The sequence below is a fragment of the Rhinatrema bivittatum genome, chromosome 8 (assembly GCF_901001135.1).
Source record: "Rhinatrema bivittatum chromosome 8, aRhiBiv1.1, whole genome shotgun sequence".
Classification (NCBI taxonomy): domain Eukaryota; kingdom Metazoa; phylum Chordata; class Amphibia; order Gymnophiona; family Rhinatrematidae; genus Rhinatrema; species Rhinatrema bivittatum.
This window is the reverse complement of record NC_042622.1, coordinates 228,355,686-228,482,941: the sequence shown is the minus strand read 5'-3', so window position 1 is coordinate 228,482,941 and position 127,256 is coordinate 228,355,686. Positions and strand designations below refer to the sequence as shown.

Here is a 127,256-nt window from a genome sequence, read left to right as displayed (position 1 = left end):
CCATATGAACATTTGAAGACATTTTAAACAATTTGGTTTCTTACCTGCTAATTTTCTTTCTATGAGTCCTACCAGACCAGTCCAGGACACATGGGTTTTACTCCCCCTACCAGCATGTGAAGACCGAGAACTGTTTTGCTGATGTCACCTTAGATAGGGTACTATGAAGCCTACAGCCATTTGGTATTTCTGTATCCAAACAAGGTAAATGTTAAACAAACTCTCCTGCCAACCCCCAATAAAGCAGGGGAGTTGAAAATGGATCTCCAAGGAAAGCTGGTCCTTAAACAACTGATGAAAGAACAAATGAGACAATATCAAAAAATAAATTACTACAAGTTAGAATAGTTGAAATACAGAATAAAGCAGGATACCTGGACTGATCTGGTAGGACTCAAGTAAAGAAAAATTGCAGGTAAGAAAAACTATGTTTCTTTCCTTATTGTCCCACCAGACCAGTCCAGGATGCATGGGATGTACCCAAGCCACTATTAATCCAGAAGGGAGCCCGACAGGAGGCAGTCTATCTAGCATGTACCGTATGTCCAATTGGTTATGCTTGGAGAAAGCATGCAAGGAAACTCGTTGCCACCCTGCAAATCCCATGGAGAGAAACTGAATGCAGCTCAGATCATGAAATTGCCTGATCCCTCAGGGAATTTGCCCAAATACAATTGGGTACACTTAAACTTTTTAGAAATCTACTTTACACACATACCGCACAACCATCCTTAAAACGAAAAAAGACTTCTACGCCATTAGAATCCACGACTTACAATACAATACTAAAGCTCTCTTCACTTACGTTGCTGAGCTCACCAAAATTCCCACCCCTCTTGCCTGAGGAAGACACCCAATCCAAATGTGATAACCTTGCACTCTACTTCTGCGACAAAATCTCTAAACTCATACAATGCTTTCCCTCCACCTCCCAGCCCTCTACACCCCTCACAACAACTCCCCTCACCACCCTCAACACCTTTAAACTGACCTCCTCCACCGAAATAGAAACAATTCAAAAGAAAATGAAAAAAGTACGGCACCTTTCTGACACCATACCCACTAAATCTCTCTTGTCCATACCCAATATAATAGCTAAACCAATCGCTGACATCATTAACTTCTCCCTTACCCTCGGAAATGTACTGGCGCCCTTAAAGCAAGCCTCTGTCAAACCCCTACTCAAAAAACCTAATCTTGACCCTAAAGATCCTTCTAACTTCCGACCAATCTCAAACCTACCCTTCCTGGCCAAAGTACTTGAAAAAGTAGTCAACACCCAACTTTCAGACCACCTTGAAAAATAAAATATCCTCATCACAATTTGGCTTCCATAGATTTCTCAACAAGGAGACTTTCCTAATCTTCCTTACTGACACCATCCTAAAAGGTTTTGACAAAGGTCAATCATTCTTACTCGCCCTACTTGATATATCCTCTGCCTTTGACACCGTAAACCACAATATCCTTCTTACACGTCTCAAAGAAATTGGAATATCTGGTACCCCACTCCACTGGTTTGAATCGTATCTAACCAATAGACAATACAAGGTTAGAATAGACGACATTAAATCAAAACATATTCTCCTCTTCAGGGGTGTTCCTCAAGGCTCCTCTTTTTCCTCTACCCTCTTCAATATCTACCTGCTTCCCCTCTGCCAACCTCTTTCCGATCTAGGCCTCTCGCACTTTATCTATGTGGATGACGTACAAATATTCATTCCCATCACTGACTCCTTAGACAACACCCTTAAAACCTGGGAAAATACATTTTCATCGATCAATAGCCTTCTATCCAGCGTGAACCTTGCTCTCAACACCTCCAAAACGGAACTGATTATCATCTCTCCACCTCATAACACAATAAGTGACCTACCCCAAACAACTACATTCTCACAGCAAGTATGAGACCTCGGCGTTACCATAGATACTCACCTCAATCTAAAAGGATTTATTGGTTAGACAATGAAAGAATGCTATTTTAAACTCAACACACTTAAAAAACTCAGACCACTCCTCCACCTCAACGACTTCCGCACTGTACTACAAGCCACAATTCTCTCTAAAATGGATTATTGTAATTCATTACTCCTCGGTCTCCCCAAAGCCACTATTAAACCCCTACAAATGCTTCAAAACTCTGCAGCCAGAATACTCACAAACACTTGCAAAAGAGACCACATCACACCCATCCTCAGAGATCTTCACTGGCTCCCCATCTCCTACCGCATCATCTACAAAACACTCACCATCTTACATAAAACCCTTTACAGCAGAACATGTGCTGGTTAAATGGTTCCATACAATTCCACACCGCTAGCAGACCTACCAGATCTGCCTACAAAGGCAAGCTACACATCCCTTCCCCTAAGCTCTCCCACCTTAACGCCACAAAAGAACGTGCTCTCTCCATTGCTGGTCCCTCCTCTTGGAATTCTCTGCCCCCGATCTCCGACATGAACAATGCTCCCAGAAATTTAAGAAAAACCTCAAAACCTGGCTTTTCAAACAAGCCTACCCTTAACCATCTTATCTCATCTTTAACTCTTATTTACACCCCTTCCTCCCCAGTTGATTCCTTTGCAGTTGCCTCTCACCACTGGATAGCCCCCCACACTGTTACGCACATTCCATCATATTGTAACGTCACAATTAATTTCCCCCTTCTTATGTTGTCCTAATGCCATGTAAGTATATTTTTATTTTACTGACATATTACAATGTTATAGTATTATATTGTTACTTTATTGTTATTCTATCTTCCTTTCCTTTTAAGTTGAAATGTATCCTGAAATGCCGCTCTACCCTAGCTTCCCGTTACTACTGCCTTAGTTCTTTGTAACTTGTTTCCTGTTAACACAGTTCTATGTAAACCGGCATGATGTCCTACGAATGTCGGCAAAACCCCCCCTTTTAATAAATAAATAAATATATATATATATATAAATATATATATATATATAACACTTACACTTATATATATATATATATAGGGGCGGATTTTCAGAGCCCTGCTCGCGTAAATCCGCCCAAAACCGGGCGGATTTACGCGAGCAGGGCCCTGCGCGCCGGGAAGCCTATTTTACATAGGCCTCCCGGCGCGCGCAGAGCCCCGGGACTCGCGTAAGTCCCGGGGTTCTCGGAGGGGGGCGTGTCGGGGGCGGGCCCGGTCGTCGCGGCGTTTCGGGGGCGTGTCGGCAGCGTTTTGGGGGCGGGTACGGGGGCGTGGCTACGGCCCGGGGGCGTGGCCGCGCCCTCCGTACCCGCCCCCAGGTCGCGGCCCGGCGCGCAGGAGGCCCGCTGGCGCGCGGGGATTTACGCCTCCCTCCGGGAGGCGTAAATCCCCCGACAAAGGTAAGGGGGGGGTTTTGACAGGGCCGGGCGGGTGGGTTAGGTAGGGGAAGGGAGGGTAAGGTGAGGGGAGGGCAAAGGAAAGTTCCCTCCGAGGCCGCTCCGATTTCGGAGCGGCCTTGGAGGGAACGGGGGGAGGCAGCGCGGCTCGGCGCGCGCAGGCTATACAAAATCGATAGCCTTGCGCGCGCCGATCCAGGATTTTAGTGGATACGCGCGGCTCCGCGCGTATCTACTAAAATCCAGCGTACTTTTGCTTGAGTCTGATGCGCAAGCAAAAGTAGGCTGATCGCGCTTCTTTTAAAATCTACCCCTTAAAGTGTAACGCTCTTCACCACTAGCCTGAAGCACCTCAAGCATCATGCTGCATTCCAGGAACATGGCTGAACCTTTATAGCGTCTTCTGGCTGGACATTCTGTAATTCACACAGGTGACATCACATCCTACCGTGTATAAAAGGAAGCTCAGATCCACCTTCCAGTACCTTCTCAACAGGACTTCGGCTTTTTCTGCAGTGCTGGTTGCTACAGTGTGATCCTGGTTTGTTTCTGTGTTCTTGCCCTTTCCACTGTCCTGTTGTGTCTACCCCCTGGCCTGATTTCTTGTTACCTTGACCTTAGACTGGACCTTGACTTTGCCTTGTTCTCTGCCTGCCCTGACTGCAGCTCAGCTTACTTCTGCCTTCCTAATACCCGGCCTGGAAAGCCCTGCCGGCTGCCAGAACATGCGGGCTCAACCCAAGGGGGAGATGGCTGGTCAGGCAGAAGATCTAGTCTTGTGGTGTATCAGTTGCCGCCTGTTAAGGCCTATTGTGTGCTTGCACAAGAGAGGCTGTATAAATATAACAGCAGCCCAAGGGCTCACCATCCCTACTTCATGACAATAAGCTGAACTGGCAGTCTCCTTAAGTTGGCTATAGCGGTCTTTGAAACTACATCACACTTTCTCTTACCACAAAAGAAAATAAATAGATGATCCAATCTCTGAAAGGAATTAATCACCTTAAAGTACCGGAGTAGAATTCTTCTAACATCTAAAAGATGAAGATTCTCTGACTTCCCTTTAGTTTCCCTCCTTCTAAAAGGAAATTTCACTGACTGATTCAAATGAAAAGGCGATACTACCTTTGGTAAAAAAGAAAAAAAAAAAAAAGAAGGCAGTGTTCACACCAAAACCCCAGCCTCTGAAAACTTCATAAAAGATTCTCTACGAGAAAGGGCCTGCAACTCCAAAATACACTGAGCCAATGGAATGACCACAAGAAAAACAACCTTAGGGGCAGATTTTCAAAGCCCTACGCGCGCTGGGCCTATTTTCAAAAGGCCCGGCGGCGCACATAAAGCCCCGGGATGCATGTAAGTCCCAGGGCTTGAAAAAAGGGGCGGGGTGGTCCGGGGGCGGGGCCGGAGCCTCCAGACATAGCGGCCATTTGGTGCTGTGCCCGGGATCGCAGGCTGGCCGTCGGCCGGCACACGCAACCTACTCCTGCCCAGAGGCAGGCGCAACTTATAAAATAAAGGTTGGGGGGGTTTAGGTAGGGCTGGGGGGCAGGTTAGGGAGGGGAGGGGAAGGGGGGGGGGCAGAGGGAACAGGGAAAGCCATTGGGGCTCCCCTAGGGCTCGGCGCGCGCAAGGTGCACTAGTGTGCAGGGCACCCCCTTGCGTGCCAACCCTGGATTTTATAACATGCGCATGGCTGCGCACGCATGTTATAAAACCAGGCATACATTTGTGCGCGCCGGGTTGCGCGTATGTCTTAAAATCTGGCATTAATTGACATACTCCTAACTAGTTCAAATGGAGCCCTACACAAGCCCTCAGGGCCATACTGGGTCCGGCCAAAGGTCCATCAAGCCCGTTATCCCAACAGTGGCCAATCCAGGTCACAAGTACCTGGCAGGATCCCAAGGGGTGGTTAGACTCCAAGCTGCTTATCCCAGAGATAAGAAGTGGATTTCCACAACTCCACCTTCATAATGATGTATAGATTTTTTCTCCAGGAACTTGTCCAAACCTTTTTTAAATGCATCTACAGTAATAATTTTCACAACATCTTCTGGCAATGAGCTTAATTAGGCATTGAGCAAAAAAATTAAATTTTCTTATTAGTTTTTTAATGCACACCTTAGTAACTTCATTGTGTGTCCCCTAGTTTTTGTACTTTTTGAAAGAGAATACACCCGATTCATAGTTTACTCGTCCTACTCCACCTATTATTTTATAGGCCTCTATCGTATCTCCTATTGGCCATTTCTTCTCCAAGGTGAAGAGTACTAACCTGTTTAGCCTTTCCTTATAGGGGAATCATTTCATCTTCTTTATCATCTTGGTCGCTCTTTTCTTGAGCCTTTTCTACTTCTGTTATCTCTTTTTTGAGATGTGGTGACCAGAACTGCACACAAAACTCAAGATGAGGTCGCACCATGGAGAGATACAGAGGCATTATGATATTCTCTCTTTTATTCTCCATTCCTTTCCTAATAAGCCCTAGCATTCTATTTGCTTTCTTGGCTGCTGCTGCTGCACACTGAGCAGAATATTTCAACATATTATCAACGATGTTGCCTAGATCATTTTACTGAATGGCAACTCCCAATGTGGAACCTTGCATTGTGTAGTTATAATTTGGGTTACGCTTCCCTAAGTGTCCGCATTAAATTTAATTTGCTGTTTGCATGCCCAATCTCCCAGTTTTGCAAGGTCCTCTTGCAATTTCTCACAAACATTTTGTACTTTAACAACTCTGAATAATTTTATATTGTCAGCAAATTTGATTACCTAGCTCTTTTCCATTTCCAGGTCATTTATAAAAATGTTAAAAAACAGTGGACCCAAATGCCCAAACCGGCTCAAATATCAATGGATTCCTTGTGGGGCGCTATAGAGGAGCTGGGGCAATTTCTTTCTGGACAAATTAACCAGTATGATTTGAAATCACAGCAACAAGAAAATCGAATTCAATTGATTGAAAATTCAGTGCAATGTTTGTTTAACCAATTTGTGGAGAATAAGAATATCTCCTCGCTGCCGGGGGGATGGTGAGCTGGTGTGCGCAAGTTATGCCTGCCAGAAGCAGGCGTAACTCAGCAAGATAAGGTGGGGGGGATTTAGGTAGGGCTGGGGGGTGGGTTAGATAGGGGAAGGGAGGGAAAGGTGGGGGGAAGCAAAAAAAAAAAGTTCTCTCCAAGGCCGCTCCGATTTCGGGGCGGCCTTGGAGGGAACGGGGAAAGCCATCGGGGCTCCCCTTGGGCTCAGCACGCGCAAGCTGCACAAGTGTGCACCCCCTTGCGTGCGCCGACCCCGGATTTTATAACATGCGCGCGGCAGCACACGCATGTTATAAAATCGGGTGTACATTTGTGCGCGTCGGGTAGCGCGCACAAATGTACCCCGCGTGCTTAAAATTTAAAATCGGCCCCAATATGTATTTGAATGGGAAGGTAGAAAATCTAGAGAATATTGTTAAAGGGAAAAACATGAGATTCATAAACTTTCCCCAGCTACCTTTTGTATCTCCCAAAGATATGTAAAAACGCTATCTCAAAGAAGTTTTGAAAATTCCAGAAGAAAATATACCTCCGGTTACTAGGGTGTTTTATATACCATTTAAACAGAGGTTTTGAAAAGTAGTAGCCCTGAGGAGGGGAAAGCAAGGGAGGAAGGGGAAAAAGGGAGAATTGGATCTGAATTAGATATTTCTGCATTATTAGAAATTTCAGATACTATTCAGGCTAAACTGGCCACTATGATCGTAATGTTTGCGCTAGAACCCGATAGGGCAGCACTTCTCAACCGGTGTGTCACGTGCTCCTGGTCTCTCCTGCTGCTGTTGCCACCGGGCTATCAGTATGTTCAAGCCCAGTGGGAACGGCAGCAGTGGTAGAAGAACCTGCGGCTGGCCTTTTCTTCTTCCCGGGCCCCCCCCCTCCCCGTGACCCCCCCCCCCCCGTGACCCGGAACAGGAAGTGATACGCGGTGCGCGGGAAGGAGAAGGAGCCGTGCCGCGTAGAAAAATAGCGGCGCAGCAGCATTGGCCCCCGAGCAATCGAAGCAGCCGGTAATCGGGAAAGGAGACAGAAGCATGAGCCTCCCGCAGCCGATGGGATTCTTCTTTCTTGGCCTGCAGGGGCTGGAGGAGGAGGCTGCTGCAGCTACCATTTGTGCTCGGGGGGGGGGGGAGGGGGGAAAGAGGAAGTGAGTGAGAGAAAGAGAGAGAAGTAGCCAGCCAGCCTGTGTGTAAGTGAGAGAATGTGTGTGTGATTGAGAGAAACTGGTCAGAGAACTGATGTGTGTGTGTATATGTGAGAGACAATGAAAGTGACTGCTCAGGGAGATGACTGATGTGTATGTGAGAGTGTGAGACATTAGTCAGGGAGGTGACTGATGTGTGTGTGTGAGAGAGAGAAAAAGCATGGAAGTGAGAAATCTGGGTATGTGAGAAAGCATGGGCGTAAGAAGCCTGGAGTTGTGTGTGTGTGTGTGTGTGTGTGAGAGTGTGTGAAAGACAGCAGGGGAGTGAGAAGCCTGATTATGTGAGAGAGAGCATGGGAGTGGGAAACCTGTGTGTGTGCATGCATGAGAGAGAGAGACTGGTTGGTAAGGTGACGGTGAGTGTGAGAGAAAGAGACTGGTGTGTGTGAATGTGAGAGAAAGAATGTGATTCACGGAATGAGAAGCCTGTGCACGTGGCAAGCGAGCATGGAAATGAGAGAGACTGGTGTGTGTGTAACAGAGAGAAAGTGATTATGGGAATGAGAAGCCTGTGCATGTGAAGAGAGTGAGCATGGGAGTGAGAAACCTGGGTGTGTGTGAAACACAGCATTGGAGGGAGAAGCATGTATATCTGAAAGAGAACATGGGAGTGGGAAGCCTGTGTGTGTGTGTGTGTGTGTGTGTGTGTGTGTGTTTGTGTGTATGCATGAGAGAGGTCAGGTGACTGGTGTGTGTGTGTGTGTGTGTGTGAGAGAGAAAGAAAGTGATTATAGGAATGAGAAGCCTGTGCCTGTGGAGAGAACAAGCATGGGAGTAAGAGACTGGTGAGTGAGTGTTTGTGTGTGTGTGAGAGACAGAGAAAGTGATTATGAGAGTGAAAAGCCCATATATGTAAGCAGAACATGGGAGTGGGAAGCCGATGTGTGTGTATGGCATGAGAGAAACTGTTCAGGAAGGTGACTGGTGTGTGTGTGTGTGAAAGACTGGGAGATGATTGGTGTGTGAGAGACAGAAACTGGTCATGGGGGCATGACTGGTATGGTGTGTGTGTGAGAGACATGGGTACTAAGGATGAGGACCAAGAGTATAGAGCTTAGCTTCTACTGCTGCTTCTGGTGTGTGCCACGGCCTGCATGGAAGGGGAGTAGGAGAGCTGCTAGAGGGAGTAAGTAAAGGTGGCTTTTTAGTTTATTTTTCTTGATTGACTGCCATTTTAATTGTGTGATGTCTGCTTTTTTGAAATATTTTATTGGTGTTTGGAGAATGTTTAATAGTTTTTATGAGTTTTTAATTGTTGGATGTTATTCTGTTCATAGCTGTTTTGAAACATTTATTCTGCTTATTAGTATAGTTTTACAATTATTTCTGAGTGGGGATCTATAGCTGCTTGCTAGTTCTGTTTTCCTAATAAGAGGTGTATTGGTTTTTAGGGCCTGATTTAATATTTGTAGTGTTGCCTTTTCATAGATAGGGTTGTTACTGTTTGAGTGCAGTCCATAATACAGGTGTAACTGTGTGTGGATTAAATGGGCAATTTTCTCAGTGGAAGGGAGTGGACAGTGGAGTGCCTCAGGGATCTGTATTGGGACCCTTACTGTTCAATATATTTATAAATGATCTGGAAAGAAATACGACGAGTGAGATAATCAAATTTGCAGATGACACAAAATTGTTCAGAGTAGTTAAATCACAAGCAGATTGTGATAAATTGCAGGAAGACCTTGTGAGACTGGAAAATTGGGCATCCAAATGGCAGATGAAATTTAATGTGGATAAGTGCAAGGTGATGCATATAGGGAAAAATAACCCATGCTATAATTACACGATGTTGGGTTCCATATTAGGTGCTACAACCCAAGAAAGAGATCTAGGTGTCATAGTGAATAACACATTGAAATCGTCGGTTCAGTGTGCTGCGGCAGTCAAAAAAGCAAACAGAATGTTGGGAATTATTAGAAAAGGAATGATGAATAAAACGGAAAATGTCATAATGCCTCTGTATCGCTCCATGGTGAGACCGCACCTTGAATACTGTGTACAATTCTGGTCGCCGCATCTCAAAAAAGATATAATTGCGATGGAGAAGGTACAGAGAAGGGCTACCAAAATGATAAGGGGAATGGAACAACTCCCCTATGAGGAAAGACTAAAGAGGTTAGGACTTTTCAGCTTGGAGAAGAGACGACTGAGGGGGGATATGATAGAGGTGTTTAAAATCATGAGAGGTCTAGAACAGGTAGATGTGAATCGGTTATTTACTCTTTCGGATAGTAGAAAGACTAGGGGACCCTCCATGAAGTTAGCATGGGGCACATTTAAAACTAATCGGAGAAAGTTCTTTTTTACTCAACGCACAATTAAACTCTGGAATTTGTTGCCAGAGAATGTGGTTCGTGCAGTTAGTATAGCTGTGTTTAAAAAAGGATTGGATAAGTTCTTGGAGGAGAAGTCCATTACCTGCTATTAAGTTCACTTAGAGAATAGCCACTGCCATTAGCAATGGTTGCATGGAATAGACTTAGTTTTTGGGTACTTGCCAGGTTCTTATGGCCTGGATTGGCCACTGTTGGAAACAGGATGCTGGGCTTGATGGACCCTTGGTCTGACCCAGTATGGCATTTTCTTATGTTCTTAATTACTGCAGATCCTGGGAGTACGTTAGGTCGGTTCTGTGTCTGTTACCAAGATGAGATATGTTACTAGCAAGTAAGCGTTTGTATCAGTCTTATTTGTTGTGTTTTCTCAAGAGGACATGCATTGGTGGTAAACTGCTGTCTTTTCATAAGTAGGGTTATTGAGCCTGGAAGTAGAAGGAGTTTGAGTTGCTGTTACTGAGATGACACTAGAACCAGAATATCTTTTTTGTAGGGTGAGTTGTATGGGGAATGTCATAATTCTGCTTTACATCCATTATTGTGGGTCAGGGGGGTTCCCGTGGATGCAAACTGTACTTTTACATTTAGCCCCGTGATGATCATGGGTCAGTGTGTCATGCATGTGAGAACCATCTATCAGGTGTGTCCCGACAGAAAAAAGGTTGAGAACCACTGTGACAGCGAATGGGTGCTTAAGCTTTATTTCAAGTATAGAACTCAGAAGTTTCTTAATATGCAGATAAGAATTTTCCCAGATGTTGCCAAGGCAACACAAAAGAAAAGAAGGCAATTTCTCCTTCTTAGACCTCTGGCCCTACAATTAGGAGCTTCTTTTCTGTTAAAATGTCCTTGTCGTTGTGTAATTAATTATAGAGGTACTAAATATCTGATTTTTATTCCATCACAATTGATGAATTTTCTTAGTAAAAAGAAGGAAGAGCAGGAAAGGGAAAAAGGAGAGAAAAAGTCCGATACATAAATTCTCCAGAGACAGGTTGTGTATCCCTTACATAAATATGTGCCCAACTGCTAGCAGATGCACACGATTTTCCTAACAATCATATTGTAATTATACATTGTAAAATTATTTTCAGATTGGATCCTCAGTAGAGAGGACTTATATTTGAGGTTGTATTTAGATTTATTTCATACACATTGTCAAAGAATTGTAATGTTTGACAAGTTTAATCAACCTCATTTATTTTCTATCAAGTTTAATATTCTTGATGTATAATTGAATAATGCATAAATAAAAAAATAAAAAACCAAAACAAAACAGTGGACCCAGGGCATATCCCTGGGGCCCTCCACTATTCATCTTTCTCCATTGAGAACATTTACCATTTAGCCCTACTCTCTTGTTTTCTATCTTTTAACCAGTTCTTTAATTTCTTAAGAAGTCATTCATGAGGAACTTTGTCAAATGCTTTCTGGAAATCCAGATCCACTATATCAGGTGGCTCACCTTTATCCACATATTTATTTATGCCCTCAAAAAAATGTAGCAGATTGGCAAGAAAGATTTACCTTGGCTAAATAGATGTTGGCTTTGTCCCATTAAACTGTGCTATCTATATGAACATAAGATCATAAGAAATAGCCATGCTGGGTCAGACCAAGGGTCCATCAAGCTCAGCATCCTGTTTCCAACAGAGGCCAAACCAGGCCACAAGAACCTGGCAATTACCCAAACACCAAGAACATCCCATGCTACTGATGCAATTAATAGCAGATGCCATTCCCTAAGTCAACTTGATTAATAGCAAACTTATCCAAACCTTTTTTGAACCCAGCTACACTAACTGCACCAACCACATCCTCTGGCAACAAATTCCAGAGCTTTATTGTGCGTTGAGTGAAAAAGAATTTTCTCCGATTAGTCTTAAATGTGCTACTTGCTAACTTCATGGAATGCCCCCTAGTCCTTTTATTATTCGAAAGTGTAAATAACTGATTCACGACCTCTCATGATCTTAAAGACCTCTATCATATCCCCCCTCAGCCGCCTCTTCTCCAAGCTGAGCTGAACAGCCCTAACCTCTTCAGCCTTTCCTCATAGGGGAGCTGTTCCATCCCTTTATCATTTTGATTGCCCTTCTCTGTACCTTCTCCATTGCAACTATATCTTTTTTAAGATGTGGCGACCAGAATTGTACAGAGTATTCACAATGGAGCAATACAGAGGCATTATGACATTTTCCGTTTTATTAACCATTCCCTTCCTAATAATTCCTAACATTCTGTTTGCTTTTTTGACTGCTGCAGCACACTGAGCTGACAATTTTAAAGTATTATCCACTATGATGCCTAGATCTTTTTCCTGGGTGGTAGCTCCTACTATGGAACCTAACATCATGTAACTACAGCAAGGGTTATTTTTCCCTATATGCAACACCTTGCACTTGTCCACATTAAATTTCATCTGCCATTTGGATGCCCAATCTTCCAGTCTTGCAAGGTCCTCCTGTAATATATCACAGTCTGCTTGTGATTTAACTACTCTGAATAATTTTGTATCATCCGCAAATTTGATAACCTCACTCATCGTATTCCTTTCCAGATCATTTATATATATATTGAAAAGCACCGGTCCAAGTACAGCTCCCTGAGGCACTCCACTGTTTACCCTTTTCCACTGAGAAAATTGACCAATTAATTCTACTCTCTGTCTTTTAACCAGTTTGTAATCCACGAAAGGACATTGCCTCCTATCCCATGACTTTTTAGTTTTCTTAGAAGCCTCTCATGAGGGACTTTGTCAAACGCCTTCTGAAAATCCAAATACACTACATCTACCGGTTCACCTTTATCCACGTTTATTAACCCCTCCAAAAAAAATGAAGCAGATTTGTCTAACTTGTGATAACAAAAAATTAAATTAGCCGCGGCTCCTTCTGCCCCTAATAAGGAAGCATATCTGTCTTCCCACATTGCAATGAACACTTTATTACACCAAAGAACAAAAAAAGAATATACTTTATTTTAAGCTCCAATTATATCAACATAGTAATAAAGCAGGGGAAGCTCATGTCTACCCTGATTAAATCTGCTCCCAAGCTTAGGTTTATCTTGCATTTAAAAGACCTTGGGGGAAGGATAGTTAACAACAAGGACATATTGAATTTGTTTGGGGAATATTATGCTAACTTATATACATCCAAAGTTTTGATGTTACTAGGTGTAAGGAATTCCTATGGAATCTTCTGTTATGTTCATTTACTGATTCCCAGTTGCATAAATTAAATAGCCCTATTAGTCCTGAGGAAGTGTCCATGGGTATCCAATCTGCCAAAAGGTTGAAAGAACCAGGACCTGATGGATTCTCTAGTGAATTTTACAAGATCTTGGTAGAATATTTATCTCCTGTGCTTAGTTCTACCTTTGTGGTGTTGATTGCCCAAGGTCACTATCCTCCTGATATGAATAAAACTGTTATCACTGTAATTCCTAAGCCAGGTAGAGATCCCACACTCAACTCTTCCTATCGCCCGATTTCACCGATTGATTTTGATCAAAAACTTTTTGCCAGATTGCTTGGCACGGCTTTTGCCAGATCTGATTGGGTCAGAACAAGTGGGATTTGTGAGAGGACGATATGCTACTGTGAATGTACGTAAATTAACAGCTATTCTTATGGGCACTAGAGCTATGGTAGTTAGCTTTGATATGGAAAAAGCATTTGATAGGGTAGATAGGTACTGCCAATCTGAATTGCTCACCACAGGGAGCTTTATAATTTTGCAAGTGTATTACACATTGTACGTGATTGGTTTATGATGGTTCTGCCTTTACTTATTGAGCGTGGCAAAGCTTTGATTCCTACTGTAGATCTACATTATGTACTGCAGTAATGTGTTGGCTGTCCCCCTGCACTGGGCATGGCGAAGTGTGACGGTTCTTTTGAAGATGAATGGTCAGTATTCCCCCTATTTACCCATACAGGACAATCCTGACTTCTTCCCAGGGTCTCATTCCCGGACATTTTTCAAATGGAGTGGGCAGGGCATCTCTAATCTTCAACATATTTTGGAGGAAGATGGGAGTGTACTGTCTTTCCCCCAGTTGAAAGAACAATATGCCCTGCAAGATTCTGATTTGTTCTCTTTTCTACACTTAAGACTTTATGCTTCTTTGCTTCCTAAGGAAGTGCTAGATATGGCTAAGGTAACTTTACTTGATGACTTTTCTCAGGTACAGCGTAGCAAGCTTTTGCTTGCTCGGATACATAAAGGGCTCCAAAAGCTGAGGCAGGTAACTTGGACGCAATCCCCATGGGAGGCTTGGAGAATGGAGAGTAACTTTCCTCTTTCCCAGGGAGGTGTGCTCTCTTGTTTCAGCTGCTGAAATCTGTCTCTTCCACTGTATATCTACAGAAACTATAATTTGTTTCTGCATAGAGCATATGTTACACCTGTCCTGGCTCATAAAGCATGGCTTATAAGAACTTGCCATGCTGGGTCAGACCAAGGGTCCATCAAGCCCAGCATCCTGTTTCCAACAGAGGCCAAACCAGGCCACAAGAAACTGGCAAGTACCAAAAAGCTTGACAAGTATCAGCCTTCCTCATGAGCTCCACACATACAAATGCAAGGGCTGGTCTGGGAGTTGAACCCAGGACCTCTCGCAGCCCAGACCAACGAGCAAGAGGGTGGGAGCTTACACTCTCAGATGCTTGCGAGAAACAGGAACCTTTACCCATATGTTTTGGACTTGTCCCATTATTAAACAGTTTTAGGAAAAGATTCTCAAGGATCTGGAGGACAGCTTGGCCCTCAGAATCCCTATGGACTTAGAGAGAGTGGTATTTGGTCTAGGCCTTTCCTTTAGTATACGGAAAGGAGATAAACTGCTGTTAGGAAAAGCACTGGTTCAGGGTAAGCGCTCTATTTTACTGCACTGGAGGTTGCTGTCCCCTTCATTGTTTTGGCAATGGCAGAATACATTACACAACATGGTGTTTATGGAGTCTATGGCTGCCCAAGGCTCCCCAAATTCTTAAAAAAAAAAGTTCTTGCTTATTTGGGATAAATATATTCAGAGTCTTTCTGGTAGGGCTAGGAGTTTGCTATTAAAAACTTATAGCTAGTCTTTTGGCTCTTCAAAGTGGCTGGTTACGCTTAACCTTAACCTGTATGTTTTGGTTTGTTTCTTGGGATCTCTCTCAAAGGGATTGAGGGGGTGCTAAGAGGCTCCTATTGGTTTGCTCTGAGGGTATAGAAGCCTGGCTGGACTAGAGGCAGCCAGTCAGGAAGAGTTTCTTAGAATTTCCTTCTTTCCGTTCATCCCAGTATGGAGGAGCTAGTTTTATAAGCAGGGGGAGAGGGGAGTTACATGTGAAAACTAGCAATGCCACACTTTTCTCTGTATTATGACAAACTCACTTTTATTAAACCGTTTAATATCTTGAGACCTATTTTATTGTGGTCTCAAGATATTAAACCATAAAAATTGTAAAACATAATAAAAATTTGAGCACATAAAAAGAGCACCCAAAAACAGAGTGAACACGTGCACAGAGCCGATGCACTGCGCACACCAACGGCCTGTATAAGGCAGCAAAGCGCACTCAGGAGTGTGCGAAAAACACTGCCGCAGCCTGCCACGTGGCGTGCAAGAAAAAAGCCGAAGTGCAGGGCCTAGGCCACCGGGGGCTGCTCAACATGCCAGGCTGCCCAGTTTTCCAACCTCAACGGTAGCAGGAACAAACATCAGTACTACACACCAAGCTTGGAGACCAGAGGAAGTCCTGAAATGCTTCTGGCTCTGATTCAAAAGGTAACTTTTTTTTTTTCCATTTTTGTTTATTAAGAAACAATCATAGAATTACAGATGTACAATGTATTAATAGCCATACATTGACCAAATAAAGGCTACACAGTACACAGAACTCTCAACCAAATCTGGAAGTTGAGTCATTATTTCATCTCATTACCTTATATCACTCCCCTTCCCCCGAATCATATAGTTACCTATGCAAGAGATACCACAATACAAGAAACCCTACAGAAGCTGGCTTCCTTACCCATAGTAAATGGTACCTGCAAAAGTACATCAGGAGCAAATAAGTTAAACCCCCTCCTCTTCAAATGAGAGCCATGCCCTAGAAATCACTTAACTGATGAAATGATAAAAGTAAGGTGAAATGGGTCCTCCAAGCTAGAACTAACAAAACGGCCCTCTCAAACCATCCCTTCCATTTTTGTGATATGACACTTAATTGCTGACCACCATCTATTTCATTTCATTTAAAAAATTTATTAATCGCTTAACACAAAAGGCCTAAGCGATATACAAAATGAACATACATAATAAAAACAAGAAAATTAACAAAAACCAAAACAAACAAACATTATAAATTATATAAAATAATAAAAATGCAATAATAACACATCTGAATAAAAATAAACATTTTTACTTCGATACAATAATCATAAACACAGAAGCAAAATGAGAATCAAACAATGCATTACAACCTGAACGCACGGGCAAGGAGAAATTCTTTATAGGATGATTTAAATTTCTTAACATCATCCATAGATCTCAATTCTATAGGGATTGAATTCCATTGAGAGGGTGCCGCAATTGAAAAAGAGGTCTCTCGGGTACTAAACAGACGAGCTTGACGAATAGAGGGGACTTCAAGATTATTCAATTATGAAGATCTCAGGCATCTCACTGGCTTATATATTCTCAATAAAGCATTAAACCAATGTGACGAGTTGGAGTTACATAGTTTAAAGACAATTAAAGGAAAATTAGGACTTACCTGATAATTTTCATTCCTGTAGTACCAAGGATCAGTCCAGACTGCTGGGTTATGCCTCCCGTCCAGCAGATGGAGTCAGAGAGAAACTGAAAAGGCACCACTGATATACCCTGGTGCGCCCCCTGCGATCCTCCAGTTTAATCCATAACAAAGCATTATGAAATTAGAAAACAATAGCAAATTCTGTGACTAGCTCAATATAAAGATGAAACGTATATGAACATGTGGAAAAAACGAGGAAACCATGAAAACAAGCAAGTGCCCGTAAAAAACGGAACCCGAAAAAACAACAGTTGCGGGACTCTACACTCTTCACTGAAATGGGCGGGCGTCTGGACTGATCCTTGGTACTACAGGAATGAAAATTATCAGGTAAGTCCTAATTTTGCTTTCCCTGTACGTACCAGGATCAGTCCAGACTGCTGGGAAGTACCCAAGCTGCCCTAAACGGGGTGGGACCCTGACAGTCCCGCATGAAGCACACCACTGCCGAATGAGTCCACCGTCGGAGCGCGCACGTCCAAACGGTAATGTCTCGCAAAGGTGTGCAATGTCTTCCAAGTAGCCGCTCGGCAAATTTCCTGCGAGGAAATAAACCCACTCTCTGCCCACGACGCCGCCTGGGAGCGCAGAGAATGAGCCTTAAGACCCTCCGGAACGGCGCGACCTTGGGAAATGTAAGTAGACACAATCGCCTCTTTCAACCAGCGTGTGATCGTAGTTTTTGAAGCTTTATTTCCCTTCTTTGGACCACCCCACAAGACAAACAGATGATCAGACAACCGAAAGGGGTTGGTAACGTCCAGGTACCGCAAGAGCGTCCTTCGAACATCCAACTTGCGAAGTTCCGGTTGCCGCGACGCCTCATCCCCGTCCACCGCAAATGCCGGTAGGTCCACCGTCTGGTTGACGTGAAAGGCGGAAACTACCTTAGGCAAAAACGAAGGAACGGTACGTAGAGAAACCCCCGAATTAGAAATACGGAGAAAAGGTTCCCTACAAGACAACGCCTGAAGTTCCGAGATTCGGCGAGCTGAACAAATAGCGACGAGAAAAACAGTTTTGAGTGTGAGATCCTTGAGAGTAGCCCTTCGTAGAGGCTCAAACGGAGAAGTACAAAGACCCCGGAGAACCAAATTTAAACTCCAAGAAGGACAGATAGGTCGCACCGGGGGTCGCAAATGTTTAACCCCCTTTAAAAATCGTGCAACGTCCGGATGCATGGCAATGGAAACTCCGTCAAGTTTACCGCGGTAACAGCCTAAGGCCGCTACCTGCACACGCAGAGAATTATAGGATAAACCCTTCTTTAGACCCTCTTGCAAAAAAGTCAGAATATGAGACACCGTAGCCTTCCGCGACGGCACTTCCAGACCCTGACACCAGGAGTCAAAAACCTTCCATACCCTGACATAAGCAACCGAGGTAGAGGGCTTACGAGCCTGCAGAAGAGTAGTAATGACCGACTCGGAATATCCTTTCCTTCTCAATTGCCGCCTCTCATAAGCCAAGCCGCTAGACAAAAGCGATCGGCCTGGTCGAAAAATACTGGACCCTGCCGAAGGAGTCGAGGCAGATGACCGAGCCGCAAGGGGCCGTCCACCGCTAGATTGATGAGGTCGGCGAACCACGGCCTTCTCGGCCACTCCGGAGCTACGAGAATGACGGGTCCCGTGTGGGATTCTATGCGACGCAATATTTTCCCCACCAACGGCCACGGTGGAAACACATACAGAAGAACGTGCGCGGGCCAGGGAAGAGCTAGCGCGTCTACGCCCTCCGACCCGTGTTCCCTTCTGCGACTGAAGAAGCGAGCTGCCTTGGCATTCAAACGAGTTGCCATGAGGTCCAACCGGGGAGTTCCCCACCGGCGACAGATGAGTCTGAGTGCCTCGGGAGATAGTTCCCACTCTCCCGGGTCTAGTCATTGCCGGCTGAGATAGTCTGCTTGAACGTTGTCGACTCCTGCGATGTGGGATGCCGCAATCCGAGACAGGTGCTGCTCTGCCCACACCATCAACTGGCTGGCTTCGGTTGCTACCGGTAGACTCCGTGTACCGCCTTGCCGATTTATATACGCTACAGTGGTTGCGTTGTCGGACAGAACCCGAACTGCTCTGTCCCGAATCAAAGGCAGAAAGTGCTGTAATGCTAGGCGAACCGCCCTTGTTTCCAAACGATTGATCGACCACTTGGTCTGAGGAGGCGTCCAACGTCCCTGAGCGGACTGAGACTGACAGACTGCTCCCCAGCCCGTCAGACTGGCATCGGTCGTGACAATGATCCATTGAGGCGGATCCAAATCGGTGCCTTGGAGCAAGTGGACCGGATCCAACCACCATTGTAGACTGGTCCTTGCTGGGGGTAAGAGTGGCAAAGGTATCTGAAACTCTTCCGATTTGGGGTCCCAACGAGACAGAAGCGCCCTCTGTAGCGGCCGCATATGCGCAAATGACCACGGAACCAAATCCAGTGTGGATGCCATATATCCAAGAACCTGTAAGTAATCCCATACCACAGGCGGGGGAAGGGCGAGGAGACGGCGAACGTGCGCCATCAGACGCTCCATCCTTGCCTGTGGGAGAGAAACCTTTCCCACTTTCGTATCGAACGAGGCGCCCAGAAATTCCAAATTCTGGGAGGGGATCAGATGGCTCTTGGTGTAATTGACCACCCACCCCAAGGAGTGGAGCCGGTGAAGGACTGCCTGAATCGCATCTTCGCAGAGACGTCGCGATTTTGCTCGGATGAGCCAGTCGTCCAAATACGGGTGTACCAACACTCCGTCTCTCCGAAGACTCGCCGCCACCACCACCATTACCTTGGTGAACACCCTCGGAGCTGTCGCCAGACCGAACGGAAGAGCACAAAACTGGAAGTGAGATCCCAGGACCATAAAGCGCAGAAATCTTTGATGGAACTCTTGTATCCCTATGTGCAAGTAAGCCTCCGTGAGATCTAAATGTTCAATGTAAACCACTAAATGTTCAATGTAAACCGCTAAATGAAGCGATAGTTACGATTCCTTAGCGATAGTTATGGTTCCTTGTAAACCGGGGTGATATGTATACTATACAGGAACCCCGGTATATAAATTCTTTAAATAAATAAATAAGGAAGCCAAATACTCGCCTTTGTGTACCGCCGCTATGACCGAGCGCAGGGTCTCCATCCGAAACCGCGGTATGCGCAACGCCCTGTTGACTCGCTTGAGATCCAGAATCGGCCGAAATGTGCCCTCCTTCTTGGGAACGATGAAATAGATGGAATAACGGCCCGTGCGTTGCTCGGCGGGCGGCACAGGCACTATTGCACCCAGCGCCTGCAATCGCTCCAGGGTCTGAGCAATTCGCTGTTGCTTTACCTGAGAACCACTGGGAGAGATAAGGAACAAATCGCGCAGGGGCCTTGCAAAATCTAGGGCGTAGCCGTGAGATATAATGTCGAGGACCCATTGGTCTGAGGTAATTGTGGCCCATTCCTCCCGAAAGTAAGAGAGTCGTCCTCCTACCTCCGGGACGGAGGAATGGACCGGCGTCCCTTCATTGAGCCGCCTTAGAGGTGGCGAAGGTATGAGACGCCCCTGCGCATGCCGGCCTTCTACCACGAAAGGAAGGAGTCCATGACTGGGAACGCGGAGACGGCTGTCGGGTAGCAAAGGAGGACCCCCTTCCCGAGCGAAAATGGCGTTGCCCGCGAAACTGTCCGCGGAAGGTACCCAAAGGGCGAAAAAATCTAGGCTTGTCCTCTGGCAATTTAAACACTTTATTCTCCCCCAAAGATCGGATAAGGTCTTCTAACTCGGTGCCAAATAACAACTTGCCCCGAAAGGGAAAGGAACCGAGTTGGGCCTTGGAGGAAGAGTCCGCCGCCCAATGACGCAGCCAGAGCAACCTCCGTTCCGACACAGCCGAAGACATAGACCGGGCCGAAGTGCGGAGGAGGTCATAAAAGGCATCCGCGGCGTAAGCCACCGCGGATTCTATACGGTTTGCTTGCTCTGCTTCATCCGGAGGCAGATCTTGAGATGTCAACATCTGTTGTACCCAACGAAGGGTAGCCCTTTGTACCATGCAGCTGCAAACGGCCGCCCTTACTCCCAAGGCCGAAACCTCAAAGATGCGCTTAAGCAACGTCTCCAGCTTCCGATCTTGAAGATCCTTAAGGGCCGTACCCCCTGTTACGGGAATGGTGGTATGTTTAGCCATGGCAGTGACCACCGAATCCACCCTTGGCACCCTAAGGAGCTCCAAGGAATCCGCAGGGAGAGGGTAAAGCTTATCCATAGCGCGGCTGACCCTAAGAGTTGCCTCCGGATTATCCCATTCCCGGGATACAAGCTGAAACAGTTTATTATGAAAAGGAAAGGCATGCGCAGGCGTGCGGAGCCCGTCTAATTCAAAATCCCCTGGCTGGGAATTGGAGTCAACCTGGGGTACTGGAATCTTTAGTTCCCGAAGAACATGGGCAATCAAGGGATCCAGTTCTTCCTTATGAAATAAGCGGAGTATCTGAGGATCATCCCCCTCAACCGGGTCCGTACCCCCTACATCCATATCAGGATCCGGCGTGGACGGATCCTGTGAAAGGGGGGCCGGAGCTACATGCTGAGGAGGTTTTGGAGGGGGAGCCGAAGGAGCTGGAGCAGCCTGCTGCGGAGGTTGAGGAGGAGCCGGGGCTGCATCCCCCAAGCCAAAGAGACCAGTAGAAAGTCTCCCCCGTTTATCTGGGGCAGGAGTACCCTGCTCCCATTCCGCTTTGGCCTCCATATAAGCCTTGTGGAGCAAAAGTACAAATTGTGAGGAAAAGGGATGAGGCCTCTTCAAAGAACCTCCGTTTGCTCCCACAGGTGGCAAATTAACAGGCCCTGGTAACCCGCGGGGGCTAAGATCCGGTGGGGACAGGGGGGGGGGGGGGAGTCATCCCCTTCTTCCGACGAAACCGCATCGCGATCCGAGTCATTTAAAATGGCCGCCAAATTTTCTAAAATGGCCGCCGCCCCCGGTATCAGCAGCGCGGACTGCCGAGATTTGGCCGACGCTGGCCGTGCCCCACGCCGAGGGGAAGGGGAGCTCCCGGCCGCGGCTGACCCCCGCGAGGAACCCTCACCCCCGGGAAGGCACCGGGAGCAAAGGCCCTCGCGGGAGAGCCGACGGCCCGGCTCCCCACATGCCGTACAAACAGTGCCTCGGGGCATGGTTTTTTTTTTTGTTTTTTTTTAACACCAAAAAACGGCGCGAAAAACGGCACGAGTAAGGGCTGGGTGACAAGCCACCCCTTCCGGAGACCACAGTGAGGAACGCAGGCAGTGGACACAATTACCTCGTTTTTAATTTTTTTTTTTTTTTTTTTTTTAATAGTGCTGCCACCGGCAGCTAAAGTACCTCACAGACAAGTGGCTGGTGGAGCCTGCAGGGGGTGTAGCACACCCAACTGAACTTTCTTCTCCGAGGAATGAAACTTCTCAGGAGGCGGATAGGGAGAGTGACCGGCCCGATTAATCCTCCCCTCCTCTCACTGGGTAAGACTGAAAAAACCCCGGGAAAAGGCTGTAGGGCAGTGCCCTGCCTGGCCTGCTATGGCTCCACTTATTATTACCAAATTAGGTACAAATCACTAATTGATCTAGTCACAGGATTTCTCCTCTATATTAAGTCAAACCTGATAGGGAAATCCCTTCACAATTCAATTTACAGGAGATCAGGACCGCAAGGTTATGCTCTCTCATCTGCTGGAGTCAGAGATATACTGGAGGATCGCAGGGGGCGCACCAGGGTATATCAGTGGTGCCTTTTCAGTTTCTCTCTGACTCCATCTGCTGGACGGGAGGCATAACCCAGCAGTCTGGACTGATCCTGGTACGTACAGGGAAACCAATTTTAAAGGAAATCCGATCGCAAACAGGTAACCAATTAAGGTGACAGAGCACTGGTGAAATTCTCTCAAAACGTTTTAGATTGGAAACCAACCGAGCAGCTGAATTTAATAACAACTGAATAGAATGAATTTGACATTTTGGTAACCCAATGTAAAGTCCATTACAATAATCGATATGCGGAAATATGAGCGCACGAACAACGGTCAAAAAATCCCTCTCATAAAGCAAATGTCGTAATCCAACAAGTAAACGCAATTTGAAAAAAACAGTTTTGATAAGCATTCTAATTTGAGATTTAAAGGATAGGTTGGAGTCCAACAAGAAACCCAAACTCTTAATCGGAGACAAAAGAGAATATGAAATATTATTGATAGACAAAGAATTCTGAATAGGAATGGATAATGATCGATGAATTAACAACATAGTCGTCTTATTAATATTGAGAAGTAATTTATTATGTTTCAGCCAGCGATTAATTGTGTCTAAACATAAGGTGAGAGAATCTACTGTTTCCTGCCAGGACTTCTTTACTTTGACATAAAATTGTATGTCATCTGCATATAACTTGAAGCCATCAGTGATGATGGCTAAAAGTTTAGTTATTGGGGCCAGATAAATGTTAAACAACATAGCAGAAAGAGCAGAGCCTTGTGGGCCCCCAACCTTCAAAGCCTGAGCGTCAGAGGCATAGTTGTTAAATTTAATCGTCTGAGACCGATCTGAAAGATAATTCTGAAACCAGCTAAGCACTGTTCCTGTAATGCCACACTCTCTCAAACGAAACAACAGAATTTCATGATCTATAGAATCAAAAGCGGAAGTAATATCTAATGAAACTAATATAAATTGTTCACCACGATCGAGACCTCTTTTAAAGGAGTCGACCAAAGAGATCAACAGAAGCTCTGTATTAAGGCCTCGCCAAAAACCAAATTGATGGGGGCTTAAGATGTCATATTTCTCAAGGAAATTAGTAAGTTGTTGAAGCACAATCCCTTCAATAACTTTAGCTGGTAAAGGAAGCGAAGAAATTGGTCTATAATTTTCAACCTTTGATGCATCTAATGCAGGCTTTTTTAACAAAGGTTTAACTACAGTAGATTTCAGCATTAAAGGCATTATACCTGTGCTAAGAGAGGAATTAACAAGAGAAGTAAATGAAGATTTCAGTACCTCAAAAATCTCTTTAAAAGAGATTGTTGAAATTTTTAAAAGTGGACACATAGTATTGTTGAGATTCGCTATTGTGCTTACTAATTGAGTAGAGGCCACCTGTTCAAATTCAGACCATAGAGAAGGGCCACAGTCTGATATCTCAAGGTACCAAGATGGAATACTTGGGTAGGGAGTCCCGCCTAAAGGCCGTGAGTTTCTCCATATATCCACTCTGCCGTAGTTTTGCAGAGCTGAGACATGCCTGGGGGTCAGAAGATTTCCACATAGCTGCAATCAATAAGCGAGAGGCCTTTTTTATTTATTTATTTTAAACCTTACCTGAGCTCAGCACTTACTGAGTAGAGACAGTCCCCAGTTGCAGGGATAGAGGGCATCTGCCGTCATCGCTGTGCTTGGTCTCGTGCACCCACTGCCTTTCAGCTGAACTAGCAACTAAGTCCACGCCGGGAAACCCAGTCACCGGACCAAGGCAATCACCTCAGGAATTCTCAACTGGGGGAGGGACCTTTAGGTATCACCGCAGGAAAGCGGGGCTCTCTTTTCCTCAATTTAGAATTTCAAATTTCTCCTTCCAGAAAGCTTTAAGAAGTCCCCATAGGGAGATGCACGTCCACCATTTGTTGGAGACTGAGAATAGCGGCAGGCTGAGGTTACTGCAGGGCTATATATATTGTAATATCAGCTTGCTCCATCTCCAACTGCTGGCAGGGGAGCATAAACCTACTGGTCCTGAGTCTGTCTACACGCTAGGAAAACAGTTTTGTCTTCTCTACCCCCCATCTTCATCAGGGTCTTCCTTAGTGAACACAGACAGAAGTATTTAATATTTCTGCCATGTCTTTGTCGTTCTCCACACATTGATCTTTGTCATCTTTGTTGCACTATACCACTTCGATCCGCTCGCTTTTCTGATATATCTTAAAATGTTTTGACACCTTCCTTTACCTCTTTGGCAATCATTTCTTCCACCGGACCTTTTGCTTTCTTTCTGTGTCTCCCTCAGTTCCACCAGATATTCTTCCCTGTGTTCCTCTTTTTGGGATCCTTTATACTTCTTGAACACTGTTCTTTTTGCCTTTATTTTTTCAGCCACCTCCTTTGAGAACCATTTCAGTTTCTTTTCTTCTTACTTTTGTTTATTTTTCTAACATACAGATTTGTTACCTTTGCAATTGCTCCTTTTAGTTTGTCCCACTGTTGTTCCACCTCAATCACTTCTACTTCCAGGAACGTCCCCATTTCAACAAAGTCCATATTTTTGAAATTCAAAACTCAGGTCTTTGTTTGACCTCTCTGTATCCTATTTGCGATATCAAACCATACTGTTTGATGATCACTGGTGCTGAGGTGGGCACCCACCCAGACATTAGCAACATTATCCCCATTAGTGAGCACTAGATTGAGAATAACTCCCTCCCTCCCTCCTGGGGTCCATTACCATTTGTTTGAACAAAGCCCCTTGCAGGGCATCTATCGCTCTACTTCTGGTAGATTCGCAGGAGGAATTCTCCAGCCTACATCTGGCAGATTAAAATCTCCAACAAGCAGCACTTCTTTCCCACCTTTTGGATGTCTTCAACCAAAACTCTGTCTAGTTCTTCTGTTTGAGTCAGAAGCCTGTAGATAGACCACACCAGTAAAAATGGAAATACCATCTTCTTTTTTTTAGGACTGTCCATAATGCTTCTTCTCTATGCCACATCCCTTGCAATTCTAGTTTATTGCTTTTAAGCCCTGTCAAACTCAGTTACTGGGATCCTACAATTAATTTTGTTCTGTGTTCAGAAACAACAAACTTTAATTTTGTGTTAGCAGATGAATTCTCAGGGTCCCAGGAACTGAGCTTCCAAGGTTTCAAGCCCCCATCTGTTCCTTGCCTCTCCAGTCTTGAAGGACTAACCTCCCACCATCCTGGTTCTATTTCCCCTTCCTTCTTGGTTTCCATGTCTCACCCCCTACTCTCCCTCTTCCAGTCAGCCACTGTTTCCTGGGCTGTTCTTAGACACACTGCAACTCAGGGCGGCAAAAGGATTGTGCTCAAAGTTCGGATGCACAGTGAAGTGCATTCTGTTGTAAGAGCCTGCGCCAGACAACCTTCACTTAGATTGAACTTGCTGTGCCTTCCCTTGATAAAATGGCCTGCAATGTTTTTTCCCCAAAGTCAGGATGCCCAGGGTCAAAGTGCATCCTCTTCTGCTGTAGGTGCCTTCCCCAGAGAGCTTACATTTTGATTTAACTTCAGGGAATGGACAGGCACCTACAGCAGAATAGAAACATGATGGCAGTAAAAGATTATACAGACTATCTAGCCTGCCCATCAAAATGATTATGTACTTTAGGGCTGTGCAAGTTAAATCTAAGCGTAAATTCTCTGGGGAAGTCATGTAGAGTAGAATGGTATGCACTCTGGGCACAATCTAGCATGCAAGGCCATTTTGGAGACGCATGGCAAGTTAAAAAAAAAAAAAAAAAGCTCTCTTATGGCAAGCATCTACATCAGAATAGTTCACACTTTGGCACTGCGCACACTCTTTTCCCAACCATAAAGGACAATATGTAGCAATTTCCAGCATGGCTTTTTTACTTTACTCATTTTTAATATTGTTTTCGGTGTAATAGGTTTTTTCTTCTTTTTCTCACAGCCCATTTACATGACATTTAGCTTACTGCATTCAACATTAACTTTTTTTTTTTTTTTTTTTTTAATGTGTAAATAATTGAAAATCCATGGATGATTTTATTACATTAGCCCCTAGATTTGTACCAGAGGCAGTCAAGGGTGAAGTGAGAAGGAGCATTACCAGAATCTGAACTGTAGTTTCCCTGGTTTTCAGCCTAGTGCTTTAACCACTATGCTCCAGATAGAACATAGATCCCTCACCAAATATGGAAGAAATGACCACAAATTAGAAATGAAACTATGTAAATAAAAATCGAATGCTTCTTTGCTCTGCTGTCTTCTCCAGGCTCATCCCTCCCCTCTGGTTCCCTGCAGCTGCCTGGGAGTGAAGGCAGGGGGGCAGAAAGCAGCTCTGCTCTGTTACCTAACATTCAGGACACTGACCAATAGCGTTAGGAGGCAGAGCCCTCTCTACTCATGCAATGGGCACTCTGCTGTGCAGGACTGGGGCAGCTGCCCCTTTTGCCCATAAAGAAAATAGAAAATCACCAGCACTGCAACCTAAAGAGCGCTCTCTGTATTTTTTATTTATTTATTTTTTTTTTTTACAGAGTATCTTTTTGGCTTGATGCTTACTTTCACATATTAGAAACCAAATTAACTGGCTTAGAGTTATCCGTTGAAACACTTAGTAAAGAGATTTCTGAGCCAATCTTGCTGGGGCACACAGCAACAGGCAAAAAATATTGTTCAGTAATATATACCACACTAGCACAGGTCAAAAAACACTAATAAAAAGTTGAAAATAATTTCCAAACATTTATTGATTTGGTACAAAACACGGCCCCATGTCTTCCATGCATGTCCTGACTCTCCTCTTTATTTACAGAATTCATCTGGTCCCCAACTGATGTACAGATAGAGTCTAGACCGCTGAAGACAGCATTTATCATATGACAAGAGAGTCTTTCCTGTCCATCCAAGAAGTATCTCAGAAATCTGTACGGCCCCTGTGCACCTACTGGTCTTCAGGCGCTGGGGGCATACTGCAGAACCAGTCGATCAAATTCATTCTCCTGCAAATTAAACACAAACCAATGATCTCCTGAGCTTAACCACTACCAGGACAGCACACATTATAATAAACAACCTGGGGAGGGGAGAAGAACCCTTTCCAGGAATGTGGAAGGAGCAGCCGCCATCCCAGTTTGATCACTGCCTCCCTGGTGGGGTTACCAGTTAGAAAGCTACCCCTTGTGATGACAAGTTTTCCCTGGGAACTGGGCCACAATTACTGGCTCATTTCACATAGCAAAAAGTAAGTTTATTTGTACATCTCTCTCTTGATAAAGAGAGCGCCCAACTCTGGCCGAATTTTGCAACAAACTATGGTGGAATTGTTCGCTGGTCTGCATGGTGCAAGTGTTCGCATCAATAAAGCGATGCGTACAGCACACCACTGAAACCCAATCCTGCCGTGACCCTATTCAGCACTTTCCATCTTAGACCACTATTTACAACTTGAAAGACTGAATCAATTTTTCTACTGAAAAAGCCCCTGAAGCAGCCTTGCGCGAAACTCTGCCAGAGTTGGACTCTTTTTATCAAGAGAAATGTGCAAATAAATTACCTTAATCTAAGGCAACTGGTCTATCTCATTTTACCATCTGGCTTTGACAGACCATCTTCCGGTCTATTTTGTGAGACCCTCATTCATATAGGCCATGGCATACAGGTCAAGACATGTTTTGTTTATTTAAATGTTACGTAATATTAAATAAACAAAACATGTCTGACCAGTGTTCCCTCACCTATGCAAAATGGTTCAGTTCCCAGTGAAAACTACCATCACAATATTTGGTCATCAATGACCTGAGTCCAATTTCAGTCAGCAGTTGGAAGAGGTAGTGTAGTGTGGTGCTCAGTACAGTGAACTAAGTGAGCAGCACTCGCGAGATGCACTAGGTCAAACCCCAGCTCTGCCACCAACTCAGTGTGTCAAGTGACTGAACCTCCCTTTGTCTCCATGTATTCTGTTTTAATGTGGGTACTTCTCTCCTTTGCAAGCAATCACCCACAGAAGGCATACTTACTCCCCACAGGTGACTGCACGTTTCTGAAGAATTAAATTGTCAGATGCACTGGTGCATCTGAGAACAAGAAGGTGAGATGTAAGGCCTGGAATTTACTACCAAGTTTTACAGAAAGAACTGTTACTCTCCCAGCCCAAGGATGCTCATGGCAAGTTAAGACAGCTCAGAAAGGGTAGATACATTTCTGGTTACCTTTGACTGATACTCCTGAATAAACCGGTGGTTTTTATGGGCATCTTTAAGCTGCGACAGGTAGCGGTTTGTAACCTAGGAAGAAAAATGACAAAGTTGATCATAGTATCAGCATAGTTGCTATCATAGTTTTTGCATTTACCCTATCTTGAAATTTCTTAGCTCCTTTGTTATCAATGTTCCAGTTTCATGTAACTCTCTCTCCTGTTATTAATGTTCCATGTAAACCGGCATGATGTACCTACGAATGTCAGTAAATAAAAAACCCTAAATAAATATATATCCTGTAAATAGGGAAAAACAACAGTGAGACCAATTGTAAGTTATCTGCTAAGTTCTAAACTCTCTAGTTATTTGTTCCTAGCAAAACACACACAAAAAATACCAATATACCCACCACACTCCTTCCCATGCTGCCTCTTTGGCTCCTCACCAGCATGCACTACAGAGTAACACTTTGCTCAGCCCTCCCCGGGATTAAGTGCTTTCCTGGTTCTGGTGAAGACACCTAAGTTGGGATTCACGCTCCAGGTCTCCTGCTGGCCAGGACCTCGCCATAACCACTAAGAATATGCTACAACATTCCCATGCAGACGTGAGGCTGTGAGATCTCTTCTGAATTCTCGCTTTCTGGGCCAGTGACAGCACAGCAGTCACTCCAGACCCAGCTGAACATTCTGGTTTAAAAACTTTTGAGCCAAGCCATGCTCCTAAGACAAAATAGGATGAACACTACATCCGACCAGAAGACAAAGAAATGGCACCCTTCCCCCCCCCCCCTCCAATGTTCTTACCTCTGGAGCTTTGCCTAAGTGCTGAGACAAAACGACAAAGTTGATCAGGGTTTCAGGATAGCTGCTATCCTGAAAATAGAGAAGAAAGACCATCCGTAAGATATCCAGTATGCTCCTAGCTCAAACATGAGGAAATAAAGAACATGGAATTCTTTTAGGAGACGTTCACTATGAGTTCCACGAGATGCCAGTCCTCTCGCTGCTGGTAGGCATTGCCCTTCCAGCAGGCACGCACTCTCCTCCTCGCTAGCACACATTACCTCCCTGACTGCAAGGGATGAGAGGTCTTCCTGACCCATCAGTTACTTTTTAAAGATGAAATGCTTGTCTCATGATAACTCTGAAGGACCAGATGTACTACAGGGCTTTTCCTAGTTTGTAATTTGTAGCTTTAATTCTGGAATCACTCATCGGAGGCTGTGATGAAGGTAAACTCATAAAAGGCAGGCAATAGGTAAGCAGGGTAAACCTTGTCTAGAGCCTCTTGCAGGACTCCCTCAGCATCCTCCCACTTGTTCTGACCCATGTAGCAGGCAGCTTGTCCATTCAGCAGAAGCAGGGTCGCCGAGTACTTATCCGCCATCTCCTGGAAGATGTAGTAAGCATCCTGGAGCTTTTCTCCACCCTAAGAAGAAAAAGTGAGTGCTAGCAGACAAGCAAAGAAAAGGTAACTGGGACCGCATTCCTGACAGTGGTGAGTTAACCCCCCCTGTCACGACTACAACAGCCATAATCCGAATTAGGGATGGGCCCACAAAACAAGACTGTAACCGGTCTAGGAGAGCCACGGGAACGGAAAACCAAGAACTAGACCGATGCCTTGGAAAGGATTTTATTCAATTTATTATGAAACATGCCCGACTTTGGCCAAAGTTTATGGCTGCATCAGGGGCTCTTTAAACTGAGTAACATCCAAAATATAAACTGTAGTATAAAGTATTATCCAGAAATGTGCACTGGTGAGAGATGCCAGAATGGCTTTGAAAACATGTATTAAACAGTTATCCTTAAGCAGTTTTTGTATTGTGCTCTCTGCTGTGGTGTCTCACAGAAGCTTTGTTGCTGCCAAGCATGATCGCATGAAGCGCGATAGATGATTTTAATCTCACAGTGAGGAGCGATGTATCGCGCTTCATGCGATCATGCTTGGCAGCAACAAAGCTTCTGTGAGACACCACAGCAGAGAGCACAATACAAAAACTGCTTAAGGATAACTGTTTAATACACGTTTTCAAAGCCATTCTGACCTCTCTCACCAATGGACATTTCTGGATAATACTTTATACTACAGTTTATATTTTGGATGTTACTCAGTTTAAAGAGCCCCTGATGCAGCCATAAAGCGAAACTTTGGCCAGAGTCGGGCAGGTTTCATAATAAAATGAATAAAATCCTTTCCAAGGCATCGATCTAGTTCTTGGTTTTTCATTCCCACGACTACAACAGCAACAACCTTAAGAGAGAGACACCAACAGGCAGAGTGACAAACAGGCCACACACAGATCACCTTTCTTTCAGTCTGCGGTTACATATCCAAAATGTAGCATAGTCCTAGAGGGTATTTAAATCTCCTTCTTTGGCAATGTTTGTTACATTATTATGTCCCCAGTGGGGTTGGGTAGCAGGGAATTAAACCCAACCCCCATATTATACAGGTTCTCAATCTCAGCCAAAAAGCAAAGAAGGGAGCACCCTCAGCTCAGAGCTCAGACCCTACACTTGGATCCCAGTAAACAGGAAGCTGAATGCAATGCCACCTGGTTTATAAGGCACATAACAGGATTACATGGTACTGAGGAGCCTGTCAAAGGCTACCATTTCTCTTCCTCTATGGGTGAAAACTTATCAAACGTATCACAGTGATAAAGAAAATCTTTACACTACAAAAGGGCCCTCAGTTTAAGAAGCTGGAGATGCAGAAAGGGGAAACTCACATTTGCTATTTTCAAATGCACCCAAAACTTTTGGTTCAAATAAACCATGAGCCCAATAACCAGTGACACAGTGTGTGCGATGCTGCTAGAAAAAAAAATCTTCCAGCTGTGACAAATAAGGGCCCAAAAGAAATACGTATGAAGATTTTATCCCCAAAATAATACGTATCCAGATATTTATCTATCGATACAGTATATAGAAAGCCATAAAGATACAAAAACATAAAGGCAGCTCATCAGTCTGTCCATCCACACCAATTGCTCTGCTCTATGATCCCTATCCCTCCCTCAGACATCCCCCCCCCCCCCCCGGTGCTTTCCATTTTTCATGAATTTGGATCCTTTCCTTATCTCCACCAGGAGGCTGTTCCATGCATTCACCGCCTCTTCTGTAAAGAAATATTTCCTTAGATTACTCCCTTTCACCTTCTTCCCATGAACCCTGGTTACAGAGCCTCCTTTTGGTTGCATGGATACCTTGAGGGTTTTGAAATATCTGTATCATCTCTCTCCTGTCCTGCCTTTCCTTTAGTTCCTTAAGTCTGTCCCATGCATTTTACAACGAAGGCCACTGACCATTTTAATAGACAAACACACCCACACATGCTTTTCTCAGAGGAAAGCTGAAAAAAAAAATACCCTCTAAATTTTAAAGAATCATCATCACAGTATTCCCAAGTGTAGAACTGTAACAACTGCCGGTCTGTAATTAATATCTGAGGGCAATTAGCTATGGCTGCAGATTGATTTTCATCTTAAGTGCTTTGGGTACTCTGAAATTTCTAAAACTCTTACAGTAATGTGTTTCTATAATGATTACACCTTGTACAAGTTTCCTGTCCAAATCTCTAGACTCTTGCTGTTACCACTTCCTACAGTCAAACATCTTTCATTCCAGCAAAATGGTGGGGGAAATCTGCACTCCTGGGGGCAGTGAGTGAATGATGTTACAAAACCAGGAACATTTCAAGCCAAACATCAATGATCTATAGTGCAAAGTGGGCAGCGTCAGAAAAGGGGCGAGTAATGCACTTACCACAGCTAGGTTCACCCAAGCCGTAGCCAGCTGTGTGAGCGTAGCATCTTCATCCTGTTCTTGCATCTTTTTCAGTTCTTTGCTGGAAGCAAAGATACAAACAGAATGTAGAAAAACACAACATGGAGACCAGCAAACAATAGGAAAATTGGTTCTTACCTGCTGCTACCACCTGTTCTTACCACAGCTCAGTCCAGACTCTTGGTTTTTGTACCCCTGCTAGCAGATGGAGACAGATAAAGTTTTACTGACACTGCTATATAACTAAGTGTGCCACCTGCAGTCTCTCAGTATTGACCTGTATCCAAGCCAAGAGAAAAAACAACTATACCAAACTTAACAGACCACCCCCTTCCCAATGAACAGGAGGATGGCGACGCTGTAACCTACTGGAAACATAACTCTGTTCCAAAACATATATAAGTAGAACAAAACAACTTAGCAAATTGCTAACTCTTCATGACATGCGGATCACCAGAACAAGCTGATGACTCGCTCACTTCTTTCCAGAGGTGGATCTCTGGTCTGATCTGTGGTCCCATGGCAACAAAAATTAGCAGGTAAGAACCAAATTTTCCTTTCCAGTATGTACTCAGATCAGTCCAGACTCCTGGGATGTACCTAAGCCCACTAAACTGGGTGGGACCGGGAGAGTCCGGCTTGCAGAACACTCACCAAAACACGCTTCAGTCATAGCCCCAACATCTAAACAATAGTGTCTGGCAAACGTGTGCAGCGACTTCAAAGTTACTGCTCTGCAAATCTCCTGTGGAGATACCTGCTGCTCCTCGGTCCAAGAAGCTGCCTGCGAGTGCCTCGAATGAGCTCTCAAACCATTCAGAACCGAATGACCCTTAGAGATATACACCGAACCGATCGCCTGTTTGAGCCATCGTGCAATGGTGGCTTTGGAAGCTTGACATCTCTTCCTCGGACCATTCCACAAGATGTAAAGGTGATCCAACGTACAAAAATCATTAGTGACTTTCATATATCTTAACACCTGCCAGACATCCAAAAACGTCAGCTTGTTAGCATGAGAAGCAGAGGCGTCCAAGTTCAGAAAAGCCAGAAGCTCCACTGTCTGATTAACATGGAACCCTATGACCACGTTTGGGTGGAAGAAGGGCACTGTGTACAAAGAAACTCCTGACTCTGAAATCTGCAGGAAGGGATCCTGGCAGGACAAAGCCTGAAGCTCAGAAATTCTCCTCGCCGAACAAACAGCCACCAGAAAAGCCACCTTAAGCATCAAATCCTTAACAGTTGCTCTCCTTAGAGGCTCAAACGGAGCCATGCACAAGCTGTAAGCACCAGATTAAGAATCCAAAAGGGACATGCCTTCCGCACTGGCAGCCGCAAATCGTTTCATCTGTGAAGAAAACATATGACATCCGGATGTGCAGACAGGAAACAACCCTGCACCTTGCCACAAAGACAGACCAGGGCCACCACCTGGACCCTCAGAGAATTATAGGCCAGACCTTTGACCAACCCTTCCTGAAGAAAAGGCAAAATATGCGACACTGTAGCTACAAGCAGACACCAGGGCTCGAAAACCTTCCAAACACACATAAGAGAAAGACATGGAAGTCCGCCTGGCCTGCAACAAGATGGTGATAACAGACTTGGGATAACCTCTCCATCTCAGATTTATACTCTTTACAGACAGGCCACAAAACAGAAGTGAACCGCCTGATCCAAAAATATTGGGCCCTGGTGGAGAAAATTCTCCAGACGGCTGAAACTCAGGTGCCTGTCTAAGGCCCTGTTGACAAGATCTGTGAACCAAGGACAGCGTGGCCACTCTGGAGCCATCAGAATAATGTCTCCCAGATACCTCTCTATTCGCCGTATTACCTTTCCCACCAGAAGCCAAGGGGGAAAGACATACAACACATTGCAAGGCCACAGAAGAAACAGAGTGTCGATGCCCTCTGCCCCGTGCTCCTTTCTTTGGCTTTGCATTCTTTCTGGTCACCATCAGATCCATGAGACGAGCCCCACTTCTTGCAAATGAGAGACATCGCCACCTCTGACAGTTCCCACTCTCCCTGGTCCAACTCCTTTCGACTCAGGAAGTCTGCTTGCACATTGTCCACCCCAGCAGTGTGTGACACTGCTATCCTCTCCAAATGATGACCCGCCCAAAGGATCAATTCCTGCACCTCCTGGGCCACCACCCAACTCCTGGTGCCACCCTGTCGGTTGATATAAGCTACCGTAGTGGCATTGTCCGATAGAACCTGCACCGGATGATGGCACAACTGTGGTAGAAAGGCAAGTAAAGCAAAGCACACGTCTCTAATTGACCGATAGACCAAGAAACCTCTTTCTTCAACCACTGGCCCTGACACTCAGCACCCCAGCCTGAAAGACTAGCATCGGCCATGACCACCACCCAATCTGGGATCTCTAACTCCATACCTCGGCTCCAGACTGGACTGAATCAGCCACCAGGAAAGACTGTCTCCGCCTTCCCCCTCGAGGGGCAGAGAGAGATGAAACTCCCAACAATGGGTTCCACCAAGAGAGAAGAGCCCTAGTTAGAGGTCGCATATGCACAAATGCCCAAGGAACTAATTCCAGGGTTGAAGTCATAGAACCCAGGACCTGTAAATAGTCCCATACCCTGGGCACCAGAAGCGCTAACAGGTGACGAACCTGCTCTTCAGCTTCACAATCCTATCCTCCATGAGAAATGCTCTCCCCTTCCTCATGTCAAACCACACCCCCAGATACTCCAGGGACTGAGAGGAAACAAGATGACTTTAGGCGCAATTGACCACCCAGCCTAACAACTGTAGGCGCTTCAGCACCGACTGCTGACACAGGACTTCCAACTTTGCCTGAATGAGCCAATCGTCTAGGTATGGATGCACCAGCAGCTCCTCTTCTTAAGGTCAGTGCTACCACCACCACCATCACCTTGGTGAAAGTACACAGCACCACTGCTAGACCGAAAGGCAGGGTCCGAAATGGAGGATGTTCCCAAGTATCATGAACCTTAGGAATCTTTGGTACCCTTGCTTGATAGCTATGTGAAGATAGGCCTCTGTTAGATCTAGAGATGTCAAACATTCTTCCTTGCACACCATTGCAATGAGCGACCTTAGTATTTCCATACAAAAACGTGGAACTCTGAGGGCTGCAATTACCTTTTTTAAATCTTTGGCAACGGCTGGATCAGGGCAAGATGGCGTCCTAAGCAGAGCCGTGAACAAGAGCTGCTCTAAATTTCCTGTTCATTGCTTCGTTTAAACTTTATGCCGCCCAAACGCAAAGGGAGGGTTTTTCCCTTTATTTCAACTCAACTCACCGAGCAGGCTCTTATTACCAACTTCATGACTCCCGGAGCTGCAAACTGTCACTACCCCTCAAACCTTTTAGGTCTAAGATTGAATCTTCAGAATAACTATAATTAAGTTCCTCAGTTTCCTCCTCGTGCCTTCTCAGCCTCTATCAGTCCATGAACCCAGGAGAAGAAACTGAAGCAGCACTTTGTCCCATTCAGAATGCCTGGTACAGACAACTTTAAAATTCCAATGAGATAAAATGCCCAGACTGACTAGGAGGAGCAACAACTCTGCAAGGATGATGTTGCACCCTTAAAAAGGCAGACTCCAACATGGCTCCAGAAGAAAACATCATGAATTCCAGCCCATGGGCTCCAAAGATAAGAGGACCCAGTTCGGCACTCATCCCACCAGTGGGAACAGACTGCACTGTGAACCAATGTGGTCCCCCCAGTGCAGAAAAATCATCCTGAGCGCCATCCTCCTTTCTATGTGCGCAAATGCGAGAAAGAGAACTTCCTCCCCGCTCCCCCATCTGCCTTTGGGTCCTCAACTGTAAACAGAGCAAGGTCTTTATTACTGTGCTCCAACAGAGCAAACATAGCTCTGACTTGCCACAAGCTAAACTAAAATGTCAGAGAGAGGATCAAACAGCATTCATCACGAAAAACTGCAGAGGTCCTTGCTGATTCACTCGATGTCAACAAAAATTCACAGCAGGTTTTGGGGGGTTTTTTTTAAGAAAAAAAAACAACTTTAATAAGCTAAGGTAGAGGGAGCAACAAGAACTTAAGGTTCTTTTCCTATTTTTTTGTAGAGGAAGTTCAGCCAAGACACAGAAGAGAAGAAGGGGGGAGTCACAGATTAAAATCTGAAGCCCACAATCAAAACTTCTGGAAGCTCTCCGATCTAGGATTTTAACCCAAATCCACTTAACCAGGCTTCAGTCATAGTACAGGAAGTCTGCCTAACATCTGCTGGAGACAGAATACTGGCAGGCTGAGGCTGGCACAGGAGCCTATACAGTGTGATATCAGCAAGCCTGCTGTTCTCTGTCTCCATCTGCTGGTCAGGGGGCATAACCCATGCATCTGAACTGGTCTGGCTGAAGAGGAAGTCATCATCATTGTTTATTTATGACATGCGTTTCCACCAAGAGTTCAAAACGAGGAATAGTGCATCAGAATAAGTGAAACATAACAATATTATTAGGCTTATATGATATTTGAATGCAACCTACCCTTTACTCTCAAGAAGTTACAAGACAGTATTAATATAAAAGCAGAAAGTGACAGGGATCTCTTTAAATAACAGAACATTAAAATAATCCTCGACTCTTAAGCAAACTGAGCTTTGGACTCTCTTCCTTCCCCCAAAGTAACTTTTATACACAGTGTTTCCACAAGACAAATCTCTCATTAGAATTACAACATTCTGCGACTCTTAATGCCTTCGGTATAAAGAGGGAATGAGGTATTAGGTCACACAGGGTTTCACATCCACTGAATTAATGCCATGGCATCCCATAATATAGCTCCACTACTGTGCTATGGCACACAATTTACTGCACCAGGGTTTACTAGCCCAGCTTCTTCACTATACCACCAGACTTTTTATGCTTTGCCCTGGTATACTGGGAGACTGAACATGACACCAGGTAACTGTGACTGCTGTTCTGGAAAGTTGATCACCCATTTTATACTCCCTAACTTAAGAGCCCTCCTTCCCCCTCCAAAAATAAATGTGCTTCCTCCTAGGAGGGGAAATACACATATGGCTATATAGCCTTCTCACTTCAAAAAAAGATTGTCTATTGTCGGAACCAGGAAAACTTCTACAACTCCCACTGTTTATCAATAAGCTCCATGATGTACACAAAGGATTATTTATCTCCACAAGTACAGCTAAGGAAATGTTGTCTAGCTATGGCAACTTACTGCTATAGAAAGAGTTACAATGGCTCAACCTCAGTATACCAAGGGAGTCTCACATTATCCCAATTCACACAGGACATGCCCCAATCTAGTTTTTGTGCTGGACACAGCCCATTTCCCATGGCACAAATGTTGATGGCACACTAAAAGATACACAGCTTTCCAGGTTCTGTGGCTGGCAGCTTCATGTATCCTTAGCAGATTAGAAAGAATAACTGGGCAGACTGTATAGGCCATTTAGCCTTTTTTCTGCAGACAACCTGTGTCACACTCCTAAACAAACATGAAGAACAGTCATTTACCGGGCAAGATCCAGCCTGTCAAGCTTCAGCAAGGTCTGTATTATCATAGCCGAGCTGAAAGGAAACAAGAGCAGATTTAAAAAAAACCCCAAACAGTCTACTATTTCTGCAGACTTAGACATATTGTTCAGATTACTTACCTGGTAATCTTGTTTTCCTTAGTGTAGACAGATGGACTCAGGACAAATGGGATAGTATCCGCGTGCTAGCAGTTGGAGACGGATCTGACGTCAGCACAGGGGCGTGTATATATCCCCACAGGAAGCGCAGCTGTTCAGTAATCTTCCTTGCAAAAGCTGTTATGGATGTGTGTACTGACGCTCAATGAAAAGTAAAGAAAAAAAAGTGAAAACAGGCCTCCCCTGACCGATTGACAGTGGCCGGAGACCGCCAGCCTTCCCAACCGGAAGGCGTGGATATAGGCAGAGTGTACGCTCTTAGGAACACAAAGGTCAAAGGCGTACCCGGAATCAGTGAAACCCATGGACACAGGCAGCTGGGCGGGATGCTGAGTCCATCTGTCTACACTAAGGAAAACAAGATTACCAGGTAAGTAATCTGAACATTTCCTGGCGTGTAGCCAGATGGACTCAGGACAAATGGGATGTACCAAAGCTTTACACCCCGCCTGGGCGGGAGGCTGCCTGAGGACCATGCAGTACCGCCCTCGCAAAGGCCGAGTCCTCCCTGGCCTGGACATCCAGACGGTAGAACCGAGAAAAGGTATGGAGGGAGGACCATGTCGCCGCTTTACAGATGTCCGCCGGTGACAGCATCCGGGATTCAGCCCAAGACGCCGCTTGGGCTCTGGTAGAATGAGCCTTAACCTGTAGAGGCGGAGCCTTCCCAGCCGCCACGTAGGCGGCTCTGACCACGTCTTTAATCCAGCGGGCAATGGTGGGCCGAGAGGCCGCTTCACCTTGCTTCTTCCCGCTGTGTAGGACGAACAGATGGTCTGTCTTCCGCAGGTCTTGAGTCATTGTCAGATACCTGGGCAGCAATCTGCCGAGGTCGAGATGGCGTAATAAACGGCCTTCTTCAGATTTCTGCAAACCTACCGTGGTAGGCAAGGATATGGTTTGGTTAAGATGAAACTGTGAAACCACTTTAGGGAGAAAGGAGGGAACCGTCCGAAGATGGATAGACTCCGAAGTGATACGTAGAAAGGGGTCACGGCAGGACAGCGCCTGTAGTTCAGAGACGCGGCGTGCGGAGCATACGGCCAGCAGGAATACCAACTTCAGGGTTAGAGACCGTAGAGACAAGCCCCGAAGGGGTCGGAAGGTGGATCCCGCAAGGAAATCCAGAACCAGATTAAGGGTCCAGAAGGGTATAGGCCACTTTAGTGGCGGACGAATATGCTTGACGCCTTGCAGGAAACGAGAAACATCAGGGTGCTTGGCGATAGTCTTGCCACCTCTCCTGGGTCCATAGCACGATAGTGCCGCTACCTGAACCTTGATGGAGCTGAGGGAGAGACCCTTCTGAAGCCCATCCTGCAAGAAATCCAACACAATAGGAATAGTGGCGGCATGTGGACTGGTGCCATGAGAGTCGCACCATGCTTCAAAGATTCTCCAGATCCGTACGTAGGTGAGGGAAGTGGAAAACTTGCGAGCCCGGAGGAGTGTAGTAATCACAGGCCCCGAGTAACCCTTTTTCTTCAGTCGAGCCCTCTCAATGGCCAGACCGTAAGAGAGAACTGAGCCGGATCCTCGTGCAGAATGGGACCTTGACGTAGAAGGTCCTGGAGAGGAGGCAGGGGGAGAGGCTCCCCAGCCAGCAGGCGTCTGAGGTCCGCGTACCAGGGTCTTCTCGGCCAGTCCGGGGCCACCAGAAGAACTAGGCCCTGGTGTGACCGAATCCTGTGGATGAGGGCACCCAGTAGAGGCCACGGGGGAAAGGCATATAGAAGAGTCCCCGGAGGCCACGGCTGGACCAGAGCATCGATGCCGTGCGAGCACGGGTCGCGCCTGCGGCTGAAGTATCTGGGTACCTGAGCATTGGACTTGTCTGCCAGTAAATCCATGGCCGGGATCCCCCAGTGATCGACAATCATCTGGAAAGCTGTGGGGGACAGCTGCCACTCGCCTGGATTCAGGCGTCCCCTGCTGAGGAAGTCTGCTGTGGTATTGTCCTTCCCGGCAATGTGGACGGCGGAGATGTCCCGCAGATTCGCCTCTGCCCAAACCATGAGTGGGGCGATTTCCAGAGATACCTGTCGGCTTCTGGTTCCGCCCTGACGGTTGATGTAGGCCACCGTGGTGGCGTTGTCGGACATCACCCTGACAGCTCTGTGCCGCAGCTGCGGAGCGAAACGAAGGCAGGCCAGTCTGACTGCCCGGGCTTCCAGGCGATTGATGTTCCATGTGGACTCCTCCCTGTTCCAACGCCCTTGCGCAGTGAGTTCTTCGCAATGTGCTCCCCAGCCGCTGAGGCTGGCATCCGTGGTGAGCAAGATCCACGTGGGCGAGGACATCCGCGACCCCCTGCTCAGGTGGTCGGACCGCAACCACCACCGCAGCTGGGTCCGAACATGGACCGGCAGAGGGAGGCGCGTGGAATAGGCTCGGTGATGGGGGCTCCAGCGAGAGAGCAGGGAATGCTGTAGTGGTCTCATATGGGCTCGTGCCCAAGGCACCACGTCCAGAGTGGAGGCCATGAGACCCAGAACTTGCAGATAATCCCAAGCTAACGGCCGACTGGTTCCCAACAGATACTGGATACGCTGCCGAAGTTTCAACTGTCTCTTGGACGTAAGACTGCCCGTGTCCGCCCGAGTGTCGAACCGTACCCCCAGATATTCTATGGACTGGGAAGGCTGTAGGCAGCTCTTGCTGAGGTTGATGACCCAGCCCAAGCTTTCCAGAAGGGCGATCACCCTGTCGGTTGTCCGCAGGCTCTCCGCTCGGGACTTCGCCCTGATCAACCAGTCGTCTAGGTAGGGATGGACCAAGATCCCGTCCCGCCTGAGTGCCGCCGCCACAACCACGATCACCTTGGTGAATGTCCTCGGGGAGGTGGCCAACCCGAAGGGGAGAGCTCGAAACTGGAAGTGGCGGTCCAGAACCTTGAAGCGGAGGAAGCGCTGATGATCCGGATGTATCGGAATATGAAGATAGGCTTCGGACAGGTCTAATGCCGTGAGGAACTCTCCGGGCTGGACTGCGGCTTTGACGGAGCGCAGAGTTTCCATGCGAAACCTCGGCACCCGTAAGTACCGATTGAGGGATTTGAGGTCCAGCACAGGCCGAAAAGTGCCCCCTTTCTTGGGTACTATGAAATAAATGGAATAGTGTCCAGAATTCACTTCCCAGGCAGGCACCGGGAGGATGGCGTTCAAGGTCAGGAGCCTCGTCAGGGTGGCCGCCAATGCTGCCTTCTTGAGCGGGGAACATGAAGACTCCACAAACTTGTCCGGAGGAAGATGATGAAAGTCCAGATAATACCCCTCTCGGATAACTGCGAGGACCCACTGGTCCGACGTGATCTCGACCCATCTGGGGTAGAAGAGGGTCAACCTGCCCCCTATGGCTTCGTCCCCCAGAGGAATCGGCAAATTCTCATTGTGGGATGCGACCGGGACCCCCGCCCGGCCCGTTCCCCCGTCTGCGCAGCCTGGACCGAAAGGACTGATTCCTGGCCGGAGGACGCGGCGTCTGGTAGCGCCCTCTATATGGAACAAATCGCTGTGAACCCCTGCCCCTGGAGGGCCGGGGACCGGAGCGCTGTCCCCTCCTGGACCGGTCTTCTGGTAGGCGAGGCACAGGAGAGGCACCCCAGGAAGCGACAAGCTTATCAAGGTCACTGCCAAACAGAAACGAGCCCTGAAAAGGCAATTTGGTGAGGCGAGACTTGGAAGGGGCATCAGCGGACCATGGCTGGATCCATAGGTGTCTCCTGGCGGCCACGGAAGACGAGATCCCCTTAGCCGTGGTTCGAACCAAATCCGATGCGGCATCGGTGAGGAAGGAAAGAGCGGGCTCCATGTCAGCCGCCGGAGCGTTGTTCCGGACCTGAGACAAGCAGGCACGAGTGACCACCGTGCAACAGGCCGCAATCCTCAAAGAAAGAGCCGCCACCTCAAAATTTTGCTTCAGAATGGCGTCCATCCGCCTGTCCTGGGGCTCCCTGAGGGCCAAACCCCCTTCCACAGGAATGGTAGTGCGCTTGACCACAGCGCTAATTAAGGCGTCCACCTGAGGGCATGCCAGGAGGTCCTGGAGAGCCGGTGCCAATGGGTACATGCCTTTCAGGGCCCGGCCCCCTTGAAAGGAGGCCGCCGGTGCTGCCCATTCCAAATCAATGAGTTGCTGAGCTGCCTGCAAGAAAGGAAAATGGCGGGCTGTAGGACGAAGACCTTCCAGCAGGGGGTTCTGCGCAGAAGGAATCGAAGCACTGGGTCCAGTGATCTCCAACTCCGCCAGACACTGAGACACGAGGTCCGAGAGGTCCTCCTTAGGGAAAAAGCGCCGCATAGTCCGGTATGGCGCAATCCCCGGGGGGAGGTCCCCTTCGTCCGGGAGTTCGGACTCGTCCGGTGAAACCTCCAGGTCCGAGTGATCGGGACTGTCCAATAGCGGGAGGTCCCGCTCCCGAGAAGGCTGCGAGGGTCCCGGAACCGGATCCCTAGAGGCTGCCATCATGGCGGCAGCCGCAGTATGCGCCGGAGACGCCGCCCCCGCAGGAACCGCAGCAACCGCCGGAAGAACAGGCGCAGCAAGGACCGTAGGGGCAGGACGCGAAGCCGTCTGCATCTGGACAAAGGCATGAATTCCCTGAAAAAGATCCACCCAGGAAATGGAAGCCGCCACAAAACGCCGGGGTACCAGATCCCCCGGGATTCCCGAGCGGTCGAGACCGCCTCCCAAATCCGGGGTAGCCGCAGGTGAACTATCAAAAAACTGCGGCTGAGATTGGTCCTGGCCGGAGGGTCCCCCGGCCGCCGCACATTGGGTACACAGGGAGTCGGGGTCAGTACCGCGCGTGGCACGAAGGTGGCACGCGGAGCAGAGGCCCAGAGCTGAAACGTCTAGGGCAAGTGGCGGCGCAGCTGCGGCCGCGGCTGCGAGCTGATCCATGAGCAGAATATAGCAAGCGTGCGCTTCCTATGCGGCAGCAATAGGCGCAGGCTAGAACAGGCGCACAATAGCAATAGGATGCGGCAGCAATAGGCGCTGAATAGAGCAAGCGCACAATAGCAAAGGCAAGCGGCAGCAATAGGCGCTGAGCAAAACAAGCGCACAATAGCAATAAGAAGCGGCAGCAATAGGCGCTGAGCAAAACAAGCGCACAATAGCAATAGGAAGCGGCAGCAATAGGCGCTGAGCAAAACAAGCGCACAATAGCAATAGGAAGCGGCAGCAATAGGCGCTGAGCAAAACAAGCGCCCAATAGCAAGAGTATGCAACAGCAATAGGCGCTGAAAAAACAGCCGCACAATACGAAGCAGGTAGCAATATACACCTAAGGGCAGTCAATAGGCATACAGCAGCAATATGCGGCACATACTCACAGTGGTAGCCAAGAAGCAAGAACAAGGAGGAGAGGAAAAAATAAAAATAAAAGCCGCGCCCATTACAGGCGCGGAATACCTGAGTAAGGCCACAAATGGCGTCCTCCACAGCTTGCCACGCCGCCGGTCCTCTAGATAGCGGAGACCTGGGTGAAGAGACGTACGCCGTACCAAATCGGCAGCGCTGCCGGGCAGGATCACAGGCGGTCTCCGGCTGCGAGGGGAAAGGGCCGATACCTTTCACCGCCGCGGTTGAGGCACTGCACCCGCTACCTCGTCCACGCCGGGAGCGAGGGCCTCGGCTGAACCGAGGACTTACACCTCCGGGGGACCACGGGAGTCACCCCGGGAAGCTCAACTGGGGGGCACGGCCAGAACGGCCCCTGAGGAGCGCGGGGCTCAAAAAGGTGTTGAAGAAAGGTAAAGTAGAATCTAGAAGAGAAGAAAACAAAAATGAAAGTAGTCTTGGAAAGCACGCTGAACCAGCGTGCAGGCACTCCAAACTGCTTTGGAGACGGAAATTACTGAACAGCTGCGCTTCCTGTGGGGATATATACACGCCCCTGTGCTGACGTCAGATCCGTCTCCAACTGCTAGCACGCGGATACTATCCCATTTGTCCTGAGTCCATCTGGCTACACGCCAGGAAATGGCATTTTACTGCTGTAGTGAACTCCCAAGATCACAGCTCCTTCACAGGCAGTAGAGGTGTTTCTCTGATTTACCCCAAAACATATGCTCCACCTGTAGTTGGGGGAAGTCCCTGAAGAGTTAACATGGCAGCCCACAGCAAACCCGGAAGGGAAGAGTAGTGCTGCAGGCAGCTGTTCCATGCAGGCAGGAACAAAGAGAGGTAGCGACAGTGGCTCAAGGCAGCTAGCAGAGCATCTGGGTTTGCAAAAAGTTCCCAAGCCACACTGATGCCTGCCCTATAAAGACACAATACATGGTAGGAAGGACACCGCTGATGCCCCCCTGTGGTGCTGCACCCGGGCAGCCACCCCATTTGCACCTCGCTCCCCCCCGCCCTGGCACTGAGGACACCCTATTACTCATTGAAGCACTTACCACTCCAAACTTTCCCCCTGGTGAAGGGTGCGCAAAGCTGCATCTATATTCATGTCATGGAAATAGATTGAGGCAGCCATCAGCAGAAAAGTAGTGTTTGTGACATCCACGCTCTTTGCCATCTTCTTATCCAATTCAGCAACAATGGTATCTCTGGGAAAACAACAGCACAGAAAGTATAACCCAACTCCTTCCTGCTATGTTCAACATTTAATGCAAGATACTGTAGAGTCTCAGTCAGCTTGTGGATGGTACAATGAGCATGCTACTGGACTGTCGCCTAACCCAAGTGCTGGGAACGCTGTGAATAGTTTGATGACCAGAAAGAATCACCTTCCTTACCTCCGGCTCTCGTCAGAAAGATACTCTGCAAACATTCGGACAGCTTGGAGTTCAGCACTGGAGTTTGTTCTGATTTCATCCAACACCACACCATATTTCCTCTTAAATATTAACAAAATTTCTTCTTAGGCTCCCTCCAATTTGATACACAATTTCATTTAAAAAAAAATATATATTTTTACCCAATTACTCTTTGTGATAATTTAACTTTTATATCAGTTAGAGAGGAATTTTATCTAACATACTAAAACAGGAGATCAAGTATACTTCACAGAAAATGCCCTAGCTAGAATAACCCTTGGTCATGACAAATTTCCTCAGTTGCATATAAACTCTCTCAGACTAACAGATTAGTGAAAATAATTAGAAATTATAGGGAACAGGCCTCAAAATGCTTGGGAATGAAGTGCTAGCTAGTACTGTCACAATGCCTGGGAAACTGGAATGGGCTATCAAAATGGTGCAGAACCTGCCTGACAAACCCTTCAAGGTGGTCAAGGAACTCAAAATAAACTCTCTAAAAATACTAACGAAAATAGGGATAAGATAGAAACTAAGCAGGCTTCAAAACAGTACCAGATAAAAATATTTTCCATAAGAAAAGGACCACGAAATTATGGTGGAAGGACTTAGAGGAAAGTAAGGTGGTCAACTACTAAAAACTCAATCTGTTCTGGAGAAGACTGCAATCTTTGGAGGTTATGAAAACTTTAAGAGGATCAACAAGTAAATTGTCCTAGTAAGTGAGATCTCATATACTCATGTTCTACGCTATGTTCTTGATCCTCTACAACAGGGGTCGGGAACCTTTCTGGCTGAGAGAGCCATGAACGCCACATATTTTAAAATGTAATTCCGTGAGAGCCATACTAACTACAACCCCCCACCCTCCTGACTCCCCCAAGACCTACCAAATTAATGTACTACAACCCCCTACTCTCCTGACGCCCCCAAGACCTGCCAAATTAATTTATTACAACCCCCCATCCTCCTAACCCCCCCCCCCCCCCAAGACCTGCCAAAAGTCCATGGTGATCCAGCGGGGGTCCAGGGCTCGCAGACAAATCTTTAATAAAGTAAAAATCTAACAAAAACCCCCACCTTCCTAACGCCCCCCAAGACCTCCAAAATTAATTTACTACAACCCTCACCCTCCTGACCCCCCCCCCCCCCCAGACCTGCCAAAAGTCCCTGGTGGTCCAGCGGGGGTCCGGGAGCAATCTCCTGGACTTGGGCTGTCGGCTGCCAGTAGTCAAAATGGCGCCGTTGGCCCTTTGCCCTCACTATGTCACTGGGGTCGACCAATGGCGGCGGTAGCCCCTGTGACATAGTAAGGGCAAAGGGCCGTCGGCGCCATTTTGACTACTGGCAGCCGACAGCCCAAGTCCAGGAGATCGCTCCCGGACCCCCGCTGGACCACCAGGGACTTTTGGCAGGTCTTGGGGGGGGGGGGGTCAGGAGGGTGGGGGATTTTGTTAGATTTTTACTTTTTTATTAAAGATTTGTCTGCAAGCCAGATGCAACCATCAAGAGAGCCATATCTGGCTCCCGAGCCATAGGTTCCTGACCCCTGCTCTACAAAGTATCAAAACCTATAGCAGGGTTTCCCAAATGGGATTACAAAACTTTCGACTGTGGTCACAAGTGCCTCACATAGCAGCACTCTTCAGGTAACAACAGCAGCAGCATGGCAGTCAGTGTGGGGCCTGTGAACCAGCACACACTCACAGACCCTGCAGTGGCACCACCCTTGCATTAGTTTCTATGTTAACAGGAAGCATCGCACGAGGAGGGATCAAGACCACTGCAGATTCTGTGAACTTGCTCTAGCCCACAGGCTCCATGCTGACTTTCATTAGTAATGCTACTGGCAGATCATCTTTGGGCTTGGGACCAAAGATGATCTGCCAGTACATGCGCTGGTTGGTGGAGATGGTCACTGCTCCTCTCTCCTTGCTGACCACTAAACCTGCCCAAGAGAAAAAATGTTGCCTCTTGTCATCAGGCTGCCCTCTCTTCCCACCAGTTGTTTATCCACCTTTGGCCCAGGTCCCAAAGGGAAATGTTGCCACTGAACCTGGCCCAGGGGTTGCTTGGAGGAGGGTCTAATTTGAAGGGAAAGATGAGAGGCAGAAGGGGGTTTGATAGTTGGATAAGGTGGAGGGTGTGAGAAGGGGAAATTTCAGAACATCAACTGGGAGTTTGTAAGTATCTAGAGGGGTATGTTAGCAAAGGGTTGGAGGTGAGAGATGATGGGGTGAAAGGGAAAGGATGAGAGACTCAATTGGGGGTTATAAGGGCTTGGGGAGAGAGGATCAGCTAGGGAATGCAAAATAGGCTGCAGGGAGTGAAAGAGGGATGGGCTGAGGAAGTGAGAGGATCAGAGGTTGAAAGAGGGTGTCCACTACACAAAAAGTTATGAGAAGAAAACCTCTGATGGGGAAGAGGTTAAAAGAGGGGATTAGCTGGAGTATGTATGTGTGTGTGTGTGTGGGGGGGGGAGGAGTGGCGGGCTTGTTGGAGGGGACTACAGCCCTACTAATTGGTTTTGGTTGTCCTCTGGGGTCATGCGAAGTTTCAAGTGCAAAAATGGAATCACATTAGTTAAAAGAGTGGGAAGCCCTGAACTACAGAGATTCCAGGAAATACTTAGGACAGATGCAGAGGGATGACTGTAGTAGGGTCTGTGGTGACACAATAGCCGCGAGGTCCTTTAGTTGCTAAAATTCCCTACATTAAATAATTGAAAGTTATACATAAACGTAGACAGCGAGTGTAAACAGCACACACAACATATTCCATCGAGAACGGAACACGCACCTGAGCGATGTATGCTCTATATAAGAAAACATCTCGTTCCACTTCCTTCTCTGCGCTGGAAACCTAGGATAAGCATCAAGGTGTAACAAAATCAATTCTTGCAAATCAGAGACTGACATTTCCCCATGTACCGTACCTTACCCGGAAGATAAATACATGAACTTAACCATACTGAGACATGACATCAGAAGCGGCTAATCCTATGGCCTGGAAGCTCGCGGAGTGAGGCAGGGAAGAGATTTTGGGGGGCACCCCGCTTTCGCTTCCCCTCCCCCATCTCTGGGGCTGGGGAAAGCCGGGGTGAAGACAGCCAGTGTGTCCCGACAGAGGAAGTGGCCTTAGAACAACCGAGAGAGGGGGGAGTAGTGAAGGCCCTCGGTTCTCACCTTCACTTTCTGCGCCTCGTTGATGCACTGCTGGTAGCTGCCAATGTAAAAGGAATTTTTCACATCGAAAAGCTCATCCACCTCTCCTTGCTGTGCCGCCATCTTTCACTTTCCAGCCACCGTGCCGGTACACGTAGTAACTTGTACGTCATATCCGGCTGGGTGTAGGCGGAGGTAAAAAGCGCGCACGGTACCCTGGGAAATGCAGTTTATCGGACGATGCCCGCTCAATTACCTTTGAGGCCTGAGACGCGACAGAGTTCGCAGTGATGTAAGCGAGGTGCGCCGGAGGCGAGGATGCCACGTGCGTATGTGGGTGCTTGAGGCTTGTCGCCCTGTTTCCGGAAATGGCGGGCTTCGAGAGATTCGGCATCTCGTCTTGGTTGCGGGAGCAGTGTGCGCAACTGGGCATCAGCCAGCCGACTCCGGTGCAGACGAGCTGTATCCCAGCGATCATGAACGGTGAGTTTGAGGCTATGGCAACCGTTTAATTTTTTTACGATTATCTCCAGGGATCCTACTATCGCGATGAGCAACTGGCCTGGCGCCTCTGTGTTGCTGTAGCGTTGGTGTTGTACAAGCTAAACCAAAATAAATCAGTGATCTAAATTAGTAATACAGGGATAGAGAGCTAAAGAGATCCCTGCACCTGGGAGCTCAGAATCTAAAAAGTCTTCAGTCGGCTGAAAACTCTTGGGAACTGACAGAGAGCTGATGCTGTTAAGCTTTAAAGGGACATTTGCGATATAGTGAGAGTGTGGAAAGGAGACTCCAGTGTCGTAGGCAGCCGCTTTTAAACCCCACCTGGATCTCTTTACTCTCCTTATCGTTGCATTACATGTCAGTTTGCTGAAAGTTTCTATGTGTGCTTTAAGATTATTCTCCTATCTCATCGGCTTTCTGTTTTAGCATGGTTTCACTAATGCATATCAACCTGGGAAAGGGCATGTTAACAGGTAGGGTTGTCTGAATTTGAAAAGGATTAGACGCATAACCCTTTCCGCACCCAGCATGTATATGATATGTAAATGAACGAATTAGCTGTATAATGAAGGAATTAGCTATTCCCCTCCGATACTGTGACGCACGCTCAGATTATCTCCTTTGTAACCCGCTATTTTGCCGCGTCCTTAACCTGTTAGTTTACCGCCTACCCTCTACTTGGTGTTAGTGTGGTGTTCGAAAATTAAAACGGGAATAAAGTGTAAAAATGGGGGTAAAACCAAAGGGAGTAAAGTGTAAAAAACCATGGACGACCTCCATATTAACATTGCAGCGTAAGTTTTTTAATATAAATATGTATAAATACCTGTCACTTTCCGAATCCCCCAGGCGTGCGGTCATCGAGGCGGGAGCGGGCGGGTGGGCGCCCGTTCATCCAGGCAGCGGTGGGAGCCGGCAGGCGGGTGGGCGCGCGTTGGATCGAGGCGGCGGCGGGAGCCGGTGGGCGGGAGCCGGCGGGCGGGTGGGCGCGCGTTGGATCCAGGTGGCGGCGGGAGCCGGCGGGCGGGTGGGCGCCCGTTCATCCAGGCGGCGGCGGCAGGAGCCGGCGGGCGGGTGGGCGCACGTTCGATCCAGGCGGCGGTGGGAGCCGGCGGGCGGGTGGGCGCACGTTTGATCCAGGCGGCGGCGGGAGGGTGGGCGCGCGTTTATCCGGGAGCCGGCGGGCGGGTGGGCGTGCATTCATCCAGGCGGAGGGAGCCGGCGGCGAAAGCGGCCTACGGCAGCCCCCGCCGGCAGTGAATGAATGCGCGCCTGTGCAACCCGTGCGATTTCGGCGCTCAAGGCGACGTCAAGCGTCATGACGTCACACCTTGAGTGCCGAAATCACGCACATTTTTTTTGTGTGCAGAGGTTGAGCTAATTGTGCCTAAAGAGAGATGCAGGAGAGCCTGCATTTTCCTCTTGGGGGAAAATTTGGCAACTTCTGGGTTGCAATTTTCTTTTTACTTTGAACTACTAATCCTTTTCAAATTCAGACAACCCTACCTGTTAACATGCCCTTTCCCAGGTTGATATGCATTAGTGAAACCATGCTAAAACAGAAAGCCGATGAGATAGGAGAATAATCTTAAAGCACAGGCGCGCATTCATTCACTGCCGGCGGGGGCTGCCGGAGGCCGCTTTCGCCGCCAGCTCCCTCCGCCTGGATGAATGCACGCCCACCGGCTCCTGGATAAACGTGCGCCCACCCTCCCGCCGCCACCTGGATCGAACGCGCTCCCGCCGCCGCCTGATCGAACGCACGCCCGCCAGCTCCCGCCAGTAAGTTTACTTTTTTTTTACACTTTATTCCCTTTTGTTTTAATTTTCGCCCTGCGCCTTGCTTCGGGAGGGGGGGAACCATCCACTTCCTGGTACCTGTCATTTCAAATGACATTTGAAATGACAGGTACCAGCGCACCCCGGGATACTGTATAGGCGCTGAATATACCGCCTATACAGTAAAAGGGGTTTCGCTTCATGGACGCGCGTTGAGCACGGGTTGGACGCGGCTTGCATTTGCAAGCAATTTGAATAGAGTATCGAGCGGTATGTGAAGAGAACTGTGCGTGCGGGGAACAAGGGTGCGCCCGGCACTGCCGCACTCTTTCTACCGCGGCCTTAGAGTATCGACCTGTTTGTGAGGAAAAAAAAACAACTAGCCAATTGAGTGTGAAATAGCCTAATCTAGAAACTATGGGAGGGCCAGACAAGTTCTGCTGAAGTACCTTCACTAAAAGTTGGGAGCAAGATGCTGCTTCCCATAACCAGTCAAATAAGAGCAATGATTTCATGTCCACCTTGATTGCTGTTTTTGGCCTTTTGGAGGGTATAATAAAAATAAGTCATCAATCAATTGTAGGATAGAGATTGTTATTTTATCTGGTATGTATGTGACAAGCTTTCTAGAGCTATTCACCCTTCATTATTCTTACCTCCTATTTTACTGATTTGACTGATCTCAACGCTAGTCACATATCTTTTAAATTAGTTTACCAAAAAATTCTCGCATGCAGCTTATTTTTACATGTCCAGGTGGGAGTGCAATTGAGTTGTTTTTAAGTCTAAAATGCAAGACTTAATTTAAGCATGCATGGTTTCTCCTAGGTCAGGACTGCATGGGCTGTGCCAAGACTGGCAGTGGGAAGACAGCTGCCTTTGTGCTTCCTATTCTTCAGAAGCTCTCAGAGGACCCTTTTGGTATCTTCTGTTTGGTGCTGACACCTACAAGGTAAGTACTGTGTCAGTTTTTCTGGATGTTAAGCAGTTTTCCCATTTTCTGCCCCTTGGGTATAATTTCCTTTACTGTAGATTTGAAGAACAGGATAGTAGCACTCACAACCTTGTATCTGATAGAGTCCAAAGCTTTGACTGCAGCAAAATACCATTAACCAGATTTGAAAGTGAGCTGAAAAAATATGATTTTATGTTGAAAGTATGAATTGCTTTAAATGTAAAGCAAATAGACCACAAAGGATAACTATGGGAAACGCCAAGTCCAAATGGTACACCACTAACTCAGGTGTACCACAAGACTCTTCACTTACAGCGTTATTATTTAATATATACCTCCTTCCTCTGTGTCGTCTCCTCGATGGTCTGAATTTAAATTTCAAAATATATGCTTACGACATACAATTCATCATACCTTTCACCCACTCCTGGACTAACACGTTCTCATTACTTCAAATCTACTTAACAACAATAAGAACCTGGCTATCTCACAACAGATTGAAACTAAATACAGCAAAAACTGAACTAATTTACTTATCAACAGTACCAGATTCCAATCATCAACCTCCTAAAACGTTTACATTTGATGGACAATGTATATCTAAAAAGCACCATGCAAGAAACTTAGGTATAACTATTGATTCAAAATAACACTATCCAAACACATTTCAGAAACTGTCAAAAAATCCTTCTTTAAAATACATATGCTCAAAAAACTTAAACCGTTATTACTATCATCTGATTTTTGAACAGTTACACAAGCTTTAGTACTATCAAGCCTGGATTATTGTAATGCATTATATATAGGTCTACCTCTATCCACACTACACCCACTACAACTAATCCAAAATGCAACCACAAGAATGATCTTTAACTTACCACGAAAAGATCATATCACCCCCATACTGCAACATTTTCACTGGCTTCCTATAACTCACCGAATCAGATACAAAATCTTGACTACCATCCATAATTTACTCTACAATCCCAGCTCCCTATGGCTTTGTTCCATGTTACATATATATAAACCCCCAAGACAACTCCAATCTATGGACAAATGCTTATTGGAAATCCCATCAGTCAGAATAGCCAGTCTAGCTGTAACAAGGAAAAGGGCCTTCTCGATAGCAGGCCCGACACTGTGGAACTCTATCCCTGAATTTATCCGAATGATCCCTAACCGCAAAGAATTTAAAAAAATGCTAAAAACTTATCTGTTTAATGATGCCTACCATGTACAATAATCAATACGTTATTCTGGCTGGACCATTACGATAAACCTTTTTATAAAAACTTTGTTCTATTCTGTCTTGCTAAGTTTTGTTTTAAATTGTGTTTGTTTGATTGTAAACAGCCTAGACGGACATGTAAATGCCTAATTGTGCGGGATATAAAACTTTTTAAATAAATACATAAATAAATAAGTTATTTGATAATTTCTTAGCCTTTAGACAGGTGATTCAGAACAAGTGGGTTATGCACCTCTACCAGCAGATGGAGATGGAGTAGAGCTGACATCACAGTATATACACCCCTGCAGTGACATCAGCCCACCAGTGTGGTCCTGTCTACAGATGCTTAGATTGTTGGTGGCGACCCTGGAAGGGGTGCCTTGGGTGAGGCCGCATATATGTCGTCTTCAACGCACTCTCCTGTCTTGTTGGAGCCCACAATCTCAGGATTATTTGATTCGGTTTCATCTGCCGATGGAGGTCCACACACACCTGCAGTGATGGTTAAAAGCAGATCATCTGAGAAAAGCGAGTTTCCCTAACTTCACTGGACTGGCTGGTTCTCACAACAAATGTGAGAATCCAGGGTTGGGGATCTCTCTCTCTCTCTTCTCCTCTCTTCTTTCTTCTCTCATCGGCTGGAAGCCCCTGCGGTCTGGTTGGCGTGCTTGCAGTTCAGCAGTCGATTACAGGGTCAAGTGATCCGAATAATGTTGGACAATGTGATGACAGTAGCTTACATCAATTGGCAGGGAGGAACCAAGAGCCGGTAAGTATTGCAGGAAATAGCCCAGTTTATAGAATGGGTGGAAGTGCATCTTCAGGAGATCTCAGTCTCACACAGTGCAGGAAAGGACAATGTAAGAGCAGGCTTTCTCAGTAGATATAGTCTGGATCCAGGAGAATGGGAATTGTTAACCGAGGCATTTCAGCTGGTAGTGGACTGCTGGGACCTTTCATTTCTGGACTTACTAGCGACTTCTCGCACTGCAAAGGTTCCTTGTTTCTTCAGTTGCAGGAGAGATCCGATGTCATTGATGCCTTCCTGTGGGAGTGGCCAGAGTCAAGCAGCTGTAGGCCTTCCCCCATGGCCCATGTTGGGCAGGGTGATTCAGAAGATCGAGAGTCATGGGGGGGGGGGGGGGGGATGGTGCTTCCGGTGGCACCAGTTTTGCCCAGGAGACCTCGGTAGACATCTGTGAAGGCTCCTAGTGGACTGTTACTTCCGGCGCACAGGGATCTGCTGCAGCAGAGGCCTGTTCTTCACGAAGATCCAATTCAATTCTTTCTCTTACGGTATGGCCCTCGAGAGGGCTCGCTTGCGGAACTGTGGATATTCTACTGAAGTGATTTGCCATCTTGCTGTGTGGAAGAAAGTTTTCCCACTTCCTTAGCATACTTGTGGGTTTGGAGAGTGTTTGAGGCTTGGTATGAAGATCGAGGGGTTGTTCTTCATTCGGTCAAGATCCCGCTCATTGTGGAATTTTGCAGGATGGATTGAGTAAAGGGTTGGCCCTTAATTTCTTAAAGGTACAGGTATGAGTTCTTGCCTGTTTCAGGGGTCAGGTGAATGGTGGGCCTTGTTGGCTTATCCAGATGCGGCCTGTTTCTTGAAAGGAGTGAAAAATCTTCATCCTCCCTTGTGGTTACCGGTGCCCTTTTGGAGTCTTAATGTGGTTTGGGATTTTCTAGTGGATCTGATGCATAAACTCTCCTTGTGGTCACTGATCTTGAAAATGTTTTTTTCTTGTGCCAATTTGTTCAGCGCATAGAGTATCCAAACTGCAGGCTTTGTCTTGCCGGGAGCCATTCCTTTGCGTGACTCAGGGGACAATAGAGCTGCGTATTGTTCCTTCCTTTTTTGCCAAAAGTGGTTTCAGATTTTTTTTTCACTTGACGCAGTCCATTTCTGCACAGGGAAAGTAAACAGGGCGAGCCAGCTTCGCGGGCTACCATAGCTCGCTGGATTAAGGAGATAATCGCAGCTGCGTATGTGGATGTTGAGCAGCCATTGCCTGGTCAGGTTAAGGCTCATTCTACTACGGCTCAGGCAGTGTCAAGGGCGGAAGTTTAAATTGTTGTCTCCCGTTGACATTTGCTGAGTTGTGACGTGGTCCTCCTTACACACCTTTTCCAGGTATTATCGTCTGGATGTGCAGGTCCGAGAGAATGCAGCCTTTTCCACGTGTGGTTTTGACTGGTCTGCGGGCAGCCTCTCGTCCTGTTCTGAAGTAGCTTTGGTACATCCCACTTGTTCTGGATTCACCTATCTAAAAGCTAAGAAATGAGAAATTACTACTTGCCTGATAATTTCCTTTTCTTTAATATAGACAGATGGATCCACCTTCCCGCCCTTGGCTGCCAGCGGGTGTGGCTGTGTTTTTTCAGGGGTTTCTGGTAAGTGTTAACCCAGTCTCTAGACTAGTGTTAATACTTTCTTTGACTGAGCTCGGTGTTTTCCTGTTGGCTGAGTGCTGGAACGGTTATCTGTTAATAATCACATTTTGTTAGTCTGTCCACAGTTGGCTTTTGCAGAGAATACTGGCGGGCTGATGTCACTGCAGGCGTATATATAGCCTTGATGTCAATTTGCTCTGTCTCCATCTGCTGGTAGAGGTGCATAACCCCACTGGTCATGGATTAACCTGTCTTCATTAAAGAAAAGGAAATTATCAGGTAGGTAGTAATTTCTCAGTATACTTTGAAATAATTTATTTACTTAAGGTCTTGGTGGAGCTGAGCAAGCAGTGCAATGACAAGTGTGTGTGGAATTTTGAGTCTGGTTTTCTTTTCTCCTTGTACAGTGCTGTAGCCATTGATGGCTTTCAATGATTAACAGCTCCCTTATGATTTGCCTGCTTTTACAGGGAGTTGGCCTACCAGATAGCAGAACAGTTCCGAGTGTTGGGAAAGCCCCTGGGACTGAAGGACTGTATTATCGTTGGGGGTATGGGTATGTATGGTTATTATATATTAAGGTCACTACGGGGCCGACTGGGACAATGGCCGTTAGGCTCTGCCCTGGGGAAGCATGCGCCTGCAGCCGGCTGGTGCGCTGAAGTACTTCTGCTCCAAAGGAGCAGTAAGGTAAAAAACAAAAAAAATTTGAGTAGCTAGGTAGAGGTTAGGGGTCGGGGAGGAAGGGTAGCTAGGGGTATAGGAAAGTTCCCTCCCAGTCCGCTTCTTAATTGGAGCGGACTGGGAAGGAACTGGGCAAAGGCCCAAACACGTCGCTGCACGTACATTGGAAAATCCCTCCCCCCACCCCCACCCGCACATAAGAGGCCATGTGAGTGCGGGAATCATATTTTATAACATGCGTGTGCCTATTATACAATAGTCACGTCCATGTGCTCACGCCAGGAACTATGCACACATGGTCGCCTGCGTGGGCCTTTGAAAATCGACCCCAAAATGTGCAGATGCTTTTAACACATTTTCTCATTTTCAAAGAGAAACAACATGGGTCGCTTCTCTTTGAACATTTCCCTGATTCACCCACATATGTTTGCAGCTAACATATGGGCTATTGGGAAAGTTTCCCTGCTGTATTTTTTCATAAAGAGAGAGAGTGACCACTGCTCTAGGGCCTGCTTTCCTTCCTTCGCTGGAGCGTTCTGTGGAGCACTAGATACCTGCCCTTTGTGTCCTGTTCTTCCAGATATGATTGCCCAAGCTTTGGAACTCTCCCGGAAGCCTCACGTTGTCGTGGCGACTCCGGGGCGTCTGGCAGATCACATCAGAAGCTCTGACACTTTCAGCATCAAAAAAATCAAATTTCTGGTAAGAAAAAGTGTGCGTGTGTGGCACAATGACACACACATATATATTTATCAATTGGCCTAGTCAGTCATTCCTCATTCACACCGCATCTAAACTCTCTTCAGTGTTATGCATTTTTAACATGTATAGATATCACATAAAACATTGTCAAAATTATTCAAAGTGCTTGTAATGAAACAATGAGACACTTGCAATAGAGCTGGACTTCAAGAAGGATACTTTGTGAATTGCAAATGAGTCACATGGAAGATACCTTCATTAAAGGATACAGTTGAATTACAGTTCTTAAGAAAAGATACTTTGTAATTGTTTCACAATGAAACAATAACAAAGTGTGTATATTGTGCCAATTTATTTTTTGAATTATTTTTTGAATAGTTTTGATATTCTTTGCCATTGTTTAATAAAGCTTGCAACATTAATCATCTTTCAAATCATTTAACACATTAGTGGTGTGTTTTAATTTTATATATATATATATATATATATATCAATTTCCAAAGGGAATCAGCGCTATAGAAATACTTGTGAGGAAAAACATAGAGAATAAATTTTAATCTTTATTACAAAAATATATGTATAAAAAATGCACACTTAAAACTGAATACATGTACTCAAATATATACATGTTTTACTCAAATACAAAAAAAAAAACAAAAAACAAACAAATGAATACATGTTTTACTGTTTTTTTTAAACTGTTACATGTAAAGCCTGTTGCTAATTTATTGTTTCACTGTAAACCGAGGTGATGTATGTCTATAAGTACCGCGGTATAAAAGAATCTATAAATAAATAAATTAAAATAAATAAATAGTCAGACTTTTTTTGGATTTTACAAAATATTTCAACTATAAATATGCATACATCTTACCATAGACTATACACGCACACCACACTCATAATATAGCACCGTAATAACAAATACGTGTAAACTGTTTAATGGCGCAACTGACACTTTTGAGGTTGAGTCAAACTTCTTCACAAAAGATCATCCATATTGAAATCACAGAAGCAATGTAAAAATTCAAACTTGAAGGACCCTAACAAGGATCCTCGTTTCACGTATTGGCTTCTTCAGGGGGAATTTGGTCAACGTTCAACGTAAGACAAATCTATGAATACAACCCAAAAATTATCAAATTGCAAGACATGTATACATATAGCAAAAAATGGGACACTACGGATTCCATGATTAGTGCAAATTACCTGTAAAATTGAGGCCATTACTGTATAACTAGAAAAAACTCACTTTGTATGGAGCAACTGATGAAGTGAATGGTAAAAGTATATATGTATCTATATTTTCCTAGCATGTAGCCAGATGGACTCAGGACCAATGGGTTATGTGCTCCCCTACTAACAGATGGAGATGGAGTCAGGTTTCAAAGCTGACGTTACCTTACATACACCCCTGCAGTGACCTCAGCCCTCCAGTATCTCTCCGTCTCCTAGCAGATGTGGACGTGCTTTCCCTACACCAGCATTGGTGTTTAGCGGGATTGCAGTACTCGTTAGAAGCAGGAAAATTTACCTTTAAGTTGGAGAAAGATTTGAGCCCCGCTCTCCTGCGATGATACCTAAAAGTCCCTCCCCCAACTGAGAATTTCTGAGGTGATTTCCGAGGTTCCTCAGAGCTTTGCCTTGGTCTGGTAGCTGGTTTCCGGTGTGGACTTTGCTGTTGAAGCACCTGAAAGGCAGCGGGTGCAGGAAGCCAAACGCGGCAGTGAAGGCCAAAGCCCTCTTCCCCCACAGCTGGAGACTGTCTCTGTACTCAGCTGGTAAGCGCTGAGCCCAGGTAAATTAAAAAAAAAAAAAAATAATAGGACTCCTCCAATTCAGAGATGTGGAAGGGCTCCGGTAAGTGCTTCCTCCAGTCTCTTGCTTGGCATGCCGTACCAACGACGTTCCTGATCCCATTGGGGCAAGGGAAGGGGGTTTCTGAGCGGGTTGAGTGGCCCCCTGATGGGCTAGGCCCTGCTTCAGGCTCGGTGGGCACTCCACGTGGCAGGCCACGGTGGTGCCATCTTGTGTGCGTTTTGTGCTGCGCCATTTCCCCCCATAGACCGTCAGTATGCACAGTGCCGTGTGCCTAACATGCGCATACCTGTGTGCCTACCTGAGCACATAACCGCACACATAGTTGCACACATACGCTTGCGCAGAATCAGACGCATACATTCGTGCTTAAGGGCGTTTATACTTGCGCACAGCAGGGTGAATCTGTGCAAGCTCGAATCAAGTGCTAGCCGGCTCAACGCACAAGTTACAGTTGACTATGGCTCCGGCAGGAAAGAAGCACAAGAGACATTCTTTGTGCTGCCTGCTACACTGGAATCCTTCCTGTGTCAGCACTGTGAGGATATATATCTATATCTATATAGATATATATAGAGATAGATAGATAGATATGGAAATGGAGAAATTACTTACCTGATAATTTCGTTTTCCGTAGTGTAGACAGATGGACTCAGTATCCCGCCCTCAGCTGCCCGAGAATGGTGCCAAGGAATCGCCCATGAGGTAAATATCGATTCCAAAAGGTTACGGGTAAGCTGTCACCCAATCTCTAGATCAGGGCATCTATAATCTTGCTGGGATTCAGCGCTTATGTTTGGTTGAGTACAGTTACGGTTGTCCGTTTTGTAATCAAGTTTTAATCAAATTTGTAATCAAGTTTTTCAATACTATGTCCACAATGGCTTTTGAAGAGAATACTGGAGAGCTGAGGTCACTGCAGGAGTGTATCTAGGGTGACGTCAGCTTTGAAACCTGACTCTGTCTCCATCTGCTGGCAGGGGAGCATAACCCCATTGGTCCTGAGTCCATCTGTCTACCCTAAGGAAAACAAAATTATCAGGCAAGTAATTTCTTCAATGTGTGTGTGTGTGTACATACAACATTTTTGTTGTTGCTGTATTCTAATGTTTTAGTGGCTGCAGAAAGTTGCTCTCACATATCGCATTGCAACTCTGCCACCTGCTCACCAGGAACATTTGCTCATAGATTGCATGCCAAAACTGGTAGCCAAGCGTTCTATCCCGGAGGTGGCTGCATGTATGTTTCAGAGGCTTAGTTCACTGTTCAAATGACTGTCAGTGTATAAACCCAAGTTGTGGTAGGTGTTGGCATTGTGCCCAGGGGACAAAGCAGTCTGATCAGAATTTGGCCAGTGAGCAGCTCCAGGTCCTGGGGATGTCTTCCTTCTGTGTTTGCAAAGCATTCGGTCATATCAAAGGGAGACCACAAGGCAGAGCTTACAAACATCCAGAATATTTAAAACAAAATAATTACCTGTGTGTTAGAAAACCATTAAAGACCTTTTTTTTTTTTTTTTTCCCTGCATTTAATTTGCCCGTAGTGGGTGGAAATTTTGATTTTCCTGTGTCTTGAGGGGCTTGGCAATGCAGCTAGGACCAGGAGTTCTGAAAACTCTTAACAGGCTTTGCTTCTGGTGATATTCCTTGTTTTACCGTTTTTTGTTTATTGTTTTGATTTTTGTTTATTTAATAGTTTTATGCTTTTATGATGATGTAATGTGATTGTTCTGTTACCTGTTGACTTTTGTAGATCAGCGGGCTGCAAATATTTTAAATAAATAAATCCCACAAAGGTGCAGCAAATACATTTTGACTGAAAATTCCTGTTTTAGTGATTCGAAAATAATAAATTGCTGCAGTGAGAGAAAAAGCCGGTAGTCAGCTATTGATGCTATCGAACATGGATGAACACATGCAGTAGTGTCATTGGCCATGTGATGGTGCCTCCCCGTGTCATTTCATCTTGGCGCTGCACTGAAATCCGCTTTTCCCCTGCCCATTTCTCTCTGTGCTTTGTGCAATCTCACGGATCAGGTCTTGGATGAGGCAGACCGACTGCTTGAACAGGGCTGCACGGATTTCACGAAGGACCTGGAGGTGATCCTGGGTGCCGTCCCCAAGCAGCGGCAGACACTGCTCTTCAGTGCCACGCTGACAGACACCCTGCAGCAGCTGAAGGGCATCGCCATGAACAAACCCTTCTTCTGGGAAGCCAGCTCAGAGTGAGTCGGCAGTGCTTCCATGGCGCAATGCGGAGTGAAACGTTCCTTTCAGCCCTGATTACCCCTGGGGTTTCTTTTCCAGGGTGCGGACAGTGGATGAACTGGATCAGCGATATATCCTCGTGCCAGAGAAAGTCAAGGATGCATACCTGGTCCACTTAATCCAGAAATTTCAGGATGAGCATGAGGACTGGTCCATTATTATCTTCACCAGCACCTGCAAGTGAGTTTGGGAACAGGTTCTAGCCGAAGTGCAGAAATCCAGTAGGTACATGGGTCTTGGAGAAAATGTAAGTAAGTTGTGATTGCATAAACACAGCTTCTGAGACCACGTGGATCCCCAATTTACAGTGGGTCTCAAAAGCTTATGAACTGCAATGTCTCTGTCTGTTGGTCCAATAAAAGGGTCAAAACCTCCAAATATTTCTGTGTGTCCATGTGAACCTGTCTGCTTATTCTGTTTCTCTCCATTTTATCAGATCTTGGGTAAAGGTTTGGAGAATCAGCCCCAAAAATACCGGGGCAGCCCCAGTCATGCTACCCAGAGATCGTTCTAAAAAAACTGTATTTGTTTCCTTGGAGAATGTCAGCTGAAGCAAGGAGCTGGTGATGTTTCATCTTGCTTTTCCTCCTGTCGCTTTTGGATTTTTCAGGACCTGCCAGATTTTGAACATGATGCTGCGAGAATTTAACTTCCCCTCGGTTGCGTTGCATTCCATGATGAAACAGGTGAGGGGGGGGGAGAGGGGCATTGCACTCCATGATGGAACAAGGGAGGAGGGGGCGAGACTCAGGCCTGCGCATAAGAAGCAAATGTTTACAACCAGATAACCTTTTGCAACTTTCTGGTTTTTGTTAAATTGAAACATAACATTGTAATGATCTTTAACAGAACCATGGGGAATACTAAAAAAAATTCAGCTTAAAGTAGAGCTGTTGCTGTTAGGAACACTTCTTCTTTTCTCAAACAGCTCTTTAAGTTTTATTTTCTTGATAACCGCCATCCTGTCCTTCATGGACTGTTTTATGTTCAGAACTGACAGCATAACCTCAAATTAAAGGTGGCCATGAATCATTTCTCATACCTGCTCATAATGCAACCTTGACCGATTCACTTGACATCACCATGTGACCTTCCAATCTCCCTGCACGCTAATGTGGGCAGTAATCACTCTGAGGTGGGGTAACCACACACACACACCCCCTCCGCCATGGTAATTATCGAGAGCAGAGCTCTGAGGAAGAGATGCTTACACACAGGCTGCGTTTGGATTCTTCCTGTTTCCTCCCCCACAGTGCTCTGAGCGCTGTCTCTCCAGCACTCAGGAGGTAAGCACAAAACAAACCCACCAGTGAAAGTCAATAAATATAAAAATAAAGCTGAAAACAAAATCAGGTTTTTTTAATCTTGTGCTTCTTTAGTGGATAGAGATGCCTTCTACCTAGAGTCTTACATAATATGATAAAGGGGATGGAACAGCTCCCATATGAAGAAAGGGCTGAAGAGGTTAGAGCTGTTCAGCTTGGAGAAGAGACGGCTGAGGGGGGGATATGATAGAGGTGTTTAAGATCATGAGAGGTCTTGAACGGGTAGATGTGACTCGGTTATTTACACTTTCGAATAATAGAAGAACTAGGGGGCACTCCATGAAGTTAGCATGTGGCACATTTAAGACTAATTGGAGAAAATTCTTTTTCACTCAACGCACAATAAAGCTCTGGAATTTGTTGCCAAAGGATGTGGTTAGTGCAGTTAGTGTAGCTGGGTTCAAAAAAGGTTTGGATAAGTTCTTGGAGGAGAAATCCATTACTGTTATTAATCAGGTTGACTTAGGGAATGGCCTCTGCTATTACTGGCATCAGTAGCATGGGATCTTCTTGGTGTTTGGGTACTTGCCAGGTTCTTGTGGCCTGGTTGGCCTCTTGTTGGAAACAGGATACTGGGCTAAACCCCCTTGGTCTGAGCTAGTAAGGCACTTCTTATGTTCTTAAGCTTGCGATTGGGTAGTGGAGTTGTGTGCCTGGGCATGGGGTGGCTCTTTGGGTTTTTGGGAGCTGCCGTATGAGACAGTGGCCTACAGGTGGCGGCGTTTGCACGCAGATGTGGAGGGTGTGGGCCTGGTTTTGGCCTCTGTTGGAAACAGGATGCTGGGCTTGATGGACCCTTGGTATGACCCAGCATGGCAATTTCTTATGTTCTTAATATAGTACCAGTGTAGAAGTTCTGCGGAATGGGAATATTTTGACATCGAAATTTTCAATCCACAATTGGAAAAGGTGAATGGGGGGGGGGGAGGAGAATTTTGACTATTTTTAGCAGTTTCTCCAGACTGATCTTCCTTTTTGAGGAGCTCTGACAAAGGGTCTACATTATCTGTCCAGGCAGACTGAATTCCTTCCAGGTGATCTTGGAGCCGAGTACACTGCAGCGTTTTCTAACCCCAGTTTCTTCTCCTCGTTAACAGAAGCAGAGATTTGCAACCTCGCCAAATTCAAGTCCAGCATTTTCAAGATTCTTATTGCCACCGACTTGGCTGCAAGGTAGGAGGCGCAGGGCCCTTAGCTGGGACAGTCTGGGAAATTAGTGAACAAACACCAGGGGATCAGCATTTTGTCTTGCTGCTGAATTCTGTTAATTGCTCAGAAAAATATTTCAACGATTTACATCCTGTCATGCTACCATATTAGCACTGAATAAATCTGTATTTTCACTTGACGTATAATTCACTTTTATTTTAAGTCCACTGTGGATTTAAAAAGATTTAACTTATTGTGCAGAAAGGGCTTAATATAATTCAGTCCTTTGTGAGCGTGATAGATTTTATACATCATAAATGATTTCCTGTGCTATACCTATCTATTAATTGTTAGATATAATAATAATGATAATCTAATCAGTTGGCAGTTACACCAGCAAAATCCAGTCAGATTTTTAATCTGTTTGAGGCAATTATTAGTAATTTTAGAAACTCATCCTATCTAGCCACACCCAGCTTTTTGCATGTAAATACATTATGGTGCTGCGGCACTGTGCATCACCGGTATCCCTTTGCATGCATAGCGCAGATACTCATCAAGTTTGGATACCGCACAGGAAGTGGAAAAGTGTAATTGGGGAAGGTGCTAGCTTTAAAAACAGAAATGGATGTGGGTCAAACCATATCCAATAATCTGTGAAATTAAAGGGGGTAAGACTGGAGAGGAATCATTAGAGCCCAGAAATGGGCAGCTGCTGTGTTGGGTCCTGGAGATGCTAGAGCTGCAGAGAATCTTTCTCTGTCAAAGCATCAGAATTATTCTGGGTTTACCCCTCCGCAAACTGGCTGGTCCATAGCCGGAGCACTTGCAGGAAAAGAGCTAAATTTCCTTGTACATACCCAGATCAGTCCATACTCCTGGGTTTTTCCTCCTGCTAGCAAATGGAATTAGAGAAGGTTGCAGGTTCGAGCAGACTAACGTATAGAGCAAATACCAATTATTACCTACCACCGCGATAAACTTCATTTTACCCCCTGATGCAACCTAGTTGTTTGGGTGAAACTCAGCCTGAGTCAGGTGGATGTTATATTATCCTGTAAAGTTGCATGGCAAATAAAAGTATCCCTACATCTAAAGAGACTGGTCTTTCCTTTGTGTTGTCTACCCATAACCCAGTAAGAACATAAGAAATTGCCATACTGGGTCAGACGAAGGGTCCATCAAGCCCAGCATCCTGTTTCCAACAGTGTTGCTGTCATGTTGGCTTGGGTACAGGTCAATACTGAGGGACTGCAGGTGGCACACTGGGTTACGGACAGTGTCAGTGAAACTTTCTCTGTCTCCATCTGCTGGCAGGGAGGTAAACCCATGAGTCTGGACTGATCTGGTGGTACTACAGGAATGAAATTAGCAGGCAAGAACCAATTTTCCTTTCCTGTAGCTGGATTTTAAGTCGAGGAAAGATCTTTGACCTGCAGCAGGTACAGCATTTCACACTAATTCCTGAGCAAACAGTGTGCACCAGTCAACAGGTTCAGCTTCTGATGTACTGAGAAGGACTTGGGGCTATATAAACATTTTATTCTTTTTCTCCCCTGTAGAGGATTAGATATTCCAACCGTCCAAGTGTGATAAACCACAACACACCGGGCTGCCAAGCTCTATATCCATCGTGTGGGCCGCACAGCTCGGGCAGGTATGTAAGTGCCACACTGTTTATAGGGTGGGTGCTGGCAGGTCACCTTTAATCTGCTGGAATCTGGTGGAGCTTGGCCTGGCCTACAAAGCTTGCGCCTGGCACTGCTGCTGCTATATTTGCATTAATACAAAGAGTCCTGTCCTCCCTTTTGTCCGCAGGTCGCCATGGAATTGCTATAACCCTGGTGACGCAGTACGACATCCACCTGGTTGCACGCTATCGGGAGCAGATAAGTGAGTGCCTGTGCTTGGTGCTGAGTGCTTTCTTGGGGTTTGGGCAGTCTGCCTTGCACCTCTCTTTGCTGAGAACTGGCATTGCCAGGACTTTTAGCTCTAATATTTTACTACGTTGGCCTTCCTTGCTAAGGAGAGGTTGGGTATAAATTAAAAAGCGCCATTTTCAAGGGCATTTCTGTAGTTCCCTGTCCGTACCTGGATCAGTCCAGACTCCTGGTTTATTCATCCTGCCAGCAGATGGAGACAGAGAAAGTTTTCACTGACACTGCTTCATAATCCCTGGTGCCACCCTGCAGTTCCTCGTATTCTCTGTCTCCAGCAGATGGTGGCTGGTGCATCAGCCTGCAGTTCCTCGGTATTTCTCTGTCTCCAGCATTGGTGGCTGGTGCATACACCTGCAGTTCCTCAGTATTTCTCTGTCTTCTCTACAGCAGATGGTGGCTGGTGCATACACCTGCATTTCCTCAGTATTTCTCTGGTCCCTCCAGCAGATGGTGGCTGGAGACAGCATTTTTTTTTCTGCTCTTTTTTTTTCGTTGAGCCTTCCTCCCAGGGGTCGGGGTTCCTAGTGAGGGATCCAGACTGAGTAGAGGTGTTCCCAGGGCAGGGCTGGGGGAGGGGTTTGCACTTACATGCATACTTTGCATTTCCAAAAGTAGGTGCATAAAATTTCAAGAAAAATTCCTGTGCAAAAATTAGGAGGGGTATGTTTGGTGAGGTTAACTTTTTTTTTTTTTTTGTAATTTTTTTTTTATAAACAAGTTTGTTAAAAAGATAACAGCAACAGTTGGGGCATATACTTTAGTACATATGAACCATGAGTATAATATAAATAAAGAATAATATACAAAGAATATACACAGCTCCAGAGTGACAGCATCATGCATCCAATGCATAAAACATTTGGTAACGCCCCCCCCCCCCCCCCCATATTCGTTCATATTTAAATTCTCTTCCCCTGTTATTTTAAAATGCATCTATTTGCTGACTTTTCTGTGGGCTGTTCCAGAATTGCCCACTAAGCATGTGGGCATGTGCCACCTTACACGTTACGCAAGTCCTTCAACCACAGTCAAGTTCATGTTCTGTGTTCTAAGTTGCTGTAGGTCAGAGTCTGTATGCAGCTTCCTGTGGGTGAGTCTGTTGTCAGTGGTTTTGAAGTCAGTGTGCTAAGACCCATCACTAGAATATGATTTACAGGGAGTGAATGTGTAATGATATGGCCCTGATGCCTCATGGGGAGTTCCAGTAACCAAAACAGAAGCTGCAGTCCCTCCCAGTGGGGAATGTGTTTCTTTTAGCCTCCCCACCCACTCTGACGTATGATTATATGGCCATCTTCTTTCGCAGAAATTAAAGTGAAGGATTTTGCCGTGGACGAGAGTGAGGTGCTGAAAATCCTGACCCAGGTTAACGTCACGCGCAGGGAGTGTGAAATTGTGAGTATGCCTCGTGCAGGGAGGGCAAGAGGATTGGATTGGACCATCACGTGTCCTGTCCTTCACTACCACTTGTCTGTGCCTTGTCAAATATATCCTCACCCTTTTCTTTGGGCTTGTTCTAAAGGAAACTGAAAAAGCTGTGAAGGGAAAAGACTTTGGGTGGGTATAACCATGCTGTGAGACTGTAGGGATGGCAGCCAATTGCCAGATTTGGGGGGTCAGAAATTTTTTTTCACTGGTTTGCACCATGAGTTGTATGTTTTTGTTTTTTTGTTTTTTGTTGTTTTTGATTTGTTTTGTTTTCCCTCATTTCCTGAATGAGTGTGTAGAGAAGGTCAGACTCTATGGACCTCTGGACTCCTTCATCCTGGGCATCTGTATTGCCCATGTTTGGGATCCTCGAATCAGCTAGCACTGGAACCCAAGCCATCTAGGTCATGGTTGCAGTGTGACCAGCATCACCATCTGCCTTGGGGGGGGGGGGGATGTTATATTCTCGGTCCTCTTTACACCCCCACTGAAATCCTTAGCACTCAGGCCAGTGCAAGTGTATGGCAGGCACTTAGTGCTATGTGCTCTCTCTTGCTTCTCCAGAAACTGGAATCCACTGACTTTGACGAAAAGAGGGAAATCAATAAAAGGAAGCAACTGATCCTGGAGGGAAAGGTGAGGAGTTTAACCTCTTGGGATCTGACTCCGTTAATCCCATGCAGATTTGCAGAAAGTTCCTTTGAACACATATTTGTGAAATGTTTTCACTTGCAAAGAGTTAAACAAGCAAACACATTTCTCCTGTACTGCATTGTACCATAAAAGGGGCTAGGCCCAGAGCTATGTCCTCTATAGGGAGGGTCTGAAGTTAGATATAGTTGAACAAAAAGATCTCTCACATGTTTAAAATTGATTTCAGATTAGGAATCTGTAGCTCAGAAACTTAACACCGAGTACGCTGGTAATGTTAGGGAATTACTGGTCAACTTTTAAAAGCCTTATGTGCACCAAAGCTGGGAGATATGTGCATGATTCGCACGCTGCACGGATTAAAAAAAAAACCCAAAAAACCCCACATGCATTCACGCGTATCTCCGGGTATGTGCATAAAAAAATGTTTTACAAAAAAGGGGCGTGGTCTGGGCAGGACATGGACGGGCCAGGACCACACCATGAAGTCAGCGCCTAGGTAGTTAGGCGCACAAGTGCATGGCGCGGTCCCCTACCGTGTAACCTCACTTCTGCTATGGTTGCCGTGTAAGTCATTTAACAAAACAACAAGACTAGTCAGCGGGGTTTTAAGGCTCGGGACTAATAGGGTAAAAGGCAGGCAAGTTAGGTAGAGGATTTAGGAAGTCCTCTCCTTTACTGGAGTGAACTGGGAAAAGGCCTTTTGTGGTGCCATGCGTACCTACTAAAATTCCCCCTACTTACATGCTTGAGACAGCATTCACATGCCTGTGTCGCGTCAATATAAAATTGTAACCGCAGATAGCTAATTTTATAATGCGCACATATACACGCGTTATATTATAAAAATCGATGCGTCCATGTGCGCATGCACAGGGTCTTAAATTTACCTCTTAGCTGATTAATCCTTTCCTTAATTAAGCCATGTCCTTAATATGAAGGACCCACATGAGTCAAGGTCACCTTGTTCTACCTGCTGTACAGAAAGCATTAGCATGGAGGAGGCTGTCTGGTGTTCAGTGGCTTGGTGGAAACTTCCCTTCATTTAATCTTCATCTGTTTTTCCAGGATCCAGATCTGGAAGCCAAGAGAAAAGCCGAGCTGGAAAAAATCAAGCAGAAAAGCGGAAATTCAAAAAGCAAAATCCAGGAGAAACTTCAGAGAAAGCAAGAGGCACAACAGCGGAGGAAGCTGCAGAAGAGGGCAAAGCCGCAGGAAATGACAGCCCTGGTGCTAGGCCTGAAGCCTTTGGCCTTCCGTGCATTCACCTCTACAGTTGTGGAAATCGTACACAGTTCTTGTTCCTGTCACGACCCCAAGAATACCCCCTGGTGGACTGCTGCCTTCAGTTTTTCACCAGCTATGAGAGAATACTGGGACAGAACAGGATGTGACTGAAGCAGGCTGCATCGGTTAAGGACCATTCTTCTCATGTGTACCCGCTCACACCTGGAGATAGCATATGCAGAAAGGGCCTGTAGGATGGGACTGTGGTTGGGGTCCAGACTACCTGCTGGAACTGTGTGTGCCCCCTGGGTGAATGAAGGAATTTTTGAGTTGCAGGCACCTTCTCAGCTATGTCTGCATCCTTACTGGTAAATGTGTTTGCTCCCGATGTGAGCACGAGTTTTGTATTCCTGCAAATGTGCAGGATGCATTGTACTCTTTCCCTCTTCCCTGTATCGGTGTTTGGGCAGCTGAGTAAGGATTTTGTAACACTGAATTCACACCAAATAACTATTTAATACATTTTTTGGAATTTTAGTCCATGTTTCCAAATGATGCTCGTCAGCTTACGGTTTTATTAATATTCAGGTACACTAAGTCTCTACCCCAAAGAGCTTACAGTCTAAGAGGATGCCTGAGGCAACAGGCAATAAAGTGACTTGTCCAAGAACACAAGGAATGTCGGTGGGGGAAATGGAATTTGAACCCTAGTCCTCAGCCCACTGCTCTAATCAGTAAGGGGGGAGTATTCTGTTTCCACTCAGTCATCCTTATTTATAACTAATTAATAAAAAAGACCAGACTGCCACTGTCTGGAAGAGTGAGTGTGTCTTTGTTCTACATTGATTTCTTTTATGTTTAAAAGAAAAGGTGTAAGGGGATTCCATGGATTGAAGTTTGAGATTTTGGTTTGGTTTTCTTTGATTTTTTTTTTTTTTTAACATATAATATTTTAATTCTGCCTAGGAAAAGATTGCACCTCTATTGCATGAGGTTTAAAAAAATTTACAAAGATGGCAGAGCTAAAACAATGTATAGATCTTTCTATTTTAAGTCTTCAAATGAGAGGGGTAGGTGATGTCACCAACCAAGATGGACGCTTAGCTTCGTGAGCTCCCGTCCCTCTTAATAATAATCCACCGCAAATATTAAACATTGAATTTTGTTTTTTCTTTATTGAATTTTCATTTACATTTTTAAACCAAAATATCAAGAAGTAATATAGACGTTCAATATAACATAATAATAATTACCATATCCTTTTACATTTGTATTACATAACCCATAATCAGGGGGAGCATTTACTTATCCACATTAATCAAATACATTTAATTGAGATGGAGAGAGAGAGAATGAACTTCTATTGACTATCAATACTACCTCCTATTAATTTCTTATCCTGCATAAATGTCTCCAATTGCAAAGGATCAGAGAAACTATTTATTTCCTTGATAGGTTACTAAACATAAACACGGATACTTTAGAAAAAACGTGCTCCCAAAGCAAGCAATTTAACCTTTAAGGAAAGGAAATGTTTCCTTTTTGCCTGTGTGGCTCGTGAGACATCAGGAAAAATTAAAATTCTCTGACCACAAAATTCAAATCTTTATGTTTAAGAAAATCCCTAAACAGTTTATCTTTGTCAGCTTCTAAGTGAAATGATACAAATAAAGTGACCCTTTTATGAATAATATCAATAGACTCCTCAAGGAAGGTAGAGACTCCCACACTTGAAAGTCTCTACACTATCCTCATCCTTTTCTTCTCCAATTTTTTTGGGAAATAGAAGATTTTGGAAACCACTGGAAATTCCTCTCTCTTCATATCGCATTACCTCCCTCAAGTATTTTTTAAACATCTCACTAGGTGACAAAAAGCCTTGTTTGCGGAAAATTAATTAAACGCAAATTTTTATATCTCATTATATTCTCAAGATTCTCTAATTCTCTATGAATAGAGAGACTGTCTCTAATATGAGCAGTTTCAGTATTTACTAACAATTTAATCTTTGATGTTATTTTTCCTATATCTTCTTTTAGATTAATTACTTCCTTCTTTTGTTCTTCTATCTGTGCCTTATTTGAATTTACAACAGCTGACAAAGACTCATTCAATTGTATGACATTATTATTAACATTTGACATCAATTTCCATATATCTTGCAAGGTTATATTATCAAGTGGCTTGATTGGCCACTGTTCAGGCCTGTTCAATTCCCCTTTAATATGTCCTTCATCTAATATAGATAGATGGCAGACAGCCGCATCAGGGTGGCTGTTAGCTTTCAGGTGCAAAACTCCCTTTGGTAATGATGCCAAAGGTTGTGGGGGTAGTGATGGTCTTTCACCAGGAAGCTGAAAATTGCTCCCCTAAATTGTCCTCACTCGGTGATTCGATCCGCTTAAACACATGATCATCCATTGGGCCCCTTGTTGTTAGAGGCGATATTGGAAAACTTTTAACTTTTCTTTTCCTCCCCATAAGGCTTGGGGATAAATAGACAGTAAAGTTCACCCAAAATATGCACACAAACCAAGAACCAGCCTAATCTGGACTAAGCCAAACAAAGCCACGCGCCCCTTTGGAGCGCGTAGCTTAGGCACGCCGTCAGCGACGGTGCACCGTCTGTCGTATAATTTTTAAAGGCTGGCCCTTACAGATGACATCACGAAAACCCCACCTCCTCTCGGGTCTCAGCTGTTTCACCGGTGTTCTCAATCAGGAAGCAGTCTTTTCACAGTGCTTGGGCCGATTGGGGGGGAGTCTCTCCCTCCTCTCGCCACTCCCCAATCTCCCGCATCTGCCGGATGATTTTAAAGGCTGGCCCTTACTGATGACGTCACGAAAACCCAACCTCCTCTCGGGTCTCAGCTGTTTCACCGGTGTTCTCAAAAAGGAAGCAGTCTTTTCACAGTGCTTGGGCCGATTGGGGGGGGTCTCTCCCTCCTTCTGTCGCCGTCCCCCATGATTTTTTTCTGAGGTTCTTTCATCCCAGTAAGGGAGAAATATTGTAAAAGGTGTTTGCTAAACATAAAACAGCGGATGTAAAATAATTTTCCTTTAGCATGCATGCAGGGGAATCTGCCGAGGACGCTGGTGATCAGATGCTGAAAGGCCGCATGGAGGAAGCTGTGGAATCCTTACCAGTAGCTTTTTCACATGGTTCCAGTATAAGATATGCTATCCAGAGAGAAGTTTTTAGAGTGGTTTATGGAAGTTCGGTGTGATATGAAACAACATAAACAGGAACTGAAGGATACTATTCATGATTTGGTAAAATTGGAACGAGCTCATAGAGCCATGGGACCTAGAATTGGTAACAAACCGTGCGATGTATTACATGCTTCCATGCGGATGAGATGAAGGAGCAGATATAAAATAAAACAATTTTTATTATATGCAGAGCCAAGCAATCATACAAGAAAAGGAACAATACAACAAGCTCCACACCAATACAAGGAGAGCCTTTAGGAAAAACCCCTCCCCCCACCCCCAGTAATGCCAGCCCTCAGACGTGTCTGTCCATCACTCTGCAGAGTCCAGTGATTGATACATTAAATTCAGTTCCACCGAAGGTCTATCATTAATTAATTATCAAGCTGCGAGACCGATGCGGCAATGACTGTAAATATGGGTCCCAGATGTTTAGGAACTTCTGGAGGAGGGGAGATTGTCGCCCTATTGCCGCCTCCATATGCATTATCTTATGAAAATAGTTGCGCCATGTCCAATAAGAAGGAGGGGTCACTTCTCTCCAATGTAGCAAAATGACCTTTTTGGCGATTAAGCACACCTTACGAATCAGTAAACGAGATCCCAGAGCTCTAACCTTTAAGGGAGAAATACAGCCGAATAGCAACCAAGAGGGAGATAGGGGTATAGTTATCCCCAAAAGATTAACCAGATAGCGCACCACCCTACCCCAATAGTGCTAAATAGGGGGGATTCCCAAAAAAGTGAGACATTGCGCCTCGTGCATGTCTGCATTTCCCACATTCAGCCGTATGCGAAAGCTTGGAGTAAAAAGCGATTTGAGGGGAAATATAAGTGTGACGAAGAAATTTAAATTGCATTTCCCTGTATGTCATATTTGTAGAGATCTGGGACACCCGTTTAAAACAAGCATGGATTATAGCCCCCGTTAGCAGAAACACTCCTTCACTAGTCCAACGCTCTACAAGAATGGAACATGTATCCATAACTGTTAAGGTTTTTAATTTTTTATAACGCGAGAAGGCACTTTCTGTAGGTCAAACAAAAGAAATTGAGTCTAGCGACTTAAAAATCAATGCTTGACGAGATGTTAGAGACAACAATCCCACATAATGCTGAATTTGTAGGTACGGGAAGACAGCCTTAGCTGGCAGGTCATACAACTCCTGAAGTTCAGGCCAGGGCAGAGTTAAACCCTCTGGAGTGAGCACATGACCCAACAAGGAGATACCCCTACCTTCCCAATCGTGGAAAGCCACTGTCTGGGTACCAGGGGTAAATTCCGGATTCCCCCAGATGGGCAAAAAATATGCACATTGACGATCAACCCGCAACAACCTCATCAGATGGGCCCACGCAATCCGGAGAGGTTTGATAAGAACATTTTGTACCAGGAACATATGAATACTAGCAGCCGGAGACTGCAGGACAGATTTCAGCGCTAAGGGGTTGACTAGTGCATCAGCTGAGACATGAATAAAAGTGGACGTGGCCAACAACCAATCCCAAACTAACCTAAGGTTACTCGCCAAGTTGTAGAGCGCCAAATCTGGGATTCCCAAGCCCCCCCCCCCCCCCCCCCGTTCCCCACCTCTCTCAACCAGGTTAGGGGAACACGTGCCTTGCCACCCCTCCAAAAAAAATCTTCGCTGGGCCCTATCTAGATGAAGTAATTCCGCCCGCCGGATATGTAAAGGTAGATTTTGAAAGGGGTAGAGCCATTTTGGTAAGATAACCATCTTAAAAAGATTGACTCTACCCCCAAGGATAATGGGAGGTCCCGCCAAGCTAATAATTTATCTTGCGTAAATTTAAACAACGGCCACACATTAATTTATATAGTTGTCGCAGTGAGCGTGGGATAATAATACCCAAATAGGAAATGGATTCCTCCGCCCACTGGAGAGGAAAGTCCGGGCCCCAGGACAGGGGAAGGTCTTCCAGATAAGCCAACACCATAGACATCCATATTGAGGCGCAACCCTGAAAACACCCCAAAAGCCCAAATTAACTGAAGAAGGGGAAACAGAGAGCGTCGAGGTTCAGTAATAAAAACTAATATATCATCGGCAAATGCCGTATATTTAAAAATAGTCGACTGAAATCTGATACCCCGGGTCTCTTTGGTGACTTGGATGGACTGCAATAAGGGCTCCAGCTGAAGAATGAACAATAAGGGGGAGAGGGGTCATCCTGTCGGGTACCCCTAGTGACGGTAAAAGTGTCAGCTTTAGAGCCATTGGCAACAATAACCGCTTCAGGAGCCTGATATAAAAAGCGCACGGCATCATAAAAGAGCCCATCAAATCCTCTTGTACGTAAAATATAAAAGAGGTACTCCCATTCCACCCTGTCAAATGCTTTTTCAGCATCAAAACGTATTGTGAGAAATGGAGCCCCCATTTGCTGGCACATAGACATCGCCGCTAGCCCCTTCCAAATGTTGGAGAGGCCATAATGTTTTCTCATAAATCCAACCTGGTCCACCCCAACAAGAAAAGGGAGTATCTCTGCTAATTGGTCAGCCATAATTTTGGCAAAAATCTTGTGATCAAAGTTTAAGATTCGGGCAAAGAGGGATCCTTCCCAGACTTAGGTATAAGTGTAATCTGTGCTGTGTTAGTGTGGGCCAGGAACGAACCACTGGCCAAGAGTTCCATGTACACCCGAACTAGGGGGCCACCCACTAAATCCATCATACATTTGTAAAATTCAGCATTATAACCATCAGGTCCAGGGGTCTTAAGGCTTGGAGCCTTCCAAATAACCAAAATTACCTCCTCTAAAGTGATAGGGTTATTTAACACCTGTTTATGTTGACTCGTTAACTGTGGAAGATTTAACTGGGACCAAAAACGCTCACAGGCTTCAGGGGTCCATCCTTCAGAGGTATATAATCTACCATAAAGTTCCTTAAAGCACTGGAGGATAGCTGACATTTCTGTAAAGACCTGTCCAGAGGCAGAGCGCAGCACAGAAATATAACGAGATCCGCGAGCCGAGCGCACCAGGTTAGCCATTAATTTACCAGCTTTATTGCTGTGTTGATAAAGTTTATATTGATAGTATATGAAACCTTTGTGAACTCTTTGGTGAATTAAAGAATTCAACTCCCCTTGTATCGTGAAAAACTGAGCCCGCATAGCAGGAGTGTTTGCGCTAGTTAAAAGGATCCGCGCTCTATGCAATTGAGCGGTTAGGGTCAAAATATGGTGATCCATTGCCTTCTTTCTGTGCGCCATATATGAAATAATGTCGCCCCACAGCACCGCCTTTGCCACATACCAAAATAGTACCGGAGATGACATGTGTTGCACATTCAAATCCGCATAGTTCGCCCAGTGCGTTCGCAAATACTCCTGAAATTTAACAGCAGTAGCCAAATAAAATGGAAATTGCCAATTGAAAGAGGCCGCTTGAGGCAGACCCAGTACAATTTCTAGTCGAACCAGGGCATGGTCCGAGATAATAATGTCGCCAATCGTGGCCGCGCAAACCTTGGACAGATCCTTAGCCCTAATCAAGAAATAGTCTAGCCGAGATAATGAGCCATGAGCTCTCGAGATGTGAGAAAAATCCCGTTCCCCCAGGTGAGGATGCATCACACATCCAGCAAGTGTAGGGACTGCTCCAAATGGGCAGGCCCCTTTCCTCATCCTGAAGCCTTGGAGTGATGGAGGCAATTTATCCAATTGAAGATCACATACGGTGTTAAAATCACTCCCAATTATGATAAACTCTCCTAAATAAGGCACCAAGAGCTTATAAATCTCCTGAAAAAAGGAAGGGCTATGATTATTAGGGGCATAGAGGTTACACAATACCACTATCAAGTCATGTAGCTCTGCCACAAGGATGAGATAGAGTCCCAAGGGGTCCTTAATTTCCTTTTGGACCCGAATAGGTAAATTTTTGTTAACCAAAATGGCAACCCCTGCAGATTTGGTTGTGGTAAAGGCAAAGTACCCCCCCCAATATCCCTTTAATTTCTCATGTTCACCATCATTGAGATGAGTCTCTTGCAAGAAAGCGAGAGCGGCTTTCCGGCGCTTGAGAAGAGTGAGAATTTTGGACCTCTTAATTGGGGAATTGATCCCGCAAACATTCCAAGTAATTAGACCAGTAACTGGATTAGAGACAAGATATAATCTGGTCTAAGGGAAAATGTAAATAAACCAGTACCCCCAGTGAGAGCCCTCCCAGCATAGGCTCCCAACTGTCTACGAAATGAGAACTGAATAAGTGTAAATCAGAGTGAGGACAAATCTTGACAAGAACCCCAGTCTGCACGATACTATATCGCAACGTATCCTTTTGCCCCACAACCCCCACCCCCAACTCACCTCCCCCACCCCTCCTCCATATCCCCTACATCATATCTCACTTTACAGAATGAGAACACTACCATGCTGGCAAGCCCTCCCCCCCCCATCCTGACCCCATCCACACCTTAACAGCCCCTATTGCAAAAATAGGAGACATTACATTTATTTATTTATTTATTTAGTTAGTTAGTTAGTTAGTTAGTTAGTTAGTGCTTTTTTATACCGGCATTCATGATACAGATCATGAAATACAGAAATGAAAAATAGCCGCAGCCAACAGGGCCGCAGGCCCTCAGAACAAGCCCACCCGTAATCAAGCATTATAAACTTTCAAAAGAGTGTGAAAAACAGGGATACTACTATAGGTAACCGAGTTAAGAAAAATTCAGACAATATGAACAGTCATATAGCCCTGAAAACATTGTGTCAAGCGAAAAGTCCATGAGACACAGGGCTCAGTTAAACAGCTGTCACAAAAGTACCCAAGTCACGGCCAATGTTAAAAGTCCAGGAGATAGAAAAAAAAAGTGCAGGTATTTATACAACGCTGGGTAATGGAACTTGGGATCGTGAGAGGCTCCTACACTGATGTAAGGCACGGAGGTGACACTGTGCTGAGAGCTGCAATTTGAAGCGCCACTCGAACTGGACGGTAAGTTGAAAAAAGAGCATCCAAAGAGAGGAAGAATGTAGAAAACAATGAATCAGGCATCCGACTTGTAAGACTGCAGGCAACACAAACCAACACAACGCCCAAATAATCCAAAAGCTGGAAATGCCACTACAACCAGTAAGCAATAACTCCCGCCACTTAGCAATTAGTTATTCCAAAAAGATGGTCCTGCTATTGAAAACGCTCGGTCTTTGGTCGAGGAAAAGCCACACGCCTTTCCTCGACCAAAGACCGAGCGTTTTCAATAGCAGGACCATCTATTTGGAATAACATCCCCTCAAGCCTCAGATTGGAACCCTGCCTCTTAACTTTCAGAAAAAAACTCAAGACGTGGCTCTTTCACCAAGCCTTCTCTGATCCTCCAGACAATCACTAGTCGCCATTATTCTCACCTGATCCAATGGTCTTTTATCCTCTCGAACGATGGACTCTGGCACTTCCAGGTTAAAGCACCTTAAGCTTTAACCCATATTCTTTATTGTATTATGTTACAATTACTTCCTGCCTTTACCTTCTTCCAGCTATTTAAGCTTCCAAGTTTTTACTCCTTGTTAAATGTAACTTTGCCTTATTCACCTCTATTGTTAATTACTTTAGTTATTGCTTCAGTTATACCCTTGTTCTATGTAAACCGATCCGATATGGTTATTACTATGAAGGTCGGTATAAAAAAGTGTTAAATAAATAAATAAATAAAATTGCAGGGACATCATTCAGATGGTTTCAAGAGGCCCTTTGCTTCCTCCACCGAGGTATACCAAGCCTTTCTCAGTAGCTATGCAGAAACAAGCGGGGTAAAGCAAAGAGGCCCGGACCCCCTGAGCAATCAGCTATGTGCAGATGGGAGCCATAGCCTTTCTCTGGGCCGCAACCGCCGTCGAGAAGTCCTGGAAAACCAGGATTTTAGCGTTGTCATAGTGCAATCCTTTCCCTGCCCTGACTGCTTAAAGGATTTCTTGCTTGTGGGTGAAATTAAGTAGTTTAGCCACTACTACACGTGGCCGGGTGGCATTGAGTTTTCGGGGCCCGAGCCGGTGAGCGCGCTCAATACAGAGCTTCCCATGCGCCTGGGACATAAGAACATAAGAAATTGCCATGCTGGGTCAGACCAAGGGTCCATCAAGCCCAGCATCCTGTTTCCAACAGAGGCCAAAACCAGGCCACAACAACCTGGCAATTACCCAAACACTAAGAAGATCCCAAGCCAACAGTCGCTCAGCAGCGCATGGTTCGGAGAGAGGTATCTTCAAAGGATACTAATGATGCATTAGAATTAGGGCATCCCGACAGTGAGGTTCCAATAATAAGAAAAGTAGTCCAAGTGCCTGTAACTAAAAACTCACCTGAGCTAAAAAAAAGTCTAACTTATCCCTATCAATTAAAAAGCAGAATGAAAATACAAACAAAAAACACACTTTGAAATGTTTGTATGCTAATGCCAGAAGTCTAAGAAGTAAGATGGGAGAATTAGAATGTATAGCAGTAAATGATGACATAGACTTAATTGGCATCTCAGAGACATGGTGGAAAGAGGATAACCAATGGGACAGTGCTATACCGGGGTACAAATTATATCACAATGACAGAGAGGAGCATCTTGGTGGCAGGGTGGTGCTTTATGTCCGGGATGGCACAGAGTCCAACAGGATAAACATCCTGCATGAGACTAAATGCAAAATTGAATCTTTATGGGTAGAAATCCCTTGGGTGTCGGGGAAGACTATAATGCTAGGAGTATACTACCGTCCACCTGGTCAAGATGGTGAGACTGACAGTGAAATGCTAAGAGAAATTAGAGAAGCTAACCAAATTGGTAGTGCAGTAATAATGGGAGACTTCAATTACCCCAATATTGACTGGGTAAATGTATCATCGGGTCACGCTAGAGAGATAACGTCCTGGATGGAATAAATGATAGCTTTATGGAGCAATTGGTTCAGGAACCGACGAGAGAGGGAGCAATTTTAGATCTAATTCTCAGTGGAGCACATGGTTTGGTGAGAGAGGTAACGGTGGTGGGACCGCTTGGCAATAGTGATCATAATATGATCAAATTCGAATTAATGACTGGAAGAGGAACAGTATGCAAATCCACGGCTCTCATGCTAAACTTTCAAAAGGGAAACTTTGATAAAATGAGAAAAATTGTTAGAAAAAAACTGAAAGGAGCAGCTACAAAAGTAAAAAGTGTGCAAGAGGCGTGATCATTGTTAAAAAAAATACCATTCTAGAAGCACAGTCCAGATGTATTCCACACATTAAGAAAGGTGGAAAGAAGGCAAAACGATTACCGGCATGGTTAAAAGGGGAGGTGAAAAAAGCTATTTTATCCAAAAGATCTTCATTCAAAAATTGGAAGAAGGATCCAACAGAAGAAAATAGGATAATGCATAAAGTTGGCAAGTTAAATGTAAGACATTGATAAGACAGGCTAAAAGAGAATTTGAAAAGAAGTTGGCCATAGAGGCAAAAACTCACAGTAAAAACTTTTTATAACATATCCGAAGCAGAAAGCCTGTGAGGAAGTCAGTTGGACCGTTAGATGATCGAGGGGTTAAAGGGGCACTTAGAGACGATAAGGCCAATGCAGAAAGATTAAATGATTTCTTTGCTTCGGTGTTTACTGAAGAGGATGTTGGGGAGGTACCCGTACTGGAGAAGGTTTTCATGGGTAATGATTCAGATGGACTGAATCAAATCACGGTGAACCTAGAAGATGTGGTAGACCTGATTGACAAACTGAAGAGTAGTAAATCACCTGGACTGGATGGTACACACCCCAGAGTTCTGAAGGAACTAAAAAATGAAATTTCAGACCTATTAGTAAAAATTTGTAACCTCATTAAAATCATCCATTGTAGCTGAAGACTGGAGGATAACTAATGTAACCCCAATATTTAAAAAGGGCTCCAGGGGCGATCCAGGAAACTACAGACCGGTTAGCCTGACTTCAGTGCCAGGAAAAATAGTGGAAAGTGTTCTAAACATCAAAATCACAGAACATATAGAAAGACATGGTTTAATGGAACAAAGTCAGCATGGCTTTACCCAAGGCAAGTTTTGCCTCACAAATCTGCTTCACTTTTTTGAAGGAGTTAATAAACATGTGAACCGGTAGATGTAGTATACTTGGATTTTCAGAAGGCGTTTGACAAAGTTCCTCATGAGAGGCTTCTAGGAAAAGTAAAAAGTCATGGGATAGGTGGCGATTTCCTTTCGTGGATTGCAAACTGGCTAAAAAACAGGAAACAGAGAGTAGGATTAAATGGACAATTTTCTCAGTGGAAGGGAGTGGACAGTAGAGTGCCTCAGGGATCTGTATTGGGACCCTTACTTTTCAATATATTTATAAATGATCTGTAAAGAAATATGACGAGTGAGATAATCAAATTTGCAGATGATACAAAATTGTTCAGAGTAGTTAAATAACAAGCAGATTGTGATAAATTGAAGGAAGACCTTGTGACACTGGAAAATTGGGCATCAAAATGGCAGATTAAATTTAATGTGGATAAGTGCAAGGTGATGCATATAGGGAAAAATAACCCATGCTATAGTTACACAATGTTAGGTTCTATATTAGGAGCTACCACCCAAGAAAGAGATCTAGGCGTCATAGTGGATAACACATTGAAATTGTCGGTTCTGTGTGCTGTGGCAGTCAAAAAAGCAAACAGAATGTTGGGAATTATTAGAAAGGGAATGGTGAATAAAACGGAAAATGTCATAATGCCTCTGTATTGCTCCATGGTGAGACCGCACCTTGAATACTGTGTACAATTCTGGTCGCCGCATCTCAAAAAAGATATAATTGCAATGGAGAAGGTACCAAAATGATAAGGGGAATGGAACAGCTCCCCTAAGAGGAATGACTAAAGAGGTTAGGACTTTTCAGCTTGGAGAAGAGACGGCTGAGGGGGGGATATGATAGAGGTGTTTAAAATCATGAGAGGTCTAGAACGGGTAGATGTGAATCGGTTATTTACTCTTTCGGATAATAGAAAGACTAGGGGGCACTCCATGAAGTTAGCATGTGGCACATTTAAAACTAATCGGAGAAAGTTCTTTTTTACTCAACGCACAATTAAACTCTGGAATTTGTTGCCAGAGGATGTGGTTAGTGCAGTTAGTATAGCTGTGTTTAAAAAAGGATTGGATAAGTTCTTGGAGGAGAAGTCCATTACCTGCTATTAATTAAGTTGACTTAGAAAATAGCCACTGCTATTACTAGCAATGGTAACATGGAATAGACTTAGTTTTTGGGTACTTGCCAAGTTCTTATGGATTGGTTTGGCCACTGTTGGAAACAGGATGCTGGGCTTGATGGACCCTTGGTCTGACCCAGTATGGCATGTTTTTATGTTCTTAGGTTAGGGCTATTCAGCTTGGAGAAGAGACAGCTGAGGGGGGATATGACAGAGGTCTTTAAAATAACGAGAGGTCTTGAACAAGTAGATGTGAATCAGTTATTTACACTTTCAGATAATAGAAGGACTAGGGGCCACTCCATGAAGTTAGCAAGTAGCACATTTAAGACTAATCGGAGAAAATAATTTTTCACTCAGCGCACAATTAAGCTCTGGAATTTGTTGCCAGAGGATGTGGTTAATGCAGTTAGTGTAGCTGAGTTTAAAAAAGGTTTGGATAAGTTTTTGGAGGAGAAACCCAATACTGTTATTAATCAGGTTGACTTAGGGAATGGCCTCTGCTATTACTGGCATCAGTAGCATGGATCTTCTTGGTGTTTGGGTACTTGCCAGGTTCTTGTGGGCTAGTTTGGTCTCTGTTGGAAACAGGATGCTGGGCTAAATGGCCCCTTGGTCTGAGCTAGTAAGGCACTTCTTATGTTCTTAAGCTTCCGATTGGGTAGTGGAGTTGTGGTGCCTGGGCATGGGTGGCTCTTTGTGTTTGGGAGCTGCCGTAAGAGACAGTGGCCTACAGGTGGCGGCGTTTGCACGCAGATGTGGAGGGTGTGGGCTACACCCTGTCCCGCTGCCTTTTAGGCTCATCCGCCTTGCCAAATTGCATCGCAGCACGGGTTCACCGAGACCGGCGTCCTGTCTCTGATCATGGCAGGCAAGGAGCGTGTGCAGCGCGAGCCTTTTGCCCTCACAAACCCTTCCAATTTCCAGCCAGCGGCAGTGAAGTGCAGACACGTTTGAGGCTGCGGCACTCTCATCAGGACGTGCCCTGGCTGTGGCTCATCTCCAAGGGTTAACAGTATGCGAGATTCCGGTTTTGTTTTTTTTAAATCTATTTTCCCTTTCCACTGAAATAATTCTTAACGCCAGAAAATTCCACGTATGATACGGTGCTCTGTAACTCGAACAGGGTGGGATGCTGCAAAACCAAAGCCCGGCCTTGTATTGATTATTTGCTGTAATTTCTCCTTTGCAGCACGTTGTTGGGTAGAGGGGGTTGGGGAGGCGTTAATGTCCTATTTTGCTGTCTCGGCCAATCGTTTTTAATGACATGCTTTCATTATTATTTTATTCCTTGGTCTTCAATAAATATTCTGTCCAAAATTAAAGAATGGGTTTACGTTGCTTTTTGCATTTCATAAGCAGTAAACTGGAACTGGGGTGCTGGGACAGAGCCCAGCACAGTGAGACAGCAGGGCTTGCACCGCCGCCGCCGCCGTGTCCTCAGCTCACCTCGTCCAGGTCTTGGCGTTCCACGGCCAGAACTCGGGATCTCCGTATGAATGGGAAAGGGGTTTGGGCCGAGACGTTATTTAGCTAAACTACCCCTCCCCCCCCCGGGCCATGTGACCTTTTCTAACCGGTGGGGGGGCTGCACTCTCCCAATCAGACCTCGGACGGATGCTGCAGTCTGGCGGGGGGAGGGGGTTGCAGATACCATAAAATAAGCAGACAGGGGCCGTCTCCTCGGCAGGGCCGCCCTGCACGTCAGTGAGCTGAATGCTAAAGCTGCTCCCTCCGTTCTCCGCTCACGTAGCCCTGCCACTTTAGCCGCGCTGTCTGAGGCTGACCGGCAGGGAAGAGAAGCGCTGGGTGCGGATTCCTCCCGTTGCAGCTCTGTCCCAGCTGCAGAAGGGACCGGTGGTGCGGTGTGGGGGATGGGTAGGCTTGCCCCTAACAGAGAAATACGAATGACCCATTTCTAAAGTTGTAGCAAAATTGTTTGATAAATAAAGGAGATCTAGGGAAAATTGGCTGTCTAAAATACACGTATTTTTGTTAAAAAAAAACAAACAAAAAACTTACAACTCTGTACGCATCTACTCAATGCCCTCATCCAGAATTAAATGGTTCATTATTAACTAACAGGCAGGAGGTAGGGCTGAGAACAAAATCTGAAACTGCTCTTGTGAGATTAGTAAATCCGCTGTCAGTCTCCTACAGGGGCCTTTTGGGGGCCAGCTACTTTTTCTGGCTAAGTAGCGGCGAACCCCGCAGATAGCCAGAGAAGTACTGACTTATGGCTATCTGGCAGCATCTTCCCACTGCCAGACAGACAAATACATCAATATTTATCTGGCAAAGTGGCAGCAGCGGTAGCCTGTCAGAGATGCCTTCTCCCTTCCGGAGTTAAAATGTGTGTTTCGCCTGTGCCGAACGCACATTTTAACCATTAGACCCTTTTTTTTTTGGTTAAACTCCCAATGCATTAGCATAGCATTCACTTACTGCATCGGAGTTTAAAAATAATTAAATAAATACGCTAGATGCTAAAAATGTGCGCTGAAAACTAGTGTACATTTTCTTAGCACCCGTTACGTGTGCCGTCCGTGGCAGACCCACGGCACGACCCCCTCACCTCTCTAAGTTGACTCCAGCTCCTGGTTCCTCCTCGTTGGTGGCAGTGGGCCGTCAGCTCCGTCCTCGGGGCTCCCCCCCGATGCATCCGGCCCTGCCGCAGCCCCTGATATTCCTGGCCCAGCCACCACTTCTTGTCGGGCCTCTCCACGTGGCCTGCGAAGAAATGCTGCTACTCATGCCACGCGTGAGTTCCAGCAGCCAGTTCTAGTTTACAGTTTACTGTGCACCATTGATATCTAAGTAGGGACCGCGGCGGGAACCTAGCCGCGGCCCCTAGATGATGTCAACTCAGCTACAGTATTTAAGTGCAGGCTCCGCTCCCTAGCGTTGCCTTTGAAACAGGTCTCCTCGCTGGTTGAGAATTCGTTGCCTCCTAGAGATCAGTCTCGTCTCTACGTTCCTGTTCCTCGTTATTCCTGGTTCTTGTCTCCTTGTTCCTACCTTGCTTCATTCCTCAGACTGATTACTCAGACCTGACTCTGCTTCGCCTGACCACGCCATTGACTCTCTCCAAACTTCGCCTGACTACGCTACTGCCTGTCTCCAGACCCAGACCTCTGCTTCGTCCGACTACGCTACTGCCTATCTCCAGACCCAGACCATTGCTTCACTTGACTATGCTTGACTATCTCCGTGATCAGACCTCAGCCTTGCTTGCCACTGCCTTCGGATTGCCGCCAGCCCTGACTCAAGCCTGCTCTTCGACGCCTCTCCAGCTTACTCCCTGGACTTGGTTTACTCAGGCTTCGGCCTGCTCTTGCTCGAGCGCCCCCTGTCTGCCTCTGTTCCATTTGGCGCCAGACTATCCAGGACACTATCTTGTCCAGAGTAAGACTGTACTATTCTCACCTGCTGTCTCTGGGCTGAACCAACTCATACCTTGACCACATACAGAGGCCCACCTAAGTCCCCACCCAAAGTCTCAACCTGCGGGGAACGAGGGCTGGTATAGGTGAAGCTCCAGCGGCCTCTGCCTATCAGCCCACTCCACCTGCCAACGGTGGGGACCCGTAGGTCCTCACCTACGGGTTGCGTCAACCCCACCTCGGCCCAAGGGTCCACCTCAGACGCAACAGCACCCAGATTACTGCATTGGCCTGTGAATTTCAGCGCACAGTTTTAGTTTAAGTCAGTAATCATTCAAGTAAATGGCGACGGCTGCTGGCACTTACCCGGAGAATTCCTTTTTTAGACTTTTTTTTTTTTTTTACTTTTTTCTATTTTTTTCATCACACTGGAAACTTAACTCCAGCTCTGACCCAGGAGTTAAGTTTCCAGCCCTAAGATGCAGAGCGATGTCATCTGGCCAATGCACCCTTTTTAGGGCTGGAAACCTAACTACTGGGTCAGAGCTGGAGTTAAGTTTCCAGTGTGATGAAAAAAATAGAAAAAAGTTAAAAAAAAAAAAAAAAAGTTTAAAAAAGGAATTCTCCGGGTAAGTGCCAGCAGCCGTCACCATTTATTTGAATGATTACTGACTTAAACTAAAACTGTGCGCTGAAATTCACAGGCCAATGCAGTAATCCATGCAAGGGTGCTAAGCAGTACTCCCATTCAGGTACTTGCCTTTTTGGGTAGATTTTAAATAGGCTGCGAGCATAAAATCCCTTTGAAAATTCACTTGCAGGCCGACAGGTCTAAGTTCATTTGCAAGCATAGTACCAATTCTAAAAATTCCCCCCTCTGTATGGGCTAGTTTTTCTCTTTCTCAGTGCCTGTCTAGATGATAATACATAAAGAATTAACTGCAGACAGCAGTGCTGCAAGACAAGCTATCTGCACATCCAAGGGGGCCAATGCAATTCAGTGGGCTCAGCCAAGCACAGTGTATAACCCGCAGTCGGACGTGGATTGAATAGGCGCTAATGAATCCCCTAATGCAATAAGGGGATTAGCACCTATTCAACGTGCATCCAAGGCGGAGTGAGTCCAATAGTGCATGTGATTGAGGCTATTAGCATTCACTCCAGATGCAAAAAAAAAAAATAAATGCGTCTAGGGTGCACATTTAGCTTTCAGCAATTAACGCCTGCCTGGAGCGCTCCTTAAAAACCAGTACAGAAATCAGAAAAAACTGCTTTTCTGTACTGCCTCCTACTTAATATCATTGCTCACATAATATCGTTGCGATATTAAGTAGGAAGAAAACCAAAATTAAATAAAGTTAAAAAATAGAAAAAAAAAACCCCACTGGCAGTTGGGTGCAGGAAACAGATGCTTGAATGACAAGCGTCCGTTTCCTGAACCCCCTGGCTGTGCGGCGTTTAGGAAAACCGACGCTGATAAACTCGGCATTGGTTTTCCTAACTGGCGGACTGCCGACGCCAATCGGCTTCGCATTAGCAAGGGAGCGCTAGGGCAGGGGTCAGGAACCTATGGCTCGGGAGCCAGATATGGCTCTTTTGATGGCTGCTTCTGGCTCGCAGACAAATCTTTAATAAAAAAGAAAAAAATCTAACAAAATCCCCCACCCTCCTGATGCCCCCCAAGACCTCCAAAATTAATTTACTACAACTCCCACCCTGTTGACCCTCCCCCCCCCAAGACCTGCCAAAAGTCCCTGGTGGTCCAGTGGGGGTCCAGGAGCAGTCTGGGAGTGATCTCCTGGACTTGGGCTGTCAGCTGCCAGTAGTCAAAATGGCGCCAATGGCCCTTTGCCCTTACTATGTCACAGGGGCTACAGCCGCCATTGGTCCACCGCAGTGACATAGTGAGGGCAAAGGGCCGTCGGCGCCATTTTGACTTCTGGCAGCCGACAGCCCAAGTCCAGGAGATCGCTCCCGGACCCCCGCTGGATCACCAGGGACTTTTGGCAGGTCTTGGGGGGGGGGGTTTAGGAAGATGGGGGGTTGTAGTAAATTAATTTGGCAGGTCTTGGGGGCGTCAGGAGAGTAGGGGGTTGTAGTAAATTAATTTGGTAGGTCTTGGGGGAGTCAGGAGAGTAGGGGGTTGTAGTAAATTAATTTGGTAGGTCTTGGGGGAGTCAGGAGGGTGGGGGGTTGTAGTTAGTATGGCTCTCACGGAATTACATTTTAAAATATGTGGCGTTCATGGCTCTCTCAGCCAAAAAGGTTCCCGACCCCTGCGCTAGGGGCTGGCAAGCAACCCTAGCGCCTCCTTACGAACGCGACCCCCTCATTTAAATATTGCATGGCGCATTAAGAAAGCGGGCGCTGACTGTTCAGTGCCCGCTTTCTGCTCATATTTATTGCATTGGCCCCAAGGTGAGAACAGCTTCCCTGTGGAGATGGTGGAGACAGGGACAGATCTGAATTCAGGAAAGCAGGGGACAAGCACAGGGGATTTTCTCTGAAGGGGTGGCAGGGATTCTAGAGATGGGCGGATGGTCCTTTTCTGCCATCTTGGTTTTAGGTTGCTATCTCCCTGGCTTATTGTTTGAGGGCTTCAACCTTTTGCTCATCAAACATCAAGAAAGAAAGTCTTCTCAGTATCGGTGTTCTGTGCACTGCCTTCCTGAAGTGGGATGCTTCCTGGAACTGGAGCAGTTTATGCATTGCTGAAGATACCAAGTTTTCATATGTGCTAATTAAGCAATATCCGAAAATGTGTTAATTTGAAACTCTTTGGTAATGCAGACAGGTGCAGATGTGTTTTATTTAGGTCATTGTTCTGTATTTACTGTTACGCCTGGGCTGAGTTCAGGGGTAGTGAACACCACCCAAAGGGGTGGCTCCAGGTGGAGAGAGACAGGGATGGCTGGAAACCGTGGCTGGGTCAGGGCAGACAGCAAGAAGCAGTGTCTGGGTCTAGGCTGGGTCAGGGCAGGCGGCAGAGCAAGGCAGGTCAGAAGGCCCATAGGCCACACACCGTAAGCGGGGCAAGGCAGGCCAGAAGGCCCGTAGGCCACACACACACAGAAGGCCCGTAGGCCACACACCTGTAAGCGGGGCAAGGCAGGTCAGAAGGCCCGTAGGCCACACACACACACACAGAAGGCCCGTAGGCCACACACCGTAAGCGGGGCAAGGCAGGTCAGTAGGCCCGTAGGCCACACACACACAGAAGGCCACACACACACAGAAGGCCCGTAGGCCACACACCGTAAGCGGGGCAAGGCAGGTCAGTAGGCCCGTAGGCCACACACACACAGAAGGCCACACACACGCAGAAGGCCCGTGGGCCACACACCGTAAGCGGGGCAAGGCAGGTCAGTAGGCCCGTAGGCCACACACACACAGAAGGCCCGTAGGCCACACACACACAGAAGGCCCGTAGGCCAAACACACACAGACAATAGAGCAGAGGGCCCGTAGGACCGCATGCACAGTAAGCAAGGCAGGGTAGGGCAGAAGGTCCGAAGACCATACACAGCACAAGGTAGAAGGCCCGAAGGCCGCGCAGGGCAAGGCAAGACAAGACAAGGTAAAAGGCCCGAAGGCCGCGCAAGGCAAGGCAAGACAGAAGGCCCAAAGGCCACGCAAGGCAAGGCAAGACAGAAGGCCCAAGGGCCGCGCAAGGCAAGGCAAGACAGAAGGCCCAAAGGCCGCGCAAGGCAAGGCAAGACAGAAGGCCCAAAGGCCGCGCAAGGCAAGGCAGAGGGCCCGAAGGCCGAGCAAGGCAAGACAGAAGGCCCGAAGGCCACACAAGGCAAGGCAAGACAGAAGGCCCGGAGGCCGCGCAAGGCAAGGCAAGACAGAAGGCCCGGAGGCCGCGCAAGGCAAGGCAAGACAGAAGGCCCGGAGGCCGCGCAAGGCAAGACAAGACAGAAGGCCCAAAGGCCGCGCAAGGCAAGGCAAGGCAAGACAAGACAGAAGGCCCAAAGGCCGCGCAAGGCAAGGCAAGACAGAAGGCCCAAAGGCCGCGCAAGGCAAGGCAAGACAGAAGGCCCAAAGGCCACACAAGGCAAGGCAAGACAGAAGGCCCGGAGGCCGCGCAAGGCAAGGCAAGGAAAGGCCCGAAGGCCACGCAAGGCAAGGAAAGGCCCGAAGGCAAGGCAAGGAAAGGCCCGAAGGCCACGCAAGGCAAGGAAAGGAAAGGAAAGGCCCGAAGGCAGGGCAGGGCAAGGCAAGACAAGGTAGAAGGCCCGAAGGCCACGCAAGGCAGGCTAGAGCAGGGAGCCCAGGTGAGCTCGATGCCGAAGCACCGAGGCAACTGTCAGGCAGGGTTATAAGGGCACACCCAGAGCATAGAGTGGACAGAGGAGATGGACTGGGCCTGTCAGGAAAGCCAGCTCTAGAGGGACCCCTGGTGGTGAGGCGGTTGCACAGCAGCCACAGCCGTAACATTTACAGCTTTTCCTTTGTATCTAGGCAGATCACAATTGTTTGGGTTTATATATTCAATGTCTTTTCTGTGAAAATAGAAAATGAATGTTTGTTTGTTTTTTTTCTGATGTGGGACCTCCATTGTGTGGCCTAGCTCTCAGTAAGACTCTGGAAGCTCACATATTCTATAGGATTCTTGGATTAGCCCTATCCTGGACACAAAGAGTATCCTTTTCTCCAGGATATACAGGGTCTTCCAAAAGTGTTTGACCATCTAAAAAGTCAGCAGATTTGTGTGAATTACAAAGATTGTTCCAGACAATATGTTTATTGCAAATATGCTCTTAAAGTAAAATTTCATAATTCCTTATTTCTCTGCATTTTTGTAAAATAAAATAAAAAACTGAAAAATGCTGCTTTCATAATGTGGCTCTTCATGGGCTGGCCACTAGAAGTCCCTAGTGGCCCATGAACTAGCTCACAGGAATATCACATTTCAACTCCTCCACTACAGGCTGCTTGAGTGGGTGGAGTTTGCCTATGAGTAGGGACTAGAGCAGTGGTTCCCAACTCTGTCCTGGGGACCCCCCAGCCAGTCGGGTTTTCAGGATATCCACAATGAATATGCATGAGAGAAAATTTGCATGCACTGCCTCCAAAACATGCACGTTTTCTCTCATGCATATTCATGGGAACCACTGGACTAGAGCAACAGGAGGTGTGGCATTTGAGTTAGGATTTTGTGGACAGAGGAGCTCTTACAGTTTGTTCTTTTAGAGTGAGGCCTACTCCTTCACTCAGCTAATTTATGGAGGGAAATACTTTTTGAACAAAACCTGCTTGTTAAGGGACTACCTCATGTAGACTGAGACTTTAAGTACGAAGAATTTTTATGCAGAGAATCTTTGCCTGGAGTGCAGCCTGGTTTCTCTTATTTATTCATTCATTCATTTATTCATTTATTTACAAGTATTTATATACCAGTTTTTAAAAAACAAATTTTGTCAAAACAGTTAACAAAAATATGAAATAAACAAAATTAAAAGAATAAATTAAAAAGGAATAAAAATACATAAATTGGTATATAACTAATAGGTAACTAATCTTAACAAAAATCTTAATTCAAGGGAGCTGTGCCATGGATCGCTTTATGGGCATAGGAAGGGGAAAGGAAGAGGGAAGGGCTAAGAGGTATCTAAAGGATAATATTCTCAAGAAAAGGAGGGAAAGGGGTGAATACATCTGTTTTATTGAAATGGTTCACAGAGGGAAATACTATAAAGGGGAGGGGGGAAGGGAGGGGGGTTGAGTAGCGGAGGTTGAGTGAGTTGGTGAGATATTAAATGCTAATTGAAACAGATATGTTTTCAGAGATTTTTTGAAATGAAGTGGATTTGATAATAAACGGAGTGGATTCGGTAAAGAATTCCAGAGGGAGGGTCCTGCTACAGAGAACGCTCTCCTTCTGGTAATATCTAATCTTGGAGATGGCCATTCCCTGTATCCGGAGGCCAGGACATTGAATACCTGCCAGTTGCTTTCTAGGTCAGAGAAGGGCTGCAGTGACAGTAGCACTATTCAGCAGAGTTTTCAGGACAGTCTATTGCAGTATTTTTTCTATTTTTGTTGAGAGGAGGTATTTTTGCCACCCTTCCTTTCTTCTTCCGCCCGTCTCCAAATGAATAGTACTGAAGACCCACCACAGGATCTTCCCCGTAGGACAGAGGCTCAGGCTGGGTAGAAGAGAACAACCTGGACCTCAGGTAGGACTGCTTCAAGTTTCGAGGGGAGCCCAAGCAGACTGGGCCTCCTACACACTTACTTAAGGAGTGCTAGGAATCACCCCAGGAACCTGAATCCTTACCACATACACAGAGAGAAGACACATCTGGATGCACTTTCAGTTGATCTACAAGTTGGATATTGATTAAGTCTGAAAAAAATCAGTAAATTATAATTTGAACACCCAGTCCTGTGTCTTGATTCATCTGTCCCAGCCAAGCAGCAGTACCATCCCAATTCCGATACACACAGATAAAGGATTCACCTCACCACCTGGGCCACAAGCAATAGCTTCCCCCCATAGAAAGAACTCACCCTTGGGGTACCGGCATCAGGAGGGGATAAGTGGCAAGAGAGACAGCATCTAAAGAAATAAATTCTTTTGTGTGTCCTTGGAGAATATGTCCCTCCAAAGAAACAGCTTACATAAAATGACGCCCAATGTGGGGCTTGAGTGCAGTGGAAATGTACAATCGCGAGTTTGCAGCGTTAAATGTGATGTTTGGTGACTGTGCAGAGTTAACAAGAAGTTTAGTGAAAATCCATGAAGCTTTACAAAAATGGTGCTCATTCCCACGTTCAAGGTTTAGCGGGAAAGCAAGGGTGTAAAGACAGAAAGGACGTGTATGGCATGTATATGATTTCAGTGACCATGGGTGCGATGCATCACCAATACGACAGTATAAAACTGGCAGTACACTTGCTACGTCACCCGCAGCACAAGGAACTGTGTGTGCAGATTACAGCTACCAGATGGAGCAGTGGGTGCCAAGCCAAAATTTGCAACAGTGGAGGCTCAAACATCTGCACAAGCAGCTCAAAGCTTTGATTCCACAAAAATCAGACAAGTGATCAAAATCCCACATGAATGGACCGCGGCCGAAAAACACCTAGAGCAATGTGCATTACCAGCAGCGATACCTCAGCGAGACTGCGTCATGGCTGGAAAAAACTGTGATCCCTCAGGCCAGTTCCAGCAGGAGTATTCCGCCTCAGCCAATGATAGGGTGACTATTCGAGTGGCCAGAGGTCGAGGGGTAAGTGATGACTTGCTTCCCGTCTGTGGACTGGGTCTGGCCCATCCAGTCCAGTACTGGGGAGGACCGCGGATGTCTCTGTTGAGGTGTGGCTCCATTTTGGCAGTGGAGTGCATGGATTGCAGAGCATGCCAGCTACCACAGGCAGTGAATTCCAGCTGTTATTGGTGCAATGAGGCTCTGTGCATGGAGGTTGGGGTGGACGTCTGGAGTGACTGTTGAGTGGAAGGGAGGCCCCTCAGCTGGGAGTGCATTTGAGCTGATGGCAGTACAGCGACAATACCAATGGATATAAGAACTCAACCATGCATTAAAATATTAAAAAAAGAATTGAAAACCTGGCTGTTCACCAGAGCCTACTCAAATTCACTCAACCAACCAGCCTACCAAGTACACACGCAACCCAACAACAAGAAAATGCTAATTCTCCAGATCTACCAAGGAATTCTTAACAATGGATTACCCAACTGACCTCATACAGTAGACATGACTTCATATAAAGATACTCTGAACTGTTAAACCCCTGCAGTTAAAGATCCAAATGAATATACATTCCTCTTTTCCTTACTTATTAACCAAGCCTATATGTAACAACAGTGTGTGTGTAATAACTTTGCTGCATGTAATACCTTACTGTATGTAATGAGCCTTACAAGTAATATCTGTTATTTATGTAATCAACTTACACTACATGATAAGTTACTGTGATGATGTTTACACAACCTGTTACATGACTCTGTAAACCGTTCTGATGGCGAAACCGAATGACGGTATACAAAACACGTTAATCAAATAAATAAATAAATAAATAAATAAATAAGTAGAACAAATCTCATTGGTGGGATTTGATAAGGGCAGTAGCGGCAGTGCCAGTCATGAGAAAGAGCGAACACCCAGCAAGAGATGCCCTTCTGGAGAACAGATAAGCCCAATGGCTATCGGGGGAGCAAGTGGTGACACTGGGGCAACTCCTTGGTTTCTATACAGGGAAGGCCCCAAAGTGATGGTAGAAGCTGTGTATCTTGAGCCAGCGACTGTCGGGCCTAGCAGTGATGCCTTCTCTCTATCCTGGGCTGACCAGGTGGAAGCGCAGACCCAGTCAACTCCAGTGGAGGAGTTTCCCAAACCCTTAAAAAACACGGGCCGTGGGTGAGCTATGCCTCCTAGTGCCTTAGAAGCAGCAAGCCCTTTGGGGTTTTACGAGCAACCCCACCTCCACGATTTGGGGGGGGGAGGGGGGCTGGATTTACCAGCCGATATAAGTCCACCATCCAGGAGGTTCTGAGGCCAGCGATAGCGTATGCAGGATAAAACGAAACGGTATCTGGCAGTGAGCCCTTGGCAAGCCCGCAAATTTTATACCGTGGTGACTCCCAATGTTAATTTGTTAGTAAGAGGCCCAAAGACCTCCCAAGAATTCTGTACCAGCTCATCTCAATCCAGTTCTGGAGTCTCCTCTGGAGGAGGGCTCATTCCTCTTCTGGGGAAAGCATGGCATCTGGACACCCCCAGAATCTTTAATTGAGGATGGCCCTACTAGATCAGCTGTTATCTGGATCAGTCCTGGGTGGCCCCCAGCCACCGTGGAGAAAGAAACAGTTTGCATAAAGTAGTTCATGGAGAAAAATCGCGGCAAGGAAAGTTCAGGGCATATTTGGCTTACAATGCCCCTTTGAGCCAGTATATGTCATGAACTCTGTCGAGCATAACCCAGAAGCCTGGCTGGCAAAGCATGCGGACGGGGAGCATTGTGAAAGTCTCCAAAGAACTTCGTCTGATTCGGGAGCACCCGAACTTCAGGAGATCCCTGGTAGTGGCGACGAAGCTGGGAAGGAAAGCTTATAAACATTGCTGTGGTGCACCACCTGTGCAATGGGGTCAAAGGCCTCACTCCATAAACTGTTTGCTTCCCAATGGAGTCACAAACAAGAAGCCCAGCCCAGATCATCACGATCCTGCCAAGCCACCACGAAAAGAAAGCATGAAGAAAGTTGTCTGTGTTTGTTCCTGCAGAAGGGCTCCCAGGTTGTTTTTTTCTCTACATATTGTTTGTTCCTGTTTTCTTTCAGCTGCAGTGACCTGGGTAGGCTGAAGTTTCAGTTCAACAAAGACTGTTTGCTTTCCCTCCATGGTAGGGTGGCTTGGTTTCCGGAGGATGCTTTCTGTAAGCAGATGCCCCAACCCAGAGGTCTGAAGAACCGAGATCCTCTGTGCTCACCGTTAGGAACATTTGATTGACCTTATGGGAAGGGAGGTTGTTTATCCTATTATCTCCCACGTAGCTGTGAAAAATTTCTCCATTGAATTCTGTTTAAAGAATTTTTTAACGTATATCGTTCTGCAGTTTAGATTGTAAAAAAAAAAAAAAAAGCTGTTGCATTTGGCGATCTGCGGGGTAACCCTGTGAACCACTGTGCTCAACTCCTGACCGGACCTCGGCTACTTTCGCTTGATGTCAGCGTCTCTGGGGCCGCCAGGCTACCTACAAGCACTGCTGCAGCCCTCTTCACAGCCAATGATGACTGCCAAGCGGCAAAGGCCTCCTTAGATGTGCGTACGTGCCTCAGGCCAGAATTTAAAAGAACCACGTCAGGAGCCCTCTCAGCCCCTATTGATGACATCAGCCAGCTAAGAGGCCTCCAAATCTTGTCTTCTTTGCCTTGCCAATAGATCAACTCCGTAGGGGTAGCGGTTTGCATCTGTGTTTGCATCAGATTGTGTTCCTGAATTCTGTGTCCTGTTCCTGGTTCCCGTGTGGCAGTCTGATCTGAGTTCTGAGTCCCTGTCTCCTTCATGGTCAATATTAAGAACATAAGAACATAAGAAATTGCCATGCTGGGTCAGACCAAGGGTCCATCAAGCCCAGCATCCTGTTTCCAACAGAGGCCAAAACCAGGCCACAAGAGCCTGGCAATTATCCAAACACTAAGAAGATCCCATGCTACTGATGCAATTAATAGCAGTGGCTATTCCCTAAGTCAACTTGATTAATAGCCATTAATGGACTTCTCCTCCAAGAACTTATCCAAACCTTTTTTGAACCCAGCTACACTAACTGCACTAACCACATCCTCTGGCAACAAATTCCAGAGCTTTATTGTGCGTTGAGTGAAAAAGAATTTTCTCCGATTAGTCTTAAATGTGCTACTTGCTAACTTCATGGAATGCCCCCTAGTCCTTCTATTATTTGAAAGTGTAAATAACCGAGTCACATCTGCTCATTTGTCTTCAGCGTCTTCTTTCTGCTCGTACGAGCGGGGAGAGGCTGTTGTGGGACAGTTGTTCTTGTATTGTATTGTATTGCTGGCATACCATTACAATTTATTGGAAGAAACAGCATCACTGATTGGAATAGTGAAGCCCCTGAGGCAGCGGCTGTAAAGCTGCGAAACTCGGCCTGAGTTGGGCACTTTCATTGGACACGTCTCTGCATCAATAAAGTGTTGGAAAAGATCCAGGCATCTATTCTTTTGTGTTCACTTGTTGGCAAATAATCCCATTACCAGTTCCGCCTGGTATGCAGGGCATCCTAAGCAGTGCCCCGGCTTTTTTAATCAATACTATATGCATTTTTCCCTCTAGTCGGCACTCTTCCTGGATGACTCTGTTAAGATGACATTCATTCTCTCCCTCCTCAATGGTAATGCCCTGGCCTGGCCTTTCCCTCTATGGGAGCGCTGAGATCCCCTTTTCACGAATCTCCAACAATTTGTCTCGGCCTTCAGGTAAGTCTTTGATGAGCCTGACTGGCTGCCTACGATGGGCTCTGACCTCCTGCACTTGCGCCAAGAAAATCGATCGTTAATGGATTACGCCATCGAGTTCTGAACCCTGACCACAGAACTGAACTGGCAGGGAGTACTGCGTTCAGCAGTTCATGGGCCCCTCAACGAGCTGCCACTCTTACCTCTGCCAAAGGGCTTCCCTGGGGGTGCTCCGACTCCGACTTCCTTTCCTGGTGCTGCAGGCCACACTGCGGCACAACCGCACACTTCTCCATTCACGGCAGGACGCCGCCAACTTTGGCCCTGACTCCCCCCTAGTGTGCACGTGCGATGCCTGCCCTGAACTTAAAAGGCCAGCGGCGAGAAATCCAGAGAGGCGCCTACACTATTTAAACCTGCCTTGTACACCTTTCCAGGGCCTCAGCAATAGGTTGACTCCATTGGAGAAGTGCTTTACCTCTGCATTCCTTGTTTCTGTTTCCTAATCCTTGCCTTCCTGGTTCCTGATTCCGCTGCGAGTGGTTCCTGTGTCCTGCTCCTGATTTCTTGGCAGTCTGGTTCATCTTCTGAGTTCTTGTCTTCATGGTCAGTCTCCCCTTCGTCTGTATTCAGCGTCTCGTCTTGCTTCTGTGGTTTCTCGTCCTCCTTCCTCCTTGTCATTCCTTGTCTCATTGGATTTGGACTTCTGGCTCTGACCTCGGATCAGACTTCTGGCTCTGACTTTGGACTGGACTTCTGGTTTGACCTTGGATTGGACCATGACACTGCTTGATTTCTTCCTGCCACTGACCACTGCCTGCTTCCCATTATTGACTGAACTCTGCCTGCCCTGACCACTGCCTGAACCACAACACCACAGCCTGTTCCCCACCCTGCTGTGTCTGCCACCTACCCTGACCACTGCTTGTCCTCTATCTTCTTTCGTGCTGGTCTTCTACGCAACAGATCTCACCTAAGTCCAGCCAGGCCCGGCACCCGAGGGCTCAACCTAAGGGGAATGTGGACCGTTATTAGTGAAGTTCCAGTTGGGACTCTGCTTCAGCCATCTCTGCCTGCCGACAGTGGGGACCTGTAGGGCTTCTCCCTACAGATTGAACCAACTCTGCCTTGGCCTAAGGGCCCATGCCAGCAACAGATTGCCGAAGCCATGGACCTGGCAGATGTCTCGGGCCTCCAGGCCATTCCAGGCTTGGCACAAAAAAATTCAGCAGCAGCAGCAGTTTTTAGAGCTCCTGGTGGGCTCAATGGAGTGACTCAGCGCCTGCCTGGATGCAATGGTGGCTTCAGACATTTCCTCACCTCCTGTGGCAGCCACAATGCCGCTAGCTGTACCTGCCTCACCCATGATCTGTTTAGCAGCTCCGCCCTGGTATGCAGGGGATCCAAAACAGTGCTGAGGGTTCCTAAACCAATGCTTCATGCACTTCTCTCTCCAGCCTGTACTGTTTCCAATCGACTCTGTCAAGACTACCTTCCTGCTCTCCCTGTTGGATGGGAAGGCCTTGGCCTGGGCTTCCTCATTATGGAAGTGAGAAAACCCACTTCTGCAGGACCTACAACAATTCGATAGGCCTTTTAAGCTCGTCTTCGATGAAGCAGGCCAGCTGGCCACTGTAGGTTTGGACCTCCTCCACATACGCCAGAGCACGCAGACCCTGATGGACTACACCATCGAATTTTGGACCATGGCTACAGAGCTGAACTGGGTATTTCGCAGTATTTCCTGGAAGTCCTGACTTCGGGGATCAAATTTAGGATCCTCGGCTGCGCAGGACCACGACCGGGTCCCCTCACCTGTGCTAGTTGGAGGCCCGGCTCAGCTCTCTCCATCGCTGCTCTTTGCCACCGATGCCACTGCAGCCTGCTCTTGCGGCGCCCCGAACGCTGCCAACTCCAGCACCTCATGGTTGCATCTCTAGGTGCGCGCACGCGCCAAGTCACAGAATTTAAAGGGCCAGTGGCGGGAAAGTTCCCTGCAGCCCGGGCTGATATCGTCAGGCTAGGTGGGTATTTAAACCCTGCCTTTCTGCTTTCACTTTACCTCAGCAATGGGTCCTGCTCTTCAGAGAGTGTGAGTTGTCTGCATTCCTGATCCCAGCGTTCCTGACTCTGCCTTGCCTTGTTCCTGATTCCAGTGTTCCTGTTCCTTGTCTCTGGTTCCTGCCTTGCTCCTCGTCCCTTTGGATTGGTTTCTCGGTTCTGACTCCTTGCCTGGTATTCGACTCTGCTTGATCTCTGTTCCCCAATACATCATTGACCCGGTGAAAGTAGTTCTCGCTGTCATTCAGACCGCTCCTCCGGGGAAGACAGTAGTGCCTCTTCAACTCCAACAGAAAGTCCTGTCCTGGGCCCATGACTCTCTCATAGCCAGACACCCTGGAAGACCCCGCACGCTTGAGTTATTGCAATGCTATTACTGGGGGCCTCAAGTAGAAAGAGATGTCAAGGCCTAGGTCAACTCCTGCCCAACTTGCGCCTGACAGAAACCTCTTGCTGGATGACCCTGGGGCCTACTCCAACCGTTACTCGTCCCTAAGGAGCCACGGACGTCATGGTGGACCTGCCACTTTCTAACAGCCATCACATTATCTGGGTGGTCATAGATAGGTTTTCAAAGATGGTCCACCTCACCGCTCTTCCCAAACTGCCCTCAACCCCAGGGGTTGAGATGCAATGAATTCGATTTACAAATTCATTTATATCATTTTTTCAGATCCTTAAAATTAAAGATGTTTTATTCAGAGCGTCCAATAACACAGGATGATTCTTTGGTATTTGTGAAGTCCAGATGGGTCCCTCCAGGTCCCTTTGATCCTTCTTTAATAGTATTTGAGAGACTTGTGCGGGCTGATATAGATGCATTACTATCAGAGAAACATGACATTCATTACAATTTAACAAAACATGAGAATGCCTTAGTAAAAGCTTTGGTAAACGATCCCCATATAGTAATAAAATCAGCAGATAAGGGGGTGGAATTGTCATTTTGAATCGGAGTGATTATGTGACAGAGGTATTACGTCAACTGAATGATGGTACTTTTTACCTTCCTTTGAGCATTGATCCCATAGATCTCCTGGAATCTAAGATTTCTTCATTAATTCAGGATGCAGTAACACATAAGTACATAACAACACATGAGGCTAACTTTTTAACAGTTGAATTTCCAAGAACTCCTGTTTTTTGTATTCTTCCTAAAATTCACAAAACTTTACATAACCCACCAGGCAGACCCATAGTCTCAGGCATTGGCTCCGTGTTGGAACCCCTTTCAACATTCATAGACATATTTTATATTTCAACATTCATAGACTCCGATGCAAACCAAACATAAGCTCCCTCCCTTACTCAGCTCCACCATACTCGACCTACTCACTTGCCCCCTTCTGTCCTATCCTTCCTCTGCCCTCTACACCTCCCCATACTTTCCCTTATTCCTCCACGCGACCCTAACTACTTTATATTGAAGAGAACAACGTCAAATTGATAAAACATTGCTGGTCTTTTAGAGCACCATCTTAGTAATACATAAGTTGATTGTAATTGTACATATTTTCAATTGTATATAGTTCATCTATTTTTCTCAATCTTTACTGCCTCTCCGATCCCATCCCTGTCCCCTCCCTCTCCCACTCCCCCTCTTCTTCTTTTCCCCCCTCCCCCCCCCCCGTTTTACTGTATTATTGTTTTTATTGTTTTATTGTTTTTATTGTTTTTTGTAATTTTCCTCCTTTAAGTTCACTGTAAACCGGCATGATGTGCTTCACGAATGTCGGTAAATAAAAGTTAATAAATAAATAAATAAATAAATAAATTTTTGAAACCTTTTGTTCCTCTGATTAAATCTTATGTGCGTGACTTCTCACATTTGATTACCATATTGAATGGCTTGAGTTTACCATCCGTTCCATTCTATTTGATTACATTGGATATAGTGTCTCTATATTCCAACATTCCCCAAGGGGAAGCATTATTAGTCATTGAAGAGACATTAGATTTACGTCCTGGCCCCGTACGTGTGCCCACTTCTTTTTTGATGGAACTTGCTAATTTGGCCTTGACACAGAATTTTTTTTAGGTTTGAGACAACATATTACCAACAAATTAAGGGTACAGCCATGGGGGCTACCATGGCTCCTAGTCTAGCATGTCTTTATGTGGCTAAATTTGAGGAGACATATGTTTACACCTCAGAGTGGTTCAGTTTTCTATATGTGTGGCTGAGGTTTAGTGACGATATTTTTCTTATTTGGCTGGGCACAGATGTGCAATTCTTCATGTTTTTAGATTGGCTGAACCAGTGTAATGTAAACCCTCAGTTCAGTTTCAACATCCATCCCTCTCAGATTTCCTTTTTGGATATTCTGATATCACATGATAATGCTCAATTTGTCACCACTATTTTTAGAAAAGAAACTGATAGAAACACTTTATTGAGGTTTGACAGTTGTCAACCTAGAGTTCTTAAAAAGAATATATCCACTGGGCAACTCCTACAACTGTGATGGCTCTGTTTGTCTAAGTCAGATTTTATCATGAAAGCTAAGGAGATGATGTCTAGGTTTCAGCTGAGGGGGTACCTGAATAAAGTACTAAAATGGGCTTTAAATGTGAATAGGGATTTGCTATTTTTACCACAGACAGCGAACACAGACATGACACTAAATTGCATTTTACCTTTCTCTCCATTGAGTAATCCGATTACCAGAATCATACGTCAACACTGCAATTCATTATCTCTCCAAGAGCTGTTTCAGGGGACCTTGCGGTTTACACATCGAAGGGGTAGTAATTTACGTGATTTATTGACACATTCTGACTTGAATCATACACGTATCAGTCAACAGATTAATGGTATACACAAACCGTGTGGCAATTGTTCTGTATGTCCACACACAAGCACTGTAGCATATTTTGACAATCCCTCATCAGGAAAGAGATATGTATTAAGGTCTTGTTCAGACTGTAACTTGGAAGGGGTGATCTATATTATCCGGTGCCCATGCCAGAAATTGTATATAGGGAAAACTACCAGAAAGATAAAATCTAGAATTGTGGAACATCGTTCTAACATTAAGCAAGTACGGGAAAAGCTCCTCTGGTTGATCACTGGGTTCAGTGCTCTCATAATATTTCTGATTTGTACTTCTTTGTTTTGGAAGTTATTGCCTGCCCGAATCGAGGAGGGAATTTTTCTGAGTATTTGATTCGTAAAGAGCAACGATGGATTCATTTGCTAAATACTGTTATACCCCACAGACTCAATAAGGAACTTGAATGGACATATTTCACCTGACTTAGTTGGGTGACGCGCTCTTTTATGATTGGTTGATTCTCTCTGTACATGCTGATTGGTCCACGTTGTTTGGCGCCTTTTTGGAGTGTTTAAAAATACATTTGTTGTAATGGTAAATGTGCTCCCTGTTACACTGTTTTGAGACCTAAGATGGTATGTAAAAAAAAATGTTTATACTTACAAATTCTTGTCGGTATGTCTAGCCATTTATTAACATAGTCCCTTTATGTTTTATTTTAGATGTGTTGATATAGGTTTGTCCCTCCTGACGCAGCCTCGGCGAAACACGGGTCTGTGTCGGGGGACCCCTTGTATGAAATTTGCTTACGATAAACAGTGGAGTTGCCATACGTGAATAAAAAGATTCATTTTCAAAATTTGAAATTGGACTATGTAACTTTTCTGCACTTATTGTGATGTATTTCTGAATTTGGGTGCAGTTGTTGCTCTTGTGCTTGTTGGATTTGCCATCGATTTACCCAACATATCTTCCGACTACATGGACTCCCCCTGCATACTGCATCGGACCGTGGAATGCAGTTCACTGCTAACTTTTGGCACTCCTTGTGCAAGAAATTTGGGATCCAGCTTGACTTTACCATAGTGTACCACCCGCAGGGCAACGGCCAAGCCAAACACACCAACCAGGCTTTAAAAACCTTCCTACGCACCTTTGTGAACAGCAGACAGGATGACTGGTCCTCTCTATTTCCCTAGGCCGAGTTTTTACATAATTCTCATGTCTATTTAGCGACCAGCTCTTCACCCTACTTGGTGATCTATGGTAGGCAACCAGCTCCACCACTTCCCACGCCCCTTTCGGTGCCTTCTCCAGCGGTGCATCTCACCGCCCAGCAACTGTACATCCTTTGGACCCGCCCACAGGTCCATCGTTGACGGGCAGCTGAGGAAGCGGAAAAGACAGCCAATAAGCATTGGCGGCCTGTGCCTCTCTTCAACCCTGGAGACTGGGTATGTCTTAGCACCCGCCACATTTGTTTGTGAGTACCCTCGATGAGGCTGGCTCCCCGGTACATCGGTCCCTTCTCCATTGCAGAACTAATCGGTCCAGTCACCTACCGCCTGAGGCTGCCTTCCTCTTTAAAAATACACAACAACTTTCATGTGTCACTCCTTAAGCCCCTGGTGTCCTCCTGGCCACACCAGGAGACTCCAGAACCTCAGGACTTGTCAGCAGAAGAAGAAATCTGTCAAGTAATAGAAATACTGGTCATATGATGCCATCACAGAAGATGGGAGTACCTAATCGCTTGGGAGGGTTTCGGGCCCGATGAAAACACTTGGGAGCCCGCCTCCAACATACTCGATAAGACACTTCTTCGTCAGTTTCACACCTCACATCCTGAGAAGTCCAGACCCTCTAAGAGGGGGCATAAAGGGGGGGGGGGGGATAATGTTAGGATCCCCAGCTGCGCAGGACCACAACCGGGTCCCCTCACCTGTGCCAGTCTGAGGCCCGGCTCAGTTCTCTCCATCGCCGCTCCTTGCCGTTGCCACCCGCAGCCTGCTCTTGCGGTGCCTTGAACACCGCCATCTCCAGCACCTCATGGTTGCCTCTCTAAGCGCATGCGCCAAGTCATGGGATTTAAAAGGCCAGTGGCGGGAAAGTTCCCCGCAGCCCGAGCTGATGATGTCAGGCTAGTTGGGTATTTAAACTCTGTCTTTCTGCTTTTACTTCGCCTCAGCAACGGGTCCTGCTCTTCAGAGAGTGTGCGTTCCTGATCCCAGCGTTCCTGACTCTGCCTTGCCTTGTTCCTGATTCCTGGTTCCAGCATTCCTGTTCCAGGTCTCCAGTTCCTGCCTTGCTCCTTGTCCCTTCGGATTGGTTTTTTGGTTCTGACTCCTTGCCTGGTATTCGACTCTGCTTGATATCCGCCTGCCCTGACTCCTTGCCTGGTATTCGACTCTGCTTGATCTCCGCCTGCCCTGACTCTTTGTCCGGTCTTCCAATTCTCTTGATTGCTGCCTGCCTCAACCCCTGGATTCATCCGACGCTGCCTCAGTCCTCATCTTCTGGTCCCATGCTAGGGAAGACCCGCGCCTACGTCCTGCCAGCCCCGGTACTCAAGGGCTCAACCTGCGGGGAACAAGGGTTGGTATAGGTGAAGGTCCAGTTGGGTCTTCTCTCCCAGAACCGCCGCCTGTCGACGAGGACCTCCACGGGACCTCCAGGTGACAGAGAACTTCTGGCCAATAAGCTCGCACTCGAGGAGTGGTGTCACTGGCTCAAAGGAGCTCAACATTGCATTACCATTTACACCGATCATAAAAACTTGGAACATCTCCATCATGCGCAATGGTTAAATGCTCATCAGGTCTGCTGGCCTCTGTTTTTTTGCACATTTTGACTTTGAGCTAAGATATCAACCAGCCCTCAAGAACATTCCAGCAGAAACTCTATCCCAGTCCTTCCTACCAAGGGATACTCCGAAGCCTCCTAGACATATTATTTACCCTGCCCAGATTCTTCTAGCCACCACCATGACAGGCCCTCCAGGGTAAATGGTTGTTCCATGGAAACTGAGAGAAAAGGTATTAAGATGATCCTACAACTCCCATGTCGCAGGTCACCCTGGGCGGGCTTAAACTCTTGCGATGCACCAGCAATACTACTGGTGGTCCCAGATGCAAATCAATGTCCAGGTCTATGTGGACTCTTGTCCCACTTGCACACAGCAGAAACCTCTGTCAGGATGACCCTGGGGGCTGTTACAGCCGTTGCCAGCCCCCAGAGAACCTTGGATCCACTTGTCCACTGACTTTGTGGTAGACCTCTGTCTCTCAAATTGCTGCACAATCATTTGGGTCATGATCAACCGTTTCTCAAAGAAGGTCCATTTCATTCTGCATCCTGGGCTTCCCACAGCCCTGGAGTTAGCCCAATTATTCATGCACCACATCTTCCACCTGCATGGTCTGCACAAACACATTGTCTCCAATCATGGAGCCCAGTTTGCAGCCAAATACTGGTGCTCCCTCTGCAAAAAGTTCAACATTTCCTTGGATTACACAATGGCATACCACCCTCAAGCTAATGGCCAGATCGATAGGTCTAACCACATGCTGAAAGGATTCCTCAGAGCTTAGAGCTTATGCAAACGACCTTCAAGATAACTGGGCCTCTCGCCTCCCATGAGCAGAGTTTTCCCACAACTCTCACATTAGTGCTGCTACAGGATCATCACTCTTTCAGATTGTATACAGGAGACAACCGACACCTCTTTTGCCTTTCCCATTGACTGTTCCCTCGCCAGTGGCTCAGCTGACAAGCACAGGAGCTCCAAGACCTCTGGATACACACTGAGAGATGCTCCAAAAGGCGGCTGAGAGGGCCAAGAAAACTATAGATGCACACCATAGGCTAGCACCGCAATTTAAGCCCGGGGACAAAGTCTGGCTCAGTACCCGTCACATTCGACTCCAGATGCCCTCCATGTGGCTTGCTCCCGGATACACCAGACCACTCCCGATCCTATGTCAGTTGGGCCCAGTAATGTACCAGTTATGATTACCTGCCTCCCTCAAAATCCACAAGACATTCCATGTTTCACTCTTAAAGTTTCTAATCCTCTCATGGCCCTCTAGGAGATTACCAGAAGTTTCCAAAGCAGATAATGTTACCTGTCAAGTAAAATAGATTCTGAACTGTTGTGTCCATCGGTCTCAGACGGCTTCGACCTTTGTGCCTCACCTTTCTCTCTGCTCTCCCTGCTAGCCACGGGAAGATGGCTTCTGCCGCGTCTGTATGTGGCTCTCTCCAGCGTCCCCGGAACGGCAATGGCAAAGCCTCACGCCATGTTTCTCCTGAGGGCCTCCTAGGGTGCGCGCATGCACACCACCCATGTCTTTATCTACGTCATGGCGGGAACCTTGGGGGCGTCCCCCTCGAGTGACGTCACGCCATCCGGGTATTTAGCCGGCCCTTCATTTGCTAGTTAGTTAGGATCGTGAATGGATTGGATTGCCTCCGGTCTGAGCTACTCTGCTGCTTCCTTGCTGCCGCTGGAAGCTCTCTCTGCCCTTCGGGGTATTTCTCTAACTTGGGTACCCGCTCCTCGGGGGCCCTTTGCTTTCTTTCAGTTGCCTATTGAAGTATTTTTTCTCTTTTCATTTGGAGACAGGAAGAAGAAAAACAGCATGGAAGACCCTTCACAGGATCTCCCACTACAACATAGGGACAGGCTGGGTAGAAAAGAACAACCTGGACCTCCGGTAGGACTGCTTCATGTTTTAAGGGGAGACCAAGCAGTGCAGGATTTCCCTCAGGGACTGGGCCTCCTACACACTTACTTCAGAAGTGTTAGGAATCACCCCAGGAATCTGAGTCCTTCCATGTGCACAGAGAGAAGACACACCTGGATGCACTTTCAGTTGATCTACAGGTTGGATATTGATTGAGTTTGAAATAAATCCGTAAATTATAATTTGAACACCCAGTCCTGAGTCTTGATGCATCTGTCCCAGCCAAGCAGCAGTACCATCCCTATTCCGATACACACAGATAAAGGATTCACCTCACCACCTGGGCCACAAGCAATAGCTTCCCCCCATAGAAAGAACTCACCCTTGGGGTACCGGCACCAGGAGGGGATAAGTGGCAAGAGAGACCGCATCTAAAGAAATAAATTCTTTTGTGTGTCCTTGGAGAATATGTCCCCCCAAAGAAAAGTATTTAATCCCCATGCAGTGGAAGCTCCAGTTTTACAAGGATGAAATATATTGCCCTAACCATTGGCTTACAATTTGTCTTTACCAGTGAATCATTAAATGTCAGCTTTTCTGGTTAAAAGACCCCCTAATTCCAGTATTATTGGTCAGACTGTGAATCTGAAGGAAAGCTGTGAAAATGAAGACCAAAGTGCATTCTAAGGAAACTAAAGATAAAGTTATAGACATGCACAGCAATTTGTCACGTTCCTCTGCCAGTTGTAGATTTTAAACCACAGAGAAAGGTACGGAAGTGTGTTTTGCTGATTAACACCATTTCCAACAAGCTGCGTACAGATTGCCAGCTGCCGGGATGCCAAAAGGAACAGCAAAATGCAAGTTCATTTTTTGTTTTTCAAGTCCTGTATGAAAACTGGCAAGTATACATATTTAAATCATATCACTGACACATTAAAACTTTTTTTTTTTAGGGTGACAGGGGAGGAAACAATTGAAAAATGTATAACCATTAGGCTTCTCCCTATCACTGGAGTATAAACTGCATTGGAATGTATATTCTTTAGGCCCTGAATTACAAAACAAAAATTCAGAAGTATTTTCAGATCTGGATAAGTGCCTTCATCCTCCTAAAGGTTCCCTGGCTGGAGCACTGAGGACTGGGAGTGATTGGAAGAGAGAGACAGACAGCGAGAAAGGCAGGGACTTCAGTGAGAGCGAGACAGAGACAGCGCAAGAGATACCCTCACAGTCATGGACAAACTGGAAGAGGCAGAGGAAGGCCAGGCCTACATAGACTGGCTTTTCTGTTAGGCTCATATATTTTAACCTGTATTATTTTCCAGACTAAGGTCACTCTATATACAACAATTATTCTCAGTGCAGCCAGTCCACATATCCACAACAAATATGCATGAGATACAACAGAAATGGTGCATGCTAATCCAGCTTATGAATATTCATTAGTACTGTTAGTGTAGCTGCATTTAAAAAAGGTTTGGACAAATTCCTGGAGGAAAAGTCCATAAACCATTATTAGGGTGGCGTTACAGAAGTCCACTGCTTATCCCTTTGGGATCCTATCAGGTACTTGCCACCTGGATTGGCCATTGTTGGAAACAGGATATTGGGTTTGATGGACCTTTGATCTGACCCAGTATGGCAATCTTATGTTCTTATGTTGTGGATATCATAAGAACCAGATTGGCCAGCTTGTCCGTTGGGGGGGGAGGGGGGTTGGGGTTGAGGATCACTAATCTAGAACGGATGCCCCTCATGCTGTGAACAGGAGACCCTGCAGCTTTCAGGCCCAAATGATACTGGAGGTCACTGAGAATGACCTCTCATAACCTTAGGTCTGTGGTATCCAGTTTCTGGCACTATCATATAGAAAGCAACCGCAGCTCCCAAAAGGCCCAACAGCCTGAATAAGTAACAAATGAAACTGCCCTGTCCATTGAAATGCAATTTTTTATTTATCTAATATTTTATAAGATGTGAACATTACAAACAGGTCAGACTTTTGTGCTTTGTTAAGAAAGAACACACACACACAGTTAATTTCTCAAAATACATCCAAGCTCCTAACACGTCTCCTGCCTTGTGAAAATCAGACTCTGTATGTTAGAATCGGAGGCGTTGATGTGAGATGCTTTGTTAACACACTACACCTACTCCTGAAACACCCTCCCTCCCTCCCTCCCCCCTAGCTTCCCATCCCTCAACCACCACCAAAAAAAAACCTGCCATGACATTACTGAATCCACTTCTAAACTCACAGTCTGGGTGATTACATCCCACCTCAAGGCCTTCTGGAATAGGAACTGAAGCTTTTCTAGAATTCCCAGAACATCTAGTGAGAAGGAGCAGGGACAAGAGGGGATCAGTAAGTCATACATGGTCCAAGCCCCTATGGACAACCTGGGATGACCTGCACTCCCTGCAATAAACTATGATACCAGCTGAACACGGACGTGGCACTGATATATTTGATAATTATTTTTTTTTTTTGGGGGGGGGGGGAGGGTAAGAGGACACATGGATACCTCCTCCTTTGTACTTCTAACTGGGTTGGAACTGGGGCTGAGGTCCCAAGCCATGAATAGTCACAACCGCCTGAGGATTTTATTTCCCCGTTTTATATACCCCTCCCTATTCACTTTGGTTCCCTCGTTGCATTGACTCCGGGGGAGTCCCACACCGGAGCTCCTGCCAGAACCCTGCAATCATGAGCCCTAAATCCTAGATGTCGCTTTTGCGTGATAATTATGACTCCCTCCCAGAGGTTGTGAGTGCTGCCTCTGCAGCATCCCCAGCACCAGCTGACCCAGGGAGCGGAAGATCAGAGATGAGACTGGAACCCAGGTCCCTCACCCCCTGCCCACCCCAACCATATGGCAATGCACCGCACTGTCCAGGAGCTGGTCCCGGGAGTGGTCTGTAATACTGACTAGTTTGTTTCCTTGGGATTCTGAAAAATAGGAGAAAAACTAACTACCATAGGATGCTTTGCACTTCCCAAGAGGAGTTATGGAAAACCAAATTTAACAAGGAAGAGAGCAAATGTCATCCCACACCATGTGAAGTTGCTGAGCCTGCACTATAGATGTGGGATAGTAGTATTACAAGTAGAGCTACATGGATACAGAGAAAAAAATCTCTGGAAAATAAAAAAATATATATGTTAGCAAAGTGGACCCTTGGGCCGAGCAGGAGTTGGCTTTACCTGTAGGGAGGAGCCCCATAGGTCCTCACCATTGGCAGGCGGAGCTGGCTGAAGCAGAGGCCCAACTGGAGCTTCGCCAATACCTGCCCACATTCACCTTAGATTGAGCCCTCGGGTACTGAGGCTAGCTGGTGTTAGGTGTGGGCCACTGTGCTGACGGAGGATCTTAGGGGCGATGGTGTTGCAGGCTAGCGCCGTAGGGAAGCCAGGACGTCCTTGAGCACGGAGAGGTGAAGATCCGAGGCACTTGGAGGGCTTCTGGGGAATGATCCAGGCAGAGGCTTGAGGCAGGCTGAGACTGCACGATGACGTGGGCCAGGCCGAAAGTCAAAAGGCAGGCAGTGAAACTCGGAGACATGGTCCAGGGAAGGGGTCAGAGACTGGCAGAGTTCAGTCACAAGTTAAATAGGTAGTCAGAAAGGCAGGCAACAAACAGAAGTTTGTGTGTTTGTATTTCCCCACCTCCCACCCACCCCCTAGCTCATTCTTTAATTTATAGGCAGGTGTCATTTTCACACTTAAAAAAAAAATAATCAGTCTTTTAACTTAAACTCAGAAATTCCCCACACCTAATCAAGAGTTGATCATTCCCTTGTAGGTCACTACCAGATATATATATTGAATACACTAATACATTTAAAGGACCCTAATTGTACGCAATCCTACACCCATAGCAACCTAAAACTTAACTAGGAACTGAACAAACTTAAGATAGAGGCAGCAGTCCAGCAGCAAGAGAAGGGCCTCCCAGTCTTTTGCATCAAGTGTCACATGTATGATTTTTTACCCGCCGGTGAGAAGTTGTATGTGTGCAAGCGATGCAAAGAGCTCCTGGCTCTCAGAGAACGAGTCCAATCTCTGGAGGAGCTGAGGCAGACAGAGAGGTATATAAATTAGACCTTCAGGGACATAGTAGCCAAGTTCCAACTCGTCTGGCAGCCCTGATGTTGCCTTGGAGGAGGAAGGTTTCATAATTGGTGAGCATCAACCTGGTGCAGCAGGAAATGATCCTGTAGCAAGGACCTGCTCTCCAGATGGTGCATTGTCCTCTCGCACCGAGGATGTGTCTCCCAGGGCTACTGCCAAGGAGGGAAGGGTTAGGTCAGCAGTCATAGTTGGTGATTCGATTATTAGGATGTAGATATGTAGAATGTAGGTGGCTGGTGGGTGTGAGGATCGCCTGCAGGGGCGGATTGCCCTATCGGGGGATCGGGCATCCCCCGGTGGGCCGGTTGCTCTAGTCACATGGTCTGCCGAGCGCGGCTGTGACAGAGCCACGCTCGGCAGACCACGGCCGGCCTGGGCGGCAAATCCCCAGGTGGGTCGTCATCGGGAATCCGCCCCTGATCGCCTGGTAACATGCCTAACTGGTGCGAAGGTGGGGGACCTCACAAGTCACCTAGGAGGAGCCGGCTGGCATGGTACATGTGGACACCAACGACATAGGAAAAGGTGAAAGGGAGGTTCTGGATGCCAAATGTAGACTCTTAGATAGAAAGCTGAAATCCAGATCCTCCAGGGTAGCATTCTCTGAAATGCTCCCTGTTCCACGCGCAGGTCACCAGAGGCAGGCAGAGCTCCGGAGTCTCAATGCATGGATGAGACGATGGTGCAAGGAAGAGGGATTCAGTTTTGTAAGGAACTGGGGAACCTTATGGGGAAGGGGGAGTCTTTTCCAAAGGGATGGGCTCCACCTTAACCAGGATGGAACCAGACTGCTGGCGCTAACCTTTAAAAAGGAGATAGAGCAGCTTTTAAACTAGAACAAAGGGGAAAGCCGACAGTCGCTCAGCAGCGCATGGTTCGGAGAGAGGTATCTTCAAAGGATACTAATGATGCATTAGAATTAGGGCATCCCGACAGTGAGGTTCCAATAATTAGAAAAGTAGTCCAAGTGCCTGTAACTAAAAACTCACCTGAGCTAAAAGATTCCAATTTATCCCTATCAATTAAAAAGCAGAATGTAAATACAAACAAAAAACAAACTTTGAAATGTTTGTATGTTAATGCCAGAAGTCTAAGAAGTAAGATGGGAGAATTAGAGTGAATAGCAGTAAATGACAGACTTAACTGGCATCTCAGAGACATGGTGGAAAGAGGATAACCAATGGGACAGTGCTATACCGGGGTACAAATTATATTGCAATGACAGAGAGGAGCATCTTGATGGCGGTGTGGCGCTTTATGTCTGGGATGGCTTAGAGTCCAACAGGATAAAGATCCTGCATGAGACTAAATGTGTTGTCTCCCGCTTACCTTTTTGTGGCTCACTGCGGCAGTGGCGTCGGTGAGGCCTGCTCCGGCCCTCTTGGCCCTCTGCGCAGCGCTCCCTCGGCAAGGGAGATGCCGCCGACGTCCTCCAGGTAGTCCTGCCCCTTTAGGCAAGCGCGCTGGGGCTCCAAAGTTAAAGGGACCAGCGCGGGAACCGGCAGCTCCACCCTCGAAGGACGTCAGATGCCAGCAGGGATTTAAACCCTGCAGCCTGTCCTATTCCTTGCCTTGCAACGAGGTTCTCTCTACTTCAGAGTTACTAGTTGCTATTCTGTTCCTGGCTTCTGACTTCGGCTTCGTCCCTGGCTTCTGACTTCGGCTCGCCCTCTGGCTTCAGACTTCGGCTTCTCTTCCTGGCTTCTGACTTCATCTTGCTCTCGGTGTCCTGTTCTTCTCCGTCCAGGAGACCCCGCCTAAGTCCAAGCGGCTTGGGTCCTCACGGGCTCCTCCTGGGGGGATCTCGGGCTTCCAGTGGTGAACTTCCAGTCGGTCTCCTGGCTCCAGCTTCTGTCCTCCTCAGGATTCTGGGATTCCTCTTCAAAGACTCACCCACAGGAGACCGCACATAAGTCCAAGTGGCTCGGGTCCACATGAGCTCCTCCCGGGGAGACCTTGGGCTTCCAGTGGTGAAGATTCTACCAGTCTCTTGCTCTGTGCCGCCTCCTGGCTTCGACTTCCACTGTGGGCCCACCCACAGAGAGTCATCACCAATCCTAGCCGGCTCAAGAGTTCACGAAATTCAACAGTTTGCAAGGCCATGGACCCGGGGGACTTGGCTGGCCTTCAGGCCATTCCCGGAATTGCCCAACGCCTACAGCAGCAGCAGCAGCACTGCCTAGATGTCCTGATGGCGACAGCAGAGAGGCTGGCCAACCGTCTGGACACCACACCTGCGGCAGTACCCCCTGCACTGGTTTCCTTGCCCAGTTCCGGACCTGTGACTTCTACACAATTGCAGATACCATCCAGGTACTCAGGGGAAGCGGATTCCTCAATCAGTGCTACACACGTTTCACCCTGCTGCCTTCTCAGTTCCCGACTGATCTGGTGAAACCAGCTATATTGTGTCTTTGCTAGACGGGAAACCCCTGGCCTGGGCCTCCCCGTTATGGGAGCATAAGGATCCCATTCTTGGAAACCTGGAACATTTCGTCTCCACCTTCAGACACATTTTCGACGAGCCTGCCCACAAACCCACAGCGGTTGCCGAATTACTCTAATTGCGCCAAGGCACCCGGTCCCTTGCAGAGTACGCGGTCGAATTCCGCACGCTGGCCGCCGAATTAGACTGGAGAGACGACAGTCTTCACGGCATATTCCTGGAAGGAATGCCCTGTCTCAAGGACAAGTTAGCGGCAAGGGACCTTCCAGATGACCTGGCAGAAAGGGTCGACCATCAAATCCAACATCAGTTCTGTGAAGGGAGGCCGGGTCGCAGATCCAGTAACTCAGGGTCTATGTTTCCTCGTCCTGTACCCCCCTCCTCTGCTTCCACCAGCGCCCAAGGGGCAGAACCCATGCAATTGGGGTGAGGCCCGATCTCGCAAGAGGAAAGAAGATGTCGCTCACCCAGGGTCTGTGACTATACTGCGGCAACAAAGGGCACTTCCTAGCCCAGTGTGACAAGCGGCCAGAAACGCCAGAACCTAGGTCTCATAGGGGAGCTGACCCTAGGTAATACAAGTTCCGCTCCCCATGTACTGTACTGGTTACCCTCGTTTACCCCGGAGGTATCTTCGATTCGCTGGCTTTGATTGACTCCAGAGCAGTAGGGAATTTCATCCTCACTGACCTTGTTCGGCAGTTACAGCTTGAGGTCCAACCCCGACTTCCTCCACTCCGAGTGTCTTCGATCCACAGCACCCCCCTCCCGGGGAGCATCTCTACCTGCACCAAACCCTTAATTTTATGTACTGGCCTCCTGCACTCTGAAGAGATTTCATTTCTCATACTAGAGAAATCCATTCATCCCATCATCTTGGGTTTACCCTGGCTTCAGAAACACTCCCCCATTATCCACTGGGATACTCTCCAGATCGCATCTTGGGGCCCATCTTGTTTCACCTCTTGCCTGGCGACAATTCCCCGACCCAGTGTGCCACTTTCGACCATGCCCGTGGCACTTCCGCCACAATATCTGGATTACTTAGATGTCTTCTCGAAGGAGAAGGCCGAGCTTCTCCCCGAACATCGGCCCTTTGATTCTGCCATAAACCTGGTCCTTGGCACTACACCTCCCAAGGGGCGGGTCTACCCCTTGTCGCTCCCTGAAACCCAAGCCATGTCTTCTTACATCCAGGAGAATTTAGAGAGGGGCTTCATTCGGCCCTCTAATTCCCCCGCCGGAGCCAGGTTCTTCTTTGTTGCAAAGAAGGACGGGTCACTCCAACCCTGTATAGACTACCGGGGCCTTAACGCCTCACATGACGTGATAGATATCCTTTGCTTCTGATTCCCAAACTGCTAGACCGGCTGCAAGGAACTAAGGTCTTCACCAAATTGGACCTCCGGAGCACATACAACCTGGTAAGGATATGACCCGGCGACGAGTGGAAGACCGTGTTCAATACAAGAGGCGGGCATTATGAGAATCTGGTCATGCCCTTCGGCCTATGCAACGCCCCTGCGGTCTTCCAAAACCTAATGAACAAAGTGTTAAGGGATATGTTGCATACCTCAGTCATAGTATATCTTGACGATGTACTGATTTATTCTAAGGATCTGTCCACACACCGCATACATGTGCGACAAGTGCTACAGAAGCTTCATGACAATCGTCTCTTCACCAAGATAGAGAAGTGTGAGTTCGAACAAGAATCGTTGCCCTTCCTCAGATATTTTGTCTCTTCCATGGGCTTCCATGTGGACCCAAATAAAGTAGCGGCCATCAAGGATTGGCCACAACCAGTAGGGGTCAAGGCACTACAACGCTTCCTTGGCTTCGCCAACTTTTACCGCCAGTTCATACCCCATTACTCCTGGATGGTGGCCCCACTTACTGCCCTTACCAGGAAGGGAGCTGATGCAAAAAACTGGTCCCCGGCGGCGCTAACTGCCTTCCAGGAGCTGAAGAGAGCCTTTCTTCAAGATATCTGTCTTCATCACCCAGATTCTCAGCGTCAGTTTATTCTAGAAGTAGACGCATCCGACCTTGCAGTAGGGGCTATCCTGAGCCAAATTTCCACAAGGGGCAAATCTTTGCCATGTTCCTACTTCTCTCGGAAGTTCTCACCCGCCGAAAAGAATTACAGTATAGGAGACAAGGATCTATTGGCCATTAATCTAGCATTTGAAGAATGGTGCCAGTGGCTGGAGGGGGCCAAGAACCTGGAATTCCTGTGCCAAGCCCAACGCCTCAACCCTCGACAAGCTCGATGGTCCCTATTTTTTAGCCGGTTCAACTTCCTCCTTTGATACCAGCCAGCTTCCAAGAACATCCAGGCAGATGCACTCTCTCGCACTACAGAAACAAAGGATAGCCCTAACCCGCCTCAATATATCCTCGACCTGGCCAAGGTCCTTCTTGCAGCTTCAGAGGTGGTTCCTACGGGCAAGACAGTGGTTCCTGCTCGTCTGCGGAAGAAAGTCTTGTCATGGGCTCACGACTCTTTGACCGCAGGTCATTCAGGAGTCACTCGGACCTTGGACCTGTTGACCAAATACTACTGGTGGCCTCAGGTCAAAAAAGATGTCCGTCTTTACGTCGGGTCCTGTCCTACATGTGCTCGACAGAAACTTCTGCCTGGTCATCCCTGGGGGCTTCTCCAACCATTACCCATTCCCACCAAACCATGGACCCATTTGTCTACCGATTTCATAGTGGATTTACCACCCTCAGAGAAGACTGTAATATGGGTCACGGTCGATAGGTTTTCGAAAATGGCCCACTTCGTGCCCCTCACTAAATTGCCAACAGCGCCAGAACTCGCAAGTCTTTTCACTCAGCACATCTTTCGCTTACATGGGCTTCACCTTCATATTGCCTCAGACCATGGTCCGCAGTTCACGGCCAAGTACTGGCGAACACTCTGCAAGAAATTCGGGGTCCAGCTGGACTTTACGACGGCTTTTCACCCCAAGGCAATGGCCAAGCGGAGCGCACAAACCGGACTTTAAAAGTCTTCCTCCGAACCTTTGTGGGAGACCAACAAGACGACTGGGTGACTTTATAGCCTTGGGCAGAATTCTCCTACAACCACTATAGGCATTCTGCTACCAACACGTCTCCCTTCAAGGTAGTCTACTGAAGACGACTCAGGCCTCCTTTGCCCCTGCCATTGGTGGTGCTGTCTCCAGCCATGCAACTCACAGCTCAACAATTACGAAATCTTTGGGGGTCCACTTGTGAAAGACTGCGATGCACTTCAGGTACTGCAAAGAAGTACGCTGACTGTCTGCGACGCCCAGCTCCTATGTTTTTTCCGGGGGACAAGATATGGCTGAGAACCAATCATTTTCACCTGCGAGTTCCTTCTATGCGCCTGGCTCCAAGATACATTGACCCGTTTGCAATGACGGAATGGGTGGGCGCCGTCTCCTACCGTCTCCGCCTTCTGTCCACACTAAGGATTCATAACATCTTCCACATATCCCTGCTCAAGCCCTTGGTCTTATCAGTTTTCCACAACAAGTCCCCTGAACCTGCCAACCCCGTGGCTCAGGAAGACACTATCTATCAGGTGAAAGAGGTGTTAGATGTGCGATTTCATCATAGACGATGAGAATATCTTCTCTCCTGGGAGGGCTATGGCCCTGAAGAGAATATTTGGGAGCCTGCCTCCAACATTTTGGATAAATCGCTTCTCCACCAGTTTCATCTACGCCATCCTGCTAAGCCAAAACCCCCAGGAAGGGGGCATAGAAGGGGGTACTGTTGTGGTCCCAACCCGCGGAGATCCGCAGGCCGGTCCCCCGCCTACCTCTGGGCAGCTCGCTGTGGCAGCAGCGTCGGTGAGACCTGCTCCAGCCCTCTTGGCCCTCCGTGCGGCGCTCCCTCGGCAAAGGAGACGCCGCTGACGTCCTCCAGGTAGTCCCGCTCCTTTAAGGCACACGCACACGCTGGGGCTCCGAAGTTAAAGGGACCAGTGTGCAGCCTGTCCTATTCCTTGCCTTGCAACAAGGTTCTCTCTGCTTCAGAGTTACTAGTTGCTGTTCTTCTGTTCTTGGCTTCTGTCTTCGGCTTCGTCCCTGGCTTCTGACTTCGGCTCGCCCTCTGGCTTCAGACTTTGGCTTCTGTTCCTGGCTTCTGTCTTCATCTTGCTCTCAGTATCCTGTTCTGCTCTGTCCAGGAGACCCCGCCTAAGTCCAAGCGGCTCGGGTCCTCATGGGCTCTTCCTGGGGGGATCTCGGGCTTCCAGTGGTGAAGTTCCAGTCGGTCTCCTGGCTCCAGCTTCTGTCCTCCTCAGAATTCTGAGATTCCTCTTCAAAGACTCACCCACAGGAGACCGTACATAAGTCCAAGTGGCTCGGGTCCTCCCGGGCTCCTCCTGGGGAGACCTTGGGCTTCCAGTAGTGAAGATTCTACCAGTCTCCTGCTCTGTGCCGCCTCCTGGCTTCGACCTCTACTGTGGGCCCACCCACGGTGCATCATCACCAGTCCTAGCCGGCTCAAGTGTTCACGAAATTCAACAAAATCACAATTGAATCTTTATGGATAGAAATCTCTTGTGTGTTGGGGAAGAGAATAGTGATAAGAGTATACTACTGTCCACCTGGCCAAAATGGTGAGACGGACAGTGAAATGTTAAGAGAAATTAGGGAAGCTAACCAAACTGGTAGTGCAGTAATAATGGGAGATTTCAAGTACTCAATATTGACAGGGTAAGTGAAACATCAGGGCATGCTAGATAGATAAAGTTCCTGGATAGAATAAAACACAGTTTTATAGAGCAATTGGTACAGGAACCAACAAGAGAGGGAGTAATTTTAGATCTAATTCTCAGTGGAACACAGAATTTGGTGAGAGAAGTAATGGTAGTGAGGCCACTTAGCAATAGTGATCATAATATGATCAAATTTGAATTAATGACTGGAAGGGGGACAGTAAGTAAATCCATGGCTCTAGTGCTAAAATTTCAAAAGGAAAACTTTGATAAAATGAGAAAAATAGTTAGAAAAAAACTGAAAGGTGCATCTACAAAGATATAAAGTGTGCAACAGGCGTGGACATTGTTAAAAAATACCATTCTAGAAGCACAAGCCAGATGTTTTCCACACATTAAGAAAGGTGGAAAGAAGGCAAACCGATTACCGGCATTGTTAAAAGATGATGTGAAAGAGGCTAGTTTAGCCAAAAAATCTTCATTCAATATCTGGAAGAAGGATCGATCAGAAAAAATAGGATAAAGCATAAACATTGACAAGTTAAATGTAAGATATTGATAAGACAGGCTAAGAGAGAATTTGAAAAGAAATTGGCCATAGAGGCAAAAATGCACAATAAAAAACTTTTTAAAATATATCTGAAGCAGAAAGCCTGCAAGGGAGTTGGTTGGACTGTTGGATGATCAAGGGGTTAAAGGGGCACTTAGAGAAGATAAGGCCATTGCGGAAAGATTAAACGATTTCTTTGCTTCGGTGTTTACTGACGAGGATATTGGAGAAGGTTTTCATGGATGATGATTCAGATCAACTGAACCAAATCATGGTGAACCTGGAAGATGTGGTAGGCCAGATTGACAAACTGAAGAGTAGTAAATCACCTGGACTGGATGGTATACACCCCAGGGTTCTGAAAAAACTAAAAAATGAAATTTCAGACCTATTTCAATTAATTTGTAACCTATCATTAAAATCATCTGTCATACCTGAAGATTGGAAGAAGCCAATGTAACCCCTATATTTAAAAAGGGATCCAGGCATCATCTGGGAAACTATTGACAAGTGAGCCTAATTTCAGTGCCGTGAAAAATCGTGGAAACCGTTATAAAGAATAAAATCACAAAACATTTAGATAGACATGGTTTGATGGGACACAGCCAACATGGATTTGCCCAAGGGAAGTCTTGCCTCACAAATCTCCTACATTTTTTTGAAGGGGTGAATAAACATATGGACAAAGGTGAACCGATAGATATGGTTTATTTGGATTTTTAGAAGTTATTTGACAAAGACCCGCATGAGAGACTTCTAAGAAAACTAAAAAGTCATGGGATAGGAGGCGAGGTCCTTTTATGGATTGCAAATTGATTAAAAGACAGGAAACAGAGAGTAGGATTAAATGGTCAGTTTTTACACTGGAAAAAGGTAAACAGTGGAGTGCCTCAGGGATCTGTACTGGACAAGTGCTTTTTAATATATTTATAAATGATCTGGAAAGGGTTACAACGAGTGAGGTGATCACTTTTACGGAAGGCACTAAATTATGCAGAGTAGTTAAATCTTAAGCAGATTGTGATGAATTGCAGGAGGGCCTTGCAAAACTGGAAGATTGGGCTTCCAACTGGCAGATGAAATTTAATGTGGACAAGTGCAAAGTGATGCATATAGGGAAAAATAACTCTTGCTGTAGTTACACAATGTTAGCTTCTATCTTAAGAGTTACCATCCAGGAAAGAGATCTAGGCATCATAGCGGATAATATATTGAAATTGTCGGCTCAGTGTGCTGTGGTGATCAAAAAGCAAACAGAATGTTAGGAATTATTAGGAAAGGAATGGCAAATAAAACAGAGGATGTCATAATGCCTCTGTATCGCTCCATGGTGAGACTGCACCTTGAATACTGTGTGTAAATCTGGCCATCGCATCTCAAAAAGGATATAGTTGCACTGGAGAAAGTGCAGAGAAGGGTGACCAAAATGATAAGGGGTATGGAATGGCTGTCCTATGAGGAAAGGCTAAAGAAGTTAGGGCTATTCAGTTTGGAGAAGAGACGACAGAGGGGGGTTATGATAGAAGTCTACAAAATCATGAAAAGACTTGAAGAAGTTAAAGTATTTACTCTCTCAGATAATAGAAGGACCAGGGGGGCACTCCATGAAGTTAGCAAGTAGCTCATTTAAAACAAATCGAAGAAAATTATTTTTCACTCAGCGCATAGTTAAGCTCTGGAATTTGTTGCCAGAGGATGTGGTTACAGCAGTTAGTGTAACTGGGTTTAAAAAAGGTTTGGATAAGTTTCTAGAGGAAAAATCCATAAACTGCTATTATGGTAATTAATAAGCAACAGTAGCTTGTGATTTATCTAATGTTTAGGTACTTGCCAGAACTTGTGACTTGGATTGGCCACTGTTGGAAACAGGTTACTGGGCTTGATGGACCCTTGGTCTGACCCAGTATGGCAATTTCTTATGTTCTTATGAAGTCCAAGGTCAGGGACAGGAGGAGAGTCAACAGTGTCAGGGTCCAGAGCCAAAGTCAATTCGGGTGTCCAATCCAGAACACAGAACAGGAGGACAAGGGACTACCAGGAGATGCTGAATACAGACGAAGAGGAGAAGACCAAAGAGGAGACTGAAAATGGAGACTGACCATGATGGAGAAGACACTGGGACAAACAGGACACACGAAGACTGCCATACAGGAACCAGGAACAGGAGACAGAGACAGCAGCGGGAATGCAGGAACAATGAAGAAGCAATTCGCACTACCAGAGGATAGTCGACCTATTGCTCAGGCAGGGACTTGAGGCAGGAGCCAGGTTAAATAGGCCCAGATGGTAATGTCATCAGTGGGCACCGGGCTCCTGTTCCCACCACTGGCTCTCTAAAAGTGCGGTGGCCCGCCACATGAGCAGGAGAGAGGCAACGTCAGTGCTACAGCTTCGCGGGACGTGAGGAGTATGCAGACATGCTGAGACTCCGGCGGTTGGTCTTCCTTGGCGTTGGGGAGCCCGGGCCTGGAGATAAGTGCAGCAGCTCACGGAAGGCCACAAGCTGCCAAACACAACAGCACCCCCTCCTCTATACCCCCCTGAGGATTTAGGATTCTTGGGGGAGATGTGTGGAATTCTCTGAGAAGGCTCTTGTCCATAATATTGGAGGCAGGCTCTCAAGTATTCTCTTCTGGGCCGTAACCCTCCCAGGAGATAACATTCTTCCATCTCTTGCCTCGTCGATGGATATTCAAAACATCCCTCACCTGAGGAGACTTCTTGTGGCTCCACTGGTTTCCTAAAGGGCCTTGAGAGAATTATGGATGACGTTATGGATGCCTTGAGAAATAGGCAGTCATAGCTGGTATGTTACTGGCCCCATTTAACATAAGATTGGAAAAGACCCGACGTATCAGGGGGCCAAGCACATAGAAGGCATCTGGAGGCGAATATACTGGGTGCTGAGCCAGACTTAAACTGTGGTTCGGGTCTCCGGTGTTCTTCTTAGCTTTCTCTTCTGCCATCCACAGCATCTCCGAGATGTGCCCCCAGAGTTCTTGAAGCTTCTGAGCCATCATATATGCCACAGATGAAGGGACAGACAAAGGAATTGACAAAGGAGGTCGTGATTGTTGCTCATAAACAATCTGGAAGAGCAAAGACCCCGTGACTGTGCAAAAGTAGAAATTGTGAGAGAATTCTGCCCCAGGGAGAAGAGATGCCCAATCGTCCTGATGGGCATTGGTGTGGGCTCATAGGAAACTCTTCAAGGTGCAATTGGTCAATTTAGACTGTGCATTGAGATGTTGAATTTCTTGCATAGGGATTGCCAATATTTGGCCGTAAATTGGGTTCCTTGGTCAGATACGATGTACCTGGGTAATCTTTGACGACGAAAAATATGCTGGGTGAAGAGTTGGGCCAACTCTGGGGCTGAGGGAGGGCTAGGAAGTGGCATGAAATGAGCTACTCAGAGAAGCAGTCACCTTTGACCCAAATGACCATGTTGCCATTTGAGAGGGCAAGATCCACTATGAAGTCGGTGGACAAATGGGTCCAGGGTTTGCTGGTGGCTGGAAATGGCTGTAACAGCCCCATGGTTGTCCTGTTAATGGTTTCTGCTGCGCGCAGTGGGACAAGAATCCACATAGGCCTGGACATCTCTCTGCATCTGGGGCCACCAGTAGTAGTGTTGGAGCATCGCAAGAGTCCAGGCTTGTCGAGGGTGACCTGCAACGTGGGAATCATGGGACCATCTTAACAATTTTCCATGGCACAACCATCTTCCTTGGAGGAATGGACATGGTGGAGGCGAGAAGGACCTGAGCCGGATCAATGCTCTGTCTGAGCAGCTCTAAGGTATCATGAGTCAGAAACGAGCAGAAGAGAGCATCTGCCTGTGCATTCTTAGCTGCAGGCCTATATCTGAGCTCGGAGATGAAGCGGGCAAAAAATAAGGACCAGCGAGCTTATCAGGGGTTCAGATGTTGGGCTTGATGGAGATGCTCTAAGTTTTTGTGATCGGTGTAAATAGTTATGTTGCGGTCTCCACCGCTTCCCCTCTCTCTGCTCTGCCCTGTGCTTACCTTCAGTGGTGGAAACGCCGCCCCGGCGGCCCTGCCGGTCTCTCGGGGCGTCCGCCATTGCCAGCCCATCTTCCTGTGAGGACGCACACTATGGGCGCACAGCCGCCGGAAGTCTGGCCCCGCCTGGATTAACGACGCCACGCCCCAAGCCTGATTTAACCGGCGTTCGGATACCGTCTCATTGCCTTGCAACGAGGTTCACTACTGGTTAGTAGTTCTGAGTTGCGCTACGATTGTTCCACGTTCCTGACTTGACTTCTGCTCGTTCCTGACTCCGCTTTGCCTGCCGCCTGCCTTTGACTTCAGCCTGTTCCTGACTCCGCTTTGCCTGCCGCCTGCCTTGGCCTGGATCCGTCCACGTTCCTGCTCACCGGCTGTTCCAGTTCACAGCATGCTACAGACTCCAGTCCTGTTACAGCTTGCTTCAGTTCGCAGCACGCTACAGACTCCGTTCCTGCTCACAGCTTGCTCCAGTTCACAGCAAGCTACAGACTCTGTTCCTGCTCACAGCTTGCTCCAGTTCACAGCACGCTACAAGACTCCGTCCCTGCTCACAACTTGCTCCAGCCCACAACACGCTGCAGACCCTGCTCGGTCTACAGCCTGCTCCAGTACGCGTCCGACCCAGCCACTCTACAGACTATAGTGTTCCTACTGGACTTTCTTATCATAACCTCTGCCCAGGCCTTCTCCATCTATAGAGACTCAGACTGTCCTCCTAAGTCCCAAGGTTCCAGGACTCTACGGGCTCCTCCTGGGGGGTTCCTGGTTCCCGGGTGAATACCACGGCCTGTGGCTCCGCCTCCCGGCCTACCCTATCCTTGGGGTAGATCGGCCCAAGGGTCCACTTCCAGACTGCAGCTTCCCAGTCTGCAACAGTTATGCAATGCTGAGTTCCCTCCAGTCATTGACGCCACTCTTTCAGAGCAAATTTGATTGCCAAAAGTTCTCTATCACCTATCTATCTATCTATCTATCTATCTATCTATCTATTTATTTATTTATTTATTTATTTATTTAAAGTCTCTTATATACCGATAGCCGTTCGCACATCGCATCGGTTCACAAAGAACAAAAAACTTTTGGGCAGCGCCCTTACATATAACCGATAACAATACAGATAACAGGGGGAGTAGGCAATGCAAATTAATAGATCAATAAATAGTGAAAACTATAAATATAAACATACATAACAACTATATACAAAGCATCAGTAGTCATAATTGTGCTCCGCCAGGGAGAATTTTTGGAAAAAAAAAAAAAGAACAGTGATGTAAGAAGCCCTTGGAGGAATGCTGGCTTAAGACGGCCCCTACCCCCACAGAGGAGGCATCCACTTCGACAACGAAGAGATGTGTGGGATCCAGGTGATGAAGGCAGGTCTTCTGCAGGAAGGTGGCCTTTAGATCTTGAAAGGCCGTTATGGCCTATGGAGGCCAGAGCTTAGTGTTAGCCCCTTTCCATGTAAGGGCAGTAAGAGGCACAACGATCTTAGAGTAGTTGTTAATGAAAATCTGTAATAATTGTTGAAGCCCAGGAATCTCTGCAGGGTTCGTAGCCCACTTGGCTGAGGCCAATCCTGAATACTCTTGAGTTTGTCGGGATCCATGTTGAAACCTGTACTGGAGATGATGTAACCAAGGAAGGGAAGATTTTCTCTCTCAAATAGACATATTTCAAGTTTAGCATATAGTTGGTTGTCACAAAGATGTTGGAGTATGCAGCGGACATCCTGGTGATGTGACACGAGATCCTTGGAAAAGATTAGGATGTCGTTGAGGTACACATCAACACACTCATAGAGAAAGTCCCATAAGATCTCATTGATCATGTTTTGGAAGACGGCCGGGGCATTGTACAAACCAAAGGGCATCACCAGATACTCTTAGTGACTATCTCTTGTGTTGAAGGTCAACTTTCACTCATCGCTGTGTCGGATGCAGATTAAATTGTAAGCCCCCTGGAGGTCCAGTGTGGAGAAGATTTTTGTCGCTGCAGATGGTCAAATAATTTCAAAATTAAAGGCAAGGGGTAGCAGTCCTTTTTTGTAATCGCATGTAGGCCCCGATAGTCAATGCAGGGGTGGAGCAACCAGTCCTTTTTACCCATAAAGAAGAATCCAGCACCTACCGAAGAAGTGGAGTGATGGATGAACCCCTTGTCCAGGTTCTCTTAGATGCACTCAGGCATCACTTTCGTTTCAGAAAGAGACAAAGGATATACCCTCCCACAGAGTGGCTTGGCGTAGGGTAGCAGTTCGATATCACAATCATACTCTCTGTGAGGAGTTAAGGAATCAGCCTTTTTCTTTGAAAAAATGTTGGCGAATCCCACGTACTGTGGGGCTGCGGGGGAAAGCCAGCCAAGACAGCAGACGCTGAGAGGATTTGCGAGGTCTCCACTTTTTCCAGACACGAGTTGTAACAATTGGGATCCCACTGGGAAAGCTGCAGGGAGGTCCAGTCAAATTGAGATGAATGCTGCTGTAGCCAAGGTAATCCAAGGACCATGGGATGAATGGCCTGGTCAATGACATGGAACGCCAGGTGCTTGATGTGGAGGGAGCTGGCACGTATTTTCACTTGAACTGTGGTGTGGGTAATCTTACCCGGAAGTGCATCCCCGTGGATAGCAGAAAGGACCAGTGGAACTGGGCATGAGATTTTGGGTACCTGGAGGTGATCTACAAGGGCCTGCATAAGAAAATTCCCTCCTGCCCCAGAGTCCACAAGGACCACGGTGGTAAATTACTATTTGCCCATGGAGATTGTCACTGGAAGGGTTAATGGGGGAGCCGGAAAAGAAAGGCCTAGGGTCAGCTCCTCGCTGCACCCTAGGCCTGGGAGTTTACCAGCTTCTCTGGGCAGCGTGCGATTTGGTGGCCCGACTGCCATAGTAGAGGCAGACCCCAGAGTGCCGGTGCCATAGGCACTCCTCAGGGGTCAAACATCCACGCCCAAGTTGCATCTGGATCTTCAGAGCAGGTACTGAGCAAAGGAGGAGTCGCCAAGGGAGATGACGGATGTTGAGGGTGGCTGGCCACAGCCACACATCTCATGGGAGTTTGAAACTCTTGGTTACATTCCTGGAAGCAATGGTCAATCCGGCCGGTCAGGTCAATGAAAGTTTTGAGAGACTCCTGGAGTTCCCAGGCTGCCAACTCTTTATGCGGGGTGATAATCTATCTAAAAAGATGGAACGGAGGCAGTCCTCTCCCCAGTTGAGTTATGTGGCCAGGGTCCAGAACTCAATGGCATAGTCAAAGAGGGACCAAGCTCCCTGGCAGAGATGTAGGAGTGGCCTGGCGACCAGGGTCATCAAACGTGGTATTAAAGGTCGTGATGAAACATTGAAGGTCCAGTAGGATTAGGTCAGAGCGTTCCCACAGGGGGGAAGCCCAAGCTACAGCTTTGACATTCAGGAAAGAGAGGATTTATGTTGTCTTTACCAAGTCATCCAGGAACCATGCAGACTGAAGAGCAAAGTGCATATATCCCTGGTTAACAAAACCCCGGCACTGCCTTGGTTCTTCGGCATAGCAAGGTGCAGCGGGCAGCGGAATGGTGGGACATGGAAGCACTGTACAAGCAGCAGGTGCTGGCGTAGGGGGTATCAGAACTCCTAGTGGTGCTGAGGAGTCTAGGCAGGCATTGAGAAGTTTCGTGGAGGCCAGCAGAACTTCAAGGAAGCGCTGTTGCTCCTGGATCTTCTGTGCTAAACCCAGAATGGCCTGCAGGGCAGAGACCACCACTGGGTCCATGTCCTCGGCAATCTGTTGGCAAAGTGGACCCTTAGGCTGAGGGGGAGTTGGCACTATCTGCGGGGAGAAGCCCTGCAGGTCCCCATCATCAGCAGGTGGAGCTGGCTGAAGCAGAGGTCCAACTGGAGCTTTGCCAATACCAACTCACATTCCCCTTAGGTTGAGCCCTTGGGTGCCGGGGCTGGCTGCTCTTAGGTGCAGGCCTCTGTGCTGGAGGATTGTAGGGGTGCTGGTGTTGGAAGCCAGCGCCATAGGGAAGCTGGGACGTTCCTGAGCATGGAAAGATGATGTCTGAGGCACTTGGAGGGCTTCTGTGGAATGACCCTGGCAGAGGTCCAAGGCAGGTTGAGAATGCAAGATGATATGATCCAGGCCAAAGATCAAAAGGCAGGTAGAGAAACTCGGAGACTTGGTCTATGCAAGGGGTCAGAAACAGACAGAGTTTTGTCACAAGCGAGGCGAGGTCCAAGTTCAGGAGCAAGTGGAGAGTCAGCAGCGTCTGGGTCCAGAACCAAGGTCAAGCTGGGTGTCCAATCCAAAACACAAAACAGGAGGACAAGGGACCACCAGGAGAAGCTGAAGATAGATGAAGAGGAGAAAAGCAAGGAGACTAAAGACGGCGACTGACCATGAAGGAGAAGACGCTTGGACAAACAGGACACACGAAGGCTGCCAAACAGGAACCAGGAACAGAAGATGGAGACAGCAGCAGGACCACAGGAACAACAAAGAGGCAAATAGCACTACCAGAGGATAGTCGACCTATTGCCGAGACAGGGACTTGAAGCAGGAGCCAAGTTTAAATGCCCAGGTAGTGATGTCATCGGTAGGTGCCAGGCTTCCGTTCCTACCACTGGCCCTTTCAAAAAGGGCAGGATCGGGCACGCACGCATCTAGAAGAGAGCCTGAGACTGTGGCATCAGACCTTGGGAGAGCAAGCCGGCCTGCCACCTGAGCTAGAGAGGCAGTGTCGGCACTCCTGCTCCGCAGAAGGAGGGGAGTGCGCAGACGCACTGAGTCTCCGGCAGGTGGTCTTCCTCAGTGTCGGAGGGCCTAGGTCTGGAGGTGAGTGCGGCAGCTCGCGGGAGGTGCAAGCCACCAAACACAACAATATATATAATTATATATATATAAAAAGACTCAGGGTTAACCTGTGGAGGCCTCCATGTTAACCAATGAGCCCCAAATCAGGTCTCTGAGCCTGGCCTGGTCTGTCTCAACGTGTTCTCAGGTACAAGGGTCTGCATCCCGCATTAGCAGAATGCAGTAACATGACGGCAGATAAAGACCCACATGGTCCGTCCAGTCTGCCCAGCAAGTTGTTTAGGGGAGTAACTGCCCCTCCATGCAAGTTATCCCCATGCCTTCTGTTAAAAGTTTCACCTGGGGGCTGGGTGAGGGGTTGGTTAAAAAGAACCTAATCTGATTTCTCCCCTCCCCCCTATGAGTTTGTTATGAGGCAAAGGGCCCTGGCCAACTCAGTAAACTTCAGTTCTAAAACCAGCAGCTCCTCTCCTCAACCATAATGAAGGTGCCTCCTGCTGGCCTGGCAGTAAAAAAAAAAAAAAAAAGATCTGATCAGTCATCTGCTGCAGTTCATCTCTTACCATAAGGGAGGTTCCATCATTGCTAGATATTTGCTTCTGAAGTGCAGGGATGTTGAATGGACTTGTTTGGAGGAAAGGCACGCCCCAGACTCTGCAATCCTTTCACTGTTGCTATTACAACTTAAATTGTGTTCATGTAGGGTGAGAGGGGAATCCAACATTTTAGGGTGGAATCTCCGGCTGATTCTCTCTTTCCATTCAGAACTTGTTCCTCTGAACTCAAGTCCTAGTTGCTTGTGTTGGAAGCAGTTATTTCAACCCTCTGGCACCACCTACAGCGGACTCGGGCCTGGATCAGCCCACTGGAGCTAAGTGTCCAGAGGAGCTCAAAGAAGGAACCACCTTAGAGGTCTCCATTCCCTGAGCAGGAGGAAGAACAGGCCAGAGAAATTTGGACAGGCCCAATGACGTTTCCCTAACCAACTCGGAGCAGGACAAGGGAATCCTGGTTTCTAGGGCTTCCAGCTCTCCTGTATTTAAAGGGACAGTCCCTCATATTAAAAAAAAAAAAGGCCATTTTCTTCCCTGCAGCTCCTATTCTTTGAAGACAAAGTGAGTGTATCAGAGCTGGCTGCATGTCTCTGAGTCCAGTGCGTGTCAGTGGGGCCTTATGATGGGTCTCTTGTTTCCACAACACATTCCAAAATGTCCCTCACACTGGAAAGTCGGATCACCCTACTTCCTCCCCCAAACAGTGAAAAGTGCAAGGCATACGCTCTGAAATACACTCTCCCCATGGGCAATCTCCTTCCAACCCATGCAAAGAAAGAGGTTTCTTATTCAGCTGTCTTCCACCCTCTGTCCCAGCTGGACTGCAGATACCGAATACTTGGTCATATTGCATTTCAACCCCGCATTCCCAGGATTCAAAGCACTAACCAGGAAGAAGCTGGACAGAACCAGGGCCGAAGGAAGGGGATCTCTACAAGAAGAAGAGCGATTCCAGCCCCCGCTGCCTCCCCTATCACAAGACGCTGGAGAAGCAAAATGCACTGTGCAGTGCGGAAGCCTTCCTAACACTGCTTAAAAGCAGAAGATATGCTAAGGTAATGAGACAGCTGACCCCATAGCCCCCCCATCCCTGTCAGCCTGCCCTCATCTCCCGTTCCCGTCTGTGCTTCAGCGAGGATGACTCAGGAAAGAACAGTGCTGGCAGTTTGTGCTGATTAATTAGCAAAGCTTTAGCTTAATTATGAATCAGCTAGTGCTGGAACTGCCTTCTATAAACAATTTCCTCCCAACATTGCCTCAGGTCCTTCTCAGCTTTGTTGGGTATTATTCCCAATTTTCCTCTCAAGTTCCCCCACGAAAAAAAAAAAAAAAAGGTCCATTACAGAGGTTTCCAAACTTCTCAAGTAAAGGCCACACGAGACCTTTTAAATCACTGAAAGTACCGAGCAGATGCTGGGAGTCCTCTTCAGAGTCCGCGAGGTGGAGGATGGAGGCAGAGAGCTTCTCAGAAGTTGTCTGCTGAGGGGATTTTGAAGGGAGAAAACTGTCAGGCGTTTTTTGATGATTTGAAATGCTGGGGGAGGGAGACAGTGGTGTAGGGGTGTGGCAAATAATAGTGCAAGTAACACATAGCATTTGGCAATCCTCCCCTCTTCCCCAATACCCAGGGAA

The 127,256-nt window shown here is 46.7% G+C and overlaps 2 protein-coding genes across 2 annotated transcripts; one reads left to right on the top strand and one right to left on the bottom strand.

The window, feature by feature from the left end:
* Nucleotides 1–27,177: 27,177 nt before the first annotated feature.
* On the bottom strand, nucleotides 27,178–48,251 carry COPE (coatomer protein complex subunit epsilon). The gene is made up of 10 exons (XM_029613901.1): nucleotides 48,091–48,251; nucleotides 47,705–47,767; nucleotides 44,885–44,985; nucleotides 44,543–44,695; nucleotides 37,960–38,013; nucleotides 32,428–32,509; nucleotides 29,927–30,082; nucleotides 29,458–29,526; nucleotides 28,664–28,738; nucleotides 27,178–27,454 (listed from the first exon to the last, which is right to left on the bottom strand). Exons 1-10 carry the CDS (start codon nucleotides 48,190–48,192, stop codon nucleotides 27,407–27,409), a joined length of 903 nt encoding a protein of 300 aa, XP_029469761.1. The 5' UTR covers nucleotides 48,193–48,251; the 3' UTR covers nucleotides 27,178–27,406.
* A 24-nt stretch (nucleotides 48,252–48,275) lies between these two features.
* On the top strand, nucleotides 48,276–68,950 carry DDX49 (DEAD-box helicase 49). The gene is given in 14 exon segments (XM_029613900.1): nucleotides 48,276–48,552; nucleotides 51,181–51,304; nucleotides 55,406–55,491; nucleotides 56,200–56,321; nucleotides 60,176–60,363; nucleotides 60,446–60,586; nucleotides 61,017–61,092; nucleotides 62,829–62,841; nucleotides 62,844–62,904; nucleotides 64,443–64,537; nucleotides 64,699–64,773; nucleotides 66,127–66,215; nucleotides 66,813–66,884; nucleotides 67,968–68,950. Coding segments are annotated over 14 exon segments (1,587 nt in total). The 5' UTR covers nucleotides 48,276–48,437; the 3' UTR covers nucleotides 68,298–68,950.
* The last annotated feature ends 58,306 nt before the right edge of the window (nucleotides 68,951–127,256 follow it).

Excerpts from the sequence above, each read along its gene's own strand:
- COPE (XM_029613901.1), bottom strand. The coding sequence starts at position 48,192 with ATGGCGGCACAGCAAGGAGAGGTGGATGAGCTTTTCGATGTGAAAAAT. Across the intron at positions 44,696-44,884 it reads CTTTCTGACGAGAGCCGGAG|AGATACCATTGTTGCTGAAT; the intron begins GTAAGGAAGGTG and ends TTGTTTTCCCAG. Across the intron at positions 30,083-32,427 it reads CTTGGGTGAACCTAGCTGTG|GGTGGAGAAAAGCTCCAGGA; the intron begins GTAAGTGCATTA and ends TTTTCTTCTTAG.